Source organism: Triturus cristatus, chromosome 10 (assembly GCF_964204655.1).
Source record: "Triturus cristatus chromosome 10, aTriCri1.1, whole genome shotgun sequence".
NCBI classification, from domain to species: Eukaryota; Metazoa; Chordata; class Amphibia; order Caudata; family Salamandridae; genus Triturus; species Triturus cristatus.
The window spans coordinates 1,103,315,018-1,103,459,196 of NC_140593.1; positions in this window are offsets into that span (position 1 = coordinate 1,103,315,018).

A 144,179-nucleotide genomic window follows, 5' to 3' on the forward strand; every position below is an offset into this window, starting at 1 on the left:
TGGTCCATCCCCAAAGAAAGGACATAATGAAAATAAAAGAAATAAGATAAAAAGGAAAACTTTCATCTATATTTGTATGAATATGAAACAAACATAAGAAGACTGGCACTTATAGTTGCATCTCCTTAGATAATAATCTAAGTACATCTATCATGAAAAACGACTCGCTCTATTCCTGGATCCAAAAAAATTATCCGAAATAAGGCTAAAACAGTATAAAGAAACCTTATTCCCCCATCCATGCCCGTTACTTAATTGACTAGTAACAGGTCTTGAAGAAGATGGCAAGTAAAGGAGAATAAGCCATCGAAACGCGCGTCGACCAGTGTGTATGACACACCCCAGCGCACAGCACAGCAACAGAGGGCTGAGCAGCTCACCCCTGTTTTTGGTCTTTCTGTGCATGTTGTCGGGTTCTGGGGTGGGTAGAGTGTATGTTATGTATGTTAGTGATATGAATGAGGAGTGTGTAGAGGTGTAAATGGTGTGGGGATCTTTTCCTTTTTTGAAGCAATGCCAATAACTGTAGGCTGGTATAAAATAATATTCAATTGCATCTCATACCAACTTTGCCTTTTAAAAGTACAATCATATAAAAAGCCTGCTATATTTTTTGGTACAATTTGAATAGCTTTGTATATATGAAAATAGTAATGAATGTTTATATGTTTTCTTGAAAATAAGAGATGAATTTTACCTGTACGTAAAATAATGAACAAAAGAAATTAAATAAAAAAGATAAAAACCAATACATGTAATAGGTTGTTGTGTTCTTCTATTGTGAACCCACGATAATCAAAGCAATATAGGTCTTGAGGGATACTGTACATTATAGTTCTTTGTTCTCTTTTCCCCCTGTTCCCTGACCTTAAATAATTCTCATAGGGGGTTGCCTTTCTTTCAATTTAGGAACTGGTGCATCACCTGCCCTGGCACAAAGAAACTGACGCATCACCTGCCCTGTGGAGTGAGGAACTGTCGCATCGCTTTGCTTTTCCGGCGTCTCACTTCCCCTGCACTTGCCTCGTCTTTGATTTTTGAGGCGTCCAAGGTACTTTGTGCTAAAAGAAACGCATCCATTGATTTCTATGGACTAAACTTGCTTAAGCTTTGAAAAGTGATATCTTGACTTGTGTATGTTGGATTTTTGTAATTTTGGTCTTGTTTTATTCAGATACATATTGGCTATTTTACTAAACTGTTGTGAACTGCATTTGGTTTGTTTCACTGTGTTACTGTATGCATATACAAATGCTTTACACATTGCCTCTAAGATAAGCCTGACAGCTCATGCAAGCTACCAAGGGGGTGAGCAGTGGTTATCTTAGCTCTGGTACTATCTTACCCTAACTAGAGCAATGCTCCCTACTTGGACAGGGTGCAAACCACTGCCAGCTAGAAACCCAATTCTAACAGACATATTAGATCTGTGGCTAAACCACTGCATAAAAAATCAATTGTCATAATGATGTATTTGAGGCTTGAGTAATTAGCGATATATCAGAGGGCTGCCTCATAGGCATATATATAAATGAGGTTTCAATGCAGCGTACTATATGAGGTTTACAAACTGTGCATATGTCTGATTTTCCATACTGTACATGTATCAGAGACTTCCATATTGCCACAAAATCGAAGGCCTGCCTAAAGTCCAAATATCTGAGGCTTCCATACAGGACATTCATATACAATATGCATACTGCACATGTATCAGAGAGCTGCATACTTCACAAATACCAGAGACCTTCTTATGGTGAATAAATCTAAGGCTTCCATATTGTGCTTGTATCTGAGGTGTGCATTCATAGACCGTAACAGAGGCTGACAAACTGTGTTTATATCTGTGGCTTCTGTACTGTGAATGGATCTCAGGGTTGAGTGTTATACATTGTACATATGTTGGCTCAGTCCTCCCAAGCAAAGAGTAGGGATACATATTCCACTGTAGAAAAGTAGTATAGAAATAATAAATTCTTAACTAGAAGAAGTCATCTTTTCCTACCGACAGACACATTTCAATGAGTGCTGCATGAATAAACTCCTCCTTGCAAGATGCATGTCAAATGCTTGCCATATTTAATTTATTTCCTCTTTACAGTTCCAAGACATAATTCTCTGCCCTCCAAGAAAAAATACCTCTAAATATCATTCTGTAAATAGCAGTCAACTGCCAAAGTAAGCATTACTCTACATCAAATGCCTACCATAAAATAAATGTAACCTTTAATATAGGCATAATGGGTCCAATTCACAAAAGCCAGCAGTCATGGCAGGGAGGGGGGTGCACTTGTGCCAGGAGCTCCTCAATGAGAAACTGCAATGTGGAGGTCCATCCACGACTGAGGGGTCCCCCCATGAGTGCAGAGCACCTTTATGAATCCGGCCCACAGAGATATGTGCAGCTGGTGCAGTAGCACAATACGTTATCTTGTTAATGGGCAGGTGGCCTCTGGACACTCAGTGCCCGATTCACAGAACTAACTTAAGACAAAATCCTAAACTTACTACCATTTTGGTATTCACAGAAGACACTTACTCATTTCGGTATTCACAGAAGTTAGGAGTCCTAACTTTAGGACTCCTAAATGCCTTCTGTGAATACTGAAAGTCTTAAAATTAGGATTTTTCTTAGTTTAGTAGTAGTAAAGTTAGGACTCCTAACTTTAGGACTCCCAAATGCCTTCTGTGAATACCGAAAGTCTTAAAATTAGGATTTTTCTTAATTTAGTAGTAGTAAAGTTAGGACTCCTAACTTTAGGACTCCTAAATGCCTTCTGTGAATACCAAAAGTCTTAAAATTAGGATTTTTCTCAATTTAGTAGTAGTAAAGTTATGAGTTCTAACTTTACTACTACTAAACTAAGAAAAATCCTAATTTTAAGACTTTCGGTATTCACAGAAGGCATTTAGGAGTCCTAAAGTTAGGACTCCTAACTTCTGTAAATACCAAAATGAGTAAGTGCCTTCTGTGAATACCAAAATGGTATAAAGTTTAGGATTTTGTCTTAAGTTAGTTCTGTGAATCGGGCCCTCAACCATCTGAGCAATTGCAAGCTCACACACACACACATGCACACACACGCACACACACACACGCACACACACACACACATCCTTCTGGATCAAAAGGATTCAAAATTGGTCAATTTTCGTAAGTCTGTTCCCCCTCCAACTTACAGTCTGTAAATGCAAATTCCAATACAGCTTTCATCTTTAAACAGCATCCGGTGTTGGGTAAATTATACTAGTTAAATGTAATGATCAACACAGTTCAGTACAAAGCCTCATGGATAACACAATTGAAACATGTGCAACACTTATTTCTCATGTAGGTCCTCTGTAGAGGTGCCCATGCACCCTCATTTAATTTCAGCCAAATGTTCTGGGGTAGGAACATGGACGTATTCCACACCAAATAATTACAGAGAGCAGTAAACTCTTCACCATTTGTATTTGTAATTCCTCTCCTTGTGTGAAGAGGTGTTTGTGCAGAAATAGAAAAAACAGCGTTCTAATAACCAAGGTATATGTTTTCCACAGGTTCCAGGTCACAACATTTACAAACCCCCTTGTAAGTGAAAAGGATGTAATATTACTTAGCAATAAGAATGTAGAAATAACTCGAAAACTAGATTACATAAACTGCACTGATGACTGAGTAATCTTGCAACGAGGCACTATGCAATTTTGCACTGGTATCCCGACCGTAGGGCCAGTGCAAAACGTTATATGCACTGACCGGTCAGCCGAAGCGTGACATTTAGCACTGCTTTCTTCATTAGGGCGTGGGAGCGTCACCCCCCTGCCTGCCTTGAGCCGCGCTGAACATGAAATATAAAATGGCAATGATTTCACTACTATTTTATTTTTCACTATGGAGCACAGCAGCTGTCTGCCTGCCCCCGAAGCCAGGAGAAATGGGGGTGCGTCCTCTGCTGACAATTGGTAGCAGAGGACTGGAGCAGTGGCTGACTGGACGCTCCAAAGTGCGCATGTCAGTTTGGCCTGCTGTCTTGCGCCGGCCTAAGTGACATGCGCTCATTTAGGCTCTCCACCCAGCTGTTGTAGACAGCTGGGTGGAGATCAACCACAGGCCTCCAGGGCCTGAAGGAGCATCTAGCCAGCTGGGTAGCAGCATGAGAGCAGCGTCTTGATTGGTTAGGCTGTCATTCTTCATGCATCAGGCTGCAGAGGAACACCTAGGAGGAAGTTGAGCTAGTGGGTGAGTACAGTTTTATTTTATTTTATTTTATTGGAATGTGTGATGCATGTAAGTGGAGTGATTAAGTTAGTGATTATGTTTTTTTAGGGGTTTTGGGTAGAGGAGTTGTTTTTATGAGGGCTTTTGGAGGGAGGAGTTGGTTGTTTTTGACTTTTGGAGGGAGAGGTTGTTTAGCTTAGGTTTTTGGGAAGCGGTGGGCCACGTCGCTCGCCCCGGCTGCCCCTGGTGACATTTCCAACATTTGAGAATGGAATTTTGCAGTTGCTGGTCAGTGAAAATCCCGACTTAAATTTGCCAGTTCTCATTGGAGCAAGGACTACTGAGGGGGTTTCTAAAAATAAGCACCTCACTAATGCCTTACCTGTGACCTAAGGAGTCAGGGTCAAGAAGCTGTCATTGAGTAAGTAAACGAGGCGATGCTTTCCCCGAAATGACCCATAAACCATACGTGATATCAATTAAAAATATATTACATTGGTGTCTAAAGTTGCACAGTGCCACGTAAAAGCAAATGATGCTTAGTGAAAGTTTTATCTTTAATAATCTTCATAAAACGGATCGCAAATCTTTAAAGAAAGCAGTAGCGTCCGAACAGTCCTGCCAAGTAAATTCATAAACATATTTGTCTGCATCGTGTTTGCCATCGGGCTGATTTTTTCGTCTCATTAGGTTTAGCATAAAACCGTGCCAGTGGTCAGAGTTTATCTGGTTTTCATCTTTAGGACGGATGCACCTGTTATCTGCTTTATTTTGACACACGCAATATTCATTTTATAATCCTGCGTCAGTTCCTTATCATTAAATTCAGCTCTCTGACTCATTATCCATCTGTTCTGTGAGTAAGGCGCCTGCATTTTATCATCCAGTCAAGCCTTTTCTCTTTCTGTCCCGCGCGCCTGTCAGGTTCTCACTTCTGTGTTTCCAGCGCGAGCCCCGGCAGATTCACTTCAGCAAATGTGTATTTTAGTGCCTGCCGCACATTCATTAGCCTCTGCATGATAAAGTGCTTCCAGGTGCATGCACTGATTTTTTTGCCCTTCAATTTAATTAGCCCTCATCATCATCCTATAATCTCTACTCTGTATTCGCAAATCCTTCCTTTAATTTTTTTTTTTAATTTTTAGTCAGTAACCTCCTCATAATATCAGTTCTCAAACTGTTCAGAAGGTAAAAGATGGGTTTGACTTCGGATGCTAGTCTGTCGGCTTTGCAAGTGTTGTTTTCTTGTGCCATGGTTTTTGTAAAACTTTGTTGGAGAAGCTGCTGGGTCCTTGCCAATATTAAAAAAAATGGCTTAAAATAAGAGTATTGTTTTAGTCTCAAGCACATATTTCTGTAGTAGTCATGGCAATGAAAGTAATTAATTTATGTGTGGATGTGTACCTTGAGAAACGGCAAAATGTCTTCACTTGAAATGAAGTTAGCCAATGGCTAAAGCGTGTCGGCCCATTGGCTCTTGTCATTGGCTGGAGTGGGCTGAAGAAATATATGAATTACTAATATTAATCAACTAATAAGACAAAGATGGTTGGTCCAGCTGTGTAAAAATTTAGGCACAATCCACTGCATGGACACATTTAGAATTTTAAAATACAACACAGATTCCCATAAAGTTTTAGCGGTTTCACGTTTCTTGAATTCCATGTGGTGGATCAGGAGAAACTTCCTTAAGGTGCAAAACCAAGGCCCTGACTGTGACTGATTTTCCTACCATCTTCTTTACCTAAAAAGTACTACTTTAGATGAATTATTTTGATCTCTTTTAAGTTTTTTTAATCATTTTAATTGTTTGTATATATCTGTGTTTGTTCTTTTATGGTGAATAACCGAAATAAAGAAATAATATTACACACAATAGACGAATGGATAAAGAGGGCTAGCAGAAAGGCCCTATAAATAATTATACTATACATATACATTTTTTAATATCAAAAGGCCTTGACTAATTCCAGACCTAAAAATAATCTTCTTGCTATCATTTATAAGTTAACCGACACACGTACCGCGCATCAAATGAAAGACATTGATAGAGTTAATTTTTCATATCAAATATTTTGCATTCATATCAACATTAATATATGTATATGCAGATATATTAACTAAGTATTTTACAAGTTTGATCTACCATAGCTAATGTAGGCCTGAATTTTAAAATTGCTAACATCTGGTTACCTTTTATTTCCATATCATGTGTTCATTTCTTTATTTCTAGGAAAGGCAGACTTCACATTTACAAATGCGATGTTTCCTTGTCTTTGTTTCATGTAAAAGTTTTTCTTTATGTAACAACTATAGAATGTTTTATCAATCTTTTTCAGTGCGCCTGCAGAGAACGGCCGATCTAATGCATCTTGTTATGTTGCAGATAAATGTAAGTTTGAATGCTGTGAAGAAAAGCCTCATTGTGTAGGAGCTTGGGAAAATAATGACTTTAGATTATCTCTGTGTGCCTTAACCTGATTGGAGCATTTTATAGGAATCGTGTGTAGGTGTATCAAATGTTAGAATCCCGTGTCTTAAGCTAGTGCAATGTAGACAAGTGTTCAGAACCTTCCCATGACTTAGCCAATAAGAGTGCTCTCCTACGGGAGAACTGATTTTACTCTACCTTTTTGAGGCAACTTTATACTGATTTTACGTTCATTGTATGACTTTAATTGATTGGAAATTTGTATTGATCAACACATTCATTTATTGATTACTGATTGATAATAATTTGATGAATTTGAATTTGTAAACCTTTTAATCTTTATGGTTTTGGTAGGGGTTTGGAAACTTGACCACTCTTTGTCTTCCTTGAAGAGCCAAATGTGCTTCACATTTATTAAAATATATTGATTTGATGACTAGGGTCAGTGGTGTGTTTTGATTCATCAGATAGTTCTTTATGGCTCCCACATTTTGGCAAAGAAAAGCACTAGAACATAGAGGCTCACATATTATTTCAGACTGAGTTTTCAACACTGGATTAAAGTAATGTATTTATTTGCATAATAGTCTCTTGGAGGAAGATCCATTGAGTTTAAATGCTGTAGCCTCCAAATCAACTTCACAATGGAGAATGTGGAGCCACCCCACATTTGAGTGGCATCTGCCTGAGGTGCCTAGTATTTGTGGCTTACGTTCTTGGGTGTCCGGGTTCCAATGGGGAAAAGCCGGATCCCCCCGCAAAGAATAACGGAAGAGTCGCGAGTTCCATTGATAGCATAGATGTAGTGTAACAGCACAGAGGTAGCCAGAAGCCATTAATTACTATTGATGGTGCAGCAAGTGAGCAAAAAACACAGAAGTAAAAGAAAAAAGTGAATTATAGTGGAAGCTTAACACTACCTGCACATATAAACCATGCCATGGATGTTAATTTTATAAAATCTCAAGGGTATCCAGATTGGCATTCTGCACCGGAGTTTGAACCCCTTGTTTTTCTCCAAGGACCAAAAATAGTCTCTTATATGATGCTGAAGGACTAGGAGCACTGGGAAGGAGTGGAAAACACCTCAAAAGGGATTGCCCTGCTGCCTTTATGACCTCAGAGATCAGGGTGACTGAAGGCATTGTCCGGTAAAACAAAGTCCATACCATGGATAGCAGAAGTTACACCTTACTACCTTGAATTCACATATAGGTTCAGTTTTTGTTTCCACGAAAATGATCATCTCAAATGTTATTACAAGCTGCAGTGCCAGATAGGTACAACATGGTTGTATGCCAATATATTGAGCACAAGAATATTGTGATACAAAAATCTTGCAGCTTAAACTATTGATCACCAGAGTATGATAGAGGTAAGGATATATAGGTAACAGATGTACTATTCCTAACATCACATCTACTTACTTTGAGGATTTATACATTTTGAAGGTACATATATGTGGATTTAAGTATAATAAACCTATAGTTACCTTTCTATTTTTGTCTTGTTGATATTTTGATCATCAATAATTTTGCTACAGTATTTTTGTTGCGCAATATCAAGTGCTCAATATTCTGATACAATGTGGACAACACCTACATATGTAGAAAGCAAGATTACTTATTTCAAACAAGAGCAAAGCATGCAAGAATTATTGCTGAAGAAGCTGTAAACCCACCAGCAACGTAGACAGGATGAACAATTAAAAAACTCTAACATAGGCACCAAAGCCTACTCAAGCTAGGTGGTGGTGAGGTGTGATGACGGCATTCACTTGTGAAAGATAATGCCAAGCTAAACAGAGACAGCACATGGGCAAACAAACACATTGACCTGTGTGCAACTCACAGACAAAGCTGGTATTTCAAATAGAGCCTGAGAAGGAGTTGACATGCATCCCTCTTCAACTGGAAAGTGCAGGCCAGGACCTTCAATGGATAAAAACTTCAGAAACACCAGGGGTCATATTCACAAGAACGTGTGATAACTACTGCAAGAGTAGCTTAACGCAACTCTCAACATCGCAGCCCATCGCGGGAAAATAACCCTGTGTCAACGTGGAATTCACAACAAGGCGGTACCATGCGCTAGTCTGCCGAAACCGCGGACAATGTCCGCGACACAACCACCTCGATGCAGATAAAAACACCCAAAACTTGCGATGGGCCAAAGCGCGATGAGGAAATCAGCGATAAGCAGCGCCAGGCCTGCAACACACACCTGGCCGGCGGGACAAATCACCATAAAAGTAGAAAAAAATACCCAAACACAAACTGACCAACACCCAAGCACCATGGAGGCAGCCGGAACAGGCGCAGAGGACGAGCGCAACCCCACATGAGGAGGATACGGTCGGGCAGACGCTCTTTCCGTCTTTTAGCTACCAAGCTTTGGAATGCTCTACCATACTCCATTCGTGCCATGGAGAATTACTTGGCCTTTCGCAAAGCTATTAAAACCCATCTCGTCCCAACAGCCTAGTGTTTTCTCTGACTTCCAGCCTCTATGTTTCTGCTTCAGCACTGGGACGCCTCTTTGCTGGGGCAGCTGTACACTATACAAAATATATTAACATAACATAACAAGCACCCCGGGCGATCAGCCTGTGACCTCGGGGACAGGGAAGGGCAAGGACAAGAAGAAGAGGAAGACGAAGTTCAGTCCGCAGGCAAACAGGATCCTAGTCACAGAAGTGATGGAACACCATCAACAACTGTTCATCACCTCCAACGTGTCATTGGGCACCAAAACTGGAATATGGTGGGACATCGTGGACAAGGTGAATGCCGTCAGAGAGCACAAGAGGACAATGGACGAGGTCAAGAGGTGTTGGAATGACATCAAGCGGAAGACCAAGGAGAAACTTGCAGCCAACCAGAAGGCAGCAATGCAGACTGGAGGTGGGGGCCCCAGCACCACAGCTCGAGCTGGACGACATGGAGGAGCTGGTGTCGACAGTCATCAATGTGGATACTGTGGCCGGAGTCGGGGGACCGGACACTAGTCGACAGGACACAACACCACCACAACAGGATGAGTGACCATCAGGTACTGGGGGGATGGGTGGAGATGGCCACGATGGCACACATGCACAATCAAGCACAGCACAGTGCACACCCTCAATGACTCTGGGTCATCGCCCAGATCCACAGACTGTCACAATGTACAATGCCATGCTGTCTGAATTTCAACATGTTCCATGCGGCTACATACATGTGGACGCATTGTAATACACCATCTCCCCTTCACATTGCAGGGCCACCGTCAACACCTCCTGCAGAGCAGTACCAGCCACTCTTCACTGATGACGAGGAGGACAACCCCAGCATCGACTCCCAAGACCTCCTAGACATCATTGACATCATCCACAACTCACTTCCAGGATCAGGGCTGACCAGCTGCATCAAGGAGACCCCACCCACCACCCAAACCACCCAGCAGGAGGCACCCACGGCCCGCCAGTCACCCAGACCCCCAGGAACAACACATGGCCTTCCAACGCTGTGTGCTCAAGGCCCAGAGGGAGATGGCTGAGCAGGTGCGGGTGGGGTTCGACCTCATGGCTACCAAACTGGACTCCATCCATGGGTGTCTAGGACCGCTCCATGGCCTCCAACGAGCTCTGACTGACATCTCTGGAGTCCTGATGCTGAGAGAAGAACACCTGTCTGCTCAGAGGGGCTCCAGCAATAGCAGCCGTGAGCTGGCACACATGCGGAGGCTCATGGAGGGCATGGTGCGGATGGAGGCGGAAAGGATGGCAGCCACCGCTGTACATCAGCGAAATGTAGCTGGTATCTACCATGCCCTGCAGACCATCATCATAGCATTGCTGCCACAAGGAGTGGCTCTGATGAAAGCTGCTGACCCCACACCATCCACATCTCCGCCCCCTGGTGTGTCAGTGCCCCACAGTGTGGCAGGCGTTTTCACTCCGGCACCTGATGTGTCACTGCCACACAGTGCGGCTGACAACCCTCCTCTGGCCCCTGATGTGTCAGTGGCACACAGTGCCCCAGCCGGTACTGCAACACCCACAGGTGGGACAGAGCACACATCCGGGGATGAGGATGTGGATGGGTTTGTGATCAGGAGGCACTAGCATTCATTTCCGCCACCTGGCCTGTTCCTGCTTGGTCCCGCACATGGCCTCATGACCGTCCACTGACCCCCGATACACTCCGATGCACTCACCTTGTACAGCGACATGGACTGCCTGATCCTGTTTGATGACCAATGACACAGCAACCACACTGCGGATTGTACTCTACCTCTTCCGCAGGACTTGTCATCCCCGGATGGACTCTGGCTGGCCCTCCACGAGCCTATATTGTGTAGTGTGCTCGGCATTACCCTCTACCGCTCCAGCTGCAGGACTGCACTGGATGTGCAATAAACATCCAGCGACACACTGCTGTGTTATGTCGTTCATCATCCATGTATGAATGTGTGGGTGAATGGAGGGACAGTGATGTCCCTTGCATCAATGATGCTCATTCAGAGGGTGCTACATAGCATGTTGTGTACCGGGTCCGAGAACACTACAAAAGGGACACACGCATCAGTCACTTCCATGTCCAGACATGGACTGAACCATGCCCCGATCCCATGTGTCATTGTTGTAAGCCCTGCGCTGGTCCGGCGTACGGCAGATCAGACCACTCCTCTTGCGCTCTGAGGAGTCCCTCATTGCTACCCGTCGCAGGCGTACTGGCTGGTGGTGTGCAGGTCACTGGTCTAGTTGTCAGCATGTCACAGCCACTTCCTGAGGGCAGGTTTGCACGCACACCACACCCATCCGGCACAGGCGTCACAGGCCATGTGACTCCGCCAACATAAGGGGCCGACGACATCACATTCCCCTCTGCCGGTGGTGACTGGATGACGGACACTCCACGGTTTTTAATCATAAAGGGCCCATGAGTTTTTGCACACAGGGTCAGTGGCACCCGAGGCCTTGCAGCCATCACGGGCCTGCCACCACATGGCACTGACTGGGCTTGCACAGGGTTAGTGGCACCCGAGGCCTTGCCGCCGTCACAGGCCTGCCACCACATGGCGCTGACTGGGGTTGCACAGGGTTAGTGGCACCCAGAGCATTGTGGCCGGCACAGGCACCCCGCCACGAGACGGTGACTTTGGGTGCACTGAGTCAGTGGCACCTTAAGCTGCTGAGTGGGTGTGCAGCCTTCGATGAGGCCAGGTGCACTGGTATGTCCTCTGCCATGGCGTAATCAAGACCCAGCACCAAATGCGAGACCTGGTGGCCTGCGGTGATGATGTTGTCTTGTGCGATTGTGTGTACTTTGCCAAACATGTATTTGGACTCCGTTTCAGATGACGGGTCTGTCTCAGATTGTGTGACCTAATGGACTGCACTACATGCCGACAAGTGGTTGGAAACACACCGGTGGCAGCAGGTGAGCAGTGTGGCCTGGGTGCGCAGGGGCGGTGCTCTCTCTCTCTCCCCCCTCTTCCTCTCTCTTGCTTCCCCCCTCTTCGTCTTCTCTCTCTCCCCCTCTCTTCTTCTTTCTCTCTCTCTCTCTTTCTCCCACTCTCTTCCTCTCTCTCCCACTCTCTTCCTCTCTCTCTCTCCCTCACACTCTCTTCTTCTTCTCTCTCTCTCTCCCTCTCTTCCCCTCTCTTCTTCTTCTCTCTCTCTCTCTCCGGCTCTTCCTCTCTCTCTCTCTCTCCCCTGCTCTTCTTCTCTCTCTCTCCCACACTTTTTTCCTCTCTCTCTCTCTCTCTCTCTCTCTCTCTCTCTCTCTCTTCCTCTCTCCTTCACTCTCTCTTTGTCCTTTGATGTGCGCAGGACACACCTTCTCATCATGATTTTTGTCTTGCAGGCTGTGATCTACGGATTGGCCCGTGGGGAGCCGCAATGTGTCTTCATTTCATTTCTGTGTTCATTTTAATAAAGTTTGATTTGTTGCTTCGGAAATGAATGTATGATGCTCATATTTGTGACGACACATGCATGTCACCAGTTGTCATGCGGATAATTTTGTACGTGATTGGGTGTGGCTGATGTGGCATGTCTTTGGTCAGGGGCGAGGGGGGTCCTGGGCGTGGATGCGGCAGGTGTTGTTTCCCTTTTGGCCCTCCGGGCTGCATATTCTGTTGCCCGGGTGCATCTGTTGTTCTTCAGGTGTGGCTGTGGGCTGGTCTCCCTTTTGTGGTGCAGGCTGTGGTCCGACTTAGCACCAGGTCAGAGGAGGTGTTATTTTCCTCCTGCTAACGCACCTTATCGCCTGTTTCGTGTTCTTATCGTAGTTCTGTCTGGTTGTTGTGAATGTTGTGTAGTAGTGTTGTTGTGGCTTTTTGCACGGGAACGCCTACTCTGCATCTCATTAGCAATAGTTGCGGGGGTCATCTGTGGCAATGTTTTTTGCGGCTGCTATCGCGAGTAAACTGGTGCTGTGGGCTGTTAACACCAGCTTGTGAATGGGGCGATATTTTATCGCAACTTTGGCTGCACTAAATTGACGTTAACTCTGCGATAGTTCCTTGTGAATATGCCCCCAGATGTTCCCCTTTCAATACATATAACCATTCACCTGCTACTCACAATCAATAGTAGCACAACTGCGCTACTTAGTTAACCCAATGTTTTCCTCTGGGAGAGGCAGGCCTTGCAGGAGACTTTTGCACTACAAGGATATGTAAAAGTTGAAAATACATGTTAAACTTTTAAAATACACTGCAGTGTCCTATGGGCTAGTTAGGACCTACCCTAGGGGTAACATATATGTTTTAAAAGGAAAGGTTGGGGCGGGGCCTGGCAAAAGGTTTATTTTGCTTGGCCAAAATGGCAGTTTAAACTGCCTACACCAGCTGTGGTGGCAGGCCTGAGACATGTTTAAAGGGCTACTTAAGTGGGAGTCACAATGGGTGCTGCATGTATACTAGCCCGGCTGATGAGAGGTGTTACCCTGAAACCGGTCCCAGGATTCTTGTTTCTGGTTCAGGGAAGACCTGGCTTAGCAGTTCGGGTTGGACTGTTCCCATGAGACACAGGGTTAAGACTGATTTGCATATAGCTGGGTCTGAAATGAGGTGGCAAAGTGAGCTAAAGAACGAGGATGGATTCAACCCAGATCTGTGACTAGGGGTGAGTGTCTGAAAAGTTTCAGCGCTCTGTCCATCATCTCCTTGTGTTTGCTTTGTTTGCCCTAAGTTGGCAGGGTATTCCCAGATGTGAGTCCCTTGTTCACTTTGCCACTGAATTCAAGCAATCCTGGCTGATGAGGGGTGTTACCCCGAAACTGGACCCAGGATGCTTTTTTACGGTTCAGGGAAGACCTGGCTTGGAGGTTCAGGGAAGACCTGGCTTGGCAGTTCGGGCTGGAGTGTTTCCCTGAGGCACAGGGCCAAGACTGATTTGCATATAGCTAGGTCTGAACTGAGGTGGTTAAGTGCACTAAAGATCGATGATGGATTCAACCCAGATCTGTGACTGGGGTTGAGTGTCTGAAAAGTTTTAGCACTCCGTCCATCAACTCCTTGTGTTTGCATGTACATTAGTAGCATTTAATTTACAGGTTCATATTGTACTGCTTTGCGTACAAGTAAATTAAATGTGAAAATTGGCTGTAAGCCAATTTCACTATGTTTAAAGGAGAGAGCACACACTTTAGCACTGGTTATGAGTGGTAAAGTGCACAGAGTCCTAAGGCCAACAAAAATGTGTTCAGCAAAAATGGAAAAGTAAGGCGAAAAGTTTGGGGGAAGACCAACCTAAGGCTGACTGACCTAATATATTTTTAAGCCATTTCAAGACAAGAAAGACCATGAAATGTTTTATCATCTTTCACAATTCTAAACTGCAAATTGCCAGTTCACTCCACACTGCTGAACCAATAAACAAGCTCCCGATCAGTCTCTGAGACTGCTCCCAGAATATGAAACTCGATCCATCCTGCAATTCATTCGTACTAACTCCTTAGTTGTGCTTTTAAGAATTTCAAATGCCTACTTATGCAGACATACCCCTCTTATTCTTATTGCACTGTAAATAGACTCTGGTCAGTAGAAGTCTGGTATTCATGGTGGTAAAACCTCTATTATACACATATTGCTGTAGGTTTCTTAGTAATTATCGTGAAGTGCTCTGACACCCCAAGCTCTAGTATGTGCTATACAAACTGCAAAAAATACATAAATAAAGTTGCAGGATCTGGGAGAAGTGTGTGATTGGTTAATCTACAAGTCCGAATAGGTAGGATTCAGGTTAAAATGTAGTGCTATATTTAGGAACTTGACATGGGTTCCTTCTGGATTGAACATTGGAATCTAATAAGGTTCTTTGTTGGAATGTGGGTAGGAAGTGACAGACGTAGTGACATGCACTTTACTAGATTTGTAGGCCTTCCTGTGTCAGGGACATTTTGCTCATTAGTGCTCAAAGATAACAAGATGTTCATAACCTCAGAAAAGGTGACCTCCCTCATGTCCAGTAGCATTCTTAAAGTGAATGGTGCTAAAGCTGAGTGGCTACTATTACGCTCTGCTCAGCTTTCATGGTGAGAGGAAAAATCTCCTCCAATTTGCACTAAAAACAGTTTCCCAATTTTTGATGCCAAAAAAGAGCAAACTTAGGGGCATAATTACAAGCCCCTATTGCCACAGGAACGTCACTTTTTACGACTTTCCTGTGGCGATAGGGGCTTTGCCTTATTGATAAGGCAGCGTTAAGCCACTTAACGTGGCTAAACACTGCCTTGTAAATAAGGCCCCCTATCACACTATGCTTAGCGTGAAGGAGGAGGGCAATGGATGTTGCTGTGGGCGTTTCGCCACAACACCCATTGATTTTGATGCTGCCCCATATTTACAAGGGCAGTGCACATGGAAACAGCAAAACACCAATTATTGTTTATGTACAGAAAGGTCTCCCTTCCTGCACATAAACAATCATTTTAAAAAAATGCAGTTTTGCAACTTCTATGTGTGCTGCATTAAGCAGCACACATAGAAGTTACAAAACGGCATTTTAAGATTGTTTATGTGCAGGAAGGGGGACCTTCCTGTACATAAACAATCTTCCCCTCAACGCAGACACCCTTGCACTATGGTGCAAGAGTGCCTGCTGGCGCTAGGCTGTTAAGTTTAGGGCCAGCACAGAGGGAAATGCAGGGAAGCACAATATTCATGTAAATATGGTGCAGCCCTGCGTTTCTGAAGTGGCAGAGTGCGACGGTAAGCCAGGAAGGTTAACGCCTCACTCCGCCACTTCCCTTGTAAACATGCCCCATAAACTGAAATTAATATTCAGATCAACTTAGCAATGTGTTTTCCAGCCTGCTTAAATTGAGATATGGCTTACCCTGTATTGAGGCTGATTTTCAGCAAAGTGTGGTGGGATCCCTGAACCATGGCCAAATGTATTGTGCTTTTGCCTCTTTTGGTGGGAGAAAGGCAATCCAAGTGGCTAGTCTTCAGCAAGTCTAAATTGATGCAGCCTGTTTGATCCAAGATGATTACTCAGCGAGATGAACTTTTACCACTGACGAGGTGGCGTTCAGGAGGTCATCAGTTCACATTCTAGCAAAGCAGTCTCAGCCTTCCTTGATCCTGAGGTCAGCAATTTACCTGCCGTAAATCGGGTCACAGAAACAACTGTTATATGCGGTGTTTAGAGCAAGCAGAGCTATTACTATTATTATAATAATTATTATTATTATAATTATTATTATTATTATTATCATTGTCATTATCATCATTATTATTATCATCATCATCATTATTATTAATATTATTATTATCATCATCATCACCACCATCATTTTTGTTATTATTATCAGCATTATTACAGTTTATTTTATTATTATCAATATTATTATTAATATTATTATTATTATTATTAGCAAAAGTATTAGTATTAGTAATAATAGTAGCATTGGTAGTAGTATTAATAATAATAATATTAATAATAATAATAATACATCATTAAAGTCTGCTTTATTTCCAAAGTAAGCATCTGATCATAGACCTCATGCCTGAGTTTTGACATTCATAAACCTAGTCCACCTAACTTTGTGTTCGCAAAGTCACAATCCCAATGCACAAAAGTGAATTGTGATTCATAATGGGCATTATGAATCGCAGTGCAAGCACTGAACCATCGCCAGTTGCAAGGGAAATGGGGCTGGCAAGAGGGGTTACTCCACCGCAATGAATTCCAATGCTACACATATTTCTTTGGAACCATTTTTGTGGTTGTAAAGCGTGGAACAGTTAGTGCCTGTCCAGACTAGGCACTAGCCATTGAGTTGCCTTCACTAATTCATCAACTCCTTAGCAGGGTTAATTGTGATCTGCAGTGACTAACCCTACCATGATCTCAGAGAAACCCATTACCTGCTAGATTGTACCATGCATTTTTTAATATTAAGTATTTTAAAGCAATCTTTCTTTTGATGGTCTCTTTTAATGTATGGTAAGAGCAAAGGCTCAGTAAGTGGAAAATCAAATACACATTTTATTTCATGTGATCTAAAGATCTCAAATAAAGCATCGACGAAGATCCAGGAGTAACTACAAATTTCACACTTGCAGTGCTTTATCTCCAATTTATTTACGCGACAAGCCTACCTTCTCTCCTCTCTATCTTGCTTTTTTATATTACTCCATCAAGTGGCTGAGTAGGGAGTGTTACTGGAGGATATCCCGTGGAATTCCAAGCTCTCAAACTGCACAGGTACTATGAGTAATCGCTTCTGTCCCTTCCTCTACCTAGGATATATATCCCATGGAAATGAGAAATGTGATGGATTCAAAGTATGGATTGTAAGTACAAAGGGTGTGTCCCAAATAGTTGAACTAATTGTCTAAGATATTAAAACCAAAAATGTAAACAATCCATATATCCATACACCCCATGAAGTATAAATGATGCTCTTTTAGGCCTAAATAATGAGAAGCGGGTGCAGTATAGCCCCTTAAAATTCACACAGTTACCTCACATATCCTTAAAATAAAGAAAAATCCTGATAAGAACCCTATCCTGGACTTCAATATAATACATGACTAGGCTATCCATACTCTGTTGTCACCTTGTAAGCAGCAAAACCACTGACCAAGCATTCAACCCTTCCATCTCTTTCATGAAGTTAGCTCTGTTTGTGTGTATTGTGTCTTAACATACCAGCCATCAATTAAAAATCATAAGGGGAGTGTAATCTGTCTGTTCGGATCCCATTCTTCTGTTTCTCTGAAAGTGTATCTGCCATAATTTAGCATTTCGGTTTGTACATCCCCCATAGTATGTGCCAAATCACTCACTTTCAATGGAAGCAACGTTTCCTTTTACGAAAAACAAAGGCACTTAATTTGTCCAGGTTTACCTTCCATTTCACAATTCAATGTTGTCATTACCATGGATAAATTCAGACAATGGCCTTTTGTACTTATTCCCTCAAAAAACAATGCACTTATTAAGCAAAAGTCCAATTTTCAATTTGAAGTAGTGAGGCATTATATATCCACAAAGCCTGTGCAAACACTATCATATTTTACTTTTGGGAGTGTGTGGGGGGGGGGGGGAGAGTTTGATATTCACTACTTTCATTCCATATTAACATATTGGCATTGTCTACCATAAGCCTCTATTTTAGATCTGAGGATAGGAAGCACAATTTGAAATTAAATAAATTGAAAAGCAGCTTTGGATCAGCTCAATTAAGTCACTGTTTTCCTGGGGCCAGCCCCCTTCAGCCATTAATTGTGTGAAATGTCTTTCACATGTTGAATTGGCCCACAAGCTTATCCTACAACTTAACAATACATTTTGCATTGGTGACGCATAAAAAGGAGACCATCTCCCTGATGCAGTCCATGTAACATATTCTGGACAGAAGCACATCTTGGACAGCTGCACAGACAGCATGACTTGCAAACTGCATTTTGCAATTTGTAAAAAGTCCTCCAATAGTTCTACATACATACAATAAAATACAGTTCACAAACCTTGGGCAGCGATCCCCACCTCCACCTTTCCTATCTTATCTGTGAGGATATCTCCACCACGTGGAGAGATAAACATACAATTACGTATACGATTTTGGGGTATTTTCAAAAAATGCTAGGAGAGCAGTGGAAAAAGAGGAAATCATTTCCAAATATTTGCAAGGTTAATGGAAATTTAAAGAGGGGCTAGGGAGGGACATGCTAATACAAAACACCCCCCCCCCCCGCAAAATAGTGTGACCAATGTAATTCACGAAACAATTTAAAGTTGCTACAATCCTAAAAGTGTTAGAAAGGTGTAAATGTACACCTACCCACCCTTTTAGTAAGTCAAGCGCCACCCACGGCCAACCACTGGTACTGCAATGGACTCCCATAGAATACAGTGGAAGCAGGGATAAGCAAGTATAATTATTGTTTAATCTGTTTTGAATTCAATAATACACTTAATTAAAAAACATCAACCTTTTAACTTATTTTTTAATTATGTACATGTATTAAATACATAACTTTTAACAAACTTTACTACAAATTAAATAAATATATAAATGTTAGTGTGACTATTTTAATCATGATTTAAAATGTATATTTATAAGCTAAATTAATATATTTGACATGTTTTAATATTTAATGCACATTTGACTTGAAGTGTTCATGTGCTGTTACATTTTATTGTTCCTGGTTAATGTTAACTACTTTACACTATTTTATATGTATATTCTTAAATTTAGATAGGAGGATTTATTTATTGTTTTAATAAAATATTTTATTTATTTTCCCTAAAAATTCCCATAGGGACTTCTTCACCCTGGAAAGCCTGCTAGTGACTTTACACTTGCTAGTTCTGCTGTAGTATGCTCCACTCCCTCATTTAAGAGGGTGGAGGTGTTTAATTCTAATCTAGGTGTAAGTATTCAAGTGGCGAATAGCAAATAAGGTGAGGGTTACAACTAAGTACTGGAGTAGATCTAAATATTAGTAAATATGCCCATATACTTTTAGCTTTGTGATTGGGGCCCACATTCTATCTGCTGAATGTGGTGTGTGGTTGATGCTTATGCTGCTCCATGCTTGCCTGTACCATAACACACCAGGAGTGGCTGCCAGACATGGAATTCTTGAGGCCTCCTTTCAGAGGGAAGAGTGGGGTTGCTCATTGCATGACTACTGCTCACAAAACGGCGGTAATAGACTGAGGAAGTTTGGGATTTTGTTCTGAGGCTGCCGAGAACCTTGTACAACAGGGCACCGAGGACGGTCAGAGTGGAGTACATGGCATGTGTGCTGGAGAAGTGAACTTTGAGCTGCACTCAGCACACACTCATTTTGTAAGTGAGGCCATCAAAGAAGAAACTGTCTCTTTCACTAAACTTGGAACAGTGTTACTAAAGAAAAACTGTAGGGATACTCTAAAAGATTTCTTCATTTCATCGTCATGTTAGAAGAGTATGTGCTCCAACCCAAACCTTCCTATTCTCCTAACACTGCAGATTTAAGAACTGAGCTCAACATCTAAAAATGATCGACTATTATTGCCAAGAACTGGAGCTCCTCCTTTACGATGTGTGGTATCTGGACAGCAATAGGGAGGTCTTCTGCAGGAGGCTGTTCTGGCTCTTGGTTCCATAGTGGCCTTTCAAAAATTTAATCACCCCAGCCTTGCACCCATGTGGGGGATCTTTCATATCTTTGCCATATGCAGTGGAGCCCCAGTACTGGGAGGGATCACGTGTGACACTGTGAATCAGGACCACTGGCGAAGGAGGATCTTGCCTCACGGTGTTGTTCGCACATACCATGCACGCATTTGGAGCCACAGCCCAGCTCCGCAACCAGGCTAAAGAAATAGTGCCTCGCAAGATGGAAGTGGTAGAAAATAACAGCTTAGACACCATGTGGCCAAGATGTACAAAAAATAAATATTTTGTATATAACAATATCACTATTAAGGGAACTATGTATCAAATCAAAAGAATAGGCATTATTGTAGAGGAATATCGATCAAAGGTATGCGTGTGTAGTTGCCAGACACAAAACAAGCATTGACAAACCACTTGACCTTGCTTTAATAAGGTAACACATATAATCATGGGTATGATTATATACCTTGTGGACAGCCGCGGTCCGCGCAGATAACAGCGGTGGGGTGGTGGGGTAGTGTGGGGGGGATTTCAAGGGACAATGCAGAGGGAAAATTAATTATTTATTTAATTTTCCCTCTACATCGTCCCTTGAAATCCTCCCTCATGCTGCCCCACCGCCCCACCGCTGTTACCTGCACGGACCACGGCTGCTAGTGGATAAGTTAGAAGAAGGAATAGTGGTGCAAAATGTAAAACTTGTATGTGTTAAGTGCAGAGTTTAACTGTTGTGTTAGTACTCAATTCCCTCATGTCTTTGGTTTGTGATGCTAAAGAAGGCCCCCTCCTGACAGTGATGATGTCGGGGCCATTTACGGATCTCTTTGCGTTTTTTTCAATGTTATTAAGGCCAAACGGGTAGAACGCCAGGTTTTCAGAATGACAAACAAGCACACAATCCCTTTTGGAATTCACTGTATGTACAATTTCTTGTATCTATTCATAGTAGATTTCCAGACTACTCGACCCAGATTCAATATTGTGAACATGCATCCCATAGAGGTCGAAATGTGAAACCATCACTGTCGCAGCAATGTGTATAAAGTCATTGTCAAATGTAAGTTATTCACCAAAACCTGTTATCCACAATGAGTCAATGCCCAGCCATGCATAATTTCTATTCAAAAACACTTCAAAAGCAAATATTTTAAAGGTGTCTCATTGAAAGGCACGCATATTTCTCAGACCTATTTATTGAAAGCTCATCAATTTGAAATAGGGTGGACATGTAGGCATGTGAATGGATTGGAGTTTAAACTCTTATTTGACTTTTGTTTGTTCTCATACATACTAATCCTTATATTTTGTATGTTTTGCAGTTTCATTCGTTTGGAATTTATCACAAAATATGTTTCAGATAATAAATCAAATGTAAATTCAGAAATAATGTATTATTTGTACATCTTTTAAGGTTCACGAAATTGTGAATTTCATGTGACCATGTTCTGTACAGATGAGGGCAAATCTGCTTCCTAGACAGTTCTCCGAACCTTTTCCATAAGGATCTACACTAATTGTAAATTGCTAGCCATCAAGAGCCATCAGGTTCTCTTTCTGAAGCAGTTTTTTACCATATTTTCTATTGATTTTCGTGAGACTTCTAATTATCACTTGGAATAAAATGCCAATATTTGTGATAGCCTATTTTAGGATTTTATATGCTGTGTTACTTTTTTCGGCTGGGATCTTATGAGATGATAGTTTTCAAAACAATGCAGCGTCTCCTTTGATGACGTGGACTAATCGCATTCATTATTCTTGTCTTCTGCATGTTTTCAACAAAATCCGGAGCAGTCAATGCACAAAGTTGTCCTCACAAGTTAGGATGCAGCAAGCAGAAAATGTGCACAAGGCACATTTTATACTTTCCGAAATATATTTGCAAGCGTGAGCCTGTTGTGCCTTTGCAAATAGGTGTTTTACAAGTAACTAATTACGTGTGTAACTCATACAAGTCAGTTTTGCAGATGTAAAATAATTTACGCACATAGAGGTTTTCTGTGTATCTGCCTGTTGGTGGTTAGTGGGAATTTCTGGACCGGAATGCCATAGAAGTTTGTGAACACCCACACACATGTCTGTTTTGGGGTGTTCACAAAATACTTGGGGGCATCTAACCTGAGCTTCGATTGGAATTCCATAGAGCATATTACCAAGCCCATTATCGCCGTTTTAGCGGCAGTTTTCTGCCGATAAAGCAGCGATAATTTTATCACCTGTCTTGATGATATGCCCCTCGGTTATTCAAAAACCTTCCTATTTTGCTGATAGTAAAATATTTACTCCTGTCAGGACAGTATCAGATACATTTACATGGTGAGAAGGGGAAGGCAACACCCACCAAGGGAACACCCACCAAAATCGGTGGAGGTTTTATTCACTGGGTTTCCCCAATGGGAAAATGTCCCCACAGAGGGGGGGGGGGGCAGAAAAATGCTAAGTATGTTTGCACTAGCATATTTGTTAACATATAAAAAAATCCTATGTACATATTTTCATAACAAAAACGAATTGTCATAAATGCTTCAAGAGAACACCAGGAAAGCTGCTACTGGCGCAGGTTTGTATGCATGCGGAACAATCATGTATCTGCATTCATGCTAGAGTGGAAGCTTTAGCGCTGGGGCCTCCCGGTGCGGCAATGTTTGTTGGCGGCCCCCCAATGACCTCCTTCTCCACTGGTTCCCTCAATACCACCCTTTAACAGTGCAACCCAAGTCTCCATAACACTGTCTCTCTCATGCATTTCTTTTGTTTTATAGCGCCACTCATACAAGTTTAAAGTGTCAGAGCACTTTACATCACATACACATTACACAGAGACAATGAATCATAAGTGTGTAAATCATTGTATAGGAAATGTTACATCAGATAGAGAACTACAAGAAGTAGGGTTCACAAGTCACCCCTACTGGTAGGCAGTATAGTTTGAGTGCTTGGTCTCGAGAAGCACAAACTCAGAATTTAAAAAGGAAACTCCATGGTTGATTTCTACCCAAGTGAACCCTTTTTTTTACAACATTAAGATATGAAAGACTGGGAGAAAAAACCATAGCGCTCTAATCTATACCGATCAGTTTACATGCAGCTCTTTGATGATAGTTATTAGCTCACTGTTCTATATTAGGATGTAAACTTATAAACTGCAAGTAACAAAAGTATCTCTCTGAAAGAAACAGTAGCGCACTGACCTATTTCCAGTGTGTGCACTTTGTGATCTGCATGGTACAAGTGCTTTGCAGCAGCCATTTTAACCTCCTGTGCTACTTAATGATGAAGCATAACTTCCACTAGACAACTCTCCAATCTCTCTGCAGCAGGCTCATCAATCACCAGAGTTATCTTGACATTTATATGGTTGCCTGGAAATTGCTGGAGACAAGGAAAGCTGCAGCAGATACTTTTAAAACCATGCTGCACTTGAAAACACAGCACCCCCCTCAATTCAGCACCCGGTGCAGTGGCACCATTCGCTCCGCCCTGGAGCAAGCCCTGAGCCTGCAGGTGCAGATTGCCTTTGTCAGACTTAACAACAGTCAGCAACATGCAAGTCCAATATTTTAAAATAAAGCCTGTATGCTTTATAAGGGCTGGGCTGTGAGCTTAGGGGCTGCACAGCTTAGCTCTCTCTGCACACTTGTCAGGTCTAAAGAGGTCATCTTTCCTGCATGGGTCACAGAAGCAAGATTGACCCCAATCCCGCAGGATCATAGAAAGACTGCCGCATTTCCAGTCTCACAGTCCATGAACTGAATAATCCTTTAAAAACGGAATTGGTTGAGAATATAAAACTGAATTAAGAAGAGACACACAGCTGCCTCCAGGCCTAGAGAAACACACCATAACATTTGTCATTACAGTTTATCTCTTGAGTGGTACACAAAAGGAAGACTTGTCTGCCACGCCTACCCAGTGGCCAGGTGCTCACGTAATCATAAATACATTGCGAATTGGTCCAGATGTTTCCAACACCATATTAGTAAAAGTGAAAAGATTGTACAGGCCTGAAAATATTCTAATTGTATATAAGGAATGTTGGAAATGGTCCTTTCTTACGTTCTTTCCCTCAACCTTTTGCGTTTGCCCCTCCTGGTTTTACTCTGATCTATGTGCTAGCCTTAGGACTTTGAGCGCTTTTGACACTGCCATTCAGTGCCAAAGTGCTGTGCTTGTCAGATACATAATGGTGATTGGTGTATACATGATTGGCCGATTTGAGTTAGCTTAAGTCCCTTGTCTAAGGGTAAGATATATACTTAGGGCATGTAACTCAAATGCTCCTCCGTGGGTCTGCAGCACTGGTTGTGCGACCCACAGAGGTAGCTCGTCAAACATGCCTTAGGTCTGCCATGACGGGGTCTGTGTGTGCAGGTTACTAGTACTAGCCTTGTTATTTAATAAAGCTACTCCCTGGTAACATGGTGTGGTGTCAGGAAGAGGTAGATCATGTGCACATGTGTGCTACATGCAGTAGTAGTGTATGGCACTGGATGTGTGTCTGGTACGGTAGGGCCTGCATCTCAAATTGGATTTACATGAGGGATTTGTGGGAAGGCTATTTAGCTGTGTCTCCTACGTTCAGAAGAGCAGCAGTATGATGTTTGATATCGATGAGTTAGTAATGGTGAATCCTCTCCACTGGTGCAAGTGGATTCGATATTACTAGGGTGAAAATACCACTTTGGGAAAGTGGGCATTTCTGTGCTCGTGGCTGTGTGTGCCCGCCATCCTGTCTCCAATCCACATCTGGGTGCAGGGGGGAGCTACATCTGTGCTGATAAGACAGCCATAAACTAGGGGCTCAAGGGAAACTGCAGACCTCTTATTCTGATGGACTTCCTGTGACAGATAGGTGGGGGAGGAATTGGCACCTGCATTACAAGGGGCAGGGTCTTGGCCCCACTAAAGATATTGATCAAGCCTCCCGGGGCCCCACTAAAGATATTGATCAAACTTCCCGGGGTAGGATGGCAGACAGGACAGAATTAGAGAGGTCCCATGCATTTCAAAGCTGCCCTTTTAAACTGATTCCATCTTCAAAGGCCACAGTGGGTATAACTACCAGACTTTTCTCCCAGAAGTTGGAGATCCTTTGGGGATTGGAACCATACAATGCTGGTTCAACACTGGGACATTGACAATTTGACTATTGGAGCAGGAGGGACTGCAACTGGATTGTGGTGGCCTGGGACTTGCAGCTAATTGCCAACCATTATGGCCCGGGTCCAAGGGCCGTTTGGCTGCCCTCCCGTCCAGGATATCTCAGGGACCGAAAGGATCTCCCCATTTTCCTGAGATCATAAGGTCCGCACAGGGTGTGGTGGAAATGGGTGGTTGAGACTAGGCCTGGGCTAAAATTCCGTTCCGCTCGCGGAAATTGCGATAATTTGCCATTTTCGCGTTCCGCGGAGAGCGCGAAAATGTCAAAATTTCCGCAATCCGCATTTTACCGGACATTTTTTGCTTGCTTGTGCTGTAAAATAATACATTCTCGCGTGCGCGCGATCGCCTTACCTGCATCCCCGCGTTCGCCGACAAGTTTTCCCGATCCGGTCGCGTTCTCCACGAGATGTTGGATTGTTGGTAGCCATTTGCGATGTCTCGCAACAGTTCGCGCCCGCAGTAACGTCATTCGGCGCGCGATCACGTCTTTTTTCCCGCGATCATGCACCGCGAGACAAGTGAAAACAAGATGGCCGCGCCCGCGAGCAACCGCATGGGTAAGTTTGCGAGCCGCGACCACGCCGAAAATACCGCGAACGGGCGGGAAAAAAACTTCCGCATCTTCGCGATATTTCCGCGTGTTTGCGGAGATTTTTAACATGTTCGCGATAATTTGCAAAAGTGAATTTGACAAATTCCGCCCACCCCTAGTTGAAACAAGGACCGTCCTCATGTACAGCGTGATCACACTGTGCAGAGGAGTGTGCTGGTAATGATCAGTGGCCCAGCTGGGCTGCCTAAAGGTGAGAAGTTTGAGGAGGGCAGGGGAAGTTTGCGGGGTCAGAGGAACCTGTGTTTGCAACTAGAAACCTGTGCTGGCTTGCACCCCATAATGTGTGGTGTCTAAGGGGTTTGGAGGGAAGTTTGCCAAGTCTGTGGAACTGAGCGGGCAGTCTAGACTGTCTCCAACCTCCAGATCGGGAGGACGACAGTGCCTGACAGTGCAACCAAAGTCTAAGGTCGCTGTCTTTCTCTCCCTGGAACCACACCACAAGGTACTCTGTTATGGAGAATAAAGTGACTGGACCTTAGAGGTCTTGTTGTGCCTTGTAGGCACCCATGGCTGGCTGCTAGAATTATATGCAGCTTGCACACTCGTCAGAGGGGAAACATTTCTCCAGTTGGTAAGCGTGCCAGCATCCAGTGTCACAGTCTTTTGCCAATGGGGTGATCATGATCCTGCACTCGTGAAGGAACCATGGGGTGTTTGAAGGCCTTATCTAGTGGAACAAAACCCAGTAACTGTTTCCTTCCGCTTTAGGTGATCCCGATAATCTAATCAAAGCGTGGCCAACAGGGGCAACATGCATCATTGGCTGGTTCTGTTTGAGTGACTGAGGGGCCGGACCACAAGGCATAGTCAGAACCTGTGATTTCTTGACCACTGCAACCTAACAGGGTATGCGATATTGGTAATGTTGTGTTTTATAAATACCTCTGATTAGTGCATCTATGTTGATACAATTCTGCTGCCAATGGTAGAATTCTACAATTGCATAAAACTGTGAAGTATATATCCAATATGTTTGTCGTGTTAATTGCAATTTTTGTGTAATCCAAAGACCAGTGTTTTATACATACAGGTGCCGATTACGATCCGGTAAAAACCGGGTACGAACCGTCGGTCGGAGAGTTTTCTCCGTCCGACTCGTACCCGGTCGGAAAACTTTACAAACATGGAATTACGATTCGCACGGAAACACCATTTCCGTACGAATCGTAAAAAACACCGACCGACGAAAATATACGTACGAATGTGATCCGGGAATGCTGCGACGTGACGTCGGGACGCTTTCAGGCAGCGTTTCACGACCCAGGAAGTACGATTCGGACCGACAGCAGTCCGGACGGCGATATTTTCACGGCACCCAAAAAGTGCCGGAAAAGCGAAGTACGGCGCGAAACGACCAGAGTAGGTGGCCCGGTACGCACCGTCCCCCCCCCAGCCCCCGTATGTACGCACCGTCCCCCCCCAGCCCCCGTATGTACGTGCCGACCCCCCCCAGCCCCGTACGTTCGAGTCGTACCCCCCCCAGCCCCCGTACGTTCGAGTCGTACCCCCCAGCCCCCGTACGTTCGAGTCGTACCCCCACCCGTGTATGTACACCCCTGTACGTGTCGTACTCCCCCGTGTATGTACACCCCTGTACGTGTCGTACTCCCCCGTGGGGGTACGACTCGAACGTACGGGGCTGGGGGGAGTGTTGGGCGCATATGCGGGCACATGTCTCCATGGTTGCAATGGGAGTTCGGTGCGGACGGTGTTTTTACCATACGGTTGTGAGATCGGACGCACGGGTAGGATCGTGATTCCTCGGTCGGACTTCACTTTTCACATTTGTACGGTAAATCGTCCGAGGACGTGTCGGACACATTTTCCAACCCGAGGACGTGTGGGGAATGATTCCCAATGCGGTTCGTATGGACTTTTTACCATGCGAATCGTGATTGCCAGTTTGTACGGCACTTGTACGATTCGTACGGTAAAAAGACCGGATACGAGTCGTACGGGGACATTTTTTACCGGATCGTAATTGGCACCACAGTGTGGAGTGTTTTTGTAGTATGTGCAGTGTGTTGAAGGGTGGTATTGTGCCAACACTTTACACTTTGACCCTGAGGAGTAGCCTGACTGCTCTGTGCCAACCTACCCAGGGGTAAGCACAGGTTATCAGACAAGAGTATTGTACTCACTCTGTCTAGGATGGTGGATTCTGTCTGGGTTTGATGCATCCCTGCCAGCCAGAGACCGCTGGATCTAACAAGGAGTAATTTAGGATGGCCACCTACCATACTCATAAATGCCTTTGAGAATAATTCAGCACTATGCCTTGATATCTGACTCTGTAACACACTTTCCACTATGTTACAGTTGTATGTGCAAAATAAACAGTGCTTTTTTTAATTGAAGAAAATGTAAGTGCGAGGTCCCACACCATCTGCTGGTGCTACCAATTGCTGAATACCAAGGATATCTTTTTTCCACTTCCCTAAACTTTCGGTTTCTTCCCTTAAATCCTGTTGGTTTTCCACTAATTTGTCAATTTTCTGTCTTCCTCACTCCCACTCTCAGTCAAAGTCTGACGATTAAAAATACCACTGTAACAAAATGTGCTATATTACACAGTATAATTTGCCTTTTCTGACAGTCTAATAAATGTAAATATATAATCAGTTAAAACCATGATTTCTGAAGATCTGTTAAGTTGGGTAGATCAGGGATGAAGTGCAGGCCCCTGGAGCCCCTCTGGCACAGGCAGCCCATAACCCTTCAGGAATCACCCACTTAGCCCAAGGACAATGAATATCTATGAAAAATGCTATACTCGAGAGTCCCGCATCCCGTTCTTCAGAGGGGCCCAACATTTTGCGTTATGCCATTGGAAGAGGTCAATGGTCTAGATCAGGGTTCTCCAAATTCGGTTCTGGAGGGCCGGATCCATGCCAGATTTTCAAGATAACTACATTTATCTAAATGGGAATATGCTGAACATCTGGCATGAATCCGGCCCTCCAATACCGACTTTGGAGAATGCTGGCCTAGATGGTCAAAATCTTGAATTACAGAATCCTCGATCGAGAAATGTGTTATTCTGATTCATCATGTATTCTCTATCACTAAATACCAATTGAATTACAATACATTTGACTTCTACATCACACCCTTCAGAATGTTAGTAAGAGAAATGAGAACCCAATAGGTGGAAAACGTTGAAGATGTGGGCAAACAGAGTTGGATCAAAAACATAGGTTGGCTTCATGTATGTTGTTGATGGACTATTAAACCAACATTTTTGAAATATTTTGAACAACCAATGTCAGGTTTAAAAGAATTTAAACTAGCAGTAAGAAGTATATTAGGGAGGATGACTGAGAAGTATAGGCTTGAAAGGCTCCTATATGAGATTAATGTGAAGAGAATTGTAACTGCATTATATACATTGAGGCTGAGTCAGAAAACCTTTTAGGGGTACGGGAAGTAGTATTAAAGGAATACTCCTGTTTTGGGTTTCTGACATCCTTGTTGCAGAGTAACCACATTGTACATGGAAGAACCATCACTCTTAGTCAGGAAAGTCAGATACACACTATGGGCATGATGTATGTAGATAGCATTTTTTGATTCCCTAGTTGTAGATCACAAGGATTCGCAATTAAGAAATCTCAAAATGCAATGTCGGAAGGTGTATAGTACACCTTTTGCGATTCCTAGGGGGTCGCAATTAACCTACCTCATGAATATTAATGAGGTAGTTCGCAATTTACGACCTCCTAGGAATAGCAAAAATCACGGGCATTGTGGCCTGCTGAGATCAGCAGACCACCATGTCCGTGATTGCTTTTCATTAAAGCAATCTTTTTTTTTGTAAAGCAGCCCGTTTTCCTTAAAGGAAAACGAGATGCCTTTCAAAACGAAAAATGAAAAGTTATCTTTTCATTTTTTAGAGCAGGCAGAGGTCCGTGGGACCACTGCCTGCTCTTAAAAATGGTTTTAGAAACATTTACAAAGGGGAAGGGGTCCCTTGGGAACCCCTTCTCATTTGCGAATGGGTTACCACCTACTTGAAGTAGATGTAAAATTCAAAGGTTTTGCAAACGCAATTGCGGTCACAAAACATTCATACATACAGATGCGATTCGGTATTAGGAAGGGACGCCCTAAACACACCCCTTCTTAATACCGAATCGCAAACCCATTTTGCGATTCGGTAACAGGTTACAGAAACGCAAAATTAGGTTTGCTGCTTTGGATAAGCAATTTTTGCGTTCGCAAACGGGCAGATTCACAGAATCTGCCCGTTTTCAAACACAAAAATGCTTGATACATCTGCTCCTTAGAGATTACCTGTGCTCACACTCTGGTGGTTTGGCACAGAGCAGTCAGATTAATCTAAAGAGGCAATGCGTAAAGTATTTGCGCTAATCATACACACACACACAGTAACACAATGAAACCACCACAAAAAGATTCCGTACAGGTGTAGAAAAATAGACTATTATATTCTAAACAAAACGACACAAATCCACTAAGTACAAGTCAAGATATGAATTTAGAAGAATAAGCGTAAAAACAGTGCTTAGAAGCAATGGCACTTTCAAGGTTACTTTAAGTCACACTGGACCGCGGTACATCCAAAGTTTAGGTTGACCATGATAGAGGACAGTCTAGCTACAGGAATCATGCAGGTCCTGCTGAAAAAGTACCTTGGATGGAGGAAGCATCGAGTCAGTTCCGATCCGCGCAGACAATAGTCTTTGTCGAAGAACCCCTTTACAATGCAGGTGCTGTGTTGTCATCAAGCTGTGTAGTCCATTGTTGCAATGTCGTTGATTGGCTCCTGCATCGGTGTCAGAGGGCGATGCATAGATTCCGATTAGCACAAAGTTGTCACTGCATCGATTTTGATGGTTCTGTACAGCAGAAGTTCACCATCAAGTACCCAGGAATGGATTGGCACCAATTGGCAGGGCAAAACTCACAGATGGCTGAGTCCAAGGGCTGCTGCAGAGTTGTAGGAAGTCTTTGATGGCCCTGATACTTCAGAACAGGGTGCAAGCCCTTGGAGTCACTCTTGGTTCAAGTGAGATGGGTCTAGTCCTTGTGCTCAGCAGGGCAGACATCAGCAGGCAGGAGGGTCAGCACAGAAAAACAGAAAAGCAGTTCTTCAAGCGCAGAAGTCAAACAGAGTAGCAATCCTTGTAGCACAACAGTCTTTACTCCTGGCAGAGTTCCTAATAGGTTCAGCATTGTACTGTTTTGGCAGAGTCAGAGCCCTAGTACTTATACCCAGTTTTACATTTGCGGTGGGGATGACTTTATAGCAGCCCCTTGAAGTGCACAGGTCCTTCCAAGCCCTTACTCCAGATTATCAGTTGAGGGTAATCAGTCCGTTGTGTGGGAAACAGGACACTGCCTAGCCAGGTGTAAGTGTCAGCTCCCTCTCCACCTTCCTGCCCTAGAAGGCTATCAGAATGCAGATGAATGCAAACATGTCCTCTGTCACAGCCACCCTTCCTGTGTTTGTGGCTTTCTAGAGGGAATGCATAAAGTTTAGCAGTCGCCCAGCCCAGACGTGCATTGGAGAGAAGCTGCAAGGCACACGAGCAGTAATAGCAGAGAAATGTCCACTTTCTAAATGTGGCATTTCTAAAATAGTAATCTTAAATTCAACATCACCATTAAATAGGATTTATCATTACCATTCCGAAGATATGAAACATGATGCAGCTACTCCTTTCTAATCAGGAATTACAGCTTTAAAGCGTTTTAAGGGATTCCCAATGCTACTCTATGAGAGGAGTAGGCCTCACAGTAGAGAGAAAGTAATTTAGCTGTTTGTCACTACTAGTACATTAAAATTTAAAAGTCCATGTCCTCCCTTTTAACTACACAACACCCTACCCATAGGGCTACAAAGGGCCTACCTTAGCTTATTTATTTAGTTGTTTCATTTATAAAGCACTCTGTGTCTCAACAGGTATCCTGAACTGAGGGAATTACAGGGGAGGAAAATAGTGAGCGGTTCCTACAGTGTAGATGATAATTAAGCTTCCTGAAAGAGACCGTGTTTTACACTATTTTACAGCTTTGGGGAACAGCAAGGCTTTTATTACCTTTCTAAAATGCAATTAATTGGAGGAAGATCTCAAGGTGTCTGGAAGATTATTCTATAATTGAGCTGCTGCAATCATGAAGGCTCGTACCCCCTGTCTTCTTTTTCTGACTTTGCCCACATAGGCCAGATTAGCTGATGAGGAGAGTAGGCTCCTGTGTGGGACATATCATTTAATCTTCTTTTGCAGAGGGATTGGGCCAAATCCCTCAGGTCCTTTATAGACAATAAAGAGGGTTTTTAACTAATTCTTTGTCTTAATGGTTACCAATGTAAATCTTCCAAGGCCAATGATATAGATGCCCTTCTGGGTCGATTCACAGCTAATTTAGCTGCCACTGTTTGGATCTGTGTAGCAGATTAAACACATATTCCCAGAGCTCCCAGCAACAAAGCATTACAATAATCCATCCTGCTTAAAATGACACTATAGACTACCAGGGTTCTAGATGAAGGAGGCAATAATGGAAGAATCATACGTAGTGCTCTAATTAGAGAGAAACAAGACCCAACAGTCTTAATTGTGTGAGAATCCAGGCTCAGTTTTTTGTCAAAGGTAACCCCCAGGTTTCTGACGGAACAGGAGTGTCATGAGAGGGAACTGGCCAAGGGTTAAGGGGAAGTAGAATCGAGGCCTTAGTTGCTGACCAACAAAGACATTCAGTCTTGCTTCCATTAAACTTCAAAGAGTTGGAATTAAGCTAGCTGATGATATAATTCACACACTCATGGAAGGCGTCGACTGACGTACTATGTTTTCCTTCAAATGATAAGATAAGTTGAGTATCATCAGCATAATTGACCTGGCTGACATTGTGCGACTTAATAAGAGAAACCAAGGGGTTTAAATATATATAAGAGAATTGGGCTAATTGACTACACTTGTGGGATGGTGTGTTGAGCAGTACTAAACTCAGAGCCAAAATGTGGAAGGGACAACACTTGCTGTCTATCAGACAAATAAGAAAAAAGCCACTTCACCCTAGTCGAGATTAGTCTAGCCAAAAGCATGATGTGGTGTTTGGTATTGAATGTGGCAGACAGATCTGATAACATCAGTACCAAAGATTGATCATTATCTGCTCTCATTCTAAGCTCACCCATAGTGGTGAGCAAAGCTGTTTCGGTCCCATAGCCTGGTTGAGAATAAAATTGCTCTTCTTCCAAAATTTGGTTGACTTGCAGAAACTGTGATTACGTTTTGCTGGCAAAACATTCCAGAATTTTTACTGGATATGGTAAAACAGAAATTAGTCTGTATTTGCTTAAGATTGTAGGGTCCAGCGATAACTTTTTAAGTAAAAGTGACACAATTGCCCTTTTCTAAACTGCTGGGACTTCGCCTATTAGCAAATAATGGCAACAAGTTTGCCAGAGCAATGGAAAGGTTTTCCCGCCAGTTTCTTCCAAACCCAATGAGGTAAGGGATACAATGGTGAGCTGGAGGAAACAGACAATGCAATAGTTTGAAATTCATCCTCTGTTAAATGCTCAAAGTGATCTAGTTCCCTTGTTTGCTCCTTAGCACTGAGTCTGTGCGAAACCTGATTCAAAGGAGAAGTGTCAATGCCTTCGATGACTTTTTTGATTTTCTCCTTGAAAAACACAGCCAGATTGCCACATAAAGTCTGTGATGTGGGTATAGAATGGTTCACACATTCTGGACTGGACAATTCTCACATTATATTGAACACTTTATTGCGCTGTTGTGTGCAGCCAAGATAGCGTTAGAAAAATGTTCAGCTTTAGCTTTCGTAATTTCAATCTTATACTTTGCCAGAGCCTTTTTAAGATTTTTAGGTCTCGCTGAGCCCAGCGCATGCGCTGGCTCAGAGAGACATTCTGTATGTGAGTTTTTTAAGTGCTGCTGGCTGGCCTTGCGCTTGCGTGCACGTGAGCGTGCACGCGCGCAGCCGCCATGCGCTAGGCCAGCCAGCAGCACTCAGGAACGCCTTTCTGCGTCATCGCGATCACTTTCGCTTTCACAGCGATCGCGATGACTTTCGTCGCCAATGCTTGTTTTTCACGTTCCCCGACAGGTTGGAAATAAAATGTATCGAGTGGCTGAGCCGGTGTACTTCCGGCTGTGTTTTTTAGCATCACTCATTACTTCATAATACTACTATTGGCTGCTAATGTGACGTATGAGATAACTTGTCTTCTATTGATATTTTGTTATTAGAAGGAGAAGCTATTTCTTAATAGAAAGCTGGGCATTTAATCGACCTTAGAAGGATAAAACCCTCACTAGGTCCTGGCGGAATGTAAACCTGTGTACTGCAGGCTACTTCAGAGGAAGTCAGCCCGTAGAGCAATCTTACTCAGTCCCACAAGTGTGAAACCGCAAAAACTTGACTCACATTATCCTTTTGCAAGCTTCCAATGTTTAGCCAATCAAATGGCCCAGCTATCTTTAGAACACATTAATTTGTAATGAGATAAGTGCCACCCCAAGGAATCTTCGAGAAGCTTTTCTTCTTATGAACAACGACCTCATTTAAAGCACTGAATCTACCTCCAGAGGCACGGGCCGGATCATAAAATATTTTTGACGCATCATGCACTGTTTTATGTCCTTGGTGTCATGTGAGGCAGTACTTGGTGTAAGACCCTTTTGACTCCATATTGCTTAAGTGGATTTGTGGGGGTTGTAATGTTTGAAAAGAACACTCATGCATATTTTTAGTGTTGTATTTTTGGGGTGAGATTGTGTTGTACTGTTTTGTAGGGTTGTGCTTTTTGTGTTGAATTATTGCATTGTGTTGTACTTTGGTGGTTGTGTTACATTCTGTTTTTTATTGTGAATGAAATGTTTACTGATTTTATTGTGTTATTGTGTGTGTTCTGCAATTAGTCTGCAGATGTGGGCACACAATCCTAACATTTAGAGGTAGTCAGAGGAAAGGTAGCAATGGGATTCAAAATACTAGAGGTGCCCAAGCCAGGGGAGGCTCCAGCCAGATGCTTGGCTCTGGCTCAGCTCCGGGGCCCCTCGGACCCTCGATCCCAAAATGAGCTGAGCTTTCACATGGATTCTGTGTGCCACCCACACTGTAGTCTCAGGCACAGATAATTTAAATCAAGGCACGTAAAACAGGGTAGAGAAAGAGATACATATCTAATGGCTGAATTGCACAGTATGAAACCAGAAAACTTGGGATCAATCACAACTTCCAAAATGTGTGATCCTGGGTAAATATCTTATTTCACCAAGTCTCCTTTTACTTCATTATTACATATTAGAGCACTTCAAATATGCGAGTTTAAAATAAATGTGCTCACTTGTGTTTGATTTAACAGATTGTAATCTGTTGCTCCCTGTAGGGTGCACATGATAATTGACGTGCCTGCTGTGAGTTAAAGCCACGTCTTCTAGATTATATTGCTTTTGATTGATTTTTAAAGTATGTTTATTCAGCCACATTTACATTGTTTTATATTTTTGTCATGTTCCCTACACTTTTGCCTAGAGATCTCAAGTGCACTAGTCCTAAGGACACAGGGTGAGAGTCCCTCTCCAGGTACCGATGAATGAGAGCAATGAGGGTGGAGGGAGTAGAAGAAAAAGAAGAGCATGAATGTGAGGGGGAGTAAAGGGGCTCTGCATCTGTGTGAAAGATAAGTTAACAAATAAATATGATAGATTGTTAGGGAGCAAGAGGTTTATCTTTTTTTTTTACTTCGTTGGTTAGTTTATTTCAACAAGATAATATCAGCAGACAGCTTTTGAAAACGATCCTTGTTTTACCATCTATTTTTGCAATAACTGCATAGTATGTTTTAGGTTTTTAGGTCGAACACTCATCTGACTGACTGCAGACAACAAAACAGTAACTTTTTGGACTTGGCAGAGAGGCGAGAGACATTCTAGTAATAGGTGCCTCGTTACCCTGAGTCAAATAGGACACATGGCTGCATCTAAATGTTTACAACGAGCAAACAAATAAGTGACTAATAAAAACAAGCATTGGCATAGCCAATAGGTCTCGCCTTTGGGACCTAACAGTTGCATAACTAAATACTTATAAGGTCCCAAAACCGAGACCTATTGGCTATGCCAATGCTTCTTCTTTTTGTCCTCTGCATTGTAAGACTTGCACATTGTTTCTCTGCATTTTTTGCTGATTATTGTTTGAGCCTTAAGAAAAGTGTTATACCCAGTGGCCAAATGTCTCCTTGGGGTTTTCAGTAATTTAATAGAAATAACTCTGTCTAAAGTAGTTCTGATACTATTTTCCACATCTAGATAATTTTCTTCCACTGATCTCTTTAAGTCAATAGGGCAGAATTAAAACAATGGTTATCCCCAGACTATTTCCAAAGTTTGATCCCTTCCCTACCGAGAAATCTATCCTCTGAATTGATCTTTTGCTGGACTGATTCTCTACCTGGTAGGGAGAAAGTCACTAAGTGGTGGTCCGTCCAACAGAGAGGGAGGATGTTGACTCTGTTAGCAGGTTCTTGGGTGGAAAAAATAAGGTTCAGGACGCTCCCATCCTGGTGAGCTGGACATGGAACTCTCTGTTGCAGTCCTAGGATTTCACATGACCCAAGATGATCTTTCAGCGCAGGTCCAGGGTTTCCCTCAGAGCACACACTGAAGTCCCCCAAATTATAAATTTTGAGTGAGCCAAGGCCATGCTACTGAAAATGTCAATAAGAGATTGCAGATAGGAGCTAGACGGGTCTGTGGGGGGTGATACCACACAATATCTGATAATATATGAATTTTACTATCCTTAGGGGAGCACTCCAGAAGCTCAGGGCCTATGGTCTCATCCACATTTAGTGGTACAAATTCCCATTTATACTTGTAGATTAGGCCCAATCCATCACCCCCCACCCCCCCTTCCTCTGGACACAGGGTGTGTGGAAAATCTTAAAACCTGGTGGGCAGGCTAAGCCCAAATCTGCATCTGAGTCAATTGTAGTCCAGGTTTCAATAGAGCATCCCAGTCCCCAGATTTAAGTAACAAATGTACCTCGGTGAGTGCTTCACCAGAGATTTCACGTTGAGAAGCCCATATTTTAAAATGCTAAAATCTGGCATCTCAGTGCCACCATAAATGCATGTTGTAACTCCAGCAGTAGAGTTAGTTACTGGGGGCACAGAGTGTCACATTACCTAGTTCAAGCAGCTGCTCTCAAGTATACCGTAAACTGTTGCTTTCCTCAAAATCTACGTTGCAACTGGCAGCATGGCTGGCGCTGTGGGTGCCTTTGGCGCACCTTCGGATCTCCGGTGGCACGCCCGCTGCGTGGACATTAGTCACCTTAGGGGTGACTTATGTGTAACTTAAGTGTAATAAAAGGGTAGTTTAAGGTTTGGCAAGTGATTTTAAATCGCAAGTCGAATTGATTTTAATTTTAAATCTGTTTTATTGAAAGAACACCATCAGCTATACAAAAGCTTAGCGCCTACAACCCAGCGGCCCGGCTTGCTACACCCAATGATATCAATGCCAAGTTGAAGTGCCAGTGAACTGCACACACAGGCCTGACACTGGCAGGACTGAAACAGGTTTGAAAGTTCACTTGTGTGGGTGGCACAGTCAGTGCTGCAGGCCCACCAGTAGCATTCAGATCACAGGCCCTGGGTATACGGTATACCTCTTTACAAGGGGCTTTTAAGTAAACTAAATATGCCAATTGGGTATACACCAATGTCACTGTGTTTAATGGAGAAGCACATGCACTTTAGCACTAGTCAGCAGTAGTAAATTGCTCAAAGTCCTATGGCCAACAAACCGATACAGCAAAAAGAGTAGTTACGCAATAAAAGGTTTGGGGGAAGACCACCCTAATGATGACAGGTCTAGCAACTCCCTTATGTACTCCTACATGCCCTTAGAATCTGACCCAGGCGATGTAACCCACTTTTAGCAAAAGTACAAAGAAGGCAGATTCCTTTCTAATTGTACTAATTGTATATGATTATTCACAAACGTGTGTAGGAGTATGCAAAAAAAGAACTACAGGTGCACTACTTTACATACTCCACTGAATAGGTCCCAATATATAAATGAATGGTGTACTTGTGGGCATGGTATAATATGCTGTTTGGTAATGGTGTTCGAAATAAAACTTAGATATAAGAGATTTGTAAGACACTGGGATACAGTTTGACATAACTAAGGTACAGAAAAGGATTTAGTCCAAGTAGCCGGGGCATCCTTGGATCTCTGGTGGCATGGCTGGACTATTATGGTAGTGTTTCTTTTTCTTTGACTTTGTTTTTTTCTTTCTGAAGGGAAATGTTTCTCTCTTGTCAGTGATCATTAATTCTTCTCACATATTGCACAGCTTCTGTTCTACACCACGCCAATTTACAATAATAAAAGAGATAATTTATACACATATACAAACAATTAAATGTACACCAATAAACATAAAAACATGTAGTAAATAATGTATACTATTTTTATTTCCAAGTGCTTTTTACACACAACAATGGCCTGTTTGACAAAAGGAAGTGACTCAAAATGAGGAGGATGAATGTTTTGCATCCCCTGGTCCAACTTAAGTGAGCATTTGGACGTCACAGTTTTCAAGTATTGGGAGGCATTCTAGCATGTTGGCATCTTGTGCCTGAAGAATCCCACTCGCCATATTTGTCTGGCCTTTTGCTAGTTAATTCCCTTCCCTTTGTGCCACCAGCTCCTGCTGCTGATTCTTCTGTCCTCTCCTCTCTATGCCCTCATTTGTTTAAACTCAACAATAACTCTGCTCCTCGACAAGACTGTCCTCTCGTTGAACCTTGCTGTTTTCTCCGCATGTCACCTTTGCTGTTTCATGAAAATGTTTAGTATTTTATGTGCATGGCAGTGCCAGTGCCCCCTGTTGCTTCCTGCATTATCTTTCCTGTCTTGTGCAGAAGGAAATCCCCAGTGGAGCAAGAGATCTTTGAATTCTGCCAGAAGTAAGGGAATTCTTGCATTTTGATATTCTGCATTGTTTGCCCATTGGTCTTTGCCTAGTAACATTATTAACATTTTAAAGCAGATATGAAAGAAGTAAAATAGGACAAGGGCATACTTGAAGGGTGAACCGTGGAAAAGACGATGGGACATGGAAACAGAGCTTTAAGATTGAATGTAAAGTGAGAAGTGAGAGTCAGAATGTTCACAATATCTTCAGGACACTGCGCCGAGGAGCCTTGCGGATGGGACTGGGAGGCTGATGGTGAAGAGCGAAGTGAGTGTTCGCTACTGTGTGATCTCACTAGGAGCAACTCCGCCTTTCATCCTTCAGAGATCAATAAACTGACTGTCATTGTATTAACCTAACACCTCTCATTTTACAGTGCTTAGAAGCGCCTGCAATGCAGTATGAAGTGCTGTATCAAACTTTATTATTCTTAGCATTATTATTGTTAATGTTATTGGATTTATTTTTTCTCTTACAGGCTTATGATGTAAATTCTCCTGGATTGAGCTGTGTTGGAGAGCTGGCGGTGGAAATCACTCACAAGGAGATGATGGAGGGAGCGCTGAAACTATTCAGACACTCACTCCCAGTCACAGATCTGGGTAGAATCCATCATCGCTCTTTAGCTCACTTCACCACCCCAGTTCAGACACAGCCATATACAAATCAGTCTTGACCCTGTGCCTCATGGGACCAGTCCAGCCCGAACTGCCAAGCCAAGTCTTTTCTGAACCGGAAACAAGCATCCTGGGACCGGTTTGGGTGCAGGGTCAAGACTGATTTGCATATGGCTGGGTTCAAACTGAAATGGCATGGTGAGCAAAAAAATTATGGATTTAGGCCCAGATCTCTGTACTGTGGTAAATGTATGACGTTGTTCCGCATTCTTTCCATCAATTGTCCTTTTTGCACCTGGAGGTTACTGTCTGCAACACTCCAACAGGGTTCTGCACATCTGTCTTCAAAACTAAATACATATCCTGTGTCACACCTAAAGCGTGATTGACATCAAAATGCTTTTAACAAAGCCAATGGTTTTGAGGCTCAAGATGTATTGTGATTGGCTATAACAGGCTGTGGACTGTCACTCGCATTGTTTGTGTGTGCACTGAGCCTGCATCAGGATCCGCAAGCCAACTGGGAGCCAAGTGGCCGAGCACCATCTGAGTGTATGGTAGAAAATGACTGAAGTGTGTGTGTGTGTGTGTGTCTGTGTTGGTGTGTGTTTATGTGTATGTGATATAATGGTGGCCCTCAAGGTATAATGTTGGTGATCCATGGCATATTTTGGCCACCCTGACATCTTCCTTGCATTGGCGTAATGATTCAATCTGTGGCATATGGTAGGCATTATCGCACAAAGAGACTACCCTTTGTATGTGCGTAGCCCTGATAAAATTGTGGTAGTGCTTGCTATATTGTGGGCAGCTATGGCATTATGGGTCCTTCCTTTGAAATAATACCTCCCCTACCAACCTTGTCCTAATTCCTATCTTAAGGTGAGCATGCCTGGCATGATGGAGCCCTCACCTTTTATAATTGTAGGCCTGGCATAATAGCAATAGGTTTTGGCCTAACCAGGCCATTCTTGGCACAGTGTGGTCCACCCATGGTTTAGTGATAGCTTTGATATAATTGCAGTTATTCCAAGCATATTGAGAGCATCAATTGCATGACAGTGCCAAGGCTTGATATAATTTGACTTTAGAATATTGGTGGTAATTCCTGGCATATGTTTGACATTTATGACATGAGAGCACCCATCCTTGAGCTAATGCTGCCCCTTGTTTAATGTTGGTAATTCTTGGAATACTATGGGCATGAACCTTATGATCTTGCCCATCCCTAGGTAATGTCACCCTTACATAATTATGGTAATTCTTGTCATATTGGAATAATAATGCCCAGCCTTGATATAATGCTAACCTTTGCACAATGGTGGTATTTCTTGTTCCTTGCTTAGGGGGGTCCTTCGTGGCATGACAGGGTGACACATATCTTGCAAGGCAGAATCTATCTATGTGTGGCAGTCACGCATTAGAATAGTTGATACAAATGACAAACTGGTGTTTGTGCCAAACATGCAATGGCTAAAAATAAAAAAGGTGGTGCTACAGGGTACAGTAATATTTACAATAAGGGAGTATTTAGATTTTTTAGATGAATTTGATGTATTTTCCCAAAATGAAACGATTGGGTTTAACAATAAAACGTGCCATTCTGTAAACTGAAAAGCTGATGTTCTGGAAATAGATTGCACCGTCGAATATTGCACCTTCGAATATGTATTTAAATCTTATGACGTGATAATCAATACTGCTCTCTGAGATTCTAACCCCATTTTGGTTTATCCCATAATATGCCATAACCTGTAAATTCTTTTTTTTTGTAAATCTGTTTATTATTTTCAGACAACAGAACACAAACAGGTCACACAAGACAGGTTTCTTTCATGCAGTGCATCTAGGGTGGCGCAGCACCGGAAACTTAAGAGGACAGTCCAAAGACCAGGCTAGCAGCCCGAGCCGGCCTGCATCCTATATGACGTCCACTCTTTCCAGGCCGGATAGGCGGGCCCGCGGTGGCTCAACTATATCTCCTCGGTATGCGTTCCAAAGCGACCACACCTCCTCCCATTTCCTGGGACACCCTCGTGCCATGTATACCGTCTTTTCCTGTAGCATACACCAGTCCATATCGTTCTGCCAGTCCCTCAATTTCGGCAGGGTCGATGCCCCCCATAGATGGGCTATATTCCTTTTTGCAACCATTTGTCCCAGTGTGACCCATATTCTCCCCCGTTGGGACAAGTCCGTGGGTTCCCAAATGTTCAGCAGACATCTCTTAGCCTCCGTGCGTATCTCAGTTTCTCACACCTCCCCCATACAGGACACCACTCGCCTGATAACCTGTAAATTCTTAGCTCTACAGTATAATCCCAAAGAGCATGTCAAATCTGTTAGGTCTGTTGTGTGCAGATTGAGCTTCTGAGATGTGTATTGTTTTTATCCTTCCTCCTTGCTTCTTCCAAAGAGATTCTCTTTCAGAGGGGATAATTAAAAATGGGAGACGTCAAATGTAGACCTAGTGAAAATATCCTATGACTAATGATTGTCATTGTGAAATTGCGTTTTCAAATCTAGCCTTTGTTTATAAAATGGTGCTAAAAAAATACATAATTTTCTCAAAAATTGCTTAGGGCGATGAACTTTGCTACCCTAACACCCTCAATATGGGGGTTAGGTTTTCTTGGCACACTGGGGGACAGAAGTCAGAAATATAGGCAATGTTTTTGCAAAGTGTGCTGTAAAATACATTATTTGGTCTCAATTTTTCAATGTTTTTTATGTGCATGCTCAGGGCCGGACTGAGAACATAAATCAGTCCTGGCAAGTTTATCGGATGGGCCCACGGGAGAAGAGGGGGGTGAGTTAGGTGCGGCGGTGCATGTGTGAAACACTACTGCTTAACAAAAGCGCCCCCCAGCACTGCTGCTTTTATTACTGGGGGCAGATATTGCAGCATTGCTTCAAACTTGCCCCCACTGCTTCAAAACCGGCCCCCACCTTTCCAGCCTCCCAGGGAAATGCCCGATGCCTGCTACGGCCAGTTCAGCCATGGGCATGGGAACGACCCCTCTACATGTAGTTTGTTCATTTAGCTCCAGCGATCATTTATAAAGATAGCTTTAAATGTCGCACCACACCTAGTCCATTATCCAACTGCGAAAGTATCTTTTTCACGATCAGCCTATCCCAGGTGACCACATTTTCCGGCATTTTAGTCTACCGTCCCCCCGGCCCGGACGGCGATTTTTGTAAAAACCTTCTTGACAAGATTGGAAGCCTGGCTAGTTCACTCCCTAAATTTACTATTCTTGGAGACTTTAATCTTCATTTAGATAAAGTCTCCCTTCCATTAATAGTGGAGATGACGGAAGGTCTTGCAGTACTGGACCTAAAGCAACTGAACAACAACCCTACCCACATCAAAGGGCACACTCTCGACTCCATCTTTTCTAACATCTCTAATCTAATGGGGGCTGACCCCATTCCTCTTCCTTGGTCAGATCATCTACTGATCCCCTTCTCATGGACAATCCAAGGACTTGATGTAAGGGTAAATAAAATTACCAACTCAGTTCGACCCTGGGCTAAATTGTCATACGATTCCTGGTCAAAGCATCTAGAAGAAACGGTTCCTAGACTAAATTCTAATCCCGCAATTGCTAATGACCAACTCAATAACTGGCTACAATCCTCACTGGACATAGTCCTACCCAAAAAAGTTATTCATAAAAAAAGAGGGGGTCATCATAACTTATGGTATAAACCTAAATTACGTACCCTTAGACAAAACGCCAAGCAGCTAGAACGTGGCTGGAGGAAATCACCAACAGCTGAGAGGAAGAGGGACTATAGAAGTGCAATCAGAAGCTATAAAGATGAAATAAAACTAGCAAAATCGGTCTTCTATGAAAAACAAATTCTTTTAGCTGAAAATAGCCCCCGTGAAATTTTTAAAATCACTAAATCTCTCCTCACTCCCCCCGCCCCGCCTAATAATGAGAAAGATAGTTCCCTGCACTGTAACCTAATTGCTAAATTCTTTAACAAAAAAATTCAGACTATTTATCAATCTTTCCCCACTGGCACAGAATCACAAGTTATCCCCCATATACGTGCTGCTGTGACTCAACTTGATTCTTTTCCCCCTATTAATTCAACTATTCTTCAGACCATTTTTAACCAGGTTAAATCTGGAGCTCCATCAGACGTGGGTCCATTTTCAATTTTAAAACAAGTTTTCCAAGCCATTGCCCCTACGGTTCTCGAAGTTATTAACACTTCTCTAAAAACTGGCTCTGGTCCTCTCCTATGGAAACAAGCGATGGTCAGAGCCCTACTGAAAAAATCCAACCTGGACCCTGAGACACTGTCTAATTATCGTCCTATCTCACTACTGCCAAGTATTGGTAAGCTGGCAGAGAAGTATGTTAATACTACGATTGCGTCCTTCCTAGAAACTAATAACTGCTTCCATCCAACTCAGACAGGCTTCAGAGCCCAACAAAGTACCGAAACTGCTTTGTTAGTTGTGACGGAAAGTCTAAGAGGGATCACGGATAACGGAGGCTGCGCTGCTTTAATTTTACTGGATCTCAGCGCAGCCTTTGATACCGTGAACCATCACCTTCTGATTCAGAGAATTAAAAACCTCAGAATCATTGGTTTGGCTTTAAAGTGGCTACAGTCATACCTGGAGGACCGATCATTTGTGGTCTTTGATGGGAATGTTACTTCTGAACCATTACGTCTGAGTTGTGGGGTGCCTCAGGGCTCCTCCCTAAGTCCTACCCTTTTTAATGTGTATATGAGTCCCCTTGCTGAATTGGTGATTCCTCATGGAATTCAGATCGTGACGTATGCAAATGATATACCCAGTTAGTGGTATCTCTCAGCCAAGAAAATAAGTCTGCTCCCAATCTCATGCTGTGTTTACAAGAAGTCTCAAAATGGATGGATGCCTCTTATTTAAAACTTAATGGAGAAAAGACGGAGCATATGTTTCTTGGGAACTGCCCTCCATCGTCAATAGGCCCCTGTTGGCCGAACTGTCTTGGCCCCCCCCCACCCCCCCCCCCCGATTCCAAAAACACAAATTAAGAGCCTGGGAGTCTGGATCGACCATGAGCTGAATTTTAAGTATCAAGCAAATAAGGTAGCTGCTAGCTGCTTTGGTCTGATCAGAATGATAAGGAAGATTCTCCTTTTCCTTTCCCCTACAGTTAGGAAAACAGTGGTCCAGGCGCTTATTTTATCACGCCTAGACTACGCAAATGTGCTTTACCTAGGAGCCCCTGTGGCTGCCATTAACAGACTTCAAGTCATTCAGAACTGCGCAGCACGACTTCTTACCAAGTCTCCAAGATGGATCTCTGCCAAACCATCGCTGGCAGCACTTCATTGGCTGCCAGTTTCCCAAAGGATCCAGTTCAAAGCCTTGTGCATTGCTCACAAGGCACTTTCTAACAAGGGACCCCCAGCTGTTCGAGTTCTTATTCAGTTTTACTGCCCAACCAGATCTCTGAGATCAGAAAATAAACACCTGGCTTTAGTACCAATTGTCAAACGAATGCGTAGTGGAGGACGGTGTTTTGGTTATAACGATGCAAAGCTCTGGAATGACCTCCCACTGACTATTAGATCTGAATCCAACTACATGACATTTCGCAAATGTCTAAAAACTTTCCTGTTCCTGTAATTTGTCCACTTGGTCTGAGAATTGCTGTAGCGCTGGGATGCTCTAGGGTAGCCATGCGCTCTATAAGTGCCCCTTCAATTCAATTCAATTCAATTCCATTTAGTGACTGTCAGGGCAGGTATTTCCTCCTTGCCATTTTCACAGACAGCCGCCACTACTGTTACAGGCAAATGCTGAAGTGGCTATCCTGCATTCAGGGGCAGAAGACATCCAGTGGGGGGAGGAGTAGGGCAGTTGCTGTGTTGCACCAAGGAGCAACCGATGGGAACAGGGCAAAGGAAGAATGTGAGAGAGAGTGTATCCCTCCATTACCAATTAGGCTGAGCAGTATGCTGATCTGACCAATCATGACTGGCGAGATTATCTTACACCACATTATCTGGATGTCGGAAGACCAGGCCTGATGTCACTGGCTAGAAACTTCAGCTGGTAAAATGGCATGGGAATTGGATGTAAAAGCAGCTCTGCCCAAGCCCGTGGCCCTGTTAAACCATTCCTATAGCCAAGAAACATGGAAAGCCTACTCCCCCCCACCGCCCTAGCAGCGCTCTTCCTCCCCTGCCACCGGCCATGCTTTTCAATTCCCAGCCGGTACCCCTGCTAACCAGCCTCCCATTCCTACTTACCACAGACTCTCAGATCAGGTGGTAAATGGAAGAATTAATCAACATGGAAAAGGGAATGCCGCCCCAAATTTTAATTGGACAAACCAGGTCAGCATGGTTATTCATTTCCTCTCAGAGGTTAATTCGTAACCCATGGTACATTCAGTGTGTTACCGCAAAATACAAATGTTTATGCGTGCAGAGTTCCACTCCGCCATTACTATGCAACTTGTAATTGAGACAAGATTTAAGTGAATGTTTTGCACTGAGAAAGAAGTAAAAATCTTGAGAGAAACAATGTGGAAGATCCACTGCTCAGGTTTACAAAGACTGCATCGGGTTTGTATTACTTTTTGAAGTAAAAAAAAAAAAGTAAATTTTTAGTATATTCATAAGACATAAGCAAATCCAATTCAATAATTAAGGATTACAATAGAAAGTAACAAGTCAGTGCAAATATAGAATGAAATGAGAAGAGAAAGAGGAAGGGGTGGAATATACGTGGTTCATATAAATTATGGTCGGATGAATTACATAGACAAACTAATAATATAAACAGTAGTGGAATACAATATGTAGAATATAGTATTTACAAACATAGGAAGTCAAGGAGGTGAAAGAACATCCTGCGCAATAGGCGAAGGAGCATTTGACATTTCAGCAAATTTATTAAGGAAAGATGTAACTGGTTTCCACAGGTCTTTTCATTTTAAGACAAGAGATAACGGGTGCATATAGGCTGTATCTAGCCTGTGGCAAACTGCATACCACTGTGCTTTTTTTTTTTTTTTAAAGCTTTATTTATGCTAGAAAAACAAAACAATACAGAGTCATTGGCTGTGCGTTCGACAGATAGCCAGTGGGAAGATACACTACGACATTTTCGTCCTCTAGGCAATAGATAACACATAAGCAAGGCATCGGGCATCCGGTCCCCATCAACCAACCCAACATTCCCATTCACCCAAACTCAAACAGGAAAATCTCGGAACCAGGGCCCACCACACGATCTCCAATGCCACCCCTACCTTCGACCTCAACCCCTGCAATGGTCAATGCCTGAGCCATCCACAACACAAGACCCGTAGCAAGGAGGGCCACAGCGCCAACCCCACCTCGTGACCCCCCCTACCCCACCCCCGTGGGTACTATCCCAGAACTTGAGTGTGATGGGGAAGAGCTAGGCAGGCCTGCGATATACGTTTTATAAGGGCCCCAGATGTCCTTGGGTCGCGCCACTGTGGGGAGGAGACTGGAGTATATCTCGCTGTTCGTGCTGCACAAAGCCATGGCAGTGAGCCACGCCCTGGCCGTGGGAGCCATTCTACACCCCCAGCGCTTAGCAATTTCCCGCTTGGCGAGGAGGAGGACAAGAGAGGCAAGCCTTCGAACATTCTTAGGGAAATTTACCGTGTAGCCCAACAATGTGACCTCAGGCGTGGGAACAAGCGTAAGCCCCAACATCTCTTCCAGGATCTTGTGTACCTGCGTCCAGAATGATTGCAATCTCGGACACGTCCAGGACATGTGTGCAAAATCAGCATGCGGTGCAGCACATTTCCAGCATGTGTGTGGCCGCGAAGAATCAATGGAATGGAGTCTATCAGGGGTCATATAGCAGCGGCGAAGAAACTTGTAATGGAGGAGTTTATGACGACTATTACGCGATATCATGTTGGTGACTTTACAGCATGCGGTCCATTGGTCGTCCGTAATAGGCCTACCCAAGTCTGCCTCCCACGCCGCCCGCAACCGGTCATCTGCACAAGGAACCAAAGCTGCGCATGCCTTGTACAGTTGAGAAATAATATGGGCCCCTGTATCTTTGTCAATGAGGATAGTGAGGAGTTCAAAGGAAGCCGGCTCGAGGGGGAATCCCTTAATTTCCGACCTAGCCGCACAATAAAGCCGGTTAAGGATAAACTTGTCCATGAACGTAGCCTCACTGAATCGCGCCTCCTCCGACACCGAAAATATGTGCCCTCCAGGGTATAAATCCCCAATCCTGGTGAGGTGAAACTTCATTAAAGTACGCTGCACAAGTTTCTCGCCTGTGCCTGGTAATAACCCAGGGTTGGGAATCGGGAGAGAAGAGGAATAAAGGAGAGGCTGGGCTAAGTAGCGCGAAAGTCTATGCCAGGCCCAGCTGGTGGTGGATACCGTTTGGATGTCCACTGGGCTCCTGGGAACACCCTTGGGCAATACCGCCGACAAGCGACCCGGGAGAACAATACCACTGTGCTTTAAAAGATAATTGATTAAAGTCTTTCCAGTGTTCTGCGTTTGTATTACTTTTTTAACGCAGACTCAATGCAGAGTCTACTGGTAGGATTTACAATCTAATGAATCCATGATTTTGTTGGATTGTAACCCAATGTAACACAATGCAGCACAATGTGATTCCTGGTGTTACTTTGTGTCAAATGGGCTTTCCATGGGTGGTGCATTGGCTTTCCCATGCAACCACCTATGGGTTTTGATGCAAATCCCTATCTACAAAGAAATTCAGACAGAGATTTATGCCAAAATCCCGTGCATCTCTGAGACAGGTGCAATGAGGAGAAATGGTTTTCTTTTCTGTTTCTTCCTTGCATTTGTGCTGCATTTTACAGCACACATACAAAGAGGAAAATACCTTAAAGCATAGTTTTTGTACTGAAGGGACCCTTTGTATTAAGGAACCAAGATTCATGTCCAGTCTTGACCCTTACAGAACTTGACCAGACTGCGATTGTAGGTGGTATTTCCCAAAAAAGTTAACATGCTTATTGTTTTTCTGAAACTTCGTTCACTCTAGCAAAGGTAGATCATAGCTGGGCCCTAATGAAGCCCTACACTTCCCCGGATTGGATAAATGGGTGCATTCCGCAGAAAATGATTTGTTATGAAAAAGTGCCCTGCAGAAGATGCTGCCAGAGGCAGACACAGTTTAAGAGACTCTCAGATCAAATCAGCTACCCTTTGTGGTCACTTCTCTTGATTATGGCCTTTGAAAGGAATGTTCTTTCATGCAGTCGCTTGTCACAAGTTGGTCTGAAGAAAAATGGGTTCATTTGCTCAATGTGATGCCTCAGTTAAGACCTTGGAAAAATAAATATATCATATTGCAGCTTCTTACATGCTGTGTCTGGTGGCTTAGTGGACTAATGCTTCCGCTGTAGGGGCCCGTGTTGACCTCATTGTCACAGGGTCCAATCCTGGCGGGTCCACTTAGCCTTTTCATCCTTCTGAGGTTGATAAAATTAGTACCATTGAGTTAGATAACTAAAAACATCTGTTATTCTGTGCCAAGCGGCCCTTCTGGGTGAACGTGCACTTTACAAATACATACTATGTTACAGAGAGACAAAGAAGGTCACAGCACATGTTGAAAGAAGTGTATGTATTTTTGCAATGGAGCAGTACGTCTCAGTGTGTACATTCCTGGAAAATATAGGTAAATATATAAGTACTGCACACTACGTGTCCCTTTGCCAACATAGTTGAAGCAGACTTGGTGGTTTATCTGTATTTCTGACACTGCTTTACTTATGGCATTTCAGAGCTCTTTCAATGCATCCGACTGTGATTCCGTTTATTGAGAATAGAAGGTCCGTTACAACTATGCTTTTAGGGATTGACTACAGGACTTTCAGACAATTGACTTCCAGCAGAAACATCAACCTGTTTGTTAGAAAGGACATCATTTCTTGTAATTTTTTCCTGTGTAGTTTTGCTGGCAGTGGGACTCTCTGGGCTGTATCACTGCTAAAGGGTAGCCTGGCACCTGTGCTTTCCAAGTTAAACATGTGCTGTGCACTGGATTTCATAACTGACTTATTTAACTTTCCTGTAAGGCCTTAGTAAAATGTTCAAAAATGCCCTAATGGCAGGCAGATTGAATGTTTTATGTAGACTACATTGTGTATGTACAGAAACCACATATTCAATTCAAACTGTATGGTTCCAAGGAGTATCCCTTTGAGATGGCTGGGCTTCAGTTTAAAAGAACTGCAGTGACACATGGAGAGGAAAAGTGACTTTGCCTTGTAAAAGAGAAGATATAGGGGCATATCAACAAGGGCTTTATCTCTCCTTTTTTGGCTTTAAAAGCCAAAAAAGAAGAGCTAAAACTAGCGCCCTATCAACAACAGGGTGCTAACATGCAAATTTGCATGTTAGCACCCTTTTACTCTACGCTTCCCCTTGCATCTCTAATTAGATGCAAAGGGGGCGTTTCAGAGTAACATAATAGGAGAAATGTCACTAAGCGACATTTCTCCTATTATAAAGAATGTCGCTAACCCTGTTAGAGACAAAAAAAGCAGCGCTAACCGCGGTTAACGCTGCTTTTTTACGTCTGGTATTTTTCTGACTTAGCCATGATATCCTATGGAAGGAGGATATCATGGCTAAGTTTGCCTGTCCCTATCAACAAGGTAACGTGAGATTATCGCTGGGTTTCCAGCGATAATCTCACGTTAGCCTGTTATCGTGAGGATTTTTATCGCTATTGAGATAAGCGTTGCTAATAGCACACTATCTCAGCGATAAAAATCACGCTAGCCGGCGATAATTATCCTAGCGCTAAGTGCGCTTAGAGATAATTATCGCTGGTTGTTGTTGATATGCCCCATAGTTAGGTGACAAAGGGACACAAGAACTAACAAATGAAAACAGAAAACCCACAGATATACACCATTTGTAGTTCACTCAGCTAACTATATCTTGTTCTCTCTTCATGTATTATTTATAAGCCCACATTGTACTTCACCCAAGACATGCTAAATGACATCTATGATGACGTGACTGATGGTATATCAAATGACATCATTCAACGATTGTGGCTGCTTTGTGGTGTTAAGTAAATTAATAATGTAAACTTGTGCCCAATATTCTAAGACCATTCAAGTGATTGACATAACGTTTGGCAACATGCAGAATACTTAGCATATCTGTGAACTCCCCCACATGCAGTGCATGTTACCCTCTTTTACATGTTATTCACGCGCCTAACAAAATACCTCAATAGACTTTAATGAAGTTGCACACTTTTTAAATATTAAAAATTGTCTAAAAAAGTGTTAGTACTCTATTCATGTTAATGGGTGTATGCTGTTCAACACCTCATCTAACTTGCAGTTTTGAATGAAGGGGTTGACATGTACAGGGCCAGACTGGGAAACAAAAAGCAGACTTGGCACAAATTCTCAAACCATCCATGCTTCTTTCCTCTCCTCACTCAATCCCTCTACCCCTATGCATCCAGTCTCGCCCTCTTCTTCCCTCCTCTCACTGATTTCTTTCAGTTCTCTTCCCTCCCCACTCTCTCACACTTAAAGCCCGCCTGTGCCTGCTGCAGTTAAACTTGGAGAATTAGTATAAGGTTACAGAGGCACAAGCAGCAGTCCTGGGCATTCAAAACCAGTCTTCAAGGGCACAAGCCAATATGATAATGTCCATTGGAACAAAAGGCCATTCCAGCCCTGGAAATGTAATTATCTGCCTCTGATAAGGCACATGCAATTCAGCTAGGCTGTATGGACAACTCTTCGCAGTTTGTTAAAATACACTACCCATATTACTTGGAAGACCAGAAATGCATACAACCTTAAAGCTATAGTTACAACCACACTCTCAGTTACACCATCTATTTACCTTACATTGTACATTAAATAACAAACTGCAAAGCCCCACTGTTAAGTTCTGGGAATAATTGTTCATAGCTCATAAATTCCCAGTTTACTTACAAGTTATCTGTATTAGTACATGACATGTATTTAATGCAGATATGTGCCCAAAATGCACAGGTGAATAATCATTTCTGAATAGAAGCTCTATCATTTCTCAAAGATGTTTTGGAAAATTCATGTTTTTTCAATCCACAACTGCTATAAAACATGACTGTGCAACCCATAACCAGTGTGCTCACTGATCATTCTTTATCTACTTTATCTACCAGTAAGCAATGCACTTATACCTTCATTGAAAAGTTAACCATGCAAAAATACAACTTTTATTTTGCAAAGGTAGACATGGCTCTAGGGCCTATGTCATTTTCACTCTATACACACAGTAAATGTATGCTGCATATGACTATATCCCCTTACTGCTATCCTTAGTTTTTTTATGATGTAACAGTTTACTGACTAATGAAAACAGCAGTGATATGGATGTTGCCATCAGATGATCAGATGATGCCATCAATGATACCATTGAGATGTCATCATTGATGTCGTCAATTATGTCACTTAACATGTCACAAATGATACAATATGTGAGGTTATAAGCAGTACATGGAGAAGTGTGGCTCACTGGTTAGAGAAGGCAGACCTGGAAGCAGAGGTCAGCCCGGGACCAGGGTTCAATTCCCGGCTCGGCTGGGTCTTGAGTCCATAAATTGTCCATGGACTCGATAATTCTCGCTCCAGTGCATACTTGGTTCATGGGTTCACACTCTGCGACTCTGGGCAATAGCTTGCTTAATCTCCACAATGGCCCCTCGCGGCGGGATGCCTGGCTTTCACCTTGTGGATGCCCTGCTGGGTTATCTCACAGGGGAATACCAGGACGGGTTCCCTAAGCAAGCGCTTAGAGACCGGTTGGTGATTTGCGCTATATAAATATCTGCACACACACACATTCACACACAGTACAAGAGGGGTGCAGGTTACAGTAAGTTGTGTAAACTGTAACTGGTGAATTTCAGTTTTTAAATGTTAGTTCTTGTGTCACGTAATCATCTAATTATGATATCAATTTAAGCTTTGTTTGATTCAGTGATTTTTTGTTTGCCTTTATCATATTCCAAACTTAGCATGTGCAACTCCTTCTTCAGATAGGGAACCTCAGCACATGGTGTATGACCATGCACAGTATGGGCACAAGGCGTGGTCTCTGGCCAGACATTGTGCCCAACTCCGTGGAAGTATCCAACCTGACTCCCTCTAAACACAGCATCTACTGGTGTTCAGAGGAGACTGAACGCAGAGATTTACCATTGGATAACTTTTTTGGCTTATTTTTATACCCTTTTTGCATTTTCTGTTTGATTTTACAGCTTTGAAGTACTGTGATTTTTTATTTGTATTTTTAAACTTTTTGAATGTTTTTCATGAAACATAATTTTTTTTTCTAAAATGTGTTTGTGATGTTTCTTAAAGTGATCTACCACAGCCTTAGAAAAAAATCTTTATTTGTTTCTCCAGAGTTCTAGGACCAGTGGATGGTGTCTGTGGGGTATCCTGCTATGCAGTTTTCTTTGAGGCTACGCTGGATTGTGATTGTGTTCATACCAATTTGTCTCTCTAAAACACTAATGTGCTGTTGGTGTTGATGAAAAGAATTTGGGTATTTTTCTAAAAGCTGCAGCTTGTTTGTCAATATTGTTCCTTTAGTGGGCAGTCAGATGGCTGATTTCATGTTTATTTTTTTGAAGTCCCATTGGTACAGAGGTACTCCTGCAGTATCCTTTGAGACAATGATTGAGTGGTGTGTCACTCCCACAAGGGCTTTACTCCCTTTCATGGGTACAGTGAGAGTATGATGGGGCTGTGTTTTCTGAGAAAAATAAGACTTGTCCCACTAGGAGCTTCTTGCTGCACTGGAAATGGGTTGAGCTGTGCCTTGCAATGAATGTATCTGGGCCTTGTGGATCTCTGTCATGCTACAACCTTGAATCAAGGAAAGACAGCGAATCCATCACCTACAATGAAACAACCTTAGCCGCTATGAAATTCAACTTTGTCCCACTTCAAACTTTGGGTACCAGAGCAACCGCTTCACAGGAACCTTGACAATTATGTATCCGCCTTTGCAGGACCCTGGTCAGGTTCAGCTTTGAATCTTGCCCCCTGGATGACTCACATAATAAAGACTTAGGGGTTGATTGCGATGTAGGGCAGATCGCCACTGTCCGCATGGCGGTGGCGATCCGCCCTACATTCCCCTCCACCCGCCATCCATTTCCCTGCCGCCATATTAGTATAGCGGTGGGAGCCCGGCGGACGGAAAGACCGCCCGCCAGTTTTCCGCCGGTCGACCAGTTGACTGGGCGGAAAAGGGGCTCGATATGGTGGCGGTGTCAGCTAGACACCGCCACCCATATTAGCATGGGTGCGGGAAGCAGCCGGCATGCGGATTTTGCTATGGGGGCCCGTTGCACATGGGGGTTACCTATGGTACCCCCCTACATTGTCATGGACAAGGTGGCAGGCACCGCGTAGTGCCTGTCACCATATGCATGACAATGCACACAGTGCATTCCCAGCATTGTGACGAGCGGTGCTGTGAGCACCGCCCGCCACAATGCTGGGAATAGAGGATGCCACTGCCACGGTGCTGGAGGCATCCTAATTGCAGGTGCGGGACTGCCGCACCACTGGCGGCCAGTCCCAGCACCGCTAGGGTGGCGGGCAGGCGAAAGTCCAGCCGCCATCCTAATCGGCCCCTTAGTCTGAATACAGATCTTTTACTGGGATAGCCTAGTAGGTGTAGCTGATGTCCACTTCAACCTGGTATGTCCTGAAATTGTGCCTAGCTCCTGGTTAACCGCAAGCTTTTAATTTTCGGTTGTGCTTTACTCTCCTGTATCTCTGGATCCCTTTATCTGAATGTGATAATATTGGTGTCTTTTTGCTCATTAATATTTTTATTTTTCTAGATTTGCTTTGAATATGTTATATGTTGTTTTCTTGATATTGAAATTGTTAGTAATGCTTCACCATAGCACACGTCTCTGGGGAATAGCCTCCTGTTTTTGCTATAACTACCAGGGATTAAGCAGAGTTTCTCTGAGACTTGGTGGGAGACATAACCTCCATACACCAAAAATAATTACCTGCTTTCTAACATCTTCAGTCCCGAAGAAAGATTATGCTATGATATTTCAGGGTGCATACAGCTCCACTCTGGAGACTCCTTCCAAATCTAATGTTTGTGTTGATTTTGAGTATCATAATATTTAGCTTGAGTTTATTTATTGGAATATAGTGTGAGGCATTAGCATATGGGTCACAACTAAAGTATTGCTGACATTGTTAAGTATATCTAATGGAATTGGGAGTGTGGATATGGTAGTGTTTGAAGGTTAGTAAGACTATGTTGTCGATTGCTACCCTTCTATTCAGAGCTTGTAGTATTGTTACTTTGTCAGGTAACCACGTGAATGTCCTTCTAATGATGATTGTCTTCAATAATCAAGTTTTGACAATGGTCTTTCTGTAACTGTGCACTGGGCCTAGGAGTTTAAAATGGTGACAGGTGTTCTCTTGGTTTGATGTGCATGACCAGTTTGGCCACAATATTGTGAGTATGCTGTAGTTAACATGTTAGATATTTGGGTAAGCCTAGGTAGACTCTGTTGCATTTGAATCAAGGAGTTGGCATTTTCAAAAAAAGCTGTTGCAAAATGAACGAGTTATAGCTCTGGTGTCTCAGAGATTCAATGAAAAGATCCTCATAAAAGTATGACTCTTTTTTTCGGTAGTACAAGAGATGTTCTAATACCAGTAGCTGAGGAGGAGTACAGATAGGGGTACAGGTACAATGGGCCTCTTGGAGAATGTGTGACTACAGAGGACATCGTCTTCTCCCAGACCAGTAAGATGGTATTTCCTAATTTAGAGAATAATTTATTGTAGACAAGGTAGGAGTCACCTTGTTTTTATTGATTCTACATTTTAATGTTTGGTGGTAAATAGGCCAGTCCATTATGAATCCCTTGGCCCTGATGAATGTCCATGACCTGAAAAGGCAAATTTACAAGGGCAGAAACATGTTGGTATAATGAAGATGGATTAGGCCATTGTGCCTGTATTCAATCCTAGTATTGGTTTTAGGTGTACCAATGGCTTTCAAAAATAAAGGCGATAGCTTGGGGTACCTTTAGCTGTCTGGATCTTTCACTGTCCAGTGGAACTTTATCTAATAACTCTCTCACCCCTTTTTTTTTAGGTTGAATCTGCCATGGTGGTATCATCCTACCAGTGTGGGGAGAGGTTGCCTATGATGAAGCATGCCGTATGAAGTAGGTGAGGCTTCCTCTTCCAAAAAGATTGGTATCCTGCTATGGATTTTCTAAAAGCCTAATAAGGGTAATTGTTGAATCAGAATCTATTATGGTTTAACTGATTTTGCAGCCATCGCACCCTTGTGTGTTGTTCTAGTGGAGTGGGGAAGATATGTGCTGACTTACCTCCACCTCTCTGGGTGTGTGTTTAGAATTACCAGAGATTTATCACCACTACTAAAACAACCACGCTTGGCTAACATTTTCTTAAGTTTTACCAGAAGAGAATGCAGTCTGGGGATTGTTCTGAAGCAAAATCCATCTGAGTCCTCTCAGACAACACTGTCCCAGGTCTGCATAATCATGCAACCAACCATAGTGTCAGCTAATTTGGTGAAAAGGATCCATATACTAAGTGATCAGTTCTTAGTAGATGTGCCTGGCAAAGGTCATCTTTTATTCCACAGCAGGAACACTTCCTGGAGCTGGATGATTAGGAGTAATGGACGGCAAGAAGAGTTAAGTTATTTGACCTAAATTCTCAATTGGCCTGTTAAGGGTTAATGAGGTGTTTTCCACGATGTGCAATGCAAAGTGCTTTGAACTGTATCCTTATGTTTATTGGCAGCCAGTGAAGCGTGGTAAGAGCAGGGTGAGCTGATAGAGTTTTGGGAATACCTAGTAGTATTTGAGCAGCATTTTGGATGACTTGCAGTTTTTTATGACAGCATGTGGGTTGCCTAAATAAAGGGAACTGCTGTAGTCAAGGAAAGATAGTAAATGGCCTTGGACCACTATTCTGTGCGCATCCAGAGAAAGCCATTTCAGATTCTTCATCAGTGCTCTAGGGAGGCCAAAGCAACTAGATGCAACCTTCTTTACCTGAGGGGCCATAATAAGATGTCTATCCAGTGTGACACCCAATACTTTCACTTCTGGTTTTGGGGGAGTGTGATCACCCAGGGACAGGGGCCAATTATGTAGGTCCCATAGTGAAGGATTGTTGCCGACTACCAGGACCTCCGTTTTGTCCCATTGAACTTTAGGCAGCTAGCTGCCATCCAATTGGTGACCTGCTCTACACATAAATTCCAGTTTTTGAATCATGGAGCCTGAGTTGGGTGAGAGAGAGAGATGATAATTTGTGTAACGTTCGCGTATGATACCATGCCGAAACCTAAAGAACAGATGATGTCAGATACCATAGGACTCAGGGAGGAGCCCTGTAGTGCTCTGTATTTTAGCTGATATTTTGTAGTCAGAAAAGGACCCTTGCTAACTTGGGAGCTCCTATTTTTTAGGAACGATGAAAGCCATTTTTAGGTGCTACCAGTGATGCCTATTTCTTCCAGTCTGCAAAGTAGAGTGGGATAGGAGACCATGGTGAAGGCTGTGCTTAGGTTAAGGAGGTTAAGTACAGCCGATTGACCCTGATCAAGGACCCTTGCTATCCAAGTGATCAAACATATACAAAATAGTCTATTTTTAATTACGCTTGAGCCATACATGGGGAACTATCTAACTAGCACTGTTCGTATCGATTAAAATATGAGTAACCTATTGAGAGACATAGAATTGCCCTAAAGCACCCCATTTTGGAGAAAAACATTAATACAGTAGGGATATATATTTTCCCTTTACTTTTCTCAGTCTGAATGAATGGTATTAATAGCTGCTGGTTCTCTGAGAACCTGACACACCAAGACTTGTTTATGTAAATCTGTCAGTACTGATGTTCACTAAGGACACTCTATTCCTTGCTAAAACTCCACATGCTCATCAATGGCTAGCTTGGCTTAGAGAACCCGTCAAACAGGTGTTTTTGTGATTTTAGAGATTTCAGGGCGTGTGATTGAGCAATAAAGATTTAATACTCCTCTATGTCATGTGTCAAAGTGAACCCATGCTCAAAGCCGTCCACCACAGACCAGCCTAGGCATCGCACGGGAGAGCAATTACTCACCTACATGAAGAAGGATTTCTAGAGTCAACTATCATGCAGCAGATTACGTAGGTTTTGCAGGCATTCGCTTTTAGGCATTAGAGTTGGACCCTAGGGTACCAAACCATAGAGGTTGATGTTTGGTAGAGAAGAGCCAATATATTCAAGTAGCAGGACATACACATGTGATGGTTTCCGACAGCAGAGCCAGCTCTATCGGTATGAAAAGCTTACAGATGTCTGCTTTAAACAGCTAAACAACCCCTCGAAAACACACACACACACCTGCTATTATGAGGACCGACCATTGACCGTAATGAAGTGTGCAATTACTATTCTAACTCCATGCGCACTTTGATAGTAGGGTGTGGTATAAAGCAGACCGAGGCAAATCTAACTGCACTTTTACTTTTTGATACACTCGCTCGAAAGTACCTAAACACACTACAGGGACGGGTCCTCACAACACACTAGTCCACTCAAAGATGGCGTTTGCCTGATTCTGACAAGGTTAACACACGCTCTGAGGACCAAGCTGGTCCCCACAGCATAGGTTATACATGCCCCCCACACACACACATATGCATATATTTGACACCCATGAAATGTTACACAGAAATCCTTTAATTACAAGTCCAGAGACACATTAGAACTTGATTTACAAAGTAAATCATTAGGCAACGCTTTATGCTGCTCACAAGATGCAGGGCTGGAAGGTGGGCATCATTATCTTCTACACACCACACAGGGGAGTGGGTAAGTAGTTAGGAAGGTGGATGATGACCAATTAAACTACTTTGGGGATTAATTATTTCAGTTTCTGTTCCAGATTGTTATAAAGGTCTGCAGGAAGACCATCAGGTGAAATGCAAAAACAGGTGTTTCAAGTGAATTCGGTTTTCGAATTAGGCAGCCATATGGGCTATTAATTGGGCGTTCCATTGCCAAGTTTCGGAGGTCCACTTTCAATGCTGCCACTGGTCATTTAAATTCCATTATCCATAATCTCAAATCCATGTCAGGTGCAAAACAAAGAAGCACGAGGCCTGGGATTCCCGTAATGAATTATGTGAAATGAGAGGGCAGCCATGCGAGCAGCTCTGAGTTATGAAATCCATATCTCATAAGATTCTTTGTATAGTTTGCTGAAATCCCTGCCACCACAGAGTTTTCAATTATAGATTAATCCTAATAGAAAATCTTAGAAATATAAAATTGTTTATCACTTTTAATTTACCAAAGAGGACGGGTGCATTATTCACCAGGAGGTGTGTGAGATTGTAACATCTTCTATGCTTCATTTTATTTCTGAATAGTTGATGTATTTAGTTATTGACAGATCTCTCACAAGAAGTCTCTGGAGAATTAAATTCACATTACAGTAGAATATGAGATACTTTATCAAGCACTTCAAAGCCATGGGATGGAAATTGATATTTTTTAAAACTACTAGTAAAGTTATTCGATAAAGAATAGAATAAAAACGTGAACAATTGCAGAGTACAAAGTAAGAAACAATTACACACTGCACAGAACATTAAAGCACACAGGCAACTGCTGGTACTAATGGTTCAGAGAAATGAATACTATCGAGATAATGCAGTGCTAATGAAGAAAGATTAGTGGGGTGTTACTAAAATACGGAATTACCAGCAGATATGTGTGGATCAAAATTCTAAAATACGTGGGAAATGTACCCAATAGCCGGAGAACTAAAAAATAGCAAACAATGGGAGGAAAAGGTCCCTGTGGCCATAAAAAACCATCAGATACCATTGTCGTGTAGCACTATAATTAAGGACACATTTTTCCACAAACAGAAAAACTATAGTAAACTCTCATGATGAAAAATTGTGATGACATGTCATAGCTCTTCCACACACACAATCAACCATAAAGGCCTTGGTCAAATGTGAATGGGTAATCCTACATACAATGAGAGGACATTTTTTTCTGGAAATCAATGTTGGAATATCAATTACCACAGATATCCCTGATTCCGCCTCCCAGCTGCTCCTCCCTCCCACCTCCCCATATATGCCGGCCGCTGTGCGGCCGCGCCGCTGGCGCACCAAAGGCACGCCTAAGGCAAGCCCGTCTGTGCCCGTCCGCACCTGGTCCGTGCCCAGCGCCAGAACCCCTGGCCCCTGCAAACGCCACAACGCCAGACTCCGATACGATGCCAGCACCCTCCACGCACTCAACACCGGCCGAGACCACAGCTGCTTCCAGGCCGCCCCAAAATGTACCCACGGACCTTTCTCCTGCCGCACCTGCAGCTTCATCTGCGACAGAGCCACAAAACCACCAAGGACTGGACCCAACCACCTCCGCTGCATACTCCTCAACACCCGCTCCACACGCAAACACGCCATCGAGCTCTGGGACCTGCTCGACACCTGCACCCCAGATGTTGCCTTCCTGACCCAGACCTGGTGGAACGACTCCTCGGCCCCCGACATCGCCATAGCCGTCCCGGACGGCTACAAGATTGCCCGCAGAGACCCCACCAACGGAATTGGAGGAGGACTAGCCATCGTCCACAAGTCCAGCCTCAATGTCTCCACCGACTCAGACGACTCCCTCAACACTGCCGAACACCTGCACTTCCGGATCCACACTGACCCCTGGACCCCGACCACAGTTCAGTGACTCCATCGCTGACCTTGTCAGCACCCACGCACTCACCTCCATGGACTACATCCTCCTCGGGGACCTGAACTTCCACCTCGAGAACAACAACAACACCAACTCCGCCACCCTGATCGACAACCTCGCCAACCTCGGCCTCAGACAACTCGTCACCACTCCCACCCACGCCGCCGGTCACACGCTTGACCCCATCTTCTCCACAAGCACCCACGTCTCCTATGACCGCACCACCGAACTCCACTGGATGGATCACCGCTGCATCCATTTCACCTACAAGAAGCCCACCACGCACCACCACACCCAACAGCTCCCCCGCCACTGCTGGAACAAAATCGCCAAAGACCAGCTAGCCACCACCCTCGCCCAGAACCCACCCACCGACCCCACCAACCCGGACGCCGCCACCTGCAACCTCAGACAGTGGATCAACGACTGCGCCAACACCCTCGCCCCGCTCAAGAAACCCTCCAACAGCCACACCGGCAAGAAAGCCACCTGGTTCACCGAAGAACTCCAAAGTTCCAAACGCGCTTGCCGGAAAATGGAGAAGAAATGGCTCCACGAACGAACACTGGAAAGCCACGCAGCCCACAAAGACGCCACCCGCAGACATCACCATCTCATCAGATCAGCCAAGAGATCCTCCTTCAAAGCCCGCCTAGACAACAATGCACACGACAGCAAAGAGCTCTTCAGCATCGTGAAGGAACTCTCCAACCCCAGCGCCAACGGCAACGACATCTCGCCCTCACAAGAACTGTGCGACTCACTCGCCACCTTCTTCCACCACAAGATCGCTGACATCCACGACAGCTTCAACACCACCATGACCACCCCGACATCGTCAGACTCCACCCCCCCTACGAACACCACCCGCATCAACCGTCTGACCTCCTGGTCCAATGTCAACAACGCGGAAACACATAAGTCCACTCGGGATCACCATCAGACCCCTGCCCACACCACATATTCAACAAAGCAGACGCAGCCATCGCACCCCAACTACGGAAAGTAATCAACATCTCCTTAGAGACAGCGACATTCCCGGACAGCTGGAAACACGCCGAAATCAACGCCCTTCTCAAGAAGCCCAAGGCGGACCTCAAGGACCTCAAGAATTTCCGGCCCATCTCCCTGCTCCCGTTCCCGGCAAAGGTCATTGAGAAAATCATCAACACGCAACTGACCCGCTACCTCGAGGACAACGACATCCTAGACCCATCACAGTCCGGATTCCGAAAAAACCACAGCACCGAGACAGCCCTCATCGCCGCCACAGATGACATCAGGATCCAACTAGACAACAGCGAAACATCAGCCCTCATCCTTCTGGACCTGTCAGCCGCCTTCGATATGGTCTGCCACCGCACACAAAAGACACACCTCCAAGAAGCCCTGGACTGGACCATATCCTTCCTCTCCGGCAGAACCCAGAGCGTCCGCCTCCCCCCCTTCTGCTCCAAAGCCACCGACCTCATCTGCGTCGTACCCCAGCGCTCATCCCTCAGCCCAACACTGTTCAACGACTACATGGCCCCCCTAGCTCACGTCGCCCGCCAGCACGACCTCAACATCATCTCCTACGCCGACGACACCCAGCTCATCCTCTCGCTCACCAAGGACCCGCACACCGCCAAAACCAACCTCCACGAGGGAATGAAGGCCGTCGCCCAATGGATGAGAGGCAGCCGACTGAAGCTGAACTTGGACAAGATGGAGGTCTTCATCCTCGGATCCAACCCCTCAGCCTGGGGCGACTCCTGGTGGCCGACCATGCTGGGAACAGGACCTACACCCACAGACCACGCACGCAACCTAGGAATCATACTCGACTCCTCCCTCTTCATGTCGAAACAGGTCAGCGCCGTCTCCTCCTCCTGCAACAACACCCTCCGCAGGATCTACAAGTGGATCCCCACCGAGACCTGAAGAACAGTGACACAGGCCCTCGTCAGCAGCAGGTTGGACTACGGCAACGCACTCTACGCAGGAATCCCGGCCAAACACCTGCGACGACTGCAACGCATCCAAAACGCCTCAGCCCGACTGATCCTCAACGTCCCCCGCCGCAGCCACATCACCCCCCACCCGAGAGACCTACACTGGCTCCCCGTCGACAAGAGGATCACCTTCAAGATGCTCACCCATGCTCACAAAGCACTCCACAACACCGGACCAGCCTACCTCAACAGCAGACTCAGCTTCCACACCCCCACCCGTCAGCTCCGCTCTGCCAGCCTCGCCCTCGCCGCTATCCCCCGCACCCAACGAACGACCTCCAGCGGCAGATCCTTCTCCTTCCTCGCCGCCAAAACTTGGAACACCCTCCCTACCCACCTATGACAGACCCAAGACCTGCTCACCTTCAGAAGACTCCTCAAGACCTGTCTCTTCGAGCAGTAGTGGCACCCTCCCCCCCCCCTCAGCGCCTTGCGACCCTCACGGGTATGTAGCGCGCTTTACAAGTACAATGATTGATTGATTAATCCCTCAGTGGAAAACCCAAAATACTCTGGCAATACCGTATTCTGGAATTACCGCAAACTGGGTTAATTGTAATTCCAGATGTGGTAATAACAATATGGTGTTTCCACACACGTCATAAAGAGGGTGTTGGACTTGCCCATCTCTACAGGGTCACACCTCGAGTATTATGACTTCTCCCCTATTGTTTTCTGAAATTTGCTAACCAGTGCGCTCTCCATTAGGCATGGTAAAATTGACTTACCCTCAATTGACACATTTGATTTAAGTATAAATCCCTAGTGAAGTGTTACTACATGTACCCAGAACCTAATAATTTAATTGAAAGGTACTAGAGAACCTGAAGCACTAATTCTGCCACCCATGTAAGAATCCCTTTAAAACATGTCTCAGGCCTGCTATTTCAGTCTTTGTACAGATTTAAACTGCCAATTCAACCTGACTAAATAAACATTTTGCTAGACCTAAACCTCCCTTTTTTTTTTTACACAACTCATCCTTATGGTAGTTCCTAAACAGCCCATAGGGCAGGGTGCATTGTATTTAAAAGGTAGGACATGTGTATTTAAGGTTTTCATATCCAGGTAGTGAAAAACTCCCAAATTCATTTTCACTACTTTGAGGCACACCTCTCCAATAGGACAACATTGGGGCCTTATTACGTTTACTAAGTTTTAACTTTTGATTGCAGGTAGAAAGTTTTGGTCTCAAAAGAATTGCAATAGAAAACCCTCTTTAACGGTAAAGTCAGATTTTAAGTCACAATTCTGAAAATGCCACTTTTCGAAAGTTGCAAACACAAGGAGATGATGGACGGAGTGCTGATACTTTTCAAACACTCACCCCCAGTCACAGATCTGGGCTAAATCCATCATTGTTCTTTAGCTCACTTCACCACCCCGGTTCAGACACAGCTATATGCAAATCAGTCTTGACCCTGTGCCTCATGGGAACAGTCCAGCCCGAACTGCCAGGCCATGTCTTCCCTGGATGAAAACAAACCTCCTGGGACCATTTTCAGGCTGATACCCCTCATTAGCCAGGCTAGCTTGAATCCAGTGGCAAAGTGAGCAAGGGACCCAAATCTGAGCATACCCTGCCAACTTAGGGCGAATAAAGCAAACACAAGGAGAAAGTGGGCATTTTCTTTTCCTAACTAATTGGTGCCTGCAACCTGCGTCCGGGGTCACATATCTGTGAATAGTTGGCCATTGCCTTTGTGTATTTCTACCAGACAGTGAGACAAAAGGGGACTAGATGTTGGCAGGATGGCCATTCTGCCAGAATGGGTAGAGCAGAGCTCTTCCCTGCCACACTTATATTTCAAAGGGCTGCCTCCAGCACACTCATGAAGGAACTTGACCCCAGCCTTTTATCACCCTAGACCACTTAGAGCCTGGGCAGGGGAAGTAAGAAGATTTCCAGAAACAGGTGGCGGATAGCCCGCAGTTTCTCCCACTTCAAAGGTTGGCACCAGGTATAGATATTTGACCCTCAGACCAACTCTTAAGTACACTTGTGGCCCTGCAGACATTACAGAAGAAAGACTGCCTTGTTCACCAGATGTTTGCCCTGCTGCTTGAGGCCTGCATTGTACCCCAGAGGACTGTCCTGCAGCTTGAGGACAGCCTGCTCTCTGAGAACGAAGACTGGACCTGCTCCCATTGGTGTGCAGACAAAATATTGAGTTGGAAATGTCAAACTGCAGAAATATCAAGTCCTAAATATCATGAGTCAGAAATATCGACAGCAAGAATATTGTGGTCAAGAATATCGATTTTAAGGTAAGAAATATCGTTTTTTTAAATATAGAAGTGATTAATATCGTTTGCAAAAATATATTTGTTTAAAGTGTAGATTTTTTAATTAGTATTTTAGTACATATTTTATATGATGTCTTTTTTTGTATAAGAATTGTTTATGTTTTTTAATGTACATGTTACATTTTTAGCAGTTATCAATTATATTTTAATTAAATGTTGCGTTTTTTAGTTCAATAGCAGGTTGTGGGTTTATAGGGGAATAGTGTGGGAAGTAATTTTATTATAATAAATTAATGATTATTTTGTATTTAATAATATTTATTTAATTGAGATTTTATAGTGTTAATTGTGGGAAGTAATTTACTTATTAATTATTAATAGGTTGTTAATTCAAATGAATTAATTAATTGTTAATTCATTATGGTAATTGTGTAATTTTTTTGGGTGTGGCTTTTATAGAGGTAAATGGAGGGAAATAATATATTTTTAATTAATGGATAATACGTTGTCAATTCAAATTAATTAATTAATTAAAAATTAAATATGGAAATTGTGTAATTAATTTTAGGTGCTGGTTGTGGGGTTTATAGGGGTTATGGGTGGGATATAATTTATTTTTGGTTAGTTAATAATTATTTGTTAATTGATATCAATTCATTGATTGAAAATTAATTATAGGAAATTGTGTCATGAATTCTAGGTGCAGGTTGTGGGGTTTATAGGGTAAAGGGTGGGAAGTAATTTATGTTTAATGAATTAGTAATTAGTTGTTAATTAATATTATTTAATTTTAAATTAAATATGGAACTTTTTTAATTCTTTTAGGTGTGAGTTGTGGGGTTTAAAGGGGTAAAGGGTGGGAAGTAATTTATGTTTAATTAATTAATAATGAGTTGATCATTAATAATAATGAATTCATTGACATTTTATTAGGGTAATGGTTAGTTTTTTTGTGTGTGGGTTTTACTTTCATAGGGATAAAGAGTGGGGAGTACATTAATTCTACTTACTTTATAATTAGTCTTTAAATACTATTAATTTTTTCATTGAAAATAAGTTTTAATTGTGTAATTCATTTTTTTACAGTTTAATTTTAGGTGTGGGTTGTGGGGATTATAGGGCTAAAGTGTTTTAATTGTAGGTATTTGTCATATGTATTTAACATTATAATATGTTTTTATTTTTAATATTAAATATATTTGTATTTACATTTTTACCGACAGAAGATTATTTCTGACCAAATATACCTCACTCACTGACAATCTGTTCTTGAATCAATTCCCTGACAGTGTTGTTTGGGGGTTTTTTATGGAGGGGAGTGCACATATAAAAAGTCACATAAGATACTGGTACACCAGACTTCATCTAATTTCTCAATAAAAACAGAATTTCAAATAATTTCCTTAAATTTTCATTAAAGTTGTGAAAAATTACAAAAGGATATTATTCAGTTTCACATATCCCTAGTTTTGGTGCTGCTCGTTGTTTGGAACCTGGACTAGTCCCAAGTATGTCTGGAACTGTCACATCACCTCCTTTTGCAGGTTCTTACAGAGGAAAAGAAAGTGGCCATAGTTTACCTATGTTTTGTATTGTATTTTTAAAATGAGAGTGATGATGGTATGTGTCAGGCCCTGCTCCTGATCTGCCACATACCTTTATCATGTCTTAATGTCCAGGGCAAGGGAAGAGAGGAACTGTTTAAACAGCTACATGCTGGCTCATATGTGAGCAGGGCACCTTGGTTTTGCCAGACAGCCTTAGCATCTATCAATCAATCAATCAAAGCATTTGTATAGCGCACTACTCACCCGGAGGGTCTCAAGGCGCTAGGGGAGGGGGTCCGCTACTGCTCGAACAGCCAGGTCTTGAGCTGCTTCCTGAAGGCGAGGTGGTCCTGGGTAAGGCGGAGGTGGGTCGGGAGGGAGTTCCAGGTCTTGGCGGCGAGGTAGGAGAAGGACCTTCCTCCTGTGGTGGCTCTTCGGATGCGGGGGACGGCGGCGAGGGCGTGGCTGGTCGATCGAAGCTGGCGTTTGGGAGCGTAGAAGTTGAGGCGGCTGTTGAGGTATCCTGGGCCTTGGATGTGTAGGGCTTTGCGTGCGTGGGTGAGGAGACGGAAGGTGATTCTCTTGTTGACCGGGAGCCAGTGCAGGTCTCTCAGGTGTCCCGAGATGAGGTTGCGGCGGGGGATGTCCAGGATGAGACGTTCAAAGGCGTTCTGGATCCGCTGGAGTCTCTTCTGGAGTTTGGCGGTGGTTCCGGCATAGAGGGAGTTGCCATAGTCCAGACGGCTGGTGACGAGGGCCTGGGTGACCGTTTTCCTGGTCTCGGTGGGGATCCACCGGAAGATCTTACGTAGCATGCGCAGGATGTTGAAGCACGCCGAGGAGACGGCGTTGACTTGTCTGGTCATGGAGAGGGAGGCGTCCAGGATGAAGCCCAGGTTACGAGCATGGTCTGTTGGTTTGGGTGTGTTGCCTAGGGTGGGGGGCCACCAGGAGTCGTCCCAGGCGGAGGGTGAGGAACCCAGGATGAGGACTTCCGTCTTGTCCGAGATCAGTTTCAGGCGGCTGTTCTTCATCCATTCGGCTACCTCTTTCATCCCTTCGTGTAGGTTGGCTCTGGCGGTGTCGGGGTCGTTGGTGAGGGAGAGGATCAGCTGGGTGTCGTCAGCATAGGAGATGATGTTGAGGTTGTGCTGGCGTGCGATGGCTGCGAGGGGGCTCATGTAGACGTTGAAGAGGGTTGGGCTAAGCGAGGAGCCTTGAGGAACGCCGCAGATGACTTCGGTGGCTTCTGATCTGAACGGTGGGAGGCGGACTCTCTGTGTCCTTCCGGTGAGGAAGGAGATGATCCACTCCAGTGCCTTCTCCTGGATTCCGACGTTGTTGAGGCGCTGCACTAGGGTACGGTGGCAGACCGTGTCGAAGGCTGCGGAGAGGTCTAGGAGGATGAGGGCCGCTGTTTCTCCGTTGTCGAGCAGGGTTAGGATGTCATCGGTGGCTGCGATCAGGGCGGTCTCGGTGCTGTGGTTGGCTCGGAAGCCAGACTGCGAGAGGTCGAGGGATCCATTCGTCTCGAGGAAGGCGGACAGCTGCTTGTTGACGGTCTTCTCGATGACTTTTGCTGGAAACGGGAGCAGCGAGATGGGGCGGTAGTTCTTGAAGTCGGTGGGGTCGGCTGATGGCTTCTTTAGTAGAGCGCTGAGTTTGGCATGCTTCCAGCTCTCCGGGAAGGTAGCGGTGTCGAAGGAGGTGTTGATGATGTCTCGCAGGTGGGGTGCGATGACAGCGTCGGCCTTGTTGAAGACATGGTGGGGGCAGGGGTCGGTCGGAGACCCGGAGTGGATGGTGTTCATCGTGCGGACGGTGTCTTCGGAGCTGATCGGGGTCCAGGCGCAGAGGGTGGTGGTGGGGGGCGGTGGTTCGGACGTGGCGTGCGACTGTAGAGTGCTGAAGCTGTTGTGTATGTCCGCGATCTTGTTGTGGAAGTAGGAGGCGAGGGAGTTACAGAGGTCTTGCGAAGGGGTGATGTCGTTGTTTCCGGCGTTGGGGTTGGAGAGCTCTTTAACGATGTTGAAGAGTTCCTTGCTGTTGTGTGCGTTGTTGTCCAGTCGTTCCTTGAATGCTGTCTTCTTGGTGGCGTGGATCAGTTGGTGGTGTTTTCGGGTGACGAGCTTCAGGGCCGTCATGTTGTCAGGTGTTGGGTCTCTGCGCCAGTCTCTCTCGAGGGCTCGGCAGTTCTTCTTGGAGCTCTTGAGTTCGTCGGTGAACCATGGGGCTTTCTTGCTGCCGGGTCTGCTAGGCGGGGTCCTCAGAGGGGCGAGGTCGTCTGCGCAGTCGCTGATCCACTTCGTGAGGTTGGTGGCCGCTTGGCTGGGGTTCGTTGCGCTGGTGGGTGGGTTCTTGCTCAGGGAGGTTGCGAGCTGGTCGGCTGTGATCTTGTTCCAGCTGCGGCATGCAACCTGTTGCTGGTGGTGGTGGATCGTGGTCCTTCTGAAGCTGAAGTGGACGCAGCTGTGGTTCGTCCAGTGGAGTCCGGTGGCGTGGCTGAAGGAGATGTCCTTGCTGGATGAGAAGATGGCATCGAGTGTGTGTCCCGCGTAGTGGGTGTTGGTGGTCACCAGTTGCTTGAGTCCGAGGTTTGCGAGATTGTCCAGCAGGGTGGTGGTGTTGCGGTCGTTGTTGTTCTCCAGGTGGAAGTTGAGGTCCCCGAGGAGGAGGTAGTCAGCGGAGGCGAGGGCGTGCGGGCTGATGAACTCGGCGATGTCTTCGCTGAATTGTGTGCGTGGTCCTGGGGGTCTGTAGATGAGGGTGCCTCTGAGGGTGGTCTTGGGGTTGATGTGGATCTGGAAGTGCAGGTGCTCGGTGGGTGTGAGGGTGTCGTCGGTGTTGGTCGTGATACGGATGGTGTTCCTGTGGATGATGGCGATGCCTCCTCCGGTCTGGTTGATGCGGTCCCTTCGGATGATCTTGTAGCCGTCTGGGATGGCGATGGCGATGTCGGGCGCTGAGGAGGCGTTCATCCAGGTTTCCGTGAGGAAGGCGACGTCTGGGGCTGCGGTGTCGAGCAGGTTCCAGAGTTCGATGGCGTGTCGGTGGACCGAGCGGGTGTTGAGCAGGATGCACTTTAGGTGGCTGTTGCTGTTGCTCGTCTTGGTCTTGGTTGGTGCTGGTGTAGTGCAGGTCTGGATGCAGGTGAATTTGCAGGCGTTGCAGCAGAAGGGTCCGTGGGTGCGTCCCGGGGTGGCTTGGTAGCAGCTCGGGACTCGGCCGGCGTTGAGTGCGTTGAGTTCGGTGGCGTCGTAGGTCCGGCGGGTGGGCGGGTGACTGCGGGGGCCAGGGGTCCTGGCACTGGGCGCGGTCCAGGCGCGGACGGGCGCAGACGGGCTTACCTTTGGCGCACCTTCGGCGCTCAATCGGTGCTCCCACTGCGCGCGTCCGCTGCGCGGTCGCTCTGGGGGCGTCATAAGTAAGGAGCCGGGGGGGAGGAGCCGCTGGGAGGCGGGAGCGGGGTGTCCAATGGGCCGGAAGGGGAGGCGGGTCAGCAGGGTCAGCGGCGGGAAAGAAGTCACTGGGCGGCGTCGGCGGCGAAAAAGTGCGGGAAGCATCTCAAAAATTACAAGGAGTTTAAATAAGGTGAATGTGAATCACTGTTGAGGTGACAAGGCATGTGAGTAGGAAGATGGTTTCAGTTTCCTGGGTAGGCCATCATCTGTTTTGGATTCGAAGAACTCCAGTAAGTTTTTACAGTATTGTTGAGATGTCCAGCAGTTGCCTTTTAATGCATCAGGATTAACCAGGTCATGGCATCAAAGATCCTGACAATTTGTTGCCACCCTATGTTGACTTGTACCATGCAACTCTTTATTATGCCTAACATGTCAATTAAATTGATTGAAAACAAAACAAAATATTTGATTTTGGTTTGTCGGTGCCTCATTGACATGTTTAATGTGGTAGGCGTGATTGGACTGTGATATGTATCTTGCAGCAAAGTAAGGTCTTTGACTTGGTCCACAAGCACCCCAGGTTGCATCTGATGTGTTTTATGTCATCTGTCCCTTCAATGAATCATTTGTTGAGTGCTATGAGGCACTGTTTGAGTAAATTCAAGTTATGAGTCTTTGACTTCATTGTACAGGAATATTTGTTGGTGTCTGTACAGTTGCAGATTGAGTGGCAGGTGATGCGTTTGTATGTGAAGTTGTTCAGGTTACTAGAGAAAAATACATTGTCCAATCATGTTTGAGCTTTACTGGTAGGTTCACATTTTCAAGGCTATATGTGAAGGTTGCGTGTTTGCCCATCTGTATGCTTTGGGCTACTATCTATGTGTTGAAAGCCAATGGCTTGCATAATCTAAGTGGGGTCAATCACATATTAGTAATCAGCCCCATTAAACCCAAGATCACAATTTTATTGACCTTGTTCCAGAGGTAGGAAGTCAGTCCTCTGGCTAAAGTTATTCGCAGTAGATACAATTGTTGTGTATATTGTAGCTAGCAATAGGCATAGTGGTTGCTCTTGTATGCCCATTATTGATGTGAAACGAGGCACCTGTCAGTCGTTCCTGTAAATGAATGAATGTGAATGGGGCTCAGACAGCTGCCAGTTGGCACTTGTCTTTTTTAGCAGTTTATAGTTGCAGGGGTGGCTCCTCCGCAATGGCAGAGAAGCGTCGCCCCACTCGCAGAGCCTGCAGCTTAAAAATAAAACGATATTTGATTATCATTTTATTTTTAAGCAGCTGGCTCAACCAGCATATGCAGGGAGGGGCGGGGCTTGCGACGAGGTAGGATGCTATATGCACTCTCTAAGTGTGCATATGTGATTGGCCAGCCGTCTTGGCCCGACCAAAACACACATGCACACTTAGGTTTTCTCCAGCCCAGCTGACCTGAGCGGAGCGTCTTTTCAGCCTGCTCAGGCCAATCCCTGTGCTTTCCCCGGGATTGGACAAGGAGCCTGATGCAGCCACAGTGCCTGCTGGGACACGGAAGAGAAAACACCCGGCGTGACGCGGGACACTTAAGGTATGTATTATCTTTTGTTATGAAGTTCCCCCCGCTACCCCTCCTGTGCGTTCCCCCCGCCCCACTGGCTTTTGTATGTGGCGACCACCACTGTTCCACTTTCCATTCTCTGTGTCCTAAGTCTAGAGCTTTTTTTCCCCGTAGTTATGGTTCATTTTGGCACCTAGAAAATAGATCTTTAGATTTCATAACAACTTTAACACCATAGTTTATAATTCTTCACTGAATTTGGCAAACACACGGTGCACACGTGGCACACCCAGATAATTTTATTGTTTATGATTTGTGCAGATAAGTTAGGGTGGGATAGGTTCTGTAGACCAGCTGCTAGCGGAGCTCCTCTTTGAGAATTCACACTTGCCTGACTCCCAAAAGAAGGTATTTGCTTTCCTTGTATACTTACTCACTGAGGTGCCTTGCTCTGATGCGGTATTCAGATTTGTGTTGTGAGTCCTTCTTTTATGTTTATGGTTTGGTTTTTTAAACTTTTATTTCAGGTAGATTTGTATTGTACAGCAGGAGTGTCTTAAGTGAGAAGTCCTCTCCAGGGCACGGGAGGCACTAAGCTCTGGATTGTTTTTTATTTACCCAGCATTTTAACTTGAGCGGGTCATCCTCTAGTTGCTGACAGTAGCCACTCCCACTATCAATTTGGGCTCACAAAAACATGCAGCTTTGCACCCTTGTTGGAGACGGACTGGCTCCTCTCTGAAACTCCACACTTGACTGGCCCAAATAGGGTGAGCTTTGCTTTCCTTGTATACTCACTCACGCAGATGCCCGGGCCAGATACAGGCTTGAACATGGTGTGAGTGATGAGCGACCAAGACTCGGGTCGCTCCTTCTTTCATCTAGCTGCAAAACAGTGGAATGCCCTTACACAAGTACTGCGAAAGGATCCCTCTGAATCATCTTCTAAAAAACAGCTGAAAGATAGCTATTCCAATCAAACTAACTCTATCTGTCAACCTAACCGTTAATTCAGAGTTGATGCCTTTTTCAAAATTTTTAGAGGGAAACGGGAGACAAGAGATAGGGCAGTAGTTTTTCACCTCTGTGGGGTCCAAAGTGACTTTCTTCAGGATAGGCCTTATACAGGCCTTTTTCCAAGGCTGAGGATAAATCCCAGATTTGATAACCTTATTAAGGAGAGACGTGAGGTGGGCACTAATTTGCTCAGGAGCCAGGTGCAAAATATACAGAGGGCAGGGATCCAAAGGCAAGCCGGATTTAGTTTGTATTAGCAGATCCAAAACTCGCTCTATCGTTAACCAATAAAATTGCGCCAAACTGGATTGAGTTGGAGCGTCTTCCAGCTGAAATCCCTTTTTGCCTATGGGATCATACAGTGTCTCACGAAGATCACTGTAAACAGTCTGGACTTTAGTCTTAAAAAATAAGGCGATCTTGTCCACAAAATTTTGATCTTGAGAGAATTGACTGTCTTGTGGACGTTTTGACAGAGTTGTCACGATGTTGAAAAGCTCCTTGGAGAAATTTTTGGCCGCCTGAATTTTCGTTGTAAAATATACAGTTTTAGCGTTTATTATCGCCGCCTTATACTCCTCTAATGCTAGATTATAGTCCTTTTTATGTTTTTATCTGCCTAAGCTCAGCTGAATGAATACCAGAGGATGCCTGATTCCTCCGGGAGCACTTGGGGGCATATCAACAACAACCGGCGATAATTATCGCTCAGCGCTCTTAGCGTGAGGATAATTATCGCCGGCTAGCGTGAATTTTTATCGCTGAGATAGCGTGCTATTAGCAACGCTTATCTCAATAGCGATAAAAATCTACACGCTAACAGGCTAACGTGAGATTATCGCTGGAAACCCAGCGATAATCACACGTTACCTTGTTGATAGGGACAGGCAAACTTAGCCATGATATGCTCCTTCCATAGGATGTCATGGCTAAGTCTGAAAATTAGCAGACGTAAAAAAGCAGCGTTAACCACGGTTAGCGCTGCTTTTTTTGTCTCTAACAGGGTTAGCGACATTCTTGATAATAGGAGAAATGTCGCTTAGCGACATTTCTCCTATTATTTTACTCTGGAACGCCCCCTTTGCATCTCATTAGAGATGCAAGGGGAAGCGTAGAGTAAAAGGGTGCTAACATGCAAATTTGCGTGTTAGCACCCTGTTGTTGATAGGGCGCTAGTTTTATCTCTGCTTTTTTGGCTTTTAAAGCCAAAAAAGCAGAGATAAAGCCCTTGTTGATATGCCCCATGGTTGTTTCAGAAGCAAGATTATGTGTTGAAGTCCTAATCCAGTTTTCATAGTTAATGGCTGCTGAGTTCGAATCGGGAACCAAGTTCGGGGGGTTAGAAGCCAGAGCTGCTATCAAATCGTTTTTTTGTATTAATTTCCATGGTCGGGATTTAGCCAATGGAGGTCTGATCTGATGTCGCTTGTTAGTAGTAAGTATTGATATGTTGAAAGAAATGAGGTTATGGTCGGACCATGATACTGGTGTCACACTCACTATGTCTATATGTGAGTTGTTAGTAGAAATGCCGTCCAGCGTGTGACCTGCGGTGTGGGTTGGCTCAGATACAATCTGCCGCAGTCTAAAACCAGCTAAAATATCTATCAAGTTAGTGGTGTCAGGGTTATTATTAGCTTCCAAATGGAAGTTAAAACCCCCCAGTATAGTGAAAGTTTGGGTGTCTAGACAGGATTCCATAAAAGTTTGTAGTGAACTACTGAAAGCTGGCCTTCCCCCTGGTGGTCTATAGATAAGTAGCCCTGAAAAAAGATCCATGTTATTTGCTTTTAAAGTAAACGTTCTAGCCTCAGCTTCCAATGATTGAGCAGCCACGGTCCTAATCCTGTAATTAGATTGGTAGATTATAGCTATTCCCCCCTACTTTCCCCACCCTATCTTCATAGGCCACGTGATATCCTGCCGTAACCGCTATGTTCCAATGAGGCTCAGAGGCACTGTTAGCCCATGTTTCTGTTAGAAACACGAGGTCGGGGTTTGAAAGTTGGATCATGCAATCTAGTTCATATTTATGTTTATTCAAGGATTTCATGTTTAACAGTAGGCTCCTCATGGACTCTATTCACGGGTCCTGGGATGTTTTAGGCTTAATCTTAGAACCCTCAATTCGGTCACCAGCCCTTGTAGTGCAATGCAGGTTCTTAACAGGCAGAAACAAAGGCCCAAGGCCACACGTATTGCACAGCTGATCAGTGCCAAAGTGCAGGTGCTCCCTATGTAAAATGAGTATATGGATTGCTTTTTCCATGATTGACTTATTTGATTTACTAGTAAGTCCCTAGTACAGAGCACCGCGTGTGACCAGGGCATGGCCCATCAAATACTGCTAGTGGTCCTGCAGCACTAATTGTGCCACCCACACAAGCAGCCTTTCAAAGGGTTCTCAGGCCTGCCACTGCAATGTCTGCGCGCAGTTTCTAGCTGCCATGTCAAACTGGAAGTGCACCAACTTGCCAGGCCCTTACCTTCCCTTTTCTTACATGTAAGGCACCCCTCAGGCAGGCCTAGTGTATGTGAAAGGTAGGACATGTACTAGTGTGTGTGACATGTCCTGGTAGTAAACTACAGTGTATTTTATTTTTCACTACTGGAGATAGCTATAGGATAGCATCTGAGATACTTTAACATCTTACAAGTATAACTTATTATGGGGGCAAGTTGAGAAGATGGAGTTTAGGTTCTCTGAACTCGGAATTTAAAGACACATCTTTTGGTAAAGATGGTTTTTAAATTGTATGTTTGAAAATGCTACTTTTAGAAAGTAGGCATTTTCTTTCTTAGCCATCCTATGTGCATCTGCTGAGTTGTGGATTGACTGTCTGGTTTTGAAGTGACATGGGCTGGGGGTGTGCATTCAATGTAGACAGCTACTGTGGGGCTGAGGTGTGTCCTGCCTTCTCTGGATAAGTCAGGGCTGGTCTGAATAGACCTGGGCTGCATTTTAGAGTAGTGGGCGGAGATTTCCTTGCACCTGAATAGGCCTGGTCTGCCTTACACAATGCTGTCTCAACCTCATGCCTGGAAGCTGGACCAGAGAGGACACAACTGGTTTAGACGAAGCTAAGAGACTCTCTGCCACAAGTGAACAAAGGAAAAGGTGGTATAAATTTTGGGGCCCAGACCCCAGAACTTTATATTACTTGATTCACGAGGAACCTCTGCCAAGGGGAGAAGCTTGGAAAGCTTAGGGAGAAGTACTGCCCCTGTGCTGTGTGTTTGTGGGGTTGGCCTGCAGTGGCTGTTTCTGCCAAGGAGAGGACAGAGACTGAACTATACTGTGTATCCTGCTTGAAGAAGATCTGGTGTGGAGCTGGCAACTTGTGCTGAAGTCTAAGGGAAACAAAGACTTCACTCCCTCTGTTCTTCTGCATCTGGAGCTGCTCCGACTTGCACCGCAGCCCCACCACCTACTGCACCGGAGCCGAGTGCACCGCTTGTGATGTTCACAACGCACTGCCCGACTTGCACAGCAGCCCCAACCTCACTGATGCCAGTGCTTCCTCATCATGGAGCCGATACCTGATGTGGGTGACCACCGGAACCCATTGACTCCGCATCGCTGTAAGGAGCCAATGACTCAATGCCACCGCAACGTCACCTCCCTGGCAACAGTAAGGAACCAACGCCTCCCCTACCCTGCATTGCAGTAAGGAATCAATGCCTCACCTCACCTGTGGATGTAAAGAACCAACGTTGCCCGGCACCAACAAAGCATTACTTTCCCGATGCTGTACCCCATCTTTGTTTTCATAGTCTCCCAAGGAACTGTTCTTTGGGGTTCATGTGACTCCAGACCCGATGCCGTGCACTTCTCTGTTGACGCCATACTTTGGGATTTTCATCTAAAACACAACGTCGTAATAGCCCCAGGTGGAGCTATTTGTTGCTACAAGATTTATTTGTGAATCGCCTATTTTTGGTGATATCTTGACATATGTGTGGGGGATGTATGTCGTTTTGGATTTGTTGTGTATAGATAAAGATTTCTTATTTTTCTAAACTGGTGTGGTGTCCATTTGTGGTGTTTTCACTGTATTACTGAATGTGTTCACAAATGCTTTACACACTGCCTTCAAGATAAGCCTGTTTGCTCCTGCCAAGCTACCAACAGGGTGAGCAGGCATTGTCTAAGAGCATAACTCCCTTACCCTGACTAGAAGCAAGGGTCCCTACTTGGATAAAGGTGCAAACATTTGCCAGCTAGATACCCCCATTTCTGACATAGCTTCTCACACTGGAGTGCTGCAATGAAGACCACAAGAGCTTTACAGAAACCCAGAAATGTCTAATCATTGAAGCATTACTATCCAACATTGCCAGCTGACCCACAGTCACCCATGTAATCTGTGTCATATTTAAGTGAGCAGATTTTTTTAAAACACAGAAGCATATGTTTATGAACCTCGGAAGAATGAATGACCCAGTCACTCTTACAGGAAAAACAACAAATGACCTGACAATACTACAACAACCAGCAGTCTCCCTTTAGTACAAGCTATACATTTGATGAATAACAAATTAATTCCAAGTTCAACCTATTCATATACCACAAAAAATACACGTTAAAAAAATTCATATAAACATATTATATAAAATGTATTTTGAAAACACACATTGACACATTACAATCATAAAAGTACCCATAAAATCGTATTCACAGCATTGCAGAACCCTTTTCTTGTTTCTTTGTTCACAATTAATCAGAAAAAGACTACTAATATCAATCGAAAACAATTCTAAAAATTGCAAAGCTGTGGATGTCGTGTTTAAGTGTTTTCTTGATTCACCACACCTTCATCAGGACATATTCATTCAGAAACCTTTTTTAGAATATTACAAACTGTAAAAGAAAAAAAAGCATACAATAGGTAAAAAACAAAAATATTCTACGAGAAAAGGTTTCAATTCACAATCCGATTGAAATCCTTTAATAGTGTATCACAGTATATCTACATTTTTCTTTCATCATTGAGATCATCCCAGAAATCCATGCATTATTTGCATTACCTTAACAGTATGCAGTTGTTAAATATTTCCCTTGTGATATCATCCATAACATTAATGGAATTTACCAACCTCCACACCCCATTCCTTCAATTCTCCTTAATATTCCTCAATTAAGCAAAGGGATGCTCAAGGAGTCGACCATAGCCAAGTCAAGTTTAAAGTTTGTAATATTTAAAAAGACTTAGGGCCGGATTACGATGGGGGAATCGTTGGTTAAGCGCAGCGGTCGTAAAAATTGCCCACCACCATTCTGACAGGTGGTCCTTTTCCGACCACCTGTCGGAACCAAAATATTGCTCAACATAAGGCACCGCCATAGGGATTATGATATCCCTTTCCGCCATTCGGTTTGCAGTGGACAATCCGAAGCAAAACAAATGGCAGAAATGGATTTGGGGGCCTGTACCGGGCCCCCTTCATCTCTGGTCCAGTGGCAATGGCACTGCACCATGTGGCAGGCACGGCATGGTGCCTAAGAAAATAAAGCAACTTGAGGACCTTAGGGCAGCCTTGAGTGGAATGGCCAGATGTAAAGCACCTGGCCCGATGGTCTTCCAGTTGAATTTTATCAAGCGTATGCTGATGTGACTCTACCATGCCTCCTGGAGGCTAAACAGACTAGAGGCCTACCCCGCTCTATGCATGAGGCACACATTCTTATGCTCTCCTAGCTGGACAGAGACCCCGCAGACCCCTCTGCATATAGGCTGTTATCTTTATTGGGGGTGGCCGCAAAACTATTGGCCAAGGTTCTGGCTCTTAGACTGCGAAGGGTGGTGAACTCCTTAGTGCACGAGGACCAATGTGGGTTCATGCCCGGGAGGGGGACACATATGAACCTGCATAGATTATTACATGTTCTCCACTCAGTAGCGGATATAGATATCAGGGCGGCAGTAGTCGCACTAGATATTGAAAAAGCTTTCGATACCCTTCGGTGGGATTACTTATGGGAGGTGCTGCGGAGAATGGGGTTTATAAAGGAGTACATAGCGTGGGTCAACCTGCTGTATCATAAACCGATGGCTAGCGTGCGGACTGGGAAACATGGATCAGAAGCTATTGTAATTGGCTGGGTCACACAGCAGGGGTGTCCATTGTCCCCGTTACTTTTCGCCCTGGCCATGGAGCCTTTGGCGATAAAGTTACGTGGGGATATGGCTCTATGGAGTATAGAGGTGGACGGTCGTACGAATATGTTCACTGTGTATGCTGATGAGAGCCAGCGGAGGTGCTCCCGGTGGCTTGGGTAGTGTTGGACTCCTTTGGGATGGCTTCGGGCCTCCGTATTAACTGCCAAAAAAACGTACTGTTCCCGCTTGCGGCGCTGGAACAGGGTTCAGTGCAAGATCTTCCTGTGGTTGGCATGGACTGGAAATGTGATTGCTTCCGGTATCTTGGACTGCAGATTGCCCACCACCTGGAGGCACAGTATGATCTGAACATGGGGAGGGTCCTCGATGTGCTGCGGACATCGATAGTGTTCTGGAACAGGTTACCACTGTTGGTTATGGGGAAAGTAGCTGTATCGAAAATGGTACTGTTGCCTTGCTGTCTTTACGTGCTTCAGAATTCTTTCTGCAAAATCCCAAAGTCAACGTTCGACACGCTGAACAGTCTCCTGACTTCCCTGGTCTGGGCTGGAAAATGGAGCAAAGCCAAACTGGAGGTATTAAAGTTGGATATGGAGGGGGGCGGGCTAGGACTGCCAGACCTACGGTTATACTATATGGCTGGTCTATTGCAATACGCCGCTCAATGGTGCATGGGGGAGCAAACGATTGAGACAGAATTACTAGGCAGTTGGAATGATGTTCATTCAATTGCAGCAGCTCCTTATTATGGGCTCTAGAGTCCCTAAACCGTGCCCAAATATAATTTGTACGGTTACAAAAGTCTGGGAGCAGGCAGTGACTTTGATTGTTAGAAGGGCCCCATATGCTAGTGCGCTACCCTTGTGCTGGTTGAAGAGCTTTCAGGATATCCAGAGTTATGGATCTCTCGGTGTGGTATGAAGGGGGATGTGAGACGGCGGGGGATTTGTATCAACATGGTACCTTCATGACGTTTCAGGAAGCACAGGATTGGTTCCAGGTATCTCCGGGGCAATTTTTGCAGTTCGCCGAGATATCGCGTGCCGTGCGTCAAAGGTGGACAACGTTTCCCAATAAACCAGACGAGACTAACACGTTGGTTACTTTGCTGGACTCGGGGGCTCATCTCCCGGATCTACATGATGCTGAAGGCCGACAGGGGGGTGAACTTAGACAAAATCAGGACAAAATGGGATGAGGATCTGCTAGTCCCATTGACAGATGGTGAGTGGAAAAGAGCACTGGCGCAAGTGGTAGAAGCCACGAGCAAAGCACGTTTTAAATTGATCCAGTTCTACTATCTACACCGCATGTATCTTACCCCCCAACGGCGAGCACGGTTCAGACCCGGGTGGTTCTCTGCTTGCCCACGTTGTGGTACAGATCTTAAACATTTTTGCATATGGTCTGGAATTGTCCACGCCTGCAGTTGTACTGGCACCAGGTGGTGTTATCTCTTGGGACAGCCACAGAGATGTGTATTGATACGTCTATATAGTACTGTATTCTGGGAGTGCTTCCGACGCCCAAGAAAGGGGTCAAGATGCGCTATAAGTTTGCGCTTCTAGGGCTGGTGCTAACGAAAAGAAGGATAGCAATCCACTGGATACATTCCGGTCCACCGTTGTGGAAGAAATGGAGAGATGACCTGCGGGAGTGGAGAGTGGCAGAGGAATGTCACCTTAAAGCAGTACAGACTGATGAGAATGCAGAAGGTGATCTCCGTGAATGGGGCAAATGTTGACTGAAGTGTCCACAACTGAGTATGAGGGTGAGACTGTGGGCACGCATAGCTCGCTGAGCACTGGATTCGCTAAAACACCCCCAGCCATGACACTATCGCATGCACCCTCTCACACCACGACTCCATGACTCTTGAATGAGATATGAGTGTAAAGCTGTTTTTTTACCTAGGTCGTAGGTACCTGCCTAGGTTCCTTGGCAGGTCTGTCGCTGCCAAGGAAGGGGAGGGGGGATGAAGGTAGGGGGTGGGTTCCAGGAATAGCATTGTATTCCTGGTTGTGATTGTTTTTTTTTTATTATTGTAGGTTGCGATGTTTCCATTGACAAAGTACTGTACTGCTGTTAATTGTGCGAGCAACTTGTTTTTACGAGTAATGAGCATGTGTATACTCACGAGATATTTTCTTACCAATGTCAATGATTCTTTGACCACAAGTCCTGAAACGATACTTGTGCATATTTCTACTTGCTGTACTGACCGCAATGTTTAATAAAAATAAGTTACATAAAAAAAATATATAAATGAATAGGGCGAACATGGAATGAATTTGTTATTCATCAAATTTATAGCGAGTGACTAAGGGGAGAGTTCTGGTTGTCATGTTTTGCGAAAAAAAACTGTACCCTTGGTAAGAGAGGACTTGTTCCATTTTTTGAGGATCATGGTGATAACATATACACATGTTTCGGCTAAGAGTGCTCTACTCACTGAGCTATTATTGAGCTTTCGCTTTAGTTAGAGTAAAGGGGCCTCTGACTTATACATCCTGTAAGAAACTTGGGGCAGATTTATGTTGCACTTGCGCCTCATTTACGCCGCCATTGCGTCACTTTTGTGACGCAGCAGCGGCGCAAATCCTGCGCCATGGTGCGGTGTATTTACAAACGTGACGCATCTCCCAGATGCATCACGTTGTAAAGCCCTGCGCCACATGTAGGCGTTCCAGGGCAGGTGGGGGCGTTCCGGCGCAGGAACGCCTCCTAAAAGTGGCTGAGTGAAATCTACAAGATTTCACTCAGTCACTTTTAGGCCCATGCTGCGTCAAAACCCTGCGCCTGCTTGAAGCAGGCGTAAGGATTGACGCAGCATTGTACAGATAGGGCCCCCCAGATCATTGCTGGAGCTGCGTCGCGCTTGCGACGCAACTCCAGCAATGCGCCACTCTACGGCACAGATGCGTCACGCATCTGTGCCGTTTTTGCCCCATGGTGCGCCACATTATAAATGCGGCGCATCCATGGTGGCGCAGCTGTGGCGCATAATAACTGGCGCATCCCTGCTGATATGCAGGGATGCGCCAGTCGTCATAAATCTGCCCCCTTGTGTGTGGGTGTATGTGTGTGTGTGTGAGCACACATTCATGTGTATGTGCAAGCATTCGCGTGTGTGTGTGGGGGCAATCTATAACAAAATCCATTTCCAGTGACATGCAAATCGCAATCATATCTCTGCAACATGTAATTCTCCATATTAGTAATTTCTATAAATATGGAGCATTGTAATGTATCATAAAGGATGAATTGAAAGCGGAATATAGAAGGGATGGGTGACAAATTGCGCTACGCTGGTAGAGTTGTCGGAGCTTTGGCCACTCCCTGTTACGTATTCAACATGGAGCTGCTGGCAAATTCCACCGGCTGCCACGTGGTGAAGTTTCTTCTGAAGCGCAGCTTGCCAACGGTAGGTTGGTGAGTGCGAGCAAGAATTGGTGTCCCCTAGCGCAATTTTCAGGAGCTAGGAGGACACCCGGAGAGATTTTCCTAATGCAGGTGGTCACTGGCAACTCCGACCATTCATGGTGAGTAAGCTGCCCCTTGAGGAGAAAATCTACGTGAGCGGCAGCAAAACAAACTCAAGATGCATCTTCCTGTGGTGCGCAACGTTGTGTTGTTTGTGCTGATTTTTCAGCGCAAAACATGCTCCCGGCACTAAAAATCAGCACAAGTCGTGCAACATGCCGATTTCTGCCCGCTTGTGGAACTCTGCGAAATCTGGCTGTGTTTTCATATACCTTTGAAAAATTCCACAGAGTGAAACTCCGCGAGTTCTGCCCACCTCTAGAAAATAGTTGAAATCCGGAGATTGTCTAGCAAGGTATGACGTTGGTTTTCTGTATGTAGTAAATAAATAGCATATTACGCATTTGCATGGCCAGGAGTGTCGCAAAACACATGCTAAACCCACTGAACTAATTACTCAGCACAAAGCTGGCCCATTACTCTATTTAAATATGTGTAAAAAAATTACAAAAATAAGAATGAAACGGTATCTGCCTCTGTCGTTGCATTTCGTATTCTGGACTGTATCAAGTCGTCACTTGGTTGATAGCCTGATAATGTAACGTCTCTCTTATCTGCTTGTTGTTAAACAGGTGCATAACTTTTTCTGAAGATAAAATAGGACTTGTATCACTGTCAGTAAAAGGTTTGTAGTTGTGACTCCACACTGCCTTACCTATTGTCCTGATTGGGCTGTATACATTATTTCACAGGCATTCTTGCCTGAAATGAAATGTTCTCTCTTTCAACTGCCTGGAATCGTGAGCCTGTTTCTTCACAGGTGTGCTGCTCGTCTATCTGCTAATATATGCTCCACATGCAGGGGGAAGTGAGTTTGCAGGTGTTATATATAATAAAATGGGATGCTGATAGCACTTACGCAATTTCTAAATGCATCGCTTAGCAAACTCGAAGGATGCTTCCTTTATTGTGTTGCCCGGTCTTGGAGGTGACCAAAAATGCATTTCTGTCTTCTTTGTACACCTGTAAAATACCCCGAGGCCTGCTCTTACCTATAGGTCACTGGAATTATGTGATTGTGCGTCTTCCGTGGTTTTTTGCATAATTATAGATTTGCCACATAATTCATCCTCTGATGCATAATCTGCTAATTACAACCCACAACATCGTTTCTAACTCAAACGGTTCCAAAGTTGCTAAAAAAGCAGCAACATGTGAAGAGAAGGGAATTTTCAAAGGGTGACTGGTCACCTTTCTGTTGTTTATCGCTATATTTGGGTGTTAAACTGGTACTACTGTGGTGCTAACAATGCACAATGTTGTTAACAAGTGTCAAAATTGCAAAATAATGAAGTAGTATTGTTAAAAAAGTGCTGCTTTATGATGCATGATTTGCCTTTTGTTGCTGCATAATTTAGTCAGCCCTGCTGCATAATTTGGCCCTCCCCTGCCACATAATTCTAGAGGCTAGAGCCAAAATAAGGAAATATAACTAGTTATATATGGTGCATAATTTATTTCCAGGCAGTCTGATATCTCCTTGATGGCAGCGCTGGAGAAGAGTGAATAACATGACCATCACAGCCAGTTTAATGATTATAGGGACATTTAGTGAGAGTTTTAATTCTCTGGGACAAACAAAGATGCTTCTACCTAAGACCTCAGCAAAGTGCAACTGCATTAATGTTTACTTTTCAGAGTGCTTATCTGGCTCTGATCCTCTATCAAACAATGGATGATCATTAAAGTGAGGGACAGCCCCCCCCGCCCTTTAATCAGCACCTGATAGGCATGACTGCTAGAATTATTTGGCAGCAGAGAGCCGCATTATGTGGCAGCCTTGACAAAATTATGCTTCAAGAAAAAGCTAATTATTATGCCTATAGGCCAAATGACAGATTCTATCCCTGTCTTACGGGCTGGGAGGGCGCGGATCATGAATACCCCTTGCAAAATGTCACGGGACACTAATATCATACACAAAATATTGTAAGGTAGGTATGTATAGATTTTCTATATCTCACTCCACATCTATGAACCTTGACGATATATCTCGTCAAGGTCCACAGATGTGGAGTTAAACACAGTAAATATATAATTCCATATATGCACTTACCTTTTGATCTTTTTTACCTTAATATTTATCTAAGATATTTTTATGCAACAGTGCTCTAGTACGTAGTATTAAGGAATACAATGGTCTGTCAGATACCAGTCTCTCTAGAAATAAGTTATATTAAACTACATGCAGTGTGACTGACTCTGGCCCAGCCCTACCAGCTAAGCAGTAACAGCTTGCATGGAAATAGCTAAATATCTATTGGCCATGTGACTGACTATATCCCAGCCCTACCCGCTGAAAAGTGGCAGCCTGTCTGGAAAACACCTGATATTCCTATAGGATATATGCAGTAGCGGCTCGTGGTGGGAGTGCTAAGAGCGGCGGGGTGGGGGAGGAGCAGGGTGGGGGCAGTAAACTATAATACAGCCCAACGAAGGTAATTAAACAAATAAATAAAGAAACACATTTCGTTGCGCACACGGCATCGCATTTGGCAATGCAGCGCGCGCAATGAAATTTGTTTTATTTATTTATTTGTTTACTTACCTCTGTTCGGCCGTATGCCGTACTTTACCATCCCCCACCCTGCTCCTCCCCCGCCCTACTGCCCCACAGCACTCCCACCACGAGCCGCTACTGGTTATGTGACTGCCTCTTACTTAAGACTACCAGCTGGAAATAAACAAACATCCTTAAAAGCCACTGACTCAACTCTACTCTAAGGTATGAGCCTACCTTACACATCAGGGCCAATGGAATTATTAAAGAATATTTCAGCCTTTCTGCCCAATTATGGATTTACCACACTTACTTCATAATCCACAATCTACTTTACAATTTGCAGATAAAAAAAAATGTGTCTGGCTCTCCATCTGCTTCCTCTCTGCTTCTCCCGCCAGTCGCACTCTGGCGTGTGGCTTTTTCTCACCTTCCAGTCCCGCTTATTTAAAAAACCAAAAAAAACTTTTTTAATTGCGTGTGGGTGTGGGCCGACAGTCTGTTCATGCAACCAGTACTGATGTAGCACTCCATCCAGATACATATTTGCAGGCTTCTGTTAGCAGTTATTTGCCCTGCAGGTGAACCATACCTCCTTCAAATGTCAGAAAATGTGGTGTAACAGTATCCTCTTGAATGTCTCTTACTTCCACCGAAAATCCCCTCCTCTCCCAAAAAAACAGAGGGGCATATCAACAAGGGCTTTATCTCTGCTTTTTTGGCTTTAAAAGCCAAAAAAGGAGAGATAAAACTAGCACCCTATCAACAACAGGGTGCTAACATGCAAAATCGCATGTTAGCACCCTTTTACTCTACACTTCCCCTTGCATCTCTAATGAGATGCAAAGGGGGCGTTCCAGAGTAAAATAATAGGAGAAATGTCGCTAAGCGACATTTCTCCTATTATCAAGAATGCGCTGTTAGAGACAAAAAAAGCAGCGCTAACCGCGGTTAACGCTGCTTTTTTACATCTGGTATTTTTCTGACTTAGCCATGATATCCTATGGAAGGAGGATATCATGGCTAAGTTTGCCTGTCCCTATCAACAAGGTAACGTGAGATTATCGCTGGGTTTCCAGCGATAATCTCACGTTAGCCTGTTAGCGTGAGGATTTTTATCGCTATTGAGATAAGCGTTGCTAATAGCACGCAATCTCAGCGATAAAAATTCACGCTAGCCGGCGATAATTATCCTAGCGCTAAGTGCGCTTAGAGATAATTATCGCCGGTTGTTGTTGATATGCCCCTAAGTCTCTTGTTTTGGAGATAATGTGTGTCACAATTCAGTTCGTTTTATTATTAATCTCAGAACCATTACCATGTTTAACAGTTGTCAGTCTTCATTATTATGACTTTGATTTGGATATGCTCCATGCCTATATATTTTAATTACATTTATACCTCTGTCTTCCAACTATGGGGGACTCGCTAATAGGCATGACATAGGCATCCAGACCCAGCTTTCTATGCAGTAGCACTTTCAACTTTGGATTTTAAAACCCTTAGATGTAATGATAAAGTGAAATTACAAACTCCAGAAGGAAACATTCTGATGCACAAAATTCATGACACCATTGCAGATGACCTCCTGAGTCATTTAGAACCTGGCAGGCAGCCTGCAAGCTTACAAGTCCTCTTCGTCAGCAGAGTGACTGTCATTCTTAACCTTGGGCGGAGGGTTGCATGGCGTATTTAGAGTAGGGGTGGGCGGTAAATTCCCACTGCTCCGCTTGGAGTGGAAAGTTTTAGACAAACTCCACCAACTGCTGCGTGGCAGAGTTTTTTCTCACGCGTGCCGTGCCCACTTTCAGTTGGCGAGCGCGAGGGAGAAAATTGAGCGCTAGACCAGCTCCCAGCAAGATTTCTCAACGTGGGCGATCATGGCAGGTCGCTACCGCTCACATTGAGGAAGCTACTGCTTGCATTGAGAAGGCTACCACTCGTGAAGAAAATCTACTTGAGTGGCAGAAAGAAGCACCGCTCTCTGGCATGCTGACTGGTACCATTCGTGCTGATTTTGCAGCGCAGAACAAGATCCCAGTTCTAAAAATCAGCACGCAGTGTAATGTACTGAACTCCTCCGCTCCAGAACTCCTCAGAATCTCACTGAGTTTTTAAGTAACACCGCAGAATTCTGCTGTGTGAAACTCCATGAGTTCTGCCCACCCCTAATTTAGAGATCCCTGATCTTTTGCCTACATGTTATCTCGACTCTCTATGCATTGTTTTTCACAAGCAGGTTGTTTGTGAAATAAAAAAACAATGGCCCTGGCATACAGGGAGATATGCAGAGAGTTTTCTCCCTGCAGGTGAGGATCATAGTTTGTCTCATTGAGTCTGCCATAACTCACATTACAGACCAGAGCAGTGGCAGTACCTTCTACTGGGCTGTTGTCCCTGTGGCTGGCGTGTCACCTGAGACTCCACCCTCAGAATCTTGGAGGTTGCCACATTTCTAAATGAGGCTGCAAATCCCTTCGCCTAACTGAAAACCATGTCTTCAGCGTTGCTACATAACTAACTCCCATGGAAAAAAATTACTTAATACCAGTGCTTATTTAGCGCTGGTGTTTGCTGGTGCTCAACATGGACAATTACGGCCGGATTACGATGAACCGTATCGGAGATTGGGACGGCCCGACAGGCTGTCGGCGGTCCCGACAAAGGTATTTTGAGGCGACCGCCACCACAGCGGTCGCAATACCCATTTTTTGCATTGTGGCGGGTGCTGCAGCCATGCAAAAAGGGACAATTTACATATCCCTGCATTACGTGGCAGGCACCAGGCGGTGCCTGCCACATATGCAGGGATCTGTAGGGGCCACCCCATGTGCCCCCCAGGACCCATGTCTGGGGGCCAGAGAGGAAGGGGGGCCCACTATGGACCCCCAAAGTCCCTTTCTGCCACCTAACCCACCATGAAAAGGCAGGTGGAAAGGGACATTGTAATCCCTATGGCGGTGCCTGGCAGGCACCGCTACCGTTGTAGGGAGTACAAGCCCTCCACCGCACCAGCGGACTCAAGGAGCCCATCGAATGTGTACACCCTGCCAGCCATTGTAATATAGCAAGAGGGAAACATGTCTCTGATGGTAGGGAGACCACCACCGATAGCCTGTCGGTGTTGGTCTCCCCGCGATCATATTCGGCCCCTTAATTCTAAACAGTGGCACCTATTTATTTGAGTCCACCACAAGGTGTCACTGTGGAACATTTTTTTTATTTTTTATCGGAGTTCCTCGGTGGAGTGTTCAACTACTTTGTACATTTTTAAAACTATGATAAAATTCACACTTAGGTAATGCTGTTACTGATATCTGGCCATAGTGGCAATCGCTGTGGTTGGTGTCAGCTGCAGTGAACTCCTGGAAAAATACATGAGTCCTGGCACTTAATTTGTTTTACAAATTAAGCACTGCTTAGCACAAGTACATCACAAGTTTTGCCACAAAAATACTCTTAACACATTAAAGCTGTGGACTGTAAAAGGGCACGCCTATTATCCGTGTTTTCAAGTTGCCCTGTTTTTTGTGTACCTTACAATGTCACAGAGTTACATCTGTTTAGTATCACGGTTTTCATTTAGCTTGTTTGTAACACATTGTGAACAATTTCACAGCATTAGCCTTGCTTAGCTCGGTTTGTAAAAATTTGTGGGGTTATTATGAAAGGTTATGTTTTCAAGCAGTGAGTTAGGTTGTGCGTTTCTCTTTTTATTTCACCTTCTGTTCTCATTAACAGTTATCAAGGCTGAAGGAAATATGTCTAAGATTATTGCTGTAAAATTGTGAAAGGATTAGATTCATAGTAGTAATTTGTCATTGTTCAGCGATCTTGTGTTGCATTTAAGCTTTTTCACAATGCTGTTTTTGAAGAAATGTTTGCCTGTTTTGCATGTCCCTCCGGTTTTTAATGCATCCGACAGAGGCTTTAGCGTTTATTAGTTTGTGGGTAAAATGTTAGTAATTACTTTGAAATTTCCCGATATAGAGTGCTTTCTAAATTGCACTGTACCTGTGAGTTATATGTGATTTATGCAGATTTTATTCATAGAGATTTCTCGTGAGACTTACAGTCACTTCACATGTGGTTTCAGTCTTCTTTCTAAGTCCGTTTTGGGGTGTGGACTTTAGAGAATTTGGTGCCAGATGTATGACTCACCATTTTGCGAGTTGCAAATTGCATCGCATTTGCACAATGTTGTGCATTTCATTCCATGCAGAAACAGGAGGTTCATACAGACAGGAGGGCACACCACATGCCCCCCCTGCATGCACCCCAATACAGAGAGGCTAAAGGGGGCCCTGTAGGACCCCCTTAGTTTCTTCACCACCACCCTTTTCATGGCAGGCTCACCGCCATGAAAAGGGTCGCAGTGAGGTAACTCGTAATATGCTTGGCTGTGCCACAGCGGCACATATTACAGCCTCAACAACACTGCCTCAACCCCGCAGGATCAGGGTCTCCGATGGTTGCGGCAGTCCCATTGACTCCCCAACTCTTAATTAGGTGCTTATTCTCAATGGCCCCAGAAACCTAGCAGATCAGTAAGATGTTCTGTGAAACATAAAGGGAAAACATCTGTCCAGGGCCACGTAGCCTCCAAATCAATTTAATTAAATCAGTTCAAATTTCTGGGTGATATGTGGTCCCAGAAAGATTAACGGCTGTGTGGGATATATTGATATTTTTAGCAGCAGAATGTCACACTGAGGATTACATTCTGCTGTAATGTTTACCTCAACACCTCTCACCTGCCATCTTGAGAAAAACTGGGTGAAATATTGAAGAGCAGTGAGTCAGGCATATGGTTAAAGGAATTACTTGGAAGCCTCAATTGCCCCGTACTGATAAGGTTGAAAGAGCTGCCAAATGGATGAGGTGGGATGCTTAGTGCAGACGAATACTCAAACCAATCAAGGTGGAGCAGAATTGGTCCTAAGCTGGGACAATATACTTGTAGAAATGGATGCCAGCAATGACCTTAAATCACTATGAATGAACTAGTAAAATTGTTTGAGGTGTAGACACATTTGTTTAAACTTTCATTTGTTTTCATTCCACAAAACATACAGAGTACCAATGAGAAGTCCCATTTAAAAATCCAGTACATATGATAATGGGCATCCATCATCATCCTACTTTCCTCAGGACATATGCCAGAAACATTTTAACAAAGAGGACAGTTTCAAACATAATCCAACTCTTTCAACAGCCCTATCCATTATCACTCCTAACAGTGCTTGTGGTTCAAATTCTGAGAGCTGCCATGGCATACCTCACACACCCACACAGTCAATGCCAGTCAATCCAGTAGTTAGTAGTCAAACTCAAGCATAGGAACACCACCCGCCAATATCACCATCCAAGTAGTCAAGAGTAACAAAGTGCCAGATGGTGTACCTCCCATCAGGGTTCAAGGGCCTGCGAAGTAACAATATGGGGGAGCTGCGTAACACTAAGGGGGGGGTCTCAAACTGCCCAAACTGGTTAAACACTTCAATGCCTACTCCAGAATGATATTCCCTAATTTCAATGGATCATTAAAGTCTTGGTCAACCACGAGTCCGGCTTCCAGTTGTTTGAGATTTCTTTTAAAAATGTAGCCAAATATGGCGCTATCTGACCTGAACCATACTATGACCCTCCATTGTTTGTATTATATTATTGTTTTCTATGTGCACCCATGGACAGAGTGAAATTATCCCACGAGGATGAGAACCATGTGACACACAGGCCTTGATTACGATGTCAGTCGGATTTGCCTCCGAACAACACCATTACAGTGACCGTAAGTCAGCGGTTTTGAACACCTGATTACTATGCAACCGCACCATCCCATTACTCTATGGGAGCTTGTGCGACAGGCAATAAACGCCGGCAGCACAAGCTACCAATGAGAAATGGGAGTTTGTGAAAAACCTACATTGAGTGGCAGGTCCCCCAGGGCCAGATGCGGAAGGCTGGGGGAATGTCGCTATCCAATAGACCTTTCTATGTCGGAAAGGCCGACATGGAAAAGCTGTTGGAAATTGACATCATAATCCAGACAGCTGAAATGCCGTCCTTAAAGATTTATGAGGAGCTTCCGACTTACTGACGGGCTCCTTGAACCTGTCGAACGGTGTTTGATGGTCCCTCTGACTCCTGCCCCTGACCACACACTTCCTAATGCGTCAGTCAGACCGCAGCAGTAGATGCAGTTTGGACCACAACAGACAAGCTATCGGTTGCGGTTCGAACAGCATCGTAACGAGGCCCACAGTGTTATAAGTTATAAGTTATAAAATGATAAAAAACTGTAGTGACTATCCTACTAGGATCCTGTATCATGGATAATGGTACCTCCAATGTATTGAAAGTTATCATCAGGGGCACTGAACATAAAAATTCTAGGGAGGACTGGCATAGACTACTAGCATCAAATTGCAAGTTTTGAATGCTCACATATAAAATCTGAGGATTGAAGAACCAGGGCCTTATGGGCCTGGCGGCGCAGGGCACGCCTTCCTCTCCTGAGTTCACCTGCTTTGTTGAACAGAGACACAGGACATTCTGTTGAGCGTAGAAGATCAGGTTTATTAGCTGCAGCTAAGTACAGTTGTCCCAGAAGTATACTCAGTATGTTCTTAGGAGACTGCCACTTTACTCCGTGGCGCACAATCTTTTATAGCACATAGATTCACCAAGAACACTCCCAATGCATACATGGTTATCCAATGAGAAGAGTTTGAAAACAAGATATAACCAATGAGAAAAGTTTGAAAATAAGATATCAAGTAATCCAAATAAACCTCTCTTCCAACTGTTTTTGTCACCCCTCCCCACAAGTTAATCAGTGGTAGTGTCTACAACTCAACTTGCAGGTGGCAGGACATATTTGTATGCTTTGGAGGACAGTTATGAAATGAGAGAATACAAGTAGAGAATAGCGAAGGCCAGAAGATAAGATAAAGTCAGGAAAGAATGGTGTGAACCGACAGACTGTTGAGACAGGGTTTAGTCAAACCAGACAAGGATTAGTGGACTCAGCCAGTCCCTGACATCAGTCTCGTAAACAGAGGTAGAAGGTTATTTGACACGTCGCAGTAAGATCAGCAGAAAAACTTTGTTCATTGTGCTGCCTGAGTGAGGGCAACACAAAATGGCGGTGGAACACAAAAAATGGTGGCTGAATACAAGCGAGATCGAAAATCAAATTTCCTCAGACCCTCCTTTTGCAAAACACACAGATTCACGTTAATCTGAATCAATGTCAATAGCCATGAGGTCTTCAAACTGTTGCTGCAACATCATTTTAATGTTCTCTGTTTTCTGTGACTCAGGTCTTGGGACACACAGAGTGGCACAAAGACCGCAGATGGCGGGGCCACACTGCATACAGAGACAACAGGAAAAAATGATGGCCAAAACCACTCCAAGGAAGGTTAGTACCTTCCATCCCCATTTAGATAGTAATCCCCAAAACCATCCTAATAAAGACCAATCTCCTTCGTCTTGATGAATCGATTCGGAGATCATGTGTAACTTGGAGATGGCTTGGTATACCGTAGGAGCGTCGTCAGGTATATAAATACAACATCTAGATGCGATCAATTTACAGACTCTACCACGATCTGCAAGAATAACATCTAGTGCAATCCGGTTCTGCAAAGTCATGAGACGATCTGCCTGAAGTTCAGCTGTGAGATTACTCAAGGCTCCCACAGTGACATCTATGGTAGTCTCAACAACACGAACCAGCTGTCTCATGTTTCTGCTGTTGGCCATTGGGCCCCAAAAAGGAAGAAATCTTTTGAGGAAATCACTTCCCTCTTGTCCTGCCGTATCTTTAGAATCAATAATCCCTCTGCCATATCTGTTTCTATGATGGCCTGAAGGAGCAGTGTATGTAGGAGGGAGAAGAAAAGCTATATAGCATGTTCCTGAAAAATCCGTTGGTAGCCACGTGTAAGCTAAGGGTGGGCGTAGTTCGCGAAGTAGCACTTCGCGAAGCTACGCAAAGTGAAGTTCGCACTACGCGAGCTACGCGTAGCACTTCGCGAACTGCGTAGTAACATGTTCGCACTGTGCAAGATGTTGTTTTCAATGATTGCACAGTGCGGACAAGCAACCGGCACTGTGCATTCATTGAAAATGACATCTTGCACAGTGCGAGCTGTAGTTTTCTGCTGCTCGAGTAGATTTTTACTCGAGCTTCAGCTTTCTCAACGCAAACTGGTAGTTTCTCATCGCGAGCGGTCGCGAGCATACGCGACCACTCGCAATGAGAAACCTGACCTCCTCGCGTTGGGAATCTCGCCGGGAGGTTTATTTTCCATGCTCGCGATCGCCAACTTGCAGTTGCTGATCGCGAACAAGGAAAAAGTCTCGCCGGGATGTCATTTTGCTTGCTCGCAGTCGCCAACTTGACGTTGAGGACCGCGAGCAAGCAAAAAATGACCGCAGCACTACGCAACACTACGCTACGCGTGTTCGCACTGTGCTACGTGCAGTTCGCGTAGCGCGAAGTAGCGCGAACTTCGCAAACTACGCGAGCGTAGCGTAGTGCTTCGCCCAGGCCTAGTGTAAGCTCTATCGTGGCAGGCAAAATATGTGCCCTGGGATGGCACTAACGGCGGTGAATTCTGAGACGTGTAGATGTATGAATGGGAACAAAAGCTTTTTCTTTGTCCAGTGTCAGTAGTCTGGCCATTCATTTGTAAACAGAAATTACCTTGATGAGGGACAGTCCAAATTGGTGGAGATTTTCCCTGTTTAGTTTTATCTGTAAGGCTAGTAATGTAACGAGTCACGTTCCAATTAGTATATGTTTGTCTCTCGTCAACAGGAACCTTATTATTCTCCACAATTTTAGTCATAGCCACCATTCCCTTTATCAGAGAATTATGACTAAAATCTGGCTTACTACCATAGGAACCAACTGGACGTTTAAATCGGCTCTGATATGCATTTGAAAATATTACAAAATAGGCCCAAGCGGAACCTTCATAAGAAAATGGAAGGACTCAATATGGCATCCCTTTATCTGTGGTATGAGGCATAAGTCCACACACCCAACAGTCGGTTGTGTTGACTACCAATTGGTGTTGGTGCAACAATTGGATAAATGAATTATTAAAATATTCTGTTCTCCTGATTAGTTCATGTTGGGGAAGTGTATATAATTGATGTGGGGAGATAGTAGAATGAAGAGGCAAGGAGATAAAATTAGGGACAACTTTTTGCTGCGTAGCATGAATAACCCAACCTACACAAGCCAATAAGATACACAAAAATATAGAAACACACAATGTTACGCCACATCGACTGTACAATATTTTACAATATTTCTTTCTCATCTCTTCCTTATTATCCTTCTTTCCTAATTTAACATCCATCCTCTAAAATTGTTGCTCACGGCAATCTTCCTTACTCACTTGGCTGTGATTATTAGCTGTCCTATGACACTGCAAGTCCTAGGGGCCTAGCCATTATACAGGTCACAAACCAAGACTCCTACCGTGACCCTGCAACCTGGACAGATGATAAATGCAGCACACAGTGCACCAGCCTCATGAGAGAGCAGAAATGCTCTATGGGGCAGATTTATAAACTCTGTGCGTCACTTTTGCGCCGCCGTTGCGTCATTTTTGTGACGCAGCGGCGGCGCAAAGCCAGCGCCATGCTGCGGCAGATTTACAACGTGACGCATCTAGGGAGATGCGTCACATTGTAAAGCTTGCGCCACATGTGGGCGTACCTGCACTTGCGCCACGATGCACCGCATTGTAAATGCGGCGCATCTGCAGTGGCGCAAGGGCAAACTTGCGTGACGCGTCTTCCCTGGCGCATCCCTCCTGATTTGCAGGGATGCGCCAGGGAACATAAATCTGCCCCTATATCTTTGGAAATATGGAGCCTTTCTGCCTTCTCCCTTTTACACAACACAGGGCAACAAGTTGCCTTTATGCTTTGTGTAGCATAAAAGAATGGTGAATCTGCCCCTATGTTTATTTTTTTCCCTTTTCAGAGAGAAGTAGTAGAAGGAGTAGCTACCTTTAGTTCATCTATGCATTTTTATCTTAATCTGTGAAGCATTCTGTATAGCTGTTTCACCTTTGTTCATGATGCACTTTTGCATCTTAGAGTGCCTTGTTTAAAGTGCCACTACCCTGCCATTTCACAAAGGCGTGATAAAGACAATATCAATTTGTTTGGTGAACTAATATCTCAACATTGGATTAGGGAAATCAAGCACATATAAAGCCAATGACGGAAGTAAAGTCCTAGACTTAGCAAACTTTAATGGTAACTTCTAAAATGCACAACCTTTGCTGCTGAGAGCAGCAGGAAAGGTAACCAGATGTGGTAATCTAAATATGGAAGTGTTAGCCTTTAATGTCTCCCCGGCTCCATTACTTTTTTGTCTAAAGACATGTTTCATGCAATTCCCAAATCTTCTCAGACAACAAAACATCCCAGATAAAATATGACTGCTATCTAAATAACCATGTCTCAAAAGCACTTTAGTCCTGACATTAACATAAACTGGTAGACTAGACATTGTGAACAGAAAGAGAGAATCCATTGTTTTGAGGCCATGATGTTGGCTAGGGATTCAAAAATGTAGTGTTGTCACCTTTTATTTCCAAGATGAGCAATTGTTTGTATTTGTTGCAACTTACAGAAGACATCAACAAGAGAATTCCATCAGTTCTTCAATCACTCCCTAAGAAACAAACAACCTCCTTAGGCATTGAAATGTGTTTTGATGTTTAGAAAACTCACATATACAAGCACAAATTTCATAGGTACAGTCATGATTGGCAACGTATGCCACATGCTGTTTGAATGTCCTGCTCTCTGCTGTTTTAGATGTTAGTTGTCAAGGAAGGTTCCATCAATAGTGTCTGTTTCAGATTGCATCTCCAAAGTTTTCCAGTAGATAAGCATACCCCACCTACCTTGTATTGGAATTTACCAGGTGAGTTAAATACCTTACACCCTTCTAGTTCACTTTGATCAGTGCCTTAGCGTGAATCACAGTCAATAGACAATGTAATGGTTACTGAATGCAGAGGTTTTACACAACACATACAGACATGGCACAGTGTTCAATGCACATCACTCCTTCTAAATAAACCTGTTCCACCTGAACAATGATTCATCAGAAGTTTATTTTCAGAGGCTTAGGTGACATGTTTTGCTTGCCTGGTAGCAGCAATAAACAATGACTTAAGTGTTAAAACAATTTCTGCCTGCTCCTATCACCGAAACAATGTGCTAATTTAAGGGTTCGCAAAAAGTAAACAATTACGTTTACCTTTACAAGTTGCTGAAAGTTGGTCACTAAAGTCAATTCTTTTTCAGCACCGCAAATATAATATGTAGGATTGCTCTAGAGAATGTCCACCCACTGCATAGCACAATATTCTACTTATTTGTCTTAGTGTCCAATCATGATAAGGTAACTAAAAGTTGTATATGTTTTTAATAATGTCATTAGTCCCTACTGTTCTTCAGAAGTATTAGAAGGCAGCGTTGCACCTGCCAATGCTTGAGGCTGTAACCATTTACCAAATGTCAGTGAGAATAATTATAGGTGAGATATATTGGGCAGTTTTATAGCACACATCATACATTGAATTGTCTCCTGTGCTTTGATAGCAGTAGTTACCATTGTGTAACTCAATGGTCTGTGATTTGTCCAGAGCTACTAGTGTATAGGAAACCTTATATTTGATCACACATTGGAAAATCCAATAGATTTGGCTTTGGTCAGGAGAAGTGTCAGATAATATTGTGGTGACTTTATGTGAGTTGCCCCAAGCTGTTCTACAAAATCCCATATTAAATCAACTTCTTGAACGACATCAGTTCTGGAAGCTGAAAATAGGGCACCTTTTCTGAAATACCAGTGTTAGTGGAGTTAAGCTGTACCTTCAGGGAAGAGTGTTATGGAAAAGGGTCAGAAGATTAAGTTTGTATTGTGAGTCATGATTTTAAAAAGAAACGCATGTACAGCAACATATTGCATAGCAGATACTTTTACAAATGGACAATTATTTAATTTAATTTTAAGATAGACTATGTGCGTAGACGTCTTTACCTTGTGATCCAAAAAAGTTGTGAATCAAAAAAAGGTTATTGTATCAGCAGTGATGGCACAAACATGATTAGGTTAGGGTACTGTGTCTTTAAGACAACATAGATCTAAATAACATGCATTTCCTAAACAAAAATAAGCCCTCAATTAGCACAGTGTGACAACAATGTAAATACATCAAAGAACACACACTGGCTATCAGCTGCACTATACCCATTATGCTGCTTCTATAGTCTAAGAAAAGCCACCTCACAAAAACCCAATAGGAACACAAAAAGGGCAATGTAACCATGCACCAAATGTTATGTCCCTCCAAGCAAGAGCAAGCAAAGAAAACACAGGACAACTACTGGCAAATGGGCAGGGTAACCTAAAGCCCATACTTCTCTCTGTGCATCTTAATACTTTGTGAAGAATTGATGAGGGTTAATGCTGCCTGGTACTAGAATTGAAAACATAATCACAGGAAATTAAAGAGGAGGATTGTCATTTTGTTCCTTGTTTAAAGGCAATATTGACAACAAAGGAGACATTTTGTTGTGCCTAGAGGTCTAACTATTTTTTGAATTTGTGTATTGAACCTGCTTCATATATCTGCTTTTCCTTACCTAAGTATAACATAGAGGTAATTCCTTTCTAGATTCTAATTCATAGAGTCAGTATACGTTTTCTGCCATTTTATGTTTAGAGTGAAGTGATGGAAAAGGGGCTTGTTGTGGTGGATGAATGGGCAAAATGCATAGGGCATACACAAACCTGTACGTTTATGTGGGTATTGACAAATGTTTTGCATGACTGTTTCTAAACTGGAAACAATAAAGATAATTATGAAAATATCTGGAGTAATCGAATATCCAAGCCGGTAATACGAATGGGATAATGTCTGTGGAGAAAACGTTAAATGCGAAAATGTACAGTTTTCTTAATTATATATCTATATTACCTTCTTTGGAGACAAACCACCAAACTAAGGTCCTGTTTATGAATAGTTTGTTGTTTTCTGATCTTTTCACAAATACTTGTTTGCACAGGGTTCGGGCTTCAGAGTTGTTGGTATTTACGCACCTGGTAATTAGTGGGTTTGTTAAATATCTCACACTTTGATAAACATTGTCTTGTCAAACCTAGTGGGATTTTAGCAGTGGAAGTCAGTACAGCATTTGCCATAGTTTATGGATTTTGGTACAGTAAACACCAAAAACTCTGCATGTTATTCCACAGAAAAATAGAATAGGTGCTATTTATCACACCTGATAAATGCCAAACCCCAGAGTGTAGGATTTTATTGGTTGCAATAAATAACACCTACCCCACTGAACACTCATAGTCAGGGCCTAAGTAAAGATAAAGAAGGAGGACTATTCTTTGAAATTAATTTGCAGTTGTCCTAGATATCCATGAGTTCTTCCAGAGATTTTTAGGAATGTCATATAAATTGAAAACCTACTCAGAGCATATATTTTACATCAGTAGACGTCTGCAACATCCTTGTTTGTGGGGAAGGCAAAGAAATCCAAGTCAAACATGCAAGAAGCACTACTTTGGAGGTGGGGGGTTCGGAAGGGGGTCTTACCTTCACAATCTATGTTCATAATCTCCACCTCACCCACAGGATTGTTTTTCAATCTGGCTATCCTTCCAAACTCACATTATTGCTACGTGCCTCTTTGAAGTGTGTTGTGGCTGGGTATCAGCCCTACTCTGATCTGATGAGAGTCAGATTCTAAACATGAGTTCTTAAGGTGAGTAATGTTTCCTACATACAGTAGGTTATACAGATATGACAATGATGTTCTACACTTGACCAGTCTCTTGATGTCAAATTCTTTGCCATTGACCCCAATTATCTCAGTGGTTTTGTGTTGAACCTGATCACATAAGGTACACATTTAGAATATAAGTCAACCTTTATGGTCTGTACTGTGGTATCCCTTGATTTTGATTCAGAATAACACAAAAGCCCTCTACATGTGGGAGCATCATAGAAGCATTTTTGTCAAGACCTGGTTAAATCCTCAGTAAGGGACAGCCAATGTTTCTGGATAACCTTCTTAAATTATAAGCATGGATAGAGTGCTTAATCAGTATTCTTAAATTATTACAATTATCTTTTCCTTCCTATGGGACATCCTATTAACAATCTTCTATTTATATTGTCTGTCTTATGAACTGTTGCCAATGCCTTCATACAGTATCCTTGTGTAGATCTCTGAATCACATTATCTGGTATCTGAGAAAATTCATTATCAATTTTACAATTTCATTTAGCACATAGAAAGTCAGCTTAACATATGTTTTCTGCATAATGCACATTATGACAGTTTTTAGCTTTTTAAATTTAATATTGTAGTGCTGATTTCTAAAGAAAAGATAACCAATTTCCTAATTTTAATATGAAGAAGAATGTCCACAAATGTGTCCCTCTGAGTATCTGTGATTTAAATATATTTCAGTCCCTAAATATTATCATTCAGTTTATCAAGGAACTGTAAACCTCACCCAGAGAAAGACTGCATAGCAAGGAAAAGGTCATCAATATACCACACTCAAATCTTAACTTCTCCTATGTATTGTTCATTGATCTGCCTAACCAAATCTTTTCTCCAATAAACCCATAACTAAATGTGCATAGTTTGGGGCAAATGGATACCACATTCCACTCTCTCTTCTCTTTACAAAACAATCCCAATTGAAAGAAAATATTAATTATTCAATGTATTTAATTTAAAAATCTTTATTTGGATATAAGTGTATCCATAAAAGCACAGATCACATAACAGCAAAAAATACACAAATCTATTAATCATAATAGCAATAGAATAAAATCATTCATAAACAAGCATCATACTATGAACGGTTTTCAGTAAAAGCCCTCTTAATTTAAATCGTTCAGGGTCATTGTGGGCAGATTATGAACTATTCTACAGACAGTATCCATTTGATTCATATTAAACATGATGACAACAAAGATTTATTCAATAAAACAACTTTCATAGATTGCACATTGTGTTGCGGGCAAGTAGTATTGCAACTTTTATAAAGGTGCCTACACGAAAAGTTAATTCATCATCTTCCAATTTAAGAATTTCCATGTAGGATACATCTAAGTGAAAAGGCGAGATTTTTTTTTATAACGGTATCAAAAACTGCTATGCATATTCCATGTAAAAAAAAAAAAAAAAAAAAGTGAAGTGTTGTTTGCCCTCTCTCACCATCACATGAGCATGGTAATTGATCTATATTAGCATTATACCCCAAAGGGAAACAAAGTAAGAATTTAACTGTGCCAGCCCTTAAACGAAAGAGGAGTCCTCTGTGCCAGTGACCTAGCAATTTTAAAATATAACTATATGGCGTATTTGAGACATCCTCAATAGACATGTAGGTTGCCACAGTCATTTTCTGGGCCTCCCTTTCGTGTCTTACTGTGCTATAATGAGCATATAGGGCCCCCCCAAAGCACTTTTTTGTTCATACTATTTATTTCAGTAGGATTTGAGAAGACCTGTGGATGATTAATATAACTCAAAATCTCCCTCACTGCGGCAAGCCACGGTATTTCCCTTCCATTCTCACACTTGAGGCAGTCTCTTATTATCTCTCTAGTGAGGGACGCTGCTGGGTTTTTCCAAATAGCTAGCCAAAATAGGGTAGGGCGGGCCTTTATATAATCTACAACATAATGGAATTTTAATTCGCTGTGGCAAACATACTGTAATGTGGAAATCGGTGCTCTTAAGAGTTTTCGGCAGAATCTGTTTTCTTCACGCTGGGTACTGTTTTTCTTTGTGAAGCTAGTAGACCTCCACATCATATGTTGCTGTTGGAATTCATTGCGTTTTATAGATTTCCATAATTGCTAAAATTACCCCTGTCCTTTTGGGCTGCGGGAGGCCAAGAATTTAATTAATAGCTTTAGAAAGCTTATTCCTGCTATATACCACAGGGTCAACCCAAGAACCATTAGCAACGAAGACTAGCCACAGGTAGGGAAAAGTGCGTTGTAATGTTTGATTGTCCACAGTGATGGAATTTAAAAGATACTTTTTCGGCCCACAAGACATGATAAACAATTTTTTTTTAATTAGTGCAAACATCTAAACTAGCCACAAAATCCACAAAACCCCGCACAAGGATACCTAAGGTATTGGGTGTGCGGCCCATTAAGACTGCATCATCAGCATACAATAGGGTGGGGGGTATATTACCATTAATTCTGAGGACATCGTTAGTGAGTACTATCAAATATTTGTGTAAGACATTGATATATAGAATGAAAAGCAGAGGGGCCAAGACACACCCCTGCCTGACTTCTCTGCCAACTCGTTTGAAACCTCCCCACCCTTATTGATCCTCACCCGAGTGTTTAGGTCCTTATGCAGGTAAGCTAAAAAATGAACTAAAACCTCATCCAAACCATATTCTAAAAGAATAGATCATTAAAGAGACCAGTTAACAAAATCAAAGGCTGAGGTAAGATCCATAAAAGCCAAATGTATTGGGGATTGCTGGGCTATAGTGTACTTCCCAATAATAAAGTTAAGATTTAGGCACACCCCCATGCCAAAACCAAAAACTACAAATCCCATGAAAACACACACAACACACCTGACAGAAATTATCCTTTCTGACACGCCCACATAGCTGAGTATAAAACCAGCCCCTTCCCTGACCACAATCCTTTGCAACACTCCAGAAAAGAAGGGCATTCACCAGATCAGAGAGAAGAGGCAAAATAATACAGCACACACACATCACCACCACCACCACCATCACTACCACTACCACACCTGCACCTCTAACACCTTTGCACATAAAAACACCACACACATCACCACCACAACCATTACTGCCACACCTGCACCTCTAACCCCTTGGCACACCACACACTATGGCAGCACAAAAAATGCCAAAATTCACGGACACTGAGTTGAGGGTATCGGTAGATGAAATAATCAGGGTTGAGCCACATTTGTTTGGCACACAGGTCCAACAGACACCAGCAGCCACCAGATCATAAATGTGGGCAAGGATAGTTGGGACCACCCCGCGCAACAAACTGGAAACCATGAGGAGGTGGCATGATCTCAAGATACTCGTCAAGAAGAAGAGGGCCAAGAACCGCGAGCTGGCCACGGGGACTGGCGGTGGCACTCCACTCCCACCCAAAAGATTCACTGATTGGGAGGAGAAGGTGCTTGCCATCCTGCATCCAGAGAGTCTCACAGGATTAGCCAGGGGAGTTCAGACTGGTAAGTACAATCAAATGTATCCCATCACACTGCAGTGTACTGTCTTGTACAACTTCAAAGTTACACCTCCTAGGCACAAGTCCAGTCACCAGCAACACAACACACAACACACGTCTCACCGATGGAACATTCACTCCATCCGAATCCCCCCAAAGCTACACAACATTCACAGGGTGGCATGTGTATAGGCAACCAGCCAAACAACTGCCACCAGGCACCCTTGTCCCACCCCTGAGCAGGATGGAGCACTGGACCCCACCGAGAAGCATGTGGCAGCCATTAGATCACTACAAACAAACTAACAGGTAGGCAGACATCTTACCAGGGAGGTGACTCTGGGGGTGGCAGGCCTGCACAACAACTCCCACCATGCTCCCCTGTACCACCCCTGAGCAGAATGGAGCACACCTCCCACCCCCCCAGCATGTGTCAGCCAGTGCATGGGCCACCTTCACCTAACAGGTAGGCAGCCATCTTACCAGGGAGGTGACTCTGGGGGTGACAGGCCTGCACTATAACTCCCAACATGCTCCCATGTACCACCTCTGAGCAGAATGGAGCACACACCCCCCACCCACCTCCAGCATGTGCCAGCCAGTTTATGGGACACCTTCACCTAAAAGGTAGGTAGACAGCCCACCAGGGAGGGCTGGGAGGGTGTGGGAGGCCTGCACCACAACTTCCACCAGGCCCTCCTGTCCCACCCCTGAGCAGGATGGAGCACTCACCCTCACCTCCAGCATGTGGCAGCCATCGTATCACTACAAACAAACTAACAGGTAGGTACCCATCTTCCCAGGGAGGGCGGGGGGAAGGCTGCACTACAACACCCACCAGGCAGCCCTGCACTCAAGTCCAGCTAGATGGAGCACTCACCCCCCACCAGCATGTGGCAGCCATTGCAGTGTTCATCTACACCTAACAGGTAGGTAGACATCTTCCCAGGGAGGGTGGGTGGGTTGGGGGAAGGCTGCACTACAACACCCACCAGGCAGCCCTGCACTCAAGCCCAGCAAGATGGAGCACTCACCCCCCACCAGCATGTGGCAGCCATTGCAGTGTTCATCTACACCTAACAGGTAGGTAGAAATCTTCCCAGGGAGGCTGGGGGGGTGGGGGAAGGCTGCACTACAACACCGACCAGGCAGCCCTGCACTCAAGCCCAGCAAGATGGAGCACTCACCCCCCCACCAGCATGTGGCAGCCATTGCAGTGTTCATCTACACCTAACAGGTAGTTAGACATCTTCCCAGGGATGGCTTTGGTGGGGGGAAGGCTGCAGTACAACACCCACCAGTCAGTCCTGCACTCAAGCCCAGCACGATGGAGCACTCACCCCCCACCAGCATGTGGCAGCCAGTGTATGGGCCACCTTCACCTAACATGTAGGCAGCCATCTTACCAGGGAGGTGGTGGCAGGCCTGCACTACAACTCCCAACATGTCCCCCTGTACTACCACTGAGCAGGATGGAGCACTTCACCCCACAAAGAAGCATTTCCCAGCCATCATATGGTATACCCTCACCTAACAGGTAGGTAGCCAGCTCACCAGGGAGGGCTAGGAGGGTGTGGGAGGCCTGCACCACAACTCCCACCAGGCCCTCCTGTCCCACCCCTGAGCAGGATGGAGCACTCACCCCCCTCCTCCAGCATGTGGCAGCCATCGTATCACTACAAACAAACTAACAGGTAGGTACCCATCTTCCCAGGGAGGGCGGAGGGGAGGCCTGCACTACAACACCCACCAGGCACTTGTGTACCACCCCTGAACAGGATGGAGCACTCCACCCCACACAGAATCATGTTCCCGAATGTCCACAACAATGTGACAACAGGACAGGTGAACAGTCAGTGCATGCACCCCATCATACATACAGAAAAGCATGGACATAGATAACAACACAAGGCCTCACATCACACATGGATTGGCACAGATACTATCCCAAGATACAGTGTGCACACAGCTAAGCGTATGCAACATCCACAGGAACAGCAGCGTGACTCACAAAATACTATGTCGAAGCTAATCAAGGCAACAACATGCACAAAAACGATTGTGCACTGTAACTTACATGGGGGATGACCATGAAGGCTCATAGGAATAGTAAGTAAGCATGGTCCTCTGAACTACGAAGTCAAAGCACAGGACAGCACATTGGAATGCATGAGACGACAATGTCCAGTACATGCCCAGATGTAACGGCTGCCAGACAGAGCTAACAGCAAAGATGCTCCCCACAGAATGGTGAATCCGCCAGTTGTCAGATGACAACCTTCCACTGTAATACTGAAATATGCATTTGGGGAAAGGTATCCATCCATATGTCACCCCATGGCCGACAATTTTAATGTACCCCCACATCATGTCAAAATGTTAACCACAGCGCAGACATACAATGTGTGAAATAGTCAACTGCGCTATGCATAACCTGTGAATTAGAGACAGTGAACAGCAAGCTTGAGGTGTACACATCAATGACCATCTCTCCTCTGTACCACAGGTGACCAAGAACTGACCGTGGAGGACCAGGACACCTACCCGCGGAGCCAGTCTCCCCCACCGTTGGGCCATGGACTCTCTGGGGCAGACTCCCCGACTCAGACTTGGACCAGGGAGCCAGGCCATCTGGCATGCCACCACCAAACCGGTCCCGGGACACCACTGCCACCACCACACCCTCAGCAACACCATCCACCCCTACGCCGAATCCTGCTGGAATGATCCCTGTGTCCACCACCACCAGTGCTGCCTGCAACATCCGCCATGCCTCCGAAGATGTCCACCCCAACCGAAAAACTGCTGCGGCCAGGCCAAGCAACGATTGGCAGACAGTGGTGAGGCAACAGGTACGTGACAGCAGGGCACGGGGAGGGCCAGGGAGACACAGAGGCTCCAGCACCATGGGACCAAAGCCCTGGCCAACATCAACAGGGTCATTGGGGCTTACGAGCATGTCCAGGGCCAAACGAACCTGGCACACCAGGATGCTCGTGAGCTCACACAGGTGCTTCGGTCCATGGACGATAGCATGGGCCAAATTGTGGACCTCCTGGGCCAGCTGGTGACTGAACTTCGGCTAAGGCCTGCGGCCCAACCAACACCTCCACCTCCCTCCGGTGCACGGCAGGATGCCAGTTGTCCATCCTCCCCTGCAGGCACGGAGGGGGACGATTCATTGGACACCACTGGTGCTGCAGGTCCATCCCCCCTGCCAAGAAACAAAGGGGCCGGCCGAGAAAATCTCTGGGCCCAACCTGCGTAAAGGGTCCAGATAAACGCAACCTACGAGGCCACTCAAGATGGCACTCCTTTTCCCCTGGACATTGACCATCGCAACTATCCTTCCCTACAATGCCATTTAAATGGCATCCGTCTGTTGGTCTTGTCTCATCTTCCATCACTCTGATCTCAGTGCGCCACCATTCACATATTTGTACATATTCACTCACTTGTCACACTCATCCCTTGTAAATAAACACTTCTTAAACACAAATGTTGTTGTGTCTGCTCCATGTTTATCACAGTATGTAAATAATTTACCATGATTACAATGTCACAGGCACACAGATTGTCAGTAGGCAAGGAGAGGCTAAAGGGACCTAGGGAAAACCAACAGAACAATAGTCACTAGTCAGGCAGTGGCATCACAGTCAACAAACAGCAGAAGTCAGCAAGGTACATGTTAGAGTCGGGGATCTCTGGTTGGCGCAAGGTTGCCCTTGTGTCAAGCAGGAACCCTCTCCTCCACGTCAGGGCGCAGGATAACCCCTCGCGAATGACCCTTGCTCACCCTCTAGGTGCGTGGCGTGAGCAGCCAAGGCGATTCCTCAGGCGTTGTTGGTTAAGCACTTACAATCGTACACACAGTAAATACATCAATCCCCCCAGAAACGGACACCAGACTTGGATATATATAAAAATACGATTCTTTATGTAAAAATAAGGTATATATATCTCAACAGACTTATCACAAGACCAATAACGTTGTCGCTAGGCCACCAGGTTATACAGCAGGCAAATGTTCTTGGTTCGTAGTTTCAAATGGATACTTCGTAGTCTCTTTACTCGTAGTTCCAGTACTCACAGAGATCGGTTCCTGCGAACGGGGAAATAAGGCGTTGCGGGCCCCGAGCCCGATACTGGAACTTCTTTCGTGATGTGGAGAGCCGGCACAGGTCGGTGCGACTCTCAGCTTGGGAAGTGTTCTTGGGTCCTCAATCAGCAGGTGTGGGCACGTAGGCAGGCGCGGCCAGCGACCCTTTAGCACGGCGGTGCAGGAGGGTCTCCACAGCGGGGGCGGCGCGGCCTGAGATGTCCGGGGATAGCGAAGCGGGGTCGCAGGGCACGGTTAGTGCAGCTGGGTGACCCGGCGTAGATCACAGTCGTCGGACGGCTTCCGGCAGGAGGGGTGATAGCGCGTTCAGCGCACTCCAATGGCAGGCGGTGACAGGGAGGCAGGCGGCCTGGCCCGGGAACAGAGAGCGGCTCCGGACGGAGCGGGGCTCTCACGGGTTGGAGGCAGGCGAGCTTCTGAGTGTCACGGCCCTAGGAGGGGCGATGAGGGGCGCAGTCTCTTTTCCAGCGGGATGCACACACGGCTCGAATTGGAGGACGAGCAAGAAGCACAGAGAACCCACTGTTCCTGGGGTTCAGTTCAGGGGGCAAGCTCAGATCAAGCCCTTGGAGAATGTTCAAGCACAAAGTAGCAAAGTCTTTTCAGTAAGTCTCTTCCTCTCCTCTCTCAGCAAGGCAAGCAGCAGGCCAGCTCCTCCGGCGTCTTCTTCTCCTTCTAGTCGGGCAGAGGTTCTTTGTGGTAAACAGGATTCTGATTTCTTAGGAGCCAGGCTCCTACTTTTATACCATGATTCTTTTGTTCTTTAGCGCCAGGGGGCCTAGGCCTGGCTCAGTCCAGTTCTGGAGCACTTTGTTATGGTGACTCTGCTCTTTCCTTTCAGCAGCAGGGCAGAGACATCAGCCGCCCCACAGGGGGTGGCGCCGGCTTTGTGGTGGCAGAGCACAGGTCTATTCAAGAGTCAAGGTGTACTCCTCCCACCCATCCAGGTGTAATCTCTCTACCCACCACCTGGCAGCCAACCTGTCTCTGGGGATTCCCCAACCCTGCTCCTTACTGTTGCTGGGCAGAACACACACACATACAGCAGAGGCGGACTGAGATGGTCAGGTCAGTAAATACTAACTTTCTAAAAGTAGTATTTACAAACCCAGGATATTAAAATAAACTTGACTACAAGAAGTATTTTATCATCCTGAGTTCAGGCATACTAAACCTGACACTTCTACCATGCTCTCGGAGTCCACTGGGGTCACAGCGTTGGCGTGATCCCAGCAGCCCATTCTGGCCTATGGAGAGCAGGTAGCCTTCAATAGTGAAAAACGACAAGGGCTGTAATTCACTACTAAGACATGCCACACACACCAGGGCATGTCTTACCTTATGCCTACAATGCACCCTGCCCTTGGGCCTCCCAGAGGGGTGGCTAATATGTAGGTAAGGGAAGGTTTAGGGACTGGCAAGTGGGGGCACTTGCGCAGTCAGCGCGACGGTCCCGGACCGCGCACAGGGTCTGCGGTGGCAGGCCCTAGACACACTTTACAAGGCCGCTTCCGTGGGTGGCGCAACCAGCGCTGCAAGCCCACCAGCAGCATTGGCATTCACAAGCCCTGGCACCCCTGGTGCACTTTACTGGGGACTGACAGTGAATCCAATAACCCAATCATGGACATCAATTACAGGTACACCGTACCTAGGGAGCACTTGCACTGCGGCACGGATTAGCCGTGGCGCAGTGCCCTGAGCGGACAACACCAGCAAAACAATCGAGGCACACCATCAAAAAGTGGAAGGGAAACTCACGCCAAGGTGCCAGGTCTAACACGTGTCCCCTCCAGCTGAAATGTGGGGAGAACTACCCTTGCCCAGGGGGTTCCTCGTCACTAAGGCGGAAATACCTGGACAGACCGTCAGCGTTGGCGTGATCTGTACCAGGACGGTGTTCCACCGTAAAGTCCATACCCTGTAGGGAGATGGACCACCTCAACAGCTTCGGGTTTTCACCCCTCATTTGCATCAACCATCTGAGGGGCCTGTGGTCCGTCTGAACCCGGAAGTGAGACCCAAACAAGTAGGGTCTTAGCTTCTTCAGCGCCCAGACCACAGCAAATGCTTCTCGCTCAATTGCACTCCACCTACTTTCCCGTGGAAGTAACCTCCTACTGATGAAGGCTACGGGTTGGTCCCAGCCCTCCTCAGTCATCTGTGAGAGAACAGCCCCTACACCATGCTCTGAAGCGTCTGTCTGTACTAGGAATTCCTTGGAGAAGTCAGGGGCCAAAAGCACGGGTGCCGTGCACATGGCAGTCTTCAGGGTGTCGAAAGCTTTCTGACAGGTGTCAGTCCAAATCACGTTCCTGGGCTGCTTCTTCGAAGTCAGCTCTGTCAAGGGGGCAACGACCGTTCCATAGCCCTTGACAAACCTCCTGTAGTACCCAGTGAGCCCCAGGAAGGCCCTCACTGCGGTCTGCGTCTTGGGGGGTTCCCAAGCCAGGATGGTTTCAATTTTGGGTTGCAAGGGTGCCACCTTGCCACTCCCCACTTGGTGTCCCAAGTACACCACGGAACCCTGCCCGATCTGGCACTTGCTTGCCTTGATCGTGAGGCCTGCTCGGCGCAGTGCCATCAACACTTCCCAGAGGTGGCGCAGGTGTTCAGGCCAGGTGGCACTGAACACTGCGATGTCATCCAGGTAGGCGGCACTGAACGCATCCAGCCCAACCAGTACCTGGTTGACCAACCTCTGAAAGGTGGCAGGGGCATTCTTCATCCCAAATGGCATGACTCGGAACTGGAAGTGCCCATCTGGTGTAGAGAATGCGGACCTCTCTTTGGCCCCATCGGTCAAGGCGATCTGCCAGTACCCAGACGTTAAATCAAACGTACTGAGGAACCGGGCAGCCCCCAGCCGATCAATGAGCTCATCAGCTCTGGGGATGGGGTGCGCGTCAGTCTTCGTGACTGAATTGAGTCCTCTGTAGTCCACACAGAACCGGAGTTCAGGTGTGGCTCCCGGCGCAGCAGCCTTTGGGACCAAGACCACGGGGCTGGACCAAGGACTGCTGGAGGACTCAACCACCCCTAGCGCAAGCATTTTGGAGACCTCCTCCTTAATGCAAGCTCTGACCCTGTCAGTTACCCTGTAAGCCTTGTGCTTTACAGGTAAGCTGTCTCCTGTGTCCACATCATGGACGCACCAATCTGTGACACCAGGAACCAGGGAGAATCGGTCGGAAAACTGTCCCAGCAAGTGGCGGCAGTCTTCCTGTTGTTCGGGCGTCAGGGTGGGTGAGAGGTTAACTCCATCCACTGACCCATCTTTCTCAGAGGCCACTAAGAGGTCAGGAAGAGGCTCGGTCTCCTCTTCCATTCCATCATCAGTGGCCAGCAGCATGCCCACTTCGGTCCTCTCTAAGTGGGGCTTAAGGCGGTTAACATGTAGGACCCTCAAAGGGTTCCTGGGAGTCTGCATGTCCACCAAGTAGGTGATAGGACTTTTGCGCTCCACAACCTCAAATGGACCGGTCCACTTATCCTGAAGTGCACACGGCTCCACTGGGGCCAAGACCCACACCTTTTGTCCAGGTTGAAGCTCTACCAGAGTGGCATTCCGGTCGTACCACCGCTTCATCTCCTCCTGGCTGGCTTCCAGATTTGCCTCAGCAAGTTGCCTGAAACGCCGAGTCTGGTTTCGGAAGGCCAGCATGTAACTATATACATTCTGGGGAGGTTTCCTGGGAGATTGCTCCCAGCCTTCCTTTACCAAACTCAGAGGTCCTCTTACCGGGTGACCATACAGAAGCTCAAAGGGGCTGAACCCTAGAGACTTCTGTGGCACCTCTCGGTAAGCGAAGAGCAGGCATGGCAAGAGGACGTCCCACTTACGCCTCATTGGACCGTCCAGGCCCATGATCATGCCTTTGAGGGTTCGGTTGAATCTCTCAACCAACCCATTTCCTTGGGGATGGTAAGGAGTGGTGAACTTGTAAGTTACCCCACACTCCTTCCACAGGGATTTCATATATGTGGATATGAAATTGGTCCCCCTGTCGCTCACCACCTCTAGAGGGAATCCCACTCGGGAGAAAATTCCCATCAGTGCCCGTCCCACCACGGGGGCCGTCACTGTCCTCAGAGGGATGGCTTCAGGGTACCGGGTGGCATGGTCCACCAAGACCAGGATGAACCTGTTGCCCAGGGCTGTCTTGGGGTCCAGAGGCCCCACAATGTCAATACCCACTCATTGGAATGGCGTACCGACCACAGGGAAAGGTTGCAGAGGAGCCTTATGCTTCCCTCCGCTCTTACCACTTGCCTGGCAAGTCTGACAGGTTCTGCAGTAGGAATCTGAATTCTTATGCATTTGGGGCCAGTAAAAGTGGGTGACAAGCCTGTCATAGGTCTTGTCCATCCCCAAATGTCCTGCTAACGGCACATCATGAGCCAGCCCCAGTAGGAAGGTTCTGAACTTCTGGGGTACCACCAGCACACGGGCTGACCCAGGTTCAGCAGCCTTAGGCTCGGAATACAGGAGGTCACTCTCCCAGTACACGTAGTGTGTTTTGGCCTGAACACCATTGGCCTGGTCTGCAGCCTGTTGCCGCATACCTACGAGAGAAGGGCATTCTTTCTGCTCCCTGCAGAATTCCTCCCTGGAGGGACCTCCTTCTTGCTGCCAATGGGTCAGCTCAGGCAGATCTCCCAGTTCGGCAATCTGTTCCCCGGTAGGCTCCAGAGCATCCCCCTCAGGGTCTACTTCCTCCTGGGCCGTGGGAACTTCGGGGGCCGGTTTCCCGCGCCTCCTGCGCCTTCTCCCTAAGGCCGGTTCCTGGACCTCTCCCTCAGGCTCCAGGACCCTCTCAACACCCCTACTGGCTGCCATGGACCGGGTGGTCACGCACGCCCAGTCGGGTAGACCCACCATCCTCAGATGCGTGGTCTTCTCCACCTTTTCCCAAGGGGAGCTCTCCAGGTCGTTCCCTAGCAGACAATCTACAGGCATGTCAGTTCTCACAGCGACTTGTAGAGTACCAGAGACCTCCCCCCACTCAAAGGGAACTTGAGCCATTGGACAACGACTCTCTACGTTGTCAGCATTGACAACCCTACAGTAGGCATTGGGTACAATCTGCTCTTGAGACACCAGGTGTTGCCTCACCGAGGTCACGCTGGCTCCTGTATCTCTAAGAGCCTCCACCTTCCTTCCATTGATGGTCACCACTTGCCCATATTTCTTAGTGTTAGAGGGCAGGTAGGTTACAGGGACCATCTCACTGTCTCCTAGCGAGACTAGGGTCATCTGCCCGGGACCCCCACCCTCCTGGACTGCTACTTCCTCCCCAAAGTTAACACTAGCTACTTGCCGGGGTGGAGCACCAGTGGGTGCGGTCTTACCAAACAGGCGACACTTAGGATCAGAGGCAATGTGACCCGGATCACCACACTTATAACAATTGAAGGGCCCCTTTGGAACAGGTCTACCTGTCGGGGCCCCGTGCTGCTGCGGGGGTGGGGGAGGCTGAGAACCCTTCTGCTGGTTCCCTTGGGAATTACTTTGGGGGCCTTTTTGGAACCCCTTCTGTTTACCCTTGTCCCCCCCACTCTTCTGCTGGGGACCCTGCCCACCTTTGGCGGAGTCTCCCACTTGACCCTTGTGGACCCTGGTGCTGAGCCAGCGGTCCGCCTCCTCAGCAAGCTTCCTCGGGTTGGACAGCTTGCTATCAATCAGGTGCTGGCGTAGCTCAGGAAAACATTGACTGGGCAAGTGCTCCCATGCAATTAAATCAAGCAGCCCTTGATAATCATTCACTTTGCTACCCTTCACCCAACCATCCAGCGCTCTGCAGAAAAAGGTCACATATTCCACATACGTACTCTCAGGGATCTTCTTCGTCTCCCTGAACCGCTGTCTATATAGCTCCGGAGTTAACCCATACCTGGTCATTAAAGCTTCCTTCATATGGGGGTATGAGGTTTGGAGATCTAAGGGTAAATCTAACAGTGTGTCACGCCCTTCAGCAAGGAACCTTCCCCACAACCCCGCTCCCCAGTCTTTCTCAGGGACCCGGTGTGAGGACATGGCCACCTCGTAGGCCCTAAACCACTGCCCTATGTCATCCTTTCTGAAATACTCCTTTACTACATCTTTGGGGATGTACACCTTGGACTCTACCTGCGCTGGTGGAGTGCTGCCACCAGAAGGAGCGGTGTCCAAACTTTTCGCCTTCAGCTCCAACTCCTTCAATCTGATATCATGATCCATTTGGCGTTGTTGTGCCTCCAGGGCCAACTTCTGCTTTTCCATTTCCATCTGTCCTGCCAACTTTGCCATCTCCATTGCATGCGCCCTGTCTGCTGCCCTGTCTGCCAGCTCCTCTGGCGACCGGACTCTGCTGGGCTCCTCAAGGTTGTCGGGTGGAACGATGTCCCCCGCATTCCGTAGGTCTTGTGACTCCTTCCAGGCTCTCAACGCCTTGGTGTACTGGGGCTTCCTCTTGCATCCAGCATGGGGGACTCTGAATTGTACACTGTAGCCTTTCAATTGCTCCATCGTGTAGCCTTCCAGTCTCTCCCAATCCACCTCATCGATTCCAGAAATCACAGAGAGTGCTCTCCCAGCGGAGTGTGAGCCAGGCATGGTTGCAGTAATGGCAGATGTCTCAACAAAGTTCAACAATTACAAACCTGTGGCTGCGTTATTTGGTCTGCTCTCACTATCTGGTGATTAATAATTCACTGTATGCAAATTACAAGTGCAAATCCGAAATCCCAACCGCTGCCAACAAATGTTAGAGTCGGGGATCTCTGGTTGGCGCAAGGTTGCCCTTGTGTCAAGCAGGAACCCTCTCCTCCACGTCAGGGCGCAGGATAACCCCTCGCGAATGACCCTTGCTCACCCTCTAGGTGCGTGGCGTGAGCAGCCAAGGCGATTCCTCAGGCGTTGTTGGTTAAGCACTTACAATCGTACACACAGTAAATACATCAATCCCCCCAGAAACGGACACCAGACTTGGATATATATAAAAATACGATTCTTTATGTAAAAATAAGGTATATATATCTCAACAGACTTATCACAAGACCAATAACGTTGTCGCTAGGCCACCAGGTTATACAGCAGGCAAATGTTCTTGGTTCGTAGTTTCAAATGGATACTTCGTAGTCTCTTTACTCGTAGTTCCAGTACTCACAGAGATCGGTTCCTGCGAACGGGGAAATAAGGCGTTGCGGGCCCCGAGCCCGATACTGGAACTTCTTTCGTGATGTGGAGAGCCGGCACAGGTCGGTGCGACTCTCAGCTTGGGAAGTGTTCTTGGGTCCTCAATCAGCAGGTGTGGGCACGTAGGCAGGCGCGGCCAGCGACCCTTTAGCACGGCGGTGCAGGAGGGTCTCCACAGCGGGGGCGGCGCGGCCTGAGATGTCCGGGGATAGCGAAGCGGGGTCGCAGGGCACGGTTAGTGCAGCTGGGTGACCCGGCGTAGATCACAGTCGTCGGACGGCTTCCGGCAGGAGGGGTGATAGCGCGTTCAGCGCACTCCAATGGCAGGCGGTGACAGGGAGGCAGGCGGCCTGGCCCGGGAACAGAGAGCGGCTCCGGACGGAGCGGGGCTCTCACGGGTTGGAGGCAGGCGAGCTTCTGAGTGTCACGGCCCTAGGAGGGGCGATGAGGGGCGCAGTCTCTTTTCCAGCGGGATGCACACACGGCTCGAATTGGAGGACGAGCAAGAAGCACAGAGAACCCACTGTTCCTGGGGTTCAGTTCAGGGGGCAAGCTCAGATCAAGCCCTTGGAGAATGTTCAAGCACAAAGTAGCAAAGTCTTTTCAGTAAGTCTCTTCCTCTCCTCTCTCAGCAAGGCAAGCAGCAGGCCAGCTCCTCCGGCGTCTTCTTCTCCTTCTAGTCGGGCAGAGGTTCTTTGTGGTAAACAGGATTCTGATTTCTTAGGAGCCAGGCTCCTACTTTTATACCATGATTCTTTTGTTCTTTAGCGCCAGGGGGCCTAGGCCTGGCTCAGTCCAGTTCTGGAGCACTTTGTTATGGTGACTCTGCTCTTTCCTTTCAGCAGCAGGGCAGAGACATCAGCCGCCCCACAGGGGGTGGCGCCGGCTTTGTGGTGGCAGAGCACAGGTCTATTCAAGAGTCAAGGTGTACTCCTCCCACCCATCCAGGTGTAATCTCTCTACCCACCACCTGGCAGCCAACCTGTCTCTGGGGATTCCCCAACCCTGCTCCTTACTGTTGCTGGGCAGAACACACACACATACAGCAGAGGCGGACTGAGATGGTCAGGTCAGTAAATACTAACTTTCTAAAAGTAGTATTTACAAACCCAGGATATTAAAATAAACTTGACTACAAGAAGTATTTTATCATCCTGAGTTCAGGCATACTAAACCTGACACTTCTACCATGCTCTCGGAGTCCACTGGGGTCACAGCGTTGGCGTGATCCCAGCAGCCCATTCTGGCCTATGGAGAGCAGGTAGCCTTCAATAGTGAAAAACGACAAGGGCTGTAATTCACTACTAAGACATGCCACACACACCAGGGCATGTCTTAACTTATGCCTACAATGCACCCTGCCCTTGGGCCTCCCAGAGGGGTGGCTAATATGTAGGTAAGGGAAGGTTTAGGGACTGGCAAGTGGGGGCACTTGCGCAGTCAGCGCGACGGTCCCGGACCGCGCACAGGGTCTGCGGTGGCAGGCCCTAGACACACTTTACAAGGCCGCTTCCGTGGGTGGCGCAACCAGCGCTGCAAGCCCACCAGCAGCATTGGCATTCACAAGCCCTGGCACCCCTGGTGCACTTTACTGGGGACTGACAGTGAATCCAATAACCCAATCATGGACATCAATTACAGGTACACCGTACCTAGGGAGCACTTGCACTGCGGCACGGATTAGCCGTGGCGCAGTGCCCTGAGCGGACAACACCAGCAAAACAATCGAGGCACACCATCAAAAAGTGGAAGGGAAACTCACGCCAAGGTGCCAGGTCTAACAGTACACAAAACTGAACAGATTACCATGAGCAACAGTACCGGCATAGACCTCCCAGAGCTGTGCATAACTACCGTGTCCCCTAAACATTGCCATCCAACACTGAGGCAATAACAGGCTGCAGTCACAAAGGTCACATTGACAGTTTCACTAACAACAACATCAGCAGACAATGGTCCGTTGTATCTTGTCACTCACCTTCATGTGAAGTAGCGGTTGATGAGCTGTGCACGCAGGTCAACACCCTTCTCCTCTCCACTATCCTCGTCACTGGACATGGTTTGGTTTGCAGGCGGCGGCCTCGGCTGATCATCATCGTCCAGAATCAGTGGGATCTGCTTGCGTAAGGCCAGGTTGTGGAGCATGCAGCAGGCAACAACAATCTGGCACACCTTCCTGGGCGAGTACATCAGGGCACCTCCGGTCTTGTCCAGGCAGCGAAAACGTGACTTCAGGAAACCAAAAGTACGCTCCAGCACACAACGGGTCCTCCCATGGGCATCGTTGTAGCGGACTTCAGCGGCTGTCTGGGGATTGTGCAGTGGGCTCAGCAACCAAGGACGGTTGGGATATGCAGAGTCACCTAGGTGGGAGATACACAGACCTACTCTAGAAAACAACTGTGGCAGAGGACAGCATGTCACACACACAGCACGCCAGTTGACTCTGCATACTCACCCACAATCCATGCACGCTCTGGAAGAAGATTAGCCATCAGCTGTGGCATGATGCTGTTACGCAGGATGTATGAGTCATGGGCAGAGCCCAGACATTTGGTACACACATGCAAGATGATCATATCTGCCTGGCACACCACCTGCACGTTGATGGAATGGAAATGTTTCCGATTCCTATAGACAAACTCACGTGCCTGCGATGGAACCAGCCCTACATGTGTGCCATCAATGGCTCCCACAACATTGGGGATGTGGCCAAGGCGATAGAAATCCCCCTTTACAGCTGCCAATTCATTCATCTTGGGGAAATGTATATATCTGTCCTTGTAGATCATCATAGCGGACAGGACGTCACGTAGCACCATGCTGAACATGGGTTGCGACATCCCACCAGCGCTGGCCACCGTGTGCTGGAATGATCCAGTGGCAAAAAAATGCAGGGCCGCCATCACCTTCCATGTTGTGGTGAAAGCAGTTGGATATGTCTGCTGAGGCTGCAGGTGGGGCTCCAACATAGCACATAGGTTCTGTAGGGTGGGTCGATCCAGACGGAGTTTCCGGATGATCTCCTCATTCTCCATGTCTGCCAGCACCGTGAAGGGTCGATGTACATTTGGTCCCCTCCTAGTGGAGATGAAAGGGGACACATGTAAATGCAATGCAACATTACACGTGTACAATCTCTCAGGTCTTGAGTGACACAACAACAACATTTACTGGCCTCACTGTGGAGTCATAGACCACCTTACATGTAGGGACAATATCTGCTACACTACTTGTACACTTGTCCCCTTCCACACAGCAAGTGCCGCCACAAAAATACAGGCCATGTAAATGCACCAAAGGGTATGGCCACATCTAGCACGAGCTGCACAGAGAGTATGCTATCCAGCATATGTGGGAAACCGGAACACCACTGTCACATACATGTCAGCTGTGCCTGCCCCACCTTCATGTGTAGGTTGCACAAGGCACACATCAACAACACAATGAGCACAGTCTGTGCCTAAACAACAAGTGCGTGCATGAGCCACAAAAACTGGGATCTTGGCAGCCCCTACCACATTACACTGTGTACCCAATGCAGAGTACGACACAACACTGATCGGTGTACATGCACATCAACATCACGAGTGAAATGTGAGTGACTACATGACAATGGTCAAGGTCACATACACATACACAGCATGTGTCGGCAGCAGTGGTGAAAATGTCACATTGGTATTGAGTGTTTCATGACGTGCCATTTATCATGTGCTCTCTGTGTATTCTTGGGAAATGCCCATTGGACATTGAGACAGCATGGTGCGCCCATATCTGCAGTCAAACCAATCTGCCAGCCAGATCCCGGTCCCTCATAGCAATGCATGGCCCCATAATCGCAGTAGCTACCGCCTGGCACCAGCGGTGTGTCACCACCAATCGCCAAAACACATGTGCAGTAGTCATAGCCATATACACATGGCCAAATGGCGGTTGACATGCTCCGCCACCCAAATCGCGGTCCCTCATAGCAATGCATGGCCCCGTAATCGCGGTAGCTACTGCCTGGCACCAGCGGTGTGTCACCACCAATCCCCAAAACACATGTGCGGTAGTCATAAGCCATATACACAAGGCCAAATGGCGGTTGGCATGCTCCGCCACCCAAATCCCGGTCCCTCATAGCAATGCATGGCCCCAGAATCGCGGTAGCTACCGCCTGGCACCAGCGGTGTGCCACCACCAATCCGCAAAACACATGTGCGGTAGTCATAGCTATATACACATGGCCAAATGGCGGTTGGCATGCTCCGCCACCCAAATCGCGGTCCCTCATAGCAATGCATGGCCCCGGAATCGCGGTAGCTACCGCCTGGCACCAGCGGTGTGTCACCACCAATCCCCAAAACACATGTGCGGTAGTCATAAGCCACATCCACATGGCCAATTGGCGGTTGGCATGCTCCGCCACCCAAATCGCGGTCCCTCATAGCAATGCATGGCCCCGTAATCGCGGTAGCTACTGCCTGGCACCAGCGGTGTGTCACCACCAATCCCCAAAACACATATGCGGTAGTCATAGCCATATACACATGGCCAAATGGTGGTTGGCATGCTCCACCACCCAAATCACCGCCATGGACCATGCCCTTACAGCCGATGGGAACCGCAATCGCGGTAGCCTGATGCAATTTTGAAAATCGCGGTAGGTGTGCTCTGCCACCGCGGAGCTGGTCATTGGATGCTTTTGAAAGATGCACCACCTCGGTAGCGCCCACCTGTCCCCTGCGGTGTGTCACCGCCATGCACCATGCCCTTACAGCCAATGGGAACCGCAATCGCGATAGCATGATGTCATTTTGAAAATCGCAGTAGGCGTGCTCCGCCACCGCGGAGCCGGTCATTGGATGTATTTGAAAAAGGCTGACCTGGAACACCAATTGCAGCAGCTTAGCACCACTGAAACGACCCCAGGGGGCTATATATGTTTGGGAGAGAGCCTCACATTTCCACTGCTCCCAGGGACTGCTGCCTGAGACCCCTCACCTGCTGCTGCCTCCAGGGACTGCTGCCTGAGACCCTCACGTGCAGCCGCCTCCAGGGACTGCTGCCTGAGACCCCTCACCTGCTGCTGCCTCCAGGGACTGCTGCCTGAGACCCCTCACCACCCACTGCTGCCACTGCTGTCTCATGTTCACAGTGATGGCAAGGTTGAGAAGATCCGTGCCAGCCCCTTCACAAGCAAGGAGCTGGAGGTCCTGGTGGATGAGGTGCTCACACAGTACCCAAGGCTATATGGTGCCCCAAATGTCGTGGTAAGTCTTCAACGGTGGGGGTGAGAGTGCAGGAGGGGCACACATGTAGTCGGTCTGATGCAGTATGTGCCTGAGAGTGTGGGGATGGGTCATGCACTGCCTAACATGCTGTCTCCATGGGTAAGGGGTGTGTAGCCTATTTCACACGTTTCTCTGCTTGCACATCAAGATTGGAGGGACATATCTTGTCTTGTCTTCTCAGCCATACAGTGACGCAGCAAGTTGGTAATGTAGGAGTCAGGACAGTGATTGAGTGTGTGAATGGCTGTGTGGGTCCCTGTTGTCCATCTCAGTGTGAGCCCACCTGGCCTGCACAGTCACCACCCAATCTGACAAGGACCCATCACTGAATGTACAGAGTGTTACATGTGTGTTTCTTGCAGGACTCTACATCAATGAGCCATATCAGCCCTGTAGATTGCACATGACTGGCCATGTGAGAAGGGTGTGGGTTTGTGAGATCATGTCCCTCAATGTGACATCCATGACACAGTGAGCTATTCACACAGCAAGGTCGTTGAGGCCTGCGTAGTGTTGGACACAGTGAGTCTCCCCCCAAACACATGTAGACATGTGACGTATATCTTGCTCTACCTGGAAATGGACAGTAGATGTAGGCAGACTACACATTAAGCCTGGGCGTAGTGGGTGTAGGGGGGCTACGTGGAGCAGCGCATAGTGTGCCCAAATCTACGCACACTCGCGCGCTCCGCGTAGCCCCACTACGCGCCGCCCGCCTCCCGCCCACCCTCCTTTTAAAATAATATCATGCATGATAAAATAATTAAATGTAAAGACTTACCTGCAGTGCGGCGTCTCCGGGGCTCCCTCTTCCTCGTTTCCAACTTCTTGTGACAAATGCGCATGCGCGGATGCCCGGGCATGCGCATTTTTTTTGCGAGAAATGCGCATGCGCGGGCGTCCGCGCATACACATTTGTCACAAGAAGTTGGAAACGAGGAAGAGGGAGCACCGGAGACGCCGCGCTACAGGTAAGTCTTTACATTTAATTATTTTATCATGCATGATATTATTTTAAAAGGAGGGCGGGCGGGTGGCAGGCAGCTACGCTTCGCCCCGGCGTGTGCGTAGCGCTGCCTGCTTCGCCTACTTTGAAAACTGTGAAGCAGGCAGCGCTACGTACACTACGTGGGCGAAGCGTAGTATAACGCCCAGGGTTACTACACATGGCTTTCTGTGCTAGCATCCTGCTTGTATGTGAAATGTGCAGGTACTATGTCCCCCCTCACCCCTGCATGCATTTACATGTGCTTCTCACATGCAGATGTACCCTGTGAGATGCATTCCTGTCTCTGCAAGACATATCTGTGGAGTTGGGATGAGTCAGTATTATGCTACTGTACTGAGGGATTTTGTTACATAACACTGTGTCACTGATGTTTTCCCACGCTTGTCTCCCATGACTGCAGCTCAAAGTACACCAGCGTAAGGCCGTGTGGAGGGCCATTGCCACCAAGGTACGGGCACTGGGTGTGTCAAACCGCCGGCGCACCCACTGCCACAAGAAGTGCGACAACATTTCACGGCTGGCAAAGAATGTTGCGGAGATGACATTGGGGCTGCTCCCTCGCAGTGGCAGGTTGGCATGGCGCAGCATGACACCATTGATGTGCCGCATCTTGGCCATGACACACCCTGAGCTGGATGCATGATTGAAGGAGCATCAGCAGCAAAGTGGGGGTGAGTATTCTGGGAAGGGTGACTTTGGCTGTATGTGGCTGCATGTGTACCAAGCCTGTGCCAGCGCTGGGCTACGTGAGGTTGGTAGTGTGAAGCAGTGGCTTGTGAGTGGTCTCTGTGCTGGGTGCAGCTGTCATGCATATGTCCTACCTGTACTTCCTAAGGGAATTCAAGTACTGGGCATTTCAATAACATTCTGGGCGGTGGGCTTCATGTCTGAGCTATTTGTGTTACTGTTTGAACGGAGCCACATGCAGGATGTTGTGCTGTCTGGTCATCACATGGCTCACTTATGCCTGGTTTTCTTATTTACACGCACTGTTTGAGTGACAAAAGTGTGTTTGCACAATGTTATTGCCCAGGTTGGCGTGCAACATGTAGATTTAGTCATCCTCAGTGTTGCTTTGCTTGCATATGTTTGTTCTGTTGCTGCCACTGAACTGACCCTACATCTATCTCTCTCATGCAGCATCTCCCGTGGTCACGGAGGGACAGGGGACGGACACCAGTGGTGGGGAAACAAGCACAACAGCTGCACAGGAGCCCTGGGACACGGATGTGACCAGCGCCTCGGAGGGGGACCGGAGTCTGCTGGAGGAATCACAGCCCAAGACGCAAAGTTCTACCTCATCTAATGCCAGCGGTGACGCATCCATGTTGGTGGGCACAGGAAACGGGAACTCAGCATCATCTTCCATCACACAGCAAACAGTGCCCACCCTCCCAGCCACTTCCTCTGCTGCTGCCCGTGTTCGCACCAGTAAGAGGGGAAGAGTGTCCTTCACCCCAGGCACCGCTGCCCCTGCCCGTGTTCCCCCTGATGCCATCAGTGCTGAGTCTGTGGACCTTTTGCGCCAGCTGTGTGTAGGCCAGACAGCTCTCCTCAATGCATTCATAGACCACGACAAAAAATTGGCACAGGTGGTTGCTTTCATGGAGGGCATAGATTCAGACGTGGGTGGGCTGCACCGGACCGTCCAGTCAATGTCCTCTGCAGTGACGGCAGCCCTTCAACTGGCACAATCTTGTAGTCCAGCTCCAGTCCCTTTGTCCACCGCCATGCCAGTGGCCACGTCTGACGATAGTGACCACGCTCCACAGACCTCAAGGTCATGATACAGCACACATAGCACACGCAGCAGCAGCAGCAGCCCAAGCGGTCCAGGCCGCAGACACAATCCCCACAGAAAACCAAAGCCACCCCAGAGCACAAAGAGAAAACCCCGTCAGGCGACACCAAGGCCCAGAAAGCGAAGAAGCAGACCTCAGGGTCACATGCCTCAGAAGCATCCCCAGCCAAGGACTTTCCTGTCCCAAAAGTGTCTTGCAAAGGCAAGCAGACAGTTTCCGTGCCCACTTAGAAGGTGGTGCCTGCCAAGGCTACACATAAGAAGGGCTCCAAGGCAGATTTACCCACTACCTCGACTCCCATTCCAAGCACAGTGAAGCAGGGAAAGGAGGGCACTGTAGGGGGAACACCTGGTAAACAGGGGGTGGAGGGGCAGAGGCAAGGCCAGGCGAAGCGTCCCGCTGGATCCAGCACGTCCCCAGAGAGAGGGCCAGCGTCTGCACCTGATGCAGCCTTGGTGTTGCATGTGCCTGTTGTGTCCACACCACTTCCCATTGATCCAAAGTCAGGCAAGCCATTTAGAATCCCCAAGAAGTGGAAAGGCACCCCCCCACAATCTCCCACCCACACTGTATCTCACGTCAGCATGACTCCTCCTCCACGTGCCACTACACCACCTGGTCCAAGCAGCCCTCTGGCTTCCCAAGCCACTCATAGCTCTACCTCAGCTGGGCCTCTCACTCCCCAGTCAAGTGCTCCAAATGTGCCCGACACACAGCCAGCTCCCAGTCCTACTGGCATCCAAGTCTGAATGTTGGTCAACCTCAAACACCTGTCTCATCCACAGCGCTGCCCATCGTGACACCCCTGACTGTGTTGCTGACCATGGCAGGGTACAGTCGCACACATTCCCTGTGCAGCTTCTCATGGACTCACTCTGCACTTCGTTTTGACCACTGACCTTGTTGCTCTTGCTGTGTTAAACTATTCCCTGCGCAGCTTCTCATGGACTCACTCTGCACTTTGAACTGGCCACTGGCCTTGTTGCTCCTTGCTGTGTTAAACTATTCCCTGTGCAACTTCTCATGGACTCACTCTGCACTTTGAACTGGCCACTGGCCTTGTTGCTCCTTGCTGTGTTAAACTATTCCCTGTGCAGCTTCTCATGGACTCACATTGCACTTTGAACTGGCCACTGGCCTTGTTGCTCCTTGATGTGTTAAATTATTCCCTGTGCAGCTTCTCATGGACTCACTCTGCACTTTGAACTGGCCACTGGCCTTGTTGCTCCTTGCATTGTTAAACTATTCCCTGTGCAGCTTCTCATGTGCTCACTCTGCACTTTGAACTGGCCACTGGCCTTGTTGCTCCTTGCTGTGTTAAACTTTTCCCTGTGCAGCTTCTCATGGACTCACGCTGCACTTTGTCCTGCCCACTGGCTTTGTCGTTCACTGCTGTGTTGGACTATTCCCTGTGCAGCTTCTCATGTACCTCTCCTGCACTTTATCCTGGCCACTGGCCTTGTTGTTCACTGATGTTCGAGTATTGCCTGTGCAACTGCTCATGTACCTCACCTGCACTGTGCTGCCCACTGGCCCTGTTGTTCACTGACGTTCGTGCCTTGCCTGTGCAGCTTCTCATGGACATACTCTGCACCTTGGACTGGCCACTGGCCTTGCTGTTTACCCCTTCCCTGTGCATGTTCTCATGGACATACTATGCACTTTGTCATGGCCACTGGCCTTGCTCTTGTCCAGTTTTCGTACCTATCACTGTGATATGTGAATAAAACCAGTTACTCCTGTTGTGTGCATTGTCAATGTCCTTGATGAATAAAGCGTTATTCTGTGTGGGTATGGTTTATTGTGGCACATGCTCTATACGCCAATTCATTCATTGCCAATGGTTTGGGAAAAATTTTTCTGGGTTTTGCAGAGGTGACATGCACTTCAGTTCTTGTTGACTCTGGGGCTTGGGGGTGCAATGATGTTGGTTAGTGTTGAACTACAGTTGCAATGCTAACTCTTTGGTCAACTTGTCTATTTTGGACACATGTCATGTCTGTATGCAGTGCCAGCACAGAGTGGGATTCGATACACAGTATTGCAGGCTGGCAGGTCAGGCTAGTAACGTCTGTGTGAGCTTTCTTGATGTGTGCTCAGCAGTGTTCTTGTATGATCCTCTAGTGATGTCCAGGCATCATTGTCATCCTGGAGTTGTGTGCCTGTTGTTTGTGTTGGTCAGCCCTGTGCTTGTGACTGTGTACACATGTGTGAGTTGTAGGTTGTGCACTATACAGTATATTGGTGTGTCCTTGCACTTGTGGGTGACGACTACTTGTGGCTATTGTGAGTATGCAGGGTGTGTGGCTGGCTAGTCAGTGTTGTGTTCTGTTGATCCGCCATGTGTTTAGTAACTGTGTGCTCACTGTGCAGCCCTGCTCAGACACACTGACATTGTGGGTGTGTTTTGTTATGCATTGCTGTCACTTGGGTCTATTTTGTAGCCATTGTGGCTTGTGGGGTGTGGAGTAAGACCATTGCCTATCTGTGCTTCGTATGCCTACCCATTGTGTGTGTGCCCTGCATCTATATTGGTATGGGGCACTCTTCACCTATTATCTACTGTCGTACCCACCACTACACTTTCATGTCAGCTGTCCCCTTGGCTTGCCAGTGTGTGTGCCTCCCCATCAGTTCATTGGCTTCACTATGCTTTGTGGTGCTGATCTGTGCACAGGACCAATGTGCCACTGATGACAGTAGACCAATTGGTTATATGTCATGTTATAGTTTTGTTTTGCGGGCATGTTTGCTCATTTGCAGTTCTGCTGTCTGTGCTGCACAGTCCTCTAGTCATGGTGTTGTCACATGGGAGTCCCTGACCTGTTCATGTGTGTGTGTTGTATTGGCTGTATGTGTGTTTGCTGTGGTACTGCTTCACTTTCTGAGGGTGATGGTGTGTCAGTGCTGTGCTGGTTGGTGGTGTGTGTGTTCCTGTTGGGTCACTCTTATCTGTGTGGTACTGGTATGTTTGTTGTGCACACACTGCTTGTCGTGCATGCACTGCCGTGAGTGTATGTTGCCTTGTCCTTGCCTGGTGTGCACCCCATGATGTCCTGCTGTGTTGCGCACCGTGAGGTGTTGGCATGTGCATCTGTTGTGTGTTTGATGTGGATGTGTGCAGATTTTGGTCTGCGTTATCTCTTGCAGCTGACAGTTGCTCAGTGTGTGGTCTATTTGCATGTGAGTGTGTATGTTTTGTAAGTGTGTTGTGATTCATCCAGATGTGTGTTGCCAGTGTGGTGTGCATTACTTGTTTGTCGGGCACATGCACTTAGGGGTATTGTTGTTCCTGGGCCTGTTTTGTGTGCCTCCGATGGTGTTTTCTCCTATCATGTGTGAGCTTTCTTTTGTCAGGATTGTGCGTCTGCATGCAGGTGGTACAGTTTGACACCATGCTGACTTTGTGGATGGTGTGGTATGTCTATCTGTGTTTCATTGTAGGGCCATTGGTCTCTGTTTGTGTCCATGTTTGTTTAGAGATGATGCACCTCTTGTCAGTGGTGGGGTATGTTATGTCTGCAGTGTTGCTGAGTGATGATGTTGAGTTCTCCTGTTCTGTCTGCGCTCCCATTGCCTCACTACATTTTTGCTGCACAGGTCAGGCCTTGTGTTGTTGTACTCCTGTGTGTGTTGTGGTTGATATTGATGTTTGGCTGTTGGTTTGGTGTCAGCATTGATTCAGGCATCCATGAGTGTGTGATGTTTGTGTATGCCCCCCAGGGGGTGTGATTGTCTGACAATGTGTTGACTGGACATTGTTGCCACCCTTCTGTGTGTTTGACATCGGTGTTGTGTGATGCATGTGTGGTTGGGGGGTATGTGTGGAGGATGCTACTTGTGTTTGTCAGTTATGGAGTTTCTAAATGGGCCCTTTGTGTGGTGCTGCTGACTTTCATCTATCAAGTAGTTTGATGCTAATGTGTGGCTGGTGTCTGTTTGACTTCTGTGACTTCCTTTCATTCCTGGCATATTCATGGTTTGCCTTGCTGTCTCGATGGGTTGTTGCATATGGAATGGCTGTGGTTTGATTTGACTCACTGTAGCAGCCATGTGAGGTTCGATGGGGTAAGGATGTTGTCATATGTTCTTTATCTTGCATGTGGTGTACATATGCTTGGTGGTTGTCTCCTTGCCCTTTCATGAGTGTGCAGATCAATTTTTCTTTCACATTTGTAGTCCTACATTGCTGGTGACATGTGGTCTGTGTAGGTGGATGTGTGTCTGTGTGGGGTATGTCTGTGTGACTTGCCAGGCTGTGTGTCCAGTTGGGTGTTTGGTTCTAGTCTGTGTGAGTGTTGAATTTGTGCTTGGATTGTTTGCCATGTGTGTAGTGTAAGTGTGGTGTGCGGGTTGCCATGGCCATGTGTTTCTGTGCTGTGTGTTCATCTGCAGCCCACCTGCTGGGGCTGCATCCCTAGTTGTTTGGAGTGTGTTGTGCAGGTTGTGGATTCACCTGGGTGGGTGTTGTGCAGGGGGTGGCACAGGTGGGGCACATGGCATGTCCCTTTGGGGTGGCTACTGTGTGGAGGGTGGAGGTGTGGGCCTGTGATCTGTGGGCACTTCCCAGGCCTGGCGGCAGTCCTACCTTCCTGCATTCTGCTCATGTTTTCCCACAGCTTCACCACTGCGGTGACGTGACCGGGACATTGCAGTAAGATTGCGGTGGATGCGTGGCCTGGATGTGGAGGGGTGCATTTGTGACAATTGGGACATGTGTGGGTGCACTTGTCGATGTGCTCCTGTCCCCACCTGGATGTCTGGTGTGGACATGAACCCAATGTCAGCTCTGGTGTTGTGTTTTTGAGATTGCGTACCTGCGGCGGCGTCCGCGATGGTTCATGACTTGCTGGTAGTGTATCACGTACAGCGCTGGGAAAACGTGTAAGGCTGGGTCCATTGCGGTCGGGTCCGGGTGGCAGGGACAGTGAATCTGATAGCGCTCGCTCCGCTGTGGTGTTTCCTCCGTCTCTGGATGTGTGGTTTCTCCGCTGCGGTGCGGCTGGCTGTTTGGGGTATCTTGGTACTGGGGACGGGACGTCATTCCGCACGGCGGTGAGTGTCCATTGGCTCCCACCCCAGCGGTGGTGGGTGCTTTTGGATGGCGGTTCGCATCGCACCACGGCGGCCGGGAAATGGGCTGTGTTTGCCCATGATAATATGGCGGACGTGAGGACCGCTGCTCGTGGACGGAAAATTGCAGTTTTCCACACTGCCAGCTCCATGGTGGTGCCACCACCGGACATCATAATGGACCCCTCTGTTGGATGGTATCTTCAACTTCCAGTAAGAATATTGGGATCCCAGAAGGGACCTGGTGCTTTACAAGGACTTCATTATGTGCTGGAGCTGAATAAATCACAGACATATGGACTTCCCATGCCTCACTAGTTATGTTGCAGCTTATTGGGGTCAATAATTATTCAAAATAAAAGAAGTCCTTTCAATGAGCATAGATGTAGAGATGTAGCTTTCCTGTATGATGCCAATCTATCTGACAGAAAATGCTGTAACGTATTAATGGAATATACTACATACATTTTTTATAGTTTAATGTTCAGTAGTTTTTAGGTCAGAGAACATTCTAGAGCCTTGTTGCTTTTGCGACAGTGCACTCTAGAAGTTCTCTCCATAGACCATTGGCCATTTAAATCGAGTAGGATTGGAAAGGAACACTTAGTTTTCTGTGACAGGTTTCCTATTTTTTTTACAAAGACTACTATATTTAATTTTTATGTTTGAAAATCTCTAAATATATATATATAAATATATATATATAAATACATATATATATACATATATATATATATATACATATATTACCTACTGGCGGTCGCCAGTAGGTAGTTATAGTTAGGACCCTGTTTCCATAGGAAAACCGCAACATTCTATTTTGAATAACTTTGGCGCCGGTCGACGAATCCTCGAGAATTTTTCAAAATAGGTGGGGCGCTGCGCTCCGCTCCTACCCTGAAAGTCTCGGGGGGATTCGTCATGCGGGGGCTGAGATAAAAGGGGGTCCCAAAACGCATTTTTCCCATGCATTTTTCCATAGGACCTTTAGACACAGCTAAAGCCCGAACGGCTGAACAGAGTTCCTTGAAATTTGGCAGAGAGGTAGTCTACAGGTCAAGGAAGTGCCTTTTGTAGGTTTGGTGTAAATCTGTTCAGTAGATTCTGAGAAAATAGCCTTTAAATCAATATATATATCTGAGCCAGCTTACGGTGCGCTTACGGTGCGCTTACCGTACGCGTACGGTGACGTGCGCGAGCGCGACTCTGATTGGCTGTTCGATCTAAGTAAACATTCGAATCGGTCGAAACCAGGAAGCGGCGGCCGCCATTTTCTCTCTCGCACTCTGAGGGGGGCAGCAAAAACAAAGACAAAAACCATCTAAAGGGGCAGTATATTCAGTTTTTAACCACCCAGCATCGATATAGGTGTCCCCAAACAACCCCCAAGGCCCAAAAAACAATTTTATGTTTTTTCAAAAAATCGCCGATTACGCTTACCGTACGCGTACGTTTAAAATTATAAAAAAAAAAAAAATTATCCACACTCTCCACACCCCGTGTGCAAATGGTGCCCGAAGGGCACCATTTGCGCATAGCTTATATCACCACGAAATAGTACAAATGAATACCTTTTCACAACGAAGCGCATAATATGTACCCCATGTGCGCACGGTGCGCGAAGCGCATCGTGCGTACATGGCCCATCCCGCATAACGTGGGCACGCGGTGCGCGCAGCGCACCGCGTGACCACCGTGCGTGCACGGCACTAACTGTGTAAAGTGGGCGCGCGGTGCGCTTCGCGCACCGCGCGCTCACCGTGCGCGCACGGAACGAACTGCGTTAACTGGGCGCGCACGCCACGAATGGCGTAAAGTAACTTAGCATTTAAAAAAACGTACAAATTCACTGAAAAAACCATAGGTTTCACACACGATATAGTTAGGAATTAGCATTTAAAAAACCTTGCAAATTCACTGAAAAAACCATAGGTTTCACACAAGTTATAGTTAGCTGTACATTTCACTCGTAAAAAACCAATGAAATTCCCCCGTTATAGTTAGTGCAGGCAACTATAACTCACGCGACCGCAATCCTCTGCTGATGACATATGTGTCTTTATGAAAAAAAAATATTTGTAATATATGTATAGCTAAAATTTAATGGAAGAAGACATGGGCAAATAAGTGTCTAAATACAGTATTAGCATCAGCAGAGGATTGCGGTCGCGTGAGTTATAGTTGCCTGCACTAACTATAACGGGGGAATTTCATTGTTTTTTTACGAGTGAAATGTACAGCTAACTATAACTTGTGTGAAACCTATGGTTTTTTCAGTGAATATATATATATATATATATATATATATATATATATATTTGTTTGTTTTTTGACCAAGGAAAGTGGAACGCTGAGATTGTATCAGGCGAAGGCAACATTTTTTATTTATTTATTTAAGGATTTGTAAAGCGCCTGGTGACCCGTAGGCATCCCTGCGCTGTGAGAGCTAAAGTTGGTCCGGAGGGGAGGGAAGACTTACTTTGGGAAAAGCAAAGTTTTAAGTTGTTTGCGGAAATGCAGGTGGCAGGGTTCCAGCCGCAGACTGCGGGGGAGCGAGTTCCAGCGGGTGGACGCCTTGACGGAGAAACAACGGCCTCCAGCACGCACCCTCCTAAACCTGGGGACAGTCACCAGTCCCTCCACCAGGACTGGATGAATATCGGAGGCGACCGAGTCGGAGGACGCGCAAGCCTATCGAGAACCAGTTCGGGTAAGTCGAATATGCCATTTCAAACGATACACTTGTGAGCTTACTGGCTGGATGTTTATACTTTGAACTCTGAAAATAGTTGAGAGTATCACACGTATCACCAGGGAAAGTGGCGAAATACGGACTTTAGATAAATCCGCGACTGCATCCAAGGCAACCGCAACAATGTTTAGTGAGGAGGAGAGACTGGAGGCGGCTGCCACAGTCTTTGCAGTGAAAGCTAATGAAGGAAGCAAATATAAAAATAAACAAGAGAGCAGTATACCGCCAAATTCATTGAAAGGGTTATTTCAAACACTTGAAAAGACGTACGAAAAAGAAGTGCGTAAATGGTGGGAATCAGCATCTTTAACACGCTATCTTGAGGTTGATCGTATCCCTCGAGGATTAAGAATATACACGGTGCCATCCTATGAAAATCCGGACCCTAATCTGCTACTAGAATGGTCAGACCATACTACAAGATCAGCAAAGGGAATGGTAGAAATTCTGATAAAATATGCGATTAGCGACAGAGTGAAAGAGTGACAGAGTGAAATCGATGGAAGAAATAAAAAGACTGGAAGAGCTAATCGCAAAGGATTCGGCAACAGAAACAGCTGAAACCCTGAGGCAACAAATGAAACAACGCTTACTTAAGTATGAAGAAACAATAAGAAAGCGTAAACATGAAAAATTTGCCCGAGATCAACATGACTACGAGTCTGGCAGGGTTGTAACATTTGCCAAGAAATTCGACATCCCGAGAAAATCAATACAAGAGGCAAAGAAAACTAATGTTGAAGTGACAAGAGATACGTCAGAGTCAGAGATAGACGCTGAACAATCTGAACCAGAGGGTGCATCTAATGTGATAGAAAGCACAGGAGCAAGAGTAAATTTTCCCCAGGAATACGAGGTAATACAACAATCATGGTGCCAATTCCCACAGAGAACAAGACCTCCAGATTTAGTAAAAGGAAAACAAGAAGGGGCAAAAAAGGTAAATGCACAACAAACTCCGAGGGTCACCAGGAGCAAAAGGGGAATCAACAAAAAGTAAAATCTGAAGATCTAACCGTAGTAAACCTATCGAAAAGAAAATTAACAAGAATAGAGGAGCAGGTACTACGAAAGGGCCTGTCATTCTGCCCAACAAATCAATGGGACTACGTTCAAACACGGATTGATCTCTATCTTTTCATACGAAAACTAAAGCTCAATAAAATGTTCCATGGGAAAATTCCAAAACCCGCGAGGGATCCGGACCGGACAATTGACCCAATGGATCTACTAACTGGAAGTGAACTACCAGCCTTAAGAGCCCTTCATGGTCTGCGAGAAGAAATCGAAGGAGACAATGTGATACAACCAACAAGTGACACAGAATTTCTAGAACAAAATGAAATAATACAAACAGGAATGGTCATTAACTTAAAGAAGAAATCTAGATTCATACCAAGAACAGCGTATGATATGATCGACAGTTTTCATGAGCTGGTAATCAGGGATTTGGATAATTTAAGAACTAACCCCAAAGGAACAAATAAGAAAAATCAAAATATCTCACTGGAAGAACGTCAAGCGATAAAAGCGTTACAGGAAGATCTGACAATTGTAATAAAACCGTCAGACAAAGGCGGGAATATTGTCATCCAAGACAGTGTGTCATATGAACAGGAAGCTTTAACCCCTTGTGTGCCACGCCCTTTCCCCGCCCTGTGCCGGCCGTTGCATCAGCGGGCGGGGTTCATGACGAGCTGGACTCGTCATGGGCACAGCGCAACCGCGGCCCATGACGAGTCCAGCTCGTCATGGGCACAGAAGGGGTTAAGGCAATTAAATGATCATATGTGCTATGAGAAAATTACAACTAAAGATTATAATCAAAGTATTCTTGAGTTTTATGGAATGATTGATTTCTGGAAAAATAAGGGGATTTTAGGTCAAGATGAATATGATTTCATTAAAACAGAACACCCAGTTACCCCTACTTTCTATCATATCCCAAAACTCCATAAAGATGACAACAAGCCCCCGGGGAGACCAATAGTCTCGTCCATGGGCAGTCTTTTGGAAAATACCTCAATCCTGGTGAACAATGTGCTGTGCCCATTTGTATTTGATCTAGTGTCTTATATAAAAGATAGTACTGATTTTATTAAGATAATTGACAATATGAATTGGGAAAATTCTTTTTTTCTTGTCACTCTTGACATTACTAGTTTATATACGAGTATTCACCATGGCCAGGGAGAAATGGCCATAAAATCCTTTCTGAAAATGAGACCATTAAAATACACAGAACATAACGAGATGATTCTACAATTTCTATCATTTTGTTTGAACAACAACATCTTTACCTTCGGTGAACAATTGTACATCCAAAAACAGGGTACTGCGATGGGCACGCGCTTCGCCCCCAGTTACGCAAACCTTTTCGTGGGCTGGTGGGAGAAGCACGTGGCCTGGGCAGGTACCAATGAAGCGTGGGCACAGAAGATAGGAATCTGGACCCGCTTCATTGACGATATATTTTTCACATGGACAGGTAATAGACAAGAGGTAGAGGAATATCTTGAGAATTTGAATAGAAATGATATCAATCTTCACTTTACAGGGACCATCAGTGAAAGGGAAGTACCATACTTAGATCTTTTGGTATATGCGGACAATGGCACACTTAAGACAAGACTATTTCGCAAACCAACGGCAGGTAATGCAACTCTGCACTTCACCAGTCAGCATCCACGCTGTCTGGTGAATAGTATACCATATGGTGAATGACTTCGTCTAAAAAGGAACAACACTACAAAAGAAAATTACAAAATAGCCACTGGAGAAGCTGTGAAACGCTTTGGACAGAGAGGGTACCCTCAGCATATCTTAAAGGCAGCAACAGAAAGGGCAGAAACACGAAAAAGAGAAGATCTCCTAAGTAAGCCCCCAAAAGTAAATAATGATGGCACCATCAGACTCATTTTAACTTTTTCCTCAGACTCTGGAGAAATCCGCAAAATTCTCAAAAAACATTGGGGTATGCTCCAGGCAGATATGATCATTGGCCAACAAGTGACAAAACAACCAAGCATAACCTATAGGAAAAATGTTTCTTTAAAGGACATGCTAGTACATAGCTATTTTTCAAAAAAGGATACAGACCACCATAATATCAAAGGCTTCTATCCATGCCTAAAATGTAAGGCATGTAAAAATAGCACAGTAACAAAAACCTATCTGATTCCTGGAAATGACCAATCAAAAAACGTTACCAAACTACTCAACTGTAATTCAGACTTTACAGTTTACTGCCTAGTGTGTCCGTGCAACCTTCGATACGTGGGGAGCACGATACACCAGACAAAGAAGAGAATCCTAGAGCACATGCGTGCGATAACTAAAATTGATAACAACTATCCTGTGGCCAGGCACTTTGCCGAAAGGCACAAAAGTAATAGCAATCTCTTAAAATTCTTCTGTCTAGATCGAGTCCCACCCCTTAGAAGTGGTGGTGACAGGATAAGAACTCTCAGACAGTTAGAATCAAAATACATTATAGAACTTCGTACCCCGGCGCCGAATGGTTTAAACTGTGAGGAAGAAATGTGGATACATGTTGGTTAAAGTAAGAGAAAATGAGATTTTTTTAGAACAACTAAGATATAACAGGATGAAGGAACACTTTATGAAGAAAATACAGGATGAGTAAAACAAAAAGAACAGTGAATGATGAAAAAGTGAAGACTAAGGAAACCAACATAGAAAAGAATCATAATCGCATGTTTTGTGATAAATACAAAACATCCCAAATGAATTAATGGTAATATTGTTGAGAAAAATATTGTTTTATGTTTACTGTTTAGAGAAGTGGAAGTTTTGGCTCTCTAAAACATTCATAACATGGGCTTTCAAAAAATACAAAAAATACAAAAGATACAAAAAAACACACATATATATGTATTTTTGTCAACATTTTTCCCTCCTAAGGAACTGATATTTTGTAAGAAACTTGATTGATTTTAACTGCTAATATGTCCAACCCATAGAATGATCGATAGAATTTGAGACTCTGCGGTCACAATTGCTCAATTTGGGCTTTATTTAATTTATAGGGATTCGAAATAATGAAATAAGAATAACCCTAGAAAATAATATATAGCATGTCCCCTGCCCATCTAGGGCGAAATATCATGAAGGAAGGGTATTCCAATTAATTAAGTAATTACTCTGTAAAATAATAAATGACATGCTTGTTGTATTTGCATTTGCACATATGTTCCCTGCCCATTCAGGGCGTAATATCATGAAGAAGGGTATTCTAATTAATTTAGGAATTACTCTGCAAAAGAATAGATGATATGCCTGCTGTATGTGTATTTGCATATATGTTTTCAGAACTCGAGGTATAGGAATATAACATCTCCTTACTAGTTCAAAATGGCAGCTATTTAGATCTGCTTTATTTGAAAGAGTTTTTTGAGCCTCGCAGTCCTCTTTTCATTTCAATTCAAGATGACGTGGGTGGAACAATGTTCATTTATTCGGTGCAAACATTGTATGCATTGACATTGACAAAGGCCAGCATGGCTGAAACGCGTTTGTCTGCCATTGGAGCGGAATAAAAGAACTTAAAATATTATCAAAGTGTGTGCGCCACGTTTGTGTCTATGACTCAACATTTGGAGAAATATATATATATATCACATCCACAACTTTCCAAGCATTCAGGAAAAGAAATCCAGGACTCCCAGAGGTGCTTATTCAAAGTTTTAATCCAGGCAAATTATCGCCTCACCAACGCGTTTCGCTGTAAAAGCTTGTTCACGGTATGGCGAGAAACCAATTACACACTCCTTACATACCAGCAATCAGGGACATAAAAATAGGACTGAACCCAACCATTGCATTCGAGGTTTAGGCGCCATTTTGTAGCGGTTTACCAGAATTCCAAATAATACATTATAGTGCGGTCACATAATAAACTCATTGTCAATGCAAATAACAGGCAATTGGGATATATGTTAATCATAAATATCCTAAACACATTGTATAATGTACCCGTCCAGGACCGCCGTGTTCGAAGCACCGTACTTCCGGGCTTTTTGTGCGATAGATCTATATATATTATCTACTGGCGGTCGCCAGTAGATAGTTATAGTTAGGACCGTGTTTCCATTGGAATTCTGCAACATTCTATTTGGAATAACTTTGGCGCCGGTTGACGAATCCTCGCGAAATTTTCAAAATAGGTGGGGCGCTCCCCTCCGCTCCTACCCTGAAAGTCTCGGGGGGATTCGTCAAGCGGGGGCTGAGAAAAAAGGGGGGTCCCAGAACGCATTTTCCCCATGCAATTTTCCATTGGGACCTTTAGTCCAAGGTACAGCCCGAACGGCTGAACAGAATTACTTGAAATCTGGCAGAGAGGTAGTCCTCAGGTCAGGGAAGTGCCTTTTGCAGGTCTGGTGTCAATCTGTTCAGTAGTTCCTGAGAAAATCAAAAGTAAAATCATATATATATGTGGGCGGAGCCTAACCACACATCTCATCCTGAGATCTGATTGTCTGTCAGCACTTCATCCAAGAAGTGTTGGCAGCCATCTTGGGACCAATATACATGATAGCACCTCATTAAAAAGCATTGCAGTTAATAGAAGGTTTTAAGACTTTAGTTACATTATAAATCATTTGTTGATGGTACCATACTCATTTTAGGAATTGTGGTATGTTCTAAGGTGATTTCACCATGTGAAAAAGCCTTCTGCTGGGATATCATGATTGAGAGAAAACTATTTTCTCATGCTTTTCCCACAGAGGTTTGGAAGGTGATCTATAAGCTAAACTGAGAGCTTATTTTCTGTAAATTCATATTATCTTTCTCAGTCATGTGAGAATGAAGTCTGACATTCTCAGTAAAACATGTACATCCAACAAGGGCAGAGACTGTCAGTTGATTCCTTTGTGTTCTACTGCAGCTTCCCAGAGTGTTCCAAAGAACAACTAGAGCGCTAACAGTCCTACTTATGATAAACATATGGCACACCTGAAGCCATCTTGCTTGGATTAAAGTGGTAACTCTTAAAACATTTAATTTAAAACGGAACAAAATGAGGGGGTTCATTTTTCCATAAAAAGTATGATTAGTGCTGCAGAAAGAAAAATTAGGGCACATTTTGAGTGACTTCTCAAATCCTCTTCTATTTCATTAAAAAATTCTGACATGCAGACTGAAACATGCACTTTCAATACCAGCAGCAGTTTTCCCTGGTGAGCAGTAGCTTTACTACAGTGATCTAATGAGCAAAAATAGTGCTAACATTCTGATTTATGGCAAATGTGTGACACATCTGAATGCCTTCTTGATGGAATCAAAGTAAAAAACTGAAAGTATTTCCTACTGAGGAGACTGCAGTAAATGAGGAAATTAGGAAACTTCATAACAAATAAGTCTCCCAAGATAGCCACCAGAGACAAAAGAGCCCAAATGTAGCCCAAATATCACAAAGATGTAGCCCAAGTATAGCCCAATGACAGAATGTCCCAGAGTGTTCTTAAAAACAACTAGAGCGCTTACTGTCTTCATTATGACAAAAGTATGGCACACCTGAAGCCATCTTGATTGGAATAAACTGGTAACACTTAAAACAATTAATTTAAAAAGGAACACAATGAGGGGGTTCATTTTGCCATAGAAATTATGATTAATGCTGAAGAAAGAAAATGAGGGCACATTTTGAGTGACTTCTCAAATCCTCTTCTATTTCATTAAAACATTCTGACATGCAGACTGAAACATGCACTTTCAATACCAGCAGCAGTTTTCCCTGGTGAGCAGTAGATTTACTACAGTGATCTAATGAGCAAAAAGAGTGCTAACATTCTGAATTTATGGCAAATGTGTGACACATCTGAATGCCTTCTTGATGGAATCAAAGTAAAAACTGAAAGTATTTCCTACTGAGGAGACTGCAGTAAATGAGGAAATTAGGAAACTTCACAACAAATAAATCTCCCAAGATGGCCACCGGAGACAAAAGAGCCCAAATGTAGCCCAAAATCATCCAGATGTAGCCCAAATATAGCCCAATGACAGAAGTGTGCAAAACACTTATTATTTTGTGTTTTTGCAGTGTTATATAGTGCAGACTTGTCAGGTATTGGAGTGTTTTACATGAGCATTGGTTACATCACACAAGAACAAATTCATTTTGGTTGTAGACATGGGGAGACTAAGAGATTTGACCAGAATCACAGAATGTCGAGCTGAAGCAGAAACTCCAACCTGGTTCCCCAGTTGCAAAGTCTGCAGTTCTGGAAGTAACACCACTTCCTCTCCCCTAAGTGCAACATTTAATCAAGTGGTCAACTGGATACAAAAACATAAAGATAACAAATAATTTAAAAGTGCTTTGTCGCTATTTGAAAACTCAGAAAATATGTCCTTATTTTAGTCTTTTAGAGCACTAACCATAATTTTGATGCCAATAAGACCCTCTCATATATGTAATTTCTAAAGGAAATGCTCTAGGTATTACAGTTTTGATTACATCAAGATGACGTCAGGCGTTCCACACTTTTGTAATAAATATAGAATGTTAGCAATCTAGTTGTTCATTAGGATACTGTTGAGAGGCAGAGGCCAGGGGCACGGACTCTGAAAATTGAAGGCAGGTAGGAGGGTGCAAAGGCAACAATTTAACCACACTGAGCAGGCAGGAAGTGCCAAGCCAGCACAACAGACTATGGAGGGCAGTGGAAAGGGGGGCAGGGGCAACAAACCAACAATACAGGACTTGCAAGAGAGGCTGTGGCAATGTAATAGACCATTGTGGGCAGAAGGAAGAGGCAATGGTAGTACAACCATACATGCCAACAGACCCGATTCAGCCAGGAAACGTCCAATGTTTTTAAGCTCAAATGGGCTTTATTTGATCTGTCTCCTGTCTACAATCCCCTCTTTTTCAATGTAACTCAAAGGGGAAAATCAATACCCCAGTTTTTTTTCAAAATTTCCCTCTTACCAAGTTCAAAATGTTCGCAAGTATGGTACATTGGATCATGGAAGCAAATGGGGTAGGGACAAGGACTTGGATAACAGAGGACAGGAGGGATATGGAGAGGTGCACCAAACTGACCCTGCAGGGCAGGCATCAGAGTTTGCAGCAGCACAATGCACCACACAGGGCATGCGGGACGGGAGTGCAGCACAACAATCCATAGAAAGCAAGAGGGAGGGGACAGGACCATGCACATGGACAACAGAGAACAGAGGGGCAAGAGGCAATGGTAGCTAGCTGACCATAATGGACAGACAGGAGAGAAACCTGCAGCATAACAGACCATAAAGGGCAGGAGGGACGGATCAGGGGCATTACAATGGAACAGACAAGCCAGGAGGGAGGGAGTAGGGGTCTGCACATGTAAACAGAGGGCTGGGGGCAAGGGGGCAGGGCAGGAGCAGCAAGATAGCCATGGAGGTCAGGCAGGATGGGCACTAGAAGCAAGACACACCATGAAGAGCAACAGTGAGACTGTGATGGCATACACACAGACCATGGAGGGAAGGTGGGAGGGGGTCAGGGGCAGCTAACTGACCACACAGGGAAGGTGGGAGGGGCCATGGCAGCACAGAAGACCATGCATGGCAAGTGGGAGGGTTAGTGGCAGCACAATGGCTATGATGGGCAAGAAGGAGGGTGCAGGGGCATGCACAAAGGACGATGGAGGATAGAAGGGAGGGTCAGGACCTGTGCACAGACAAGAAAGTTCAGGGGAAGGGGCCTCACAACAGACCGCACGGGGCAGGCAGGAGGAGCAGTTGCAGCACAACCGACCAGGGAGGGCAGAAGGGTGTGGCAGTACAATGGACCATGTAGGACAGGAGGAAGAGGATAGGGGCATGGCATGTGGACAGGCAGGGTGGAGGTGGCAGGGACACGTTACAGTCATCTGACAATGCTAGGCAGGTGGGAGGGGAGTGGCAGCTCAACAGAACACTCAGAGTAGATAGGAGTGGCAGGTCCATGGAACATGGTGGGCAAAAAGGATGGAGCAGGGGCATGCACAAAGACATCGGAGGGCAGGGGAAAGGAGAATAGGGGCAGCAAGCTAAGCACAGCGTTTAAGCAGGAGGTCAATGATGGGGCATAGAATTGGGCAATGGAGGGCAGGAGGAGTGGACTGGTACATCATACTAAATTGAGGGCAGTGGCAGCACATTAGACCATGCATGGCAGGAGGGAGGAGGCTAGTCCATGGATTCACACAACAGAGGATAGGGAGGAGGGGGATGGGGCAGCAAGCTAACTGTTCAGAGAAGGCGGGTATTAGGAACTTTACTGTTTTTAAAACGTGTGTCTGTGCGAACTACTTAAAATATGAATAAGTATGCAGCATAATCTCACTTTTATTCAGGAAGAAGAGGACGTTTGTGACTGTGACTCCGGGCTCACTTGGCAGAAACATCCCCTGACCCTCCACCCCCTATCGCAAAATGTAATGCCCGTGAAAAGGGTAGGTGAACACAGTGTTATATAGAACATAGTCCTGAGAGCACGATTGAAAATGAAAACTAGATATAGTGTATGGTATAAACTATCCACCAAAAAGTGTGATATAGATGAACTGGCGTGAAATATAATATGCAATACATTGTGCGCAATTACAGATTCATTGGAGAGCGCGAGATAGCACAGGCACTAGCGCGTGCTATGCGATATGCGCCTTGGAGTGTAATATGCACAGGGCAGTGTTGTGTAACCTAACTAGTCTCTAAAGTTGTAATATAAAATATGTGCTGGGGAGTGTAACGTTGCATATGCACTGTGACAAAGATATGGATCCCAGATTGTAATATGTATGGCATAGCACTGTGCGTTATAACATAGGCATCGAGGAAGGCACGTTAGATGGGGCAATATAACCCGTGCGAAGACAAGTGTGGCATGACATATTCACGGGGTGGTGTTACAGTGCACATGGGCTAGAGAGTGTCATAGCATATGAACTAGCTAGTGGAATACAACACAGAGGTGTGTGGCACTCAGCAGGCAATGGTGGGTGTAACACAGCATTGGGCTCTGCCAGGAGCGCGCTGTGACTCTCAAGTGATGTTCGTCCCCTTTCCAGAGAGTAAAATAAAAAGTATTACACATCCGGCAATAGGGGGGTTTATTGCATAGTTTTGGTCGAATTTTTGTCGTATCCCCTTTGAATGGCTTGGTGTGCATGTGTATTAAATGTGCCCGTCAATAGCTACCCATGTTTGTATAAATAAACGACAAGGGTGTCTACCGGGATTAGGCACGGTAGGGCATCAGACATGTCAGAGCTTCACTAGTGGTGTAAATACATTCCACATGGATTCATTGTATGCATAGTCGCCTTTTAATGAATATCACGCAAATCGTCATGATGATAGGTACGTACGGTTTGTCCAGCATGTCCTAGGTGTGTCTATAAATATATATTTTTTAAAAATAATAAAAAACAATGGCCGGCCCTGGGGATTGGGGTCAAAAAAATATAATTAGGAGACAGGCCCTGGGAGAGGGGTCATCAGGTCCAATAAATTAGAATAAGAAGGGGAACCACACAGCCCCCCTTCTTAAAAAAGTAAAATAAATAAAAGACTGGCATTGTGCCGGAGGCCATGCCCCCTCCTTGCAGCACTCTGCAAACGCGCCCCCTGGCAAATTGTAAGTTGGGGAATTAATTCCTCTTCAATACTGAGGGTCCCTGAGGGCCAACTAGCCCAACAGGCATCTCCAGTATGCACCAGGGAGCTGTGCTGCAGACAGGTGTTCTGAGGCCAAGCCCCTTTTTACACCTCTCTGCAACGCAGCTCTGTGGCGCTTACTGGAGGTACCTAGTGGTCTAGTTTGACCCTAGGGACCCTTAGGATTCAAGGGGACTTAATCCCTCAACTTAGAACAGCCACAGGGCGCGTTTACACAGTGGTGAAGGGAGGGGACGGGGCCTGAGGTGACGTGTGCAAACACACACTATGGCACGTTTTAAATTGGGGATATAATTTCCCTTCAATACTGAGGGCCCCTGGGGGCTAACTACCCCACCAAGTGCTTCCAGTAAGCGCCACTGAGCTGCATTGCAGAGAGGTGGTCCAGGCCGTGCCACTTTTTACACCTCTCTGCAACGCAGCTCTGTGGCACTTACTGGAGGTACCTAGTGGGCTAGTTGGACCCTAGGGACTCTCAGGATTCAAATGAACTTAATCTCCCAACTAAAAACGGACACAGGGCGTGTTTACACAGTGGTGAAGGGAGGGGGCGGGGCCTGAGTTAACGTGTGCAAAAACGCCCTGTGGCCTGTTTTAAGAGGTAGTTTTAATCCCCCTGCCCTATTATATACTAGGGGCTTACAGAGGAGGTCATGCTAATCACAGGGGGACCCCAACGCATAATGTTCCCTAGTGTATGTAGGTGTTTTCACTGTATTCTAAGTGTCTTTTAACATAGCACTGGCTCTAGGACTGGTTAGTCAGACTCAGTTACCACCAGTATCCGTCTGAAAAAGTTGAGGGTACAGGAGGATTTTGCAACAAGGCTTCTTTCTGCTCTTCTTTTTGTTCTTTCTGCACGTTATCCTTCTTCCTGCACTTTTCTTCGTCTTTGAGGACTTCTGTTGCTTCTTTCTGCACTTCTTTTTTTTCTTTCTGTGCCTTTTTTCTTCTTTCTTCACATGTCCTATCTCTGTAGGCATAGTTAGAAATTAGCATTTAAAAAACCTTTGAAATTCACAGAAAAAAACATAGGTTTCAGGCACGTTATAGTTCGGAATTAGCATTTAAAAAACCTCAGAAATTCACTGAAAAAACCATAGGTTTCAGGGGTGTTATAGTTAGCTGGACTTTTCACTTGTACAAAACCATTGAAATTCCCCCGTTATAGTTAGTTCAGCTAACTATAACTCGCGCGCCCGCAATGCACTGCTGATGACGTCACATATTACATTACTCATGACATGGTCAGTGACATCACTCATGACATCACTGATGACATCTCAAATGACATTCCTCCCTCACTGAGGGCCATATTATCAAGGAACGGCGATAACATTATCGTCGCTTAATCAATATGAAGTGCAATACTCTGCACATATCTTTAGTATCCAAGATAGGTCTTCATGAATTATGAGCATAGCATAACAATTTTCTATATTGAGCCTTTGGCTCGCCTAATACTACCACGAAATGTCAATTTTTATTCATGGTGACAAGGGCCAGGTTCTTCTATAGTTGCTAGAAGATATGGTCACCATTGAGATTCCAATAATGTTTGGTGGATATCAGGGATTGGATGATGACCCATGGGGAAAATTAGCAACTGACAACATGTTCCTCATGTTTATAAATGCAGTGGGTGCACACTTGCGTCTGGCCTTATGCCCATTTAAAATGGAATGCTGTACCCTTCATATCCAACATGCACAATCATATTGATTAACATTAAAGCTGACTTCTCATTGTACTCTGAAATTGATGCTGGGACCTATTTCCCTTCTATTGACACATCATTTCTGTTTCAAAGCTCTTCTTTTTCTGTGGCAATGTATGATTAGTCTCAGGTATTGTTGACTCCTACCTTGATTACAGCAGAGCACATTACTCCCTGCTACAAAAATGCCTCATTAATGTAAAATTGTAAAAGTGGTTGCCTGTCTCATCTGTGGTCCCTGCGAATGTATTTCCGGCTGCTATCTTGAAATTGCGGATTCAAATTTTCTGCTGGGTTCATTGTTCTTGCTGCAGGGATGGTGTACTGCTTTCCTAACCACAATCTAATCTTATGTCATGATTGCAGGGTTTCAGCTCTGCCACTAAATGCACAATTCATATTCTTTATTTTCTCAAAGACACAAGGATGCAATTCATACTGTTTTTGGCCCAATACTGTATTGTGTTGTCTCTTCTTTTGACCAATTATCTCCTACTTTCCTACAAAATATTTAAAACGTGCTATTTCATGAAACAGTGTTATGATGAAAGAAATATCTTGAATTTTAAAAAGAAGGAATGTATTCATTATTTACCAGGAATACCACTGATGCACCATATATCAAGCAGTGGCAAACGCAACTAAAGAAGATTGACCATTTATAAAATGTAGGTGAAGAAGAGAAGAATGAGCGAGAATAGGGGCCAGATAAAGAGTATAGAAGGACAACGCAGGAGCAGGAAACAAGAGGTATCAATATAGTTTCTGTGACATTCTGCTCATGCCAAGAAATCTTTAGCTGTGCGGGCACTTTGGTAAAACTGTAATTAACTTATACTACTTTTCAGAATAAAACTCTGCAAAAATGCCACCAAATCCATAGCAGCAGCAGAAATGACATCACACGTCTTTTCATTTTCAACTTTGACATTAATAACAGGCGTCTTGTACATTTTGTAACCATCAGTCTGGAAAACTGGAGTCTGCAACATGTTAGTAAATAGTAATTAACCAGAGGAAAAAAGCATCTTCTATAACGAGCAAAAAACTGAAATTATCCTATTAAGGAGTCTGTACTGAAAGGTGTTCATTCAGAGTAGTGTGTGAGTGCTTGCTGTAATTCTGCACCTGTTAATTATTGATGCCTACGGGTGAGGTAATCACTGGGTGTAATATTCCCACTCAATCTTTTCCTCAGAATGAGGCAAAACCTGTGCTGTTGGTGTTTCTTTTCACACAGATCAGTCATCATTTCATTTTGTCTGGCCAAGTTCTACAAGCAAATGTTGTTAGGGTATTCCTGATAAAATGTGTCTGTGAAAAACCATTTTGCTGTCGATAATCTGGATATTCCCAACATCACAGGGTTTGTGACCACAAAATGTCTTTTTCCTACCTATTAAACTCATTTTGCTATTCAGTAAAGTCTTTTCAGTAGCAAATTACACAATTAGAAAGGGGTGTAAAAGGCTGTTCCAATTTAGGGGCCGATTCCGATGCGGTCGGAAACGGCTGACCACATCGAAATCGGCTGTTTGGATTCCTTTCCGACCGACCCATTTTGATGTAGTCGGTCGGAAAGGAATCTGAACCAGATTTCCGAATGGCTTGCGATGAGCTCAGAGAGCCCGGCTGTCATTTGTAAATTGTCCATCAATCCCTCGGGCAGCTCTTTCCGGCTGATGGAGGATTCCCACAGCCTCTCTGTGCCGGCCTTTCCGACATAGAAAGGCTGTGGAAATCCCACTTTGGGGGTCCCCAGCAGGGACCCCCATGGGTGCAAGGTCACCATATGGTGCCCCTGTTGATCCCTGCACCCGGTGACAGGCACCTCAAGGTGTCTGCCACCAGGTGCAGGGATGAACTGCACCTCAGCTCTTTACCATGATAGCCTGCATTCCGTTCGGAATGCATGCACCCATGGTAAAGAATAGGACTGCGACCGAACAGTATTCGGTTGCATCCTAATTCCTGGGTTGGGACCGACGACAGGAGGTCGTTCGGTCCCAGTTCCCAAACAATATTGAACGGACTCAGGTCCATCAGACATTGTAATTGGGCCTTAGCTGTGAATGACAATAAAGTGTATTGATGATCTGCGGCCACACAGCCAGTCACAAACCAGTGACAAGTTACCAACACCACAAAGGAAATTCTAACTTATTCACAAAGAAGAATTTCTCCCTGTTGGGTAGCTTCTACTTTGAGAATTGTGTTGGGTTACCTTTTGTGGAGCAAGCAGGTTTCCAGAACCACTGCCACTCACCCTTATATTTTTCCAAAACGGAAACATTTATTTTAAGAAGTAGCACTGTCTGCTTTAATAAAATTCCCTCATTTGGGATTGCAAACTCAGGGATGGTGGTCAGTTCCCTGCAAGCCATCAACCCTGTGTTTGTAGGCCATCACAGGGGTTCACAGATAGTGACCTTCCTAAATATTATTCAATAGACAGTCCATTTTGTAAAGCCACTGAGAGTGGACATTTTGTGACATGACCTACTAGTACACATGTCTCAGCAAATGCTGAGACAGTTTGCAAATAGTGGGGCACAATTTGCAAACACTATTTGTCAATTGTCTTTTTGTTCATCAAGCACACGGTTAGGAAAGCAGTCCACACGGTTGAATCTGCCAAACAAAAGCCACTGAATTATCCCACATTTATGAACATTTTTAAATTGGAAATTGGAGAAAACCTCCAATGTCCCAATAGTTCTGAGCATAAGGGGGCACATGTATCAACCACATTTGCGTACGCAAAAGGACCAATTCACATAATCGGCCCGTTTGCAATTGCAAAAAAGCCTTTTTAAAAGCATTAAAACCCATTTTCGGAATCGGTAACCTGTTAC